Below are 144,179 nucleotides of genomic sequence, written 5' to 3' on the forward strand. Positions count from 1 at the left end.
CAGCACCACCACAGCATCACTCAGCACCACCAAAGCATCACTCAGCGCCACCACAGCATTACTCAGGGTCACCACAGCATTACTCAGGGCCACCACAGCATCACTCAGTGCCACAACAATATCACTCAGTGCCACCACAGCATAACTCAGCATCACCACAGCATCACTCAGCATCACTCAGCACAACCACAACATCACCACAGCATCACTCAGTGCCACAACAATATCACTCAGCACTACCACAGCATCACTCTGCGCCACCACAACATCACCACAGCATCACTCAGTGCCACAACAATATCACTCAGCACCACCACAGCATCACTCAGCACCACCAAAGCATCACTCAGTGCCACAACAATATCACTCAGTGCCACCACAGCATCACTCAGCATCACCACAGCATCACTCTGCGCCACCACAACATCACCACAGCATCACTGAGTGCCACAACAATATCACTCATAACTACCACAGCATCACTCAGCACCACCACAGCATCACTCCGTGCTACCACAGCATCACCACAGCATCACTCAGTGCCACAACAACATCACTCAGTGCCACCACAGCATCACTCAGGGCCACCACAGCATCACTCAGTGCCACAACAATATCACTCAGTGCCACCACAGCATCACTCAGCACCACAACAGCATCACTCAGAGCTACCACAGCATCATTCAGCACCACCACAGCATCACTCAGTGCCACAACAATATCACTCAGCACCACCACAGCATCACTCAGCACCACCACAGCATCACTCCGTGCTACCACAGCATCACCACAGCATCACTCAGTGCCACAACAATATCACTCAGCACCACCACAGCATCACTCAGCACCAGCACAACATCACTCTGCGCCACCACAACATCACCACAGCATCACTCAGTGCCACAACAATATCACTCAGCACCACCACAGCATCACTCAGCACCACCAAAGCATCACTCAGTGCCACAACAATATCACTCAGTGCCACCACAGCATCACTCAGCATCACCACAGCATCACTCAGCATCACCACAGCATCACTCAGCACAACCACAACATCACCACAGCATCACTCAGTGCCACAACAATATCACTCAGCACTACCACAGCATCACTCTGCGCCACCACAACATCACCACAGCATCACTGAGTGCCACAACAATATCACTCATAACTACCACAGCATCACTCAGCACCACCACAGCATCACTCCGTGCTACCACAGCATCACCACAGCATCACTCAGTGCCACAACAACATCACTCAGTGCCACCACAGCATCACTCAGGGCCACCACAGCATCACTCAGTGCCACAACAATATCACTCAGTGCCACCACAGCATCACTCAGCACCACAACAGCATCACTCAGAGCTACCACAGCATCATTCAGCACCACCACAGCATCACTCAGGGCTACCACAGCATCACTCAGTGCCACAACAATATCACTCAGCACCACCACAGCATCACTCAGCACCACCACAGCATCACTCCGTGCTACCACAGCATCACCACAGCATCACTCAGTGCCACAACAATATCACTCAGCACCACCACAGCATCACTCAGCGCCACCACAGCATCACACAGCACCACCACAGCATCACTCCGTGCTACCACAGCATCACTCAGTGCCACAACAATATCACTCAGTGCCACCACAGCATCACTCAGGGCCACCACAGCATCACTCAGTGCCACAACAATATCACTCAGTGCCACCACAGCATCACCACAGCATCACTCAGTGCAATCACAGCATCACTCAGAGCCACCACAGCATCACTCAGCACCACAACAGCATCACTCAGGGCTACCACAGCATCATTCAGCACCACCACAGCATCACTCAGGGCTACCACAGCATCACTCAGTGCCACAACAATATCACTCAGCACCACCACAGCATCACTCAGCACCACCACAGCATCACTCCGTGCTACCACAGCATCACCACAGCATCACTCAGTGCCACAACAATATCACTCAGCACTACCACAGCATCACTCAGCACCAGCACAACATCACTCTGCGCCACCACAACATCACCACAGCATCACTCAGTGCCACAACAATATCACTCAGCACCACCACAGCATCACTCAGCACCACCAAAGCATCACTCAGCGCCACCACAGCATTACTCAGGGTCACCACAGCATCACTCAGGGCCACCACAGCATCACTCAGTGCCACAACAATATCACTCAGTGCCACCACAGCATCACTCAGCATCACCACAGCATCACTCAGCATCACCACAGCATCACTCAGCACAACCACAACATCACCACAGCATCACTCAGTGCCACAACAATATCACTCAGCACTACCACAGCATCACTCTGCGCCACCACAACATCACCACAGCATCACTCAGAGCCACCACAGCATCACTCAGCACCACAACAGCATAACTCAGGGCTACCACAGCATCATTCAGCACCACCACAGCATCACAAAGGGCTACCACAGCATCACCACAGCATCACTCAGTGCAATCACAGCATCACTCAGAGCCACCACAGCATCACTCAGCACCACAACAGCATCACTCAGGGCTACCACAGCATCATTCAGCACCACCACAGCATCACTCAGGGCTACCACAGCATCACTCAGTGCCACAACAATATCACTCAGCACCACCACAGCATCACTCAGCACCACCACAGCATCACTCCGTGCTACCACAGCATCACCACAGCATCACTCAGTGCCACAACAATATCACTCAGCACTACCACAGCATCACTCAGCACCAGCACAACATCACTCTGCGCCACCACAACATCACCACAGCATCACTCAGTGCCACAACAATATCACTCAGCACCACCACAGCATCACTCAGCACCACCAAAGCATCACCACAGCATCACTCAGAGCCACCACAGCATCACTCAGCACCACAACAGCATCACTCAGGGCTACCACAGCATCATTCAGCACCACCACAGCACCACTCAGGGCTACCACAGCATCACCACAGCATCACTCAGTGCCACAACAATATCACTCAGTGCCACCACAGCATCACTCAGCATCACCACAGCATCACTCAGCATCACCACAGCATCACTCAGCATCACCACAGCATCACTCAGCGCAACCACAACATCACCACAGCATCACTCAGTGCCACAACAATATTACTCAGCACTACCACATCATCACTCTGCCCCACCACAACATCACCACAGCATCACTCAGTGCCACAACAATATCACTCAGCACTACCACAGCATCACTCAGCACCAGCACAGCATCACTCTGCACCACCACAACATTACCACAGCATCACTCAGTGCCACAACAATATCACTCAGCACCACCACAGCATCACTCAGCACCACCAAAGCATCACTCAGCGCCACCACAGCATCACTCAGGGTCAGCACAGCATCACTCAGGGCCACCACAGCATCACTCAGTACCACAACAATATCACTCAGTGCCACCACAGCATCACTCAGCATCACCACAGCATCACTCAGCATCACCACAGCATCACTCAGCGCAACCACAACATCACCACAGCATCACTCAGTGCCACAACAATATCACTCAGTGCCACCACAGCATCACTCAGCATCACCACAGCATAACTCAGCATCACCACAGCATCACTCAGCACAACCACAACATCACCACAGCATCACTCAGTGCCACAACAATATCACTTAGCACTACCACAGCATCACTCTGCGCCACCACAACATCACCACAGCATCACTCAGAGCCACCACAGCATCACTCAGCACCACAACAGCATCACTCAGGGCTACCACAGCATCATTCAGCACCACCACAGCATCACTCAGGGCTACCACAGCATCACTCAGTGCCACAACAATATCACTCAGCACCACCACAGCATCACTCAGCACCACCACAGCATCACTCCGTGCTACCACAGCATCACCACAGCATCACTCAGTGCCACAACAATATCACTCAGCACCACCACAGCATCGCTCAGCGCCACCACAGCATCACTCAGCACCACCACAGCATCACTCAGTGCAATCACAGCATGACTCAGAGCCACCACAGCATCACTCAGCACCACAACAGCATCACTCAGGGCTACCACAGCATCATTCAGCACCACCACAGCATCACTCAGGGCTACCACAGCATCACTCAGTGCCACAACAATATCACTCAGCACCACCACAGCATCACTCAGCACCACCACAGCATCACTCCGTGCTACCACAGCATCACTCAGTGCCACAACAATATCACTCAGTGCCACCACAGCATCACTCAGGGCCACCACAGCATCACTCAGTGCCACAACAATATCACTCAGTGTCACCACAGCATCACTCAGCATCACCACAGCATCACTCAGTGCAATCACAGCATCACTCAGAGCCACCACAGCATCACTCAGCACCACAACAGCATCACTCAGGGCTACCACAGCATCTTTCAGCACCACCACAGCATCACTCAGGGCTACCACAGCATCACTCAGTGCCACAACAATATCACTCAGCACCACCACAGCATCACTCAGCACCACCACAGCATCACTCCGTGCTACCACAGCATCACTCAGCACCACCACAGCATCACTCAGGGCTACCACAGCATCACTCAGTGCCACAACAATATCACTCAGCACCACCACAGCATCACTCAGCACCACCACAGCATCACTCCGTGCTACCACAGCATCACCACAGCATCACTCAGTGCCACAACAATATCACTCAGCACTACCACAGCATCACTCAGCACCAGCACAACATCACTCTGCGCCACCACAACATCACCACAGCATCACTCAGTGCCACAACAATATCACTCAGCACCACCACAGCATCACTCAGCACCACCAAAGCATCACTCAGCGCCACCACAGCATTACTCAGGGTCACCACAGCATCACTCAGGGCCACCACAGCATCACTCAGTGCCACAACAATATCACTCAGTGCCACCACAGCATCACTCAGCATCACCACAGCATCACTCAGCATCACCACAGCATCACTCAGCACAACCACAACATCACCACAGCATCACTCAGTGCCACAACAATATCACTCAGCACTACCACAGCATCACTCTGCACCACCACAACATCACCACAGCATCACTCAGAGCCACCACAGCATCACTCAGCACCACAACAGCATCACTCAGGGCTACCACAGCATCATTCAGCACCACCACAGCATCACTCAGGGCTACCACAGCATCACCACAGCATCACTCAGTGCCACCACAGCATCACTCAGCATCACCACAGCATCACTCAGCATCACCACAGCATCACTCAGCGCAACCACAACATCACCACAGCATCACTCAGTGCCACAACAATATCACTCAGCACTACCACATCATTACTCTGCCCCACCACAACCTCACCACAGCATCACTCAGTGCCACAACAATATCACTCAGCACTACCACAGCATCACTCAGCACCAGCACAGCATCACTCTGCACCACCACAACATCACCACAGCATCACTCAGTGCCACAACAATATCACTCAGCACCACCACAGCATCACTCAGCACCACCAAAGCATCACTCAGCGCCACCACAGCATCACTCAGGGTCACCACAGCATCACTCAGGGCCACCACAGCATCACTCAGTGCCACAACAATATCACTCAGTGCCACCACAGAATCACTCAGCATCACCACAGCATCACTCAGCATCACCACAGCACCACTCAGCGCAATCACAGCATCACTCAGAGCCACCACAGCATCATTCAGCACCACCACAGCATCACTCAGGGCTACCACAGCATCATTCAGCACCACCACAGCATCACTCAGGGCTACCACAGCATCACTCAGTGCCACAACAATATCACTGAGCACCACCACAGCATCACTCAGCACCACCACAGCATCACTCTGTGTTACCACAGCATCACCACAGCATCACTCAGTGCCACAACAATATCACTCAGCACCACCACTGCATCACTCAGCGCCACCACAGCATCACTCAGGGTCACCACAGCATCACTCAGGGCCACCACAGCATCACTCAGTGCCACAACAATATCACTCAGTGCCACCACAGCATCACTCAGTATCACCACAGCATCACTCAGCATCACCACAGCATCACTCAGCACAACCACAACATCACCACAGCATCACTCAGTGCCACAACAATATCACTCAGCACTACCACAGCATCACTCTGCGCCACCACAACATCACCACAGCATCACTCAGAGCCACCACAGCATCACTCAGCACCACAACAGCATCACTCAGGGCTACCACAGCATCATTCAGCACCACCACAGCATCACTCAGGGCTACCACAGCATCACTCAGTGCCACAACAATATCACTCAGCACCACCACAGCATCACTCAGCACCACCACAGCATCACTCCGTGCTACCACAGCATCACCACAGCATCACTCAGTGCCACAACAATATCACTCAGCACCACCACAGCATCGCTCAGCGCCACCACAGCATCACTCAGCACCACCACAGCATCACTCAGTGCAATCACAGCATGACTCAGAGCCACCACAGCATCACTCAGCACCACAACAGCATCACTCAGGGCTACCACAGCATCATTCAGCACCACCACAGCATCACTCAGGGCTACCACAGCATCACTCAGTGCCACAACAATATCACTCAGCACCACCACAGCATCACTCAGCACCACCACAGCATCACTCCGTGCTACCACAGCATCACCACAGCATCACTCAGTGCCACAACAATATCACTCAGCACCACCACAGCATCACTCAGCGCCACCACAGCATCACTCAGCACAACCACAGCATCACTCCGTGCTACCACAGCATCACTCAGTGCCACAACAATATCACTCAGCACCACCACAGCATCACTCAGCACCACCAAAGCATCACTCAGCGCCACCACAGCATTACTCAGGGTCACCACAGCATCACTCAGGGCCACCACAGCATCACTCAGTGCCACCACAGCATAACTCAGCATCACCACAGCATCACTCAGCATCACCACAGCATCACTCAGCACAACCACAACATCACCACAGCATCACTCAGTGCCACAACAATATCACTCAGCACTACCACAGCATCACTCTGTGCCACCACAACATCACCACAGCATCACTCAGAGCCACCACAGCATCACTCAGCACCACAACAGCATCACTCAGGGCTACCACAGCATCATTCAGCACCACCACAGCATCACTCAGGGCTACCACAGCATCACCACAGCATCACTCAGTGCCACAACAATATCACTCAGTGCCACCACAGCATCACTCAGCATCACCACAGCATCACTCAGCATCACCACAGCATCACTCAGCGCAACCACAACATCACCACAGCATCACTCAGTGCCACAACAATATTACTCAGCACTACCACATCATCACTCTGCCCCACCACAACTAGGCCTGGGCGGTAAATTCCATTCCGTTCGCGGAATTTGCGAAATTTGGGTAATTTCGCATTCCGCGGAGAACGCGAAATTGCAAAAAAATCTACGTTCCGCAACTTCGCGAAATTTTTTGCTTGTTCGCGCTCTCAATATGCGTGTTCGCGAGATATTTCACCCCGAGCACGCAAACAGCGATCGCGAACAGGAAAAAAGTATCGCGAACAAGCAATTCCGCGTGTTCGCGGAATTTCTGCATGTTCGCGGAGATTTTTTACCGTTTCGCGGAGATTTGCGTAACGCGGTTACGCAAATTCCGCCCACCCCTAACCACAACATCACCACAGCATCACTCAGTGCCACAACAATATCACTCAGCACTACCACAGCATCACTCAGCACCAGCACAGCATCACTCTGCACCACCACAACATCACCACAGCATCACTCAGTGCCACAACAATATCACTCAGCACCACCACAGCATCACTCAGCACCACCAAAGCATCACTCAGCGCCACCACAGCATCACTCAGGGTCAGCACAGCATCACTCAGGGCCACCACAGCATCACTCAGTGCAACAACAATATCACTCAGTGCCACCACAGCATCACTCAGCATCACCACAGCATCACTCAGCATCACCACAGCATCACTCAGCGCAACCACAACATCACCACAGCATCACTCAGTGCCACAACAATATCACTCAGTGCCACCACAGCATCACTCAGCATCACCACAGCATCACTCAGCATCACCACAGCATCACTCATCACAACCACAACATCACCACAGCATCACACAGTGCCACAACAATGTCACTCAGCACTACCACAGCATCACTCTGCGCCACCACAACATCACCACAGCATCACTCAGAGCCACCACAGCATCACTCAGCACCACAACAGCATCACTCAGGGCTACCACAGCATCATTCAGCACCACCACAGCATCACTCAGGGCTACCACAGCATCACTCAGTGCCACAACAATATCACTCAGCACCACCACAGCATCACTCAGCACCACCACAGCATCACTCCGTGCTACCACAGCATCACCACAGCATCACTCAGTGCCACAATATCACTCAGCACCACCACAGCATCGCTGAGCGCCACCACAGCATCACTCAGTGCAATCACAGCATGACTCAGAGCCACCACAGCATCACTCAGCACCACAACAGCATCACTCAGGGCTACCACAGCATCATTCAGCACCACCACAGCATCACTCAGGGCTACCACAGCATCACTCAGTGCCACAACAATATCACTCAGCACCACCACAGCATCACTCAGCACCACCACAGCATCACTCCGTGCTACCACAGCATCACCACAGCATCACTCAGTGCCACAACAATATCACTCAGCACCACCACAGCATCACTCAGCGCCACCACAGCATCACTCAGCACCACCACAGCATCACTCCGTGCTACCACAGCATCACTCAGTGCCACAACAATATCACTCAGTGCGACCACAGCATCACTCAGGGCCACCACAGCATCACTCAGTGCCACAACAATATCACTCAGTGTCACCACAGCATCACTCAGCATCACCACAGCATCACTCAGTGCAATCACAGCATCACTCAGAGCCACCACAGCATCACTCAGCACCACAACAGCATCACTCAGGGCTACCACAGCATCTTTCAGCACCACCACAGCATCACTCAGGGCTACCACAGCATCACTCAGTGCCACAACAATATCACTCAGCACCACCACAGCATCACTCAGCACCACCACAGCATCACTCCGTGCTACCACAGCATCACCACAGTATCACTCAGTGCCACAACAATATCACTCAGCACCACCACAGCATCACTCAGCACCACCAAAGCATCACTCAGCGCCACCACAGCATTACTCAGGGTCACCACAGCATTACTCAGGGCCACCACAGCATCACTCAGTGCCACAACAATATCACTCAGTGCCACCACAGCATCACTCAGTGCCACAACAATATCACTCAGTGCCACCACAGCATCACCACAGCATAACTCAGCATCACTCAGCACAACCACAACATCACCACAGCATCACTCAGTGCCACAACAATATCACTCAGCACTACCACAGCATCACTCTGCGCCACCACAACATCACCACAGCATCACTCAGTGCCACAACAATATCACTCAGCACCACCACAGCATCACTCAGCACCACCAAAGCATCACTCAGTGCCACAACAATATCACTCAGTGCCACCACAGCATCACTCAGCATCACCACAGCATCACTCTGCGCCACCACAACATCACCACAGCATCACTGAGTGCCACAACAATATCACTCATAACTACCACAGCATCACTCAGCACCACCACAGCATCACTCCGTGCTACCACAGCATCACCACAGCATCACTCAGTGCCACAACAACATCACTCAGTGCCACCACAGCATCACTCAGGGCCACCACAGCATCACTCAGTGCCACAACAATATCACTCAGTGCCACCACAGCATCACTCAGCACCACAACAGCATCACTCAGAGCTACCACAGCATCATTCAGCACCACCACAGCATCACTCAGTGCCACAACAATATCACTCAGCACCACCACAGCATCACTCAGCATCACCACAGCATCACTCCGTGCTACCACAGCATCACCACAGCATCACTCAGTGCCACAACAATATCACGTAGCACCACCACAGCATCACTCAGCACCACCACAGCATCACTCCGTGCTACCACAGCATCACTCAGTGCCACAACAATATCACTCAGTGCCACCACAGCATCACTCAGGGCCACCACAGCATCACTCAGTGCCACAACAATATCACTCAGTGCCACCACAGCATCACTCAGCATCACCACAGCATCACTCAGTGCAATCACAGCATCACTCAGAGCCACCATAGCATCACTCAGCACCACAACAGCATCACTCGGGGCTACCACAGCATCATTCAGCACCACCACAGCATCACTCAGGGCTACCACAGCATCACTCAGTGCCACAACAATATCACTCAGCACCACCACAGCATCACTCAGCACCACCAAAGCATCACTCAGCGCCACCACAGCATTACTCAGGGTCACCACAGCATCACTCAGGGCCACCACAGCATCACTCAGTGCCACAACAATATCACTCAGTGCCACCACAGCATAACTCAGCATCACCACAGCATCACTCAGCATCACCACAGCATCACTCAGCACAACCACAACATCACCACAGCATCACTCAGTGCCACAACAATATCACTCAGCACTACCACAGCATCACTCTGCGCCACAACAACATCACCACAGCATCACTCAGAGCCACCACAGCATCACTCAGCACCACAACAGCATCACTCAGGGCTACCACAGCATCATTCAGCACCACCACAGCATCACTCAGGGCTACCACAGCATCACCACAGCATCACTCAGTGCCACAACAATATCACTCAGTGCCACCACAGCATCACTCAGCATCACCACAGCATCACTCAGCATCACCACAGCATCACTCAGCGCAACCACAACATCACCACAGCATCACTCAGTGCCACAACAATATTACTCAGCACTACCACATCATCACTCTGCCCCACCACAACATCACCACAGCATCACTCAGTGCCACAACAATATCACTCAGCACTACCACAGCATCACTCAGCACCAGCACAGCATCACTCTGCACCACCACAACATCACCACAGCATCACTCAGTGCCACAACAATATCACTCAGCACCACCACAGCATCACTCAGCACCACCAAAGCATCACTCAGCGCCACCACAGCATCACTCAGGGTCAGCACAGCATCACTCAGGGCCACCACAGCATCACTCAGTGCAACAACAATATCACTCAGTGCCACCACAGCATCACTCAGCATCACCACAGCATCACTCAGCATCACCACAGCATCACTCAGCGCAACCACAACATCACCACAGCATCACTCAGTGCCACAACAATATCACTCAGTGCCACCACAGCATCACTCAGCATCACCACAGCATCACTCAGCATCACCACAGCATCACTCATCACAACCACAACATCACCACAGCATCACACAGTGCCACAACAATGTCACTCAGCACTACCACAGCATCACTCTGCGCCACCACAACATCACCACAGCATCACTCAGAGCCACCACAGCATCACTCAGCACCACAACAGCATCACTCAGGGCTACCACAGCATCATTCAGCACCACCACAGCATCACTCAGGGCTACCACAGCATCACTCAGTGCCACAACAATATCACTCAGCACCACCACAGCATCACTCAGCACCACCACAGCATCACTCCGTGCTACCACAGCATCACCACAGCATCACTCAGTGCCACAACAATATCACTCAGCACCACCACAGCATCGCTGAGCGCCACCACAGCATCACTCAGCACCACCACAGCATCACTCAGTGCAATCACAGCATGACTCAGAGCCACCACAGCATCACTCAGCACCACAACAGCATCACTCAGGGCTACCACAGCATCATTCAGCACCACCACAGCATCACTCAGGGCTACCACAGCATCACTCAGTGCCACAACAATATCACTCAGCACCACCACAGCATCACTCAGCACCACCACAGCATCACTCCGTGCTACCACAGCATCACCACAGCATCACTCAGTGCCACAACAATATCACTCAGCACCACCACAGCATCACTCAGCGCCACCACAGCATCACTCAGCACCACCACAGCATCACTCCGTGCTACCACAGCATCACTCAGTGCCACAACAATATCACTCAGTGCGACCACAGCATCACTCAGGGCCACCACAGCATCACTCAGTGCCACAACAATATCACTCAGTGTCACCACAGCATCACTCAGCATCACCACAGCATCACTCAGTGCAATCACAGCATCACTCAGAGCCACCACAGCATCACTCAGCACCACAACAGCATCACTCAGGGCTACCACAGCATCTTTCAGCACCACCACAGCATCACTCAGGGCTACCACAGCATCACTCAGTGCCACAACAATATCACTCAGCACCACCACAGCATCACTCAGCACCACCACAGCATCACTCCGTGCTACCACAGCATCACCACAGCATCACTCAGTGCCACAACAATATCACTCAGCACCACCACAGCATCACTCAGCACCACCAAAGCATCACTCAGCGCCACCACAGCATTACTCAGGGTCACCACAGCATTACTCAGGGCCACCACAGCATCACTCAGTGCCACAACAATATCACTCAGTGCCACCACAGCATAACTCAGCATCACCACAGCATCACTCAGCATCACTCAGCACAACCACAACATCACCACAGCATCACTCAGTGCCACAACAATATCACTCAGCACTACCACAGCATCACTCTGCGCCACCACAACATCACCACAGCATCACTCAGTGCCACAACAATATCACTCAGCACCACCACAGCATCACTCAGCACCACCAAAGCATCACTCAGTGCCACAACAATATCACTCAGTGCCACCACAGCATCACTCAGCATCACCACAGCATCACTCTGCGCCACCACAACATCACCACAGCATCACTGAGTGCCACAACAATATCACTCATAACTACCACAGCATCACTCAGCACCACCACAGCATCACTCCGTGCTACCACAGCATCACCACAGCATCACTCAGTGCCACAACAACATCACTCAGTGCCACCACAGCATCACTCAGGGCCACCACAGCATCACTCAGTGCCACAACAATATCACTCAGTGCCACCACAGCATCACTCAGCACCACAACAGCATCACTCAGAGCTACCACAGCATCATTCAGCACCACCACAGCATCACTCAGTGCCACAACAATATCACTCAGCACCACCACAGCATCACTCAGCACCACCACAGCATCACTCCGTGCTACCACAGCATCACCACAGCATCACTCAGTGCCACAACAATATCACTCAGCACCACCACAGCATCACTCAGCACCAGCACAACATCACTCTGCGCCACCACAACATCACCACAGCATCACTCAGTGCCACAACAATATCACTCAGCACCACCACAGCATCACTCAGCACCACCAAAGCATCACTCAGTGCCACAACAATATCACTCAGTGCCACCACAGCATCACTCAGCATCACCACAGCATCACTCAGCATCACCACAGCATCACTCAGCACAACCACAACATCACCACAGCATCACTCAGTGCCACAACAATATCACTCAGCACTACCACAGCATCACTCTGCGCCACCACAACATCACCACAGCATCACTGAGTGCCACAACAATATCACTCATAACTACCACAGCATCACTCAGCACCACCACAGCATCACTCCGTGCTACCACAGCATCACCACAGCATCACTCAGTGCCACAACAACATCACTCAGTGCCACCACAGCATCACTCAGGGCCACCACAGCATCACTCAGTGCCACAACAATATCACTCAGTGCCACCACAGCATCACTCAGCACCACAACAGCATCACTCAGAGCTACCACAGCATCATTCAGCACCACCACAGCATCACTCAGGGCTACCACAGCATCACTCAGTGCCACAACAATATCACTCAGCACCACCACAGCATCACTCAGCACCACCACAGCATCACTCCGTGCTACCACAGCATCACCACAGCATCACTCAGTGCCACAACAATATCACTCAGCACCACCACAGCATCACTCAGCGCCACCACAGCATCACACAGCACCACCACAGCATCACTCCGTGCTACCACAGCATCACTCAGTGCCACAACAATATCACTCAGTGCCACCACAGCATCACTCAGGGCCACCACAGCATCACTCAGTGCCACAACAATATCACTCAGTGCCACCACAGCATCACCACAGCATCACTCAGTGCAATCACAGCATCACTCAGAGCCACCACAGCATCACTCAGCACCACAACAGCATCACTCAGGGCTACCACAGCATCATTCAGCACCACCACAGCATCACTCAGGGCTACCACAGCATCACTCAGTGCCACAACAATATCACTCAGCACCACCACAGCATCACTCAGCACCACCACAGCATCACTCCGTGCTACCACAGCATCACCACAGCATCACTCAGTGCCACAACAATATCACTCAGCACTACCACAGCATCACTCAGCACCAGCACAACATCACTCTGCGCCACCACAACATCACCACAGCATCACTCAGTGCCACAACAATATCACTCAGCACCACCACAGCATCACTCAGCACCACCAAAGCATCACTCAGCGCCACCACAGCATTACTCAGGGTCACCACAGCATCACTCAGGGCCACCACAGCATCACTCAGTGCCACAACAATATCACTCAGTGCCACCACAGCATCACTCAGCATCACCACAGCATCACTCAGCATCACCACAGCATCACTCAGCACAACCACAACATCACCACAGCATCACTCAGTGCCACAACAATATCACTCAGCACTACCACAGCATCACTCTGCGCCACCACAACATCACCACAGCATCACTCAGAGCCACCACAGCATCACTCAGCACCACAACAGCATAACTCAGGGCTACCACAGCATCATTCAGCACCACCACAGCATCACAAAGGGCTACCACAGCATCACCACAGCATCACTCAGTGCAATCACAGCATCACTCAGAGCCACCACAGCATCACTCAGCACCACAACAGCATCACTCAGGGCTACCACAGCATCATTCAGCACCACCACAGCATCACTCAGGGCTACCACAGCATCACTCAGTGCCACAACAATATCACTCAGCACCACCACAGCATCACTCAGCACCACCACAGCATCACTCCGTGCTACCACAGCATCACCACAGCATCACTCAGTGCCACAACAATATCACTCAGCACTACCACAGCATCACTCAGCACCAGCACAACATCACTCTGCGCCACCACAACATCACCACAGCATCACTCAGTGCCACAACAATATCACTCAGCACCACCACAGCATCACTCAGCACCACCAAAGCATCACCACAGCATCACTCAGAGCCACCACAGCATCACTCAGCACCACAACAGCATCACTCAGGGCTACCACAGCATCATTCAGCACCACCACAGCACCACTCAGGGCTACCACAGCATCACCACAGCATCACTCAGTGCCACAACAATATCACTCAGTGCCACCACAGCATCACTCAGCATCACCACAGCATCACTCAGCATCACCACAGCATCACTCAGCATCACCACAGCATCACTCAGCGCAACCACAACATCACCACAGCATCACTCAGTGCCACAACAATATTACTCAGCACTACCACATCATCACTCTGCCCCACCACAACATCACCACAGCATCACTCAGTGCCACAACAATATCACTCAGCACTACCACAGCATCACTCAGCACCAGCACAGCATCACTCTGCACCACCACAACATTACCACAGCATCACTCAGTGCCACAACAATATCACTCAGCACCACCACAGCATCACTCAGCACCACCAAAGCATCACTCAGCGCCACCACAGCATCACTCAGGGTCAGCACAGCATCACTCAGGGCCACCACAGCATCACTCAGTACCACAACAATATCACTCAGTGCCACCACAGCATCACTCAGCATCACCACAGCATCACTCAGCATCACCACAGCATCACTCAGCGCAACCACAACATCACCACAGCATCACTCAGTGCCACAACAATATCACTCAGTGCCACCACAGCATCACTCAGCATCACCACAGCATAACTCAGCATCACCACAGCATCACTCAGCACAACCACAACATCACCACAGCATCACTCAGTGCCACAACAATATCACTTAGCACTACCACAGCATCACTCTGCGCCACCACAACATCACCACAGCATCACTCAGAGCCACCACAGCATCACTCAGCACCACAACAGCATCACTCAGGGCTACCACAGCATCATTCAGCACCACCACAGCATCACTCAGGGCTACCACAGCATCACTCAGTGCCACAACAATATCACTCAGCACCACCACAGCATCACTCAGCACCACCACAGCATCACTCCGTGCTACCACAGCATCACCACAGCATCACTCAGTGCCACAACAATATCACTCAGCACCACCACAGCATCGCTCAGCGCCACCACAGCATCACTCAGCACCACCACAGCATCACTCAGTGCAATCACAGCATGACTCAGAGCCACCACAGCATCACTCAGCACCACAACAGCATCACTCAGGGCTACCACAGCATCATTCAGCACCACCACAGCATCACTCAGGGCTACCACAGCATCACTCAGTGCCACAACAATATCACTCAGCACCACCACAGCATCACTCAGCACCACCACAGCATCACTCCGTGCTACCACAGCATCACTCAGTGCCACAACAATATCACTCAGTGCCACCACAGCATCACTCAGGGCCACCACAGCATCACTCAGTGCCACAACAATATCACTCAGTGTCACCACAGCATCACTCAGCATCACCACAGCATCACTCAGTGCAATCACAGCATCACTCAGAGCCACCACAGCATCACTCAGCACCACAACAGCATCACTCAGGGCTACCACAGCATCTTTCAGCACCACCACAGCATCACTCAGGGCTACCACAGCATCACTCAGTGCCACAACAATATCACTCAGCACCACCACAGCATCACTCAGCACCACCACAGCATCACTCCGTGCTACCACAGCATCACTCAGCACCACCACAGCATCACTCAGGGCTACCACAGCATCACTCAGTGCCACAACAATATCACTCAGCACCACCACAGCATCACTCAGCACCACCACAGCATCACTCCGTGCTACCACAGCATCACCACAGCATCACTCAGTGCCACAACAATATCACTCAGCACTACCACAGCATCACTCAGCACCAGCACAACATCACTCTGCGCCACCACAACATCACCACAGCATCACTCAGTGCCACAACAATATCACTCAGCACCACCACAGCATCACTCAGCACCACCAAAGCATCACTCAGCGCCACCACAGCATTACTCAGGGTCACCACAGCATCACTCAGGGCCACCACAGCATCACTCAGTGCCACAACAATATCACTCAGTGCCACCACAGCATCACTCAGCATCACCACAGCATCACTCAGCATCACCACAGCATCACTCAGCACAACCACAACATCACCACAGCATCACTCAGTGCCACAACAATATCACTCAGCACTACCACAGCATCACTCTGCACCACCACAACATCACCACAGCATCACTCAGAGCCACCACAGCATCACTCAGCACCACAACAGCATCACTCAGGGCTACCACAGCATCATTCAGCACCACCACAGCATCACTCAGGGCTACCACAGCATCACCACAGCATCACTCAGTGCCACCACAGCATCACTCAGCATCACCACAGCATCACTCAGCATCACCACAGCATCACTCAGCGCAACCACAACATCACCACAGCATCACTCAGTGCCACAACAATATCACTCAGCACTACCACATCATTACTCTGCCCCACCACAACCTCACCACAGCATCACTCAGTGCCACAACAATATCACTCAGCACTACCACAGCATCACTCAGCACCAGCACAGCATCACTCTGCACCACCACAACATCACCACAGCATCACTCAGTGCCACAACAATATCACTCAGCACCACCACAGCATCACTCAGCACCACCAAAGCATCACTCAGCGCCACCACAGCATCACTCAGGGTCACCACAGCATCACTCAGGGCCACCACAGCATCACTCAGTGCCACAACAATATCACTCAGTGCCACCACAGAATCACTCAGCATCACCACAGCATCACTCAGCATCACCACAGCACCACTCAGCGCAATCACAGCATCACTCAGAGCCACCACAGCATCATTCAGCACCACCACAGCATCACTCAGGGCTACCACAGCATCATTCAGCACCACCACAGCATCACTCAGGGCTACCACAGCATCACTCAGTGCCACAACAATATCACTGAGCACCACCACAGCATCACTCAGCACCACCACAGCATCACTCTGTGTTACCACAGCATCACCACAGCATCACTCAGTGCCACAACAATATCACTCAGCACCACCACTGCATCACTCAGCGCCACCACAGCATCACTCAGGGTCACCACAGCATCACTCAGGGCCACCACAGCATCACTCAGTGCCACAACAATATCACTCAGTGCCACCACAGCATCACTCAGTATCACCACAGCATCACTCAGCATCACCACAGCATCACTCAGCACAACCACAACATCACCACAGCATCACTCAGTGCCACAACAATATCACTCAGCACTACCACAGCATCACTCTGCGCCACCACAACATCACCACAGCATCACTCAGAGCCACCACAGCATCACTCAGCACCACAACAGCATCACTCAGGGCTACCACAGCATCATTCAGCACCACCACAGCATCACTCAGGGCTACCACAGCATCACTCAGTGCCACAACAATATCACTCAGCACCACCACAGCATCACTCAGCACCACCACAGCATCACTCCGTGCTACCACAGCATCACCACAGCATCACTCAGTGCCACAACAATATCACTCAGCACCACCACAGCATCGCTCAGCGCCACCACAGCATCACTCAGCACCACCACAGCATCACTCAGTGCAATCACAGCATGACTCAGAGCCACCACAGCATCACTCAGCACCACAACAGCATCACTCAGGGCTACCACAGCATCATTCAGCACCACCACAGCATCACTCAGGGCTACCACAGCATCACTCAGTGCCACAACAATATCACTCAGCACCACCACAGCATCACTCAGCACCACCACAGCATCACTCCGTGCTACCACAGCATCACCACAGCATCACTCAGTGCCACAACAATATCACTCAGCACCACCACAGCATCACTCAGCGCCACCACAGCATCACTCAGCACAACCACAGCATCACTCCGTGCTACCACAGCATCACTCAGTGCCACAACAATATCACTCAGCACCACCACAGCATCACTCAGCACCACCAAAGCATCACTCAGCGCCACCACAGCATTACTCAGGGTCACCACAGCATCACTCAGGGCCACCACAGCATCACTCAGTGCCACCACAGCATAACTCAGCATCACCACAGCATCACTCAGCATCACCACAGCATCACTCAGCACAACCACAACATCACCACAGCATCACTCAGTGCCACAACAATATCACTCAGCACTACCACAGCATCACTCTGTGCCACCACAGCATCACTCAGAGCCACCACAGCATCACTCAGCACCACAACAGCATCACTCAGGGCTACCACAGCATCATTCAGCACCACCACAGCATCACTCAGGGCTACCACAGCATCACCACAGCATCACTCAGTGCCACAACAATATCACTCAGTGCCACCACAGCATCACTCAGCATCACCACAGCATCACTCAGCATCACCACAGCATCACTCAGCGCAACCACAACATCACCACAGCATCACTCAGTGCCACAACAATATTACTCAGCACTACCACATCATCACTCTGCCCCACCACAACTAGGCCTGGGCGGTAAATTCCATTCCGTTCGCGGAATTTGCGAAATTTGGGTAATTTCGCATTCCGCGGAGAACGCGAAATTGCAAAAAAATCTACGTTCCGCAACTTCGCGAAATTTTTTGCTTGTTCGCGCTCTCAATATGCGTGTTCGCGAGATATTTCACCCCGAGCACGCAAACAGCGATCGCGAACAGGAAAAAAGTATCGCGAACAAGCAATTCCGCGTGTTCGCGGAATTTCTGCATGTTCGCGGAGATTTTTTACCGTTTCGCGGAGATTTGCGTAACGCGATTACGCAAATTCCGCCCACCCCTAACCACAACATCACCACAGCATCACTCAGTGCCACAACAATATCACTCAGCACTACCACAGCATCACTCAGCACCAGCACAGCATCACTCTGCACCACCACAACATCACCACAGCATCACTCAGTGCCACAACAATATCACTCAGCACCACCACAGCATCACTCAGCACCACCAAAGCATCACTCAGCGCCACCACAGCATCACTCAGGGTCAGCACAGCATCACTCAGGGCCACCACAGCATCACTCAGTGCAACAACAATATCACTCAGTGCCACCACAGCATCACTCAGCATCACCACAGCATCACTCAGCATCACCACAGCATCACTCAGCGCAACCACAACATCACCACAGCATCACTCAGTGCCACAACAATATCACTCAGTGCCACCACAGCATCACTCAGCATCACCACAGCATCACTCAGCATCACCACAGCATCACTCATCACAACCACAACATCACCACAGCATCACACAGTGCCACAACAATGTCACTCAGCACTACCACAGCATCACTCTGCGCCACCACAACATCACCACAGCATCACTCAGAGCCACCACAGCATCACTCAGCACCACAACAGCATCACTCAGGGCTACCACAGCATCATTCAGCACCACCACAGCATCACTCAGGGCTACCACAGCATCACTCAGTGCCACAACAATATCACTCAGCACCACCACAGCATCACTCAGCACCACCACAGCATCACTCCGTGCTACCACAGCATCACCACAGCATCACTCAGTGCCACAATATCACTCAGCACCACCACAGCATCGCTGAGCGCCACCACAGCATCACTCAGTGCAATCACAGCATGACTCAGAGCCACCACAGCATCACTCAGCACCACAACAGCATCACTCAGGGCTACCACAGCATCATTCAGCACCACCACAGCATCACTCAGGGCTACCACAGCATCACTCAGTGCCACAACAATATCACTCAGCACCACCACAGCATCACTCAGCACCACCACAGCATCACTCCGTGCTACCACAGCATCACCACAGCATCACTCAGTGCCACAACAATATCACTCAGCACCACCACAGCATCACTCAGCGCCACCACAGCATCACTCAGCACCACCACAGCATCACTCCGTGCTACCACAGCATCACTCAGTGCCACAACAATATCACTCAGTGCGACCACAGCATCACTCAGGGCCACCACAGCATCACTCAGTGCCACAACAATATCACTCAGTGTCACCACAGCATCACTCAGCATCACCACAGCATCACTCAGTGCAATCACAGCATCACTCAGAGCCACCACAGCATCACTCAGCACCACAACAGCATCACTCAGGGCTACCACAGCATCTTTCAGCACCACCACAGCATCACTCAGGGCTACCACAGCATCACTCAGTGCCACAACAATATCACTCAGCACCACCACAGCATCACTCAGCACCACCACAGCATCACTCCGTGCTACCACAGCATCACCACAGTATCACTCAGTGCCACAACAATATCACTCAGCACCACCACAGCATCACTCAGCACCACCAAAGCATCACTCAGCGCCACCACAGCATTACTCAGGGTCACCACAGCATTACTCAGGGCCACCACAGCATCACTCAGTGCCACAACAATATCACTCAGTGCCACCACAGCATCACTCAGTGCCACAACAATATCACTCAGTGCCACCACAGCATCACCACAGCATAACTCAGCATCACTCAGCACAACCACAACATCACCACAGCATCACTCAGTGCCACAACAATATCACTCAGCACTACCACAGCATCACTCTGCGCCACCACAACATCACCACAGCATCACTCAGTGCCACAACAATATCACTCAGCACCACCACAGCATCACTCAGCACCACCAAAGCATCACTCAGTGCCACAACAATATCACTCAGTGCCACCACAGCATCACTCAGCATCACCACAGCATCACTCTGCGCCACCACAACATCACCACAGCATCACTGAGTGCCACAACAATATCACTCATAACTACCACAGCATCACTCAGCACCACCACAGCATCACTCCGTGCTACCACAGCATCACCACAGCATCACTCAGTGCCACAACAACATCACTCAGTGCCACCACAGCATCACTCAGGGCCACCACAGCATCACTCAGTGCCACAACAATATCACTCAGTGCCACCACAGCATCACTCAGCACCACAACAGCATCACTCAGAGCTACCACAGCATCATTCAGCACCACCACAGCATCACTCAGTGCCACAACAATATCACTCAGCACCACCACAGCATCACTCAGCATCACCACAGCATCACTCCGTGCTACCACAGCATCACCACAGCATCACTCAGTGCCACAACAATATCACGTAGCACCACCACAGCATCACTCAGCACCACCACAGCATCACTCCGTGCTACCACAGCATCACTCAGTGCCACAACAATATCACTCAGTGCCACCACAGCATCACTCAGGGCCACCACAGCATCACTCAGTGCCACAACAATATCACTCAGTGCCACCACAGCATCACTCAGCATCACCACAGCATCACTCAGTGCAATCACAGCATCACTCAGAGCCACCATAGCATCACTCAGCACCACAACAGCATCACTCGGGGCTACCACAGCATCATTCAGCACCACCACAGCATCACTCAGGGCTACCACAGCATCACTCAGTGCCACAACAATATCACTCAGCACCACCACAGCATCACTCAGCACCACCACAGCATCACTCCGTGCTACCACAGCATCACCACAGCATCACTCAGTGCCACAACAATATCACTCAGCACTACCACAGCATCACTCAGCACCAGCACAACATCACTCTGCGCCACCACAACATCACCACAGCATCACTCAGTGCCACCACAGCATCACTCAGCACCACCAAAGCATCACTCAGCGCCACCACAGCATTACTCAGGGTCACCACAGCATCACTCAGGGCCACCACAGCATCACTCAGTGCCACAACAATATCACTCAGTGCCACCACAGCATCACTCAGCATCACCACAGCATCACTCAGCATCACCACAGCATCACTCAGCACAACCACAACATCACCACAGCATCACTCAGTGCCACAACAATATCACTCAGCACTACCACAGCATCACTCTGCGCCACCACAACATCACCACAGCATCACTCAGAGCCACCACAGCATCACTCAGCACCACAACAGCATCACTCAGGGCTACCACAGCATCATTCAGCACCACCACAGCATCACTCAGGGCTACCACAGCATCACCACAGCATCACTCAGTGCCACAACAATATCACTCAGTGCCACCACAGCATCACTCAGCATCACCACAGCATCACTCAGCATCACCACAGCATCATTCAGCACCACCACAGCATCACTCAGGGCTACCACAGCACCACTCAGCGCAATCACAGCATCACTCAGAGCCACCACAGCATCATTCAGCACCACCACAGCATCACTCAGGGCTACCACAGCATCATTCAGCACCACCAGAGCATCACTCAGGGCTACCACAGCATCACTCAGTGCCACAAAAATATCACTCAGCACCACCACAGCATCACTCAGCACCACCACAGCATCACTCTGTGTTACCACAGCATCACCACAGCATCACTCAGTGCCACAACAATATCACTCAGCACCACCACTGCATCACTCAGCGCCACCACAGCATCACTCAGGGTCACCACAGCATCACTCAGGGCCACCACAGCATCACTCAGTGCCACAACAATATCACTCAGTGCCACCACAGCATCACTCAGTATCACCACAGCATCACTCAGCATCACCACAGCATCACTCAGCACAACCACAACATCACCACAGCATCACTCAGTGCCACAACAATATCACTCAGCACTACCACAGCATCACTCTGCGCCACCACAACATCACCACAGCATCACTCAGAGCCAGCACAGCATCACTCAGCACCACAACAGCATCACTCAGGGCTACCACAGCATCATTCAGCACCACCACAGCATCACTCAGGGCTACCACAGCATCACTCAGTGCCACAACAATATCACTCAGCACCACCACAGCATCACTCAGCACCACCACAGCATCACTCCGTGCTACCACAGCATCACCACAGCATCACTCAGTGCCACAACAATATCACTCAGCACCACCACAGCATCGCTCAGCGCCACCACAGCATTACTCAGCACCACCACAGCATCACTCAGTGCAATCACAGCATGACTCAGAGCCACCACAGCATCACTCAGCACCACAACAGCATCACTCAGGGCTACCACAGCATCATTCAGCACCACCACAGCATCACTCAGGGCTACCACAGCATCACTCAGTGCCACAACAATATCACTCAGCACCACCACAGCATCACTCAGCACCACCACAGCATCACTCCGTGCTACCACAGCATCACCACAGCATCACTCAGTGCCACAACAATATCACTCAGCACTACCACAGCATCACCACAGCATCACTCAGTGCCACAACAATATCACTCAGCACTACCACAGCATCACTCAGCACCAGCACAACATCACTCTGCGCCACCACAACATCACCACAGCATCACTCAGTGCCACCACAGCATCACTCAGCACCACCAAAGCATCACTCAGCGCCACCACAGCATTACTCAGGGTCACCACAGCATCACTCAGGGCCACCACAGCATCACTCAGTGCCACAACAATATCACTCAGTGCCACCACAGCATCACTCAGCATCACCACAGCATCACTCAGCATCACCACAGCATCACTCAGCACAACCACAACATCACCACAGCATCACTCAGTGCCACAACAATATCACTCAGCACTACCACAGCATCACTCTGCGCCACCACAACATCACCACAGCATCACTCAGAGCCACCACAGCATCACTCAGCACCACAACAGCATCACTCAGGGCTACCACAGCATCATTCAGCACCACCACAGCATCACTCAGGGCTACCACAGCATCACCACAGCATCACTCAGTGCCACAACAATATCACTCAGTGCCACCACAGCATCACTCAGCATCACCACAGCATCACTCAGCATCACCACAGCATCATTCAGCACCACCACAGCATCACTCAGGGCTACCACAGCACCACTCAGCGCAATCACAGCATCACTCAGAGCCACCACAGCATCATTCAGCACCACCACAGCATCACTCAGGGCTACCACAGCATCATTCAGCACCACCAGAGCATCACTCAGGGCTACCACAGCATCACTCAGTGCCACAAAAATATCACTCAGCACCACCACAGCATCACTCAGCACCACCACAACATCACTCTGTGTTACCACAGCATCACCACAGCATCACTCAGTGCCACAACAATATCACTCAGCACCACCACTGCATCACTCAGCGCCACCACAGCATCACTCAGGGTCACCACAGCATCACTCAGGGCCACCACAGCATCACTCAGTGCCACAACAATATCACTCAGTGCCACCACAGCATCACTCAGTATCACCACAGCATCACTCAGCATCACCACAGCATCACTCAGCACAACCACAACATCACCACAGCATCACTCAGTGCCACAACAATATCACTCAGCACTACCACAGCATCACTCTGCGCCACCACAACATCACCACAGCATCACTCAGAGCCAGCACAGCATCACTCAGCACCACAACAGCATCACTCAGGGCTACCACAGCATCATTCAGCACCACCACAGCATCACTCAGGGCTACCACAGCATCACTCAGTGCCACAACAATATCACTCAGCACCACCACAGCATCACTCAGCACCACCACAGCATCACTCCGTGCTACCACAGCATCACCACAGCATCACTCAGTGCCACAACAATATCACTCAGCACCACCACAGCATCGCTCAGCGCCACCACAGCATTACTCAGCACCACCACAGCATCACTCAGTGCAATCACAGCATGACTCAGAGCCACCACAGCATCACTCAGCACCACAACAGCATCACTCAGGGCTACCACAGCATCATTCAGCACCACCACAGCATCACTCAGGGCTACCACAGCATCACTCAGTGCCACAACAATATCACTCAGCACCACCACAGCATCACTCCGTGCTACCACAGCATCACCACAGCATCACTCAGTGCCACAACAATATCACTCAGCACTACCACAGCATCACTCAGCACCAGCACAACATCACTCTGCGCCACCACAACATCACCACAGCATCACTCAGTGCCACAACAATATCACTCAGCACCACCACAGCATCACTCAGCACCACCAAAGCATCACTCAGCGCCACCACAGCATTACTCAGGGTCACCACAGCATCACTCAGGGCCACCACAGCATCACTCAGTGCCACAACAATATCACTCAGTGCCACCACAGCATAACTCAGCATCACCACAGCATCACTCAGCATCACCACAGCATCACTCAGCACAACCACAACATCACCACAGCATCACTCAGTGCCACAACAATATCACTCAGCACTACCACAGCATCACTCTGCGCCACCACAACATCACCACAGCATCACTCAGAGCCACCACAGCATCACTCAGCACCACAACAGCATCACTCAGGGCTACCACAGCATCATTCAGCACCACCACAGCATCACTCAGGGCTACCACAGCATCACCACAGCATCACTCAGTGCCACAACAATATCACTCAGTGCCACCACAGCATCACTCAGCATCACCACAGCATCACCACAGCATCACTCAGCATCACCACAGCATCACTCAGCGCAACCACAACATCACCACAGCATCACTCAGTGCCACAACAATATTACTCAGCACTACCACATCATCACTCTGCCCCACCACAACATCACCACAGCATCACTCAGTGCCACAACAATATCACTCAGCACTACCACAGCATCACTCAGCACCAGCACAGCATCACTGTGCACCACCACAACATCACCACAGCATCACTCAGTGCCACAACAATATCACTCAGCACCACCACAGCATCACTCAGCACCACCAAAGCATCACTCAGCGCCACCACAGCATCACTCAGGGTCAGCACAGCATCACTCAGGGTCAGCACAGCATCACTCAGGGCCACCACAGCATCACTCAGTGCAACAACAATATCACTCAGTGCCACCACAGCATCACTCAGCATCACCACAGCATCACTCAGCATCACCACAGCATCACTCAGCGCAACCACAACATCACCACAGCATCACTCAGTGCCACAACAATATCACTCAGTGCCACCACAGCATCACTCAGCATCACCACAGCATCACTCAGCATCACCACAGCATCACTCAGCACAACCACAACATCACCACAGCATCACACAGTGCCACAACAATGTCACTCAGCACTACCACAGCATCACTCTGCGCCACCACAACATCACCACAGCATCACTCAGAGCCACCACAGCATCACTCAGCACCACAACAGCATCACTCAGGGCTACCACAGCATCATTCAGCACCACCACAGCATCACTCAGGGCTACCACAGCATCACTCAGTGCCACAACAATATCACTCAGCACCACCACAGCATCACTCAGCACCACCACAGCATCACTCCGTGCTTCCACAGCATCACCACAGCATCACTCAGTGCCACAACAATATCACTCAGCACCACCACAGCATCGCTGAGCGCCACCACAGCATCACTCAGCACCACCACAGCATCACTCAGTGCAATCACAGCATGACTCAGAGCCACCACAGCATCACTCAGCACCACAACAGCATCACTCAGGGCTACCACAGCATCATTCAGCACCACCACAGCATCACTCAGGGCTACCACAGCATCACTCAGTGCCACAACAATATCACTCAGCACCACCACAGCATCACTCAGCACCACCACAGCATCACTCCGTGCTACCACAGCATCACCACAGCATCACTCAGTGCCACAACAATATCACTCAGCACCACCACAGCATCACTCAGCGCCACCACAGCATCACTCAGCACCACCACAGCATCACTCCGTGCTACCACAGCATCACTCAGTGCCACAACAATATCACTCAGTGCCACCACAGCATCACTCAGGGCCACCACAGCATCACTCAGTGCCACAACAATATCACTCAGTGACACCACAGCATCACTCAGCATCACCACAGCATCACTCAGTGCAATCACAGCATCACTCAGAGCCACCACAGCATCACTCAGCACCACAACAGCATCACTCAGGGCTACCACAGCATCATTCAGCACCACCACAGCATCACTCAGGGCTACCACAGCATCACTCAGTGCCACAACAATATCACTCAGCACCACCACAGCATCACTCAGCACCACCACAGCATCACTCCGTGCTACCACAGCATCACCACAGCATCACTCAGTGCCACAACAATATCACTCAGCACTACCACAGCATCACTCTGCGCCACCACAACATCACCACAGCATCACTCAGTGCCACAACAATATCACTCAGCACCACCACAGCATCACTCAGCACCACCAAAGCATCACTCAGTGCCACAACAATATCACTCAGTGCCACCACAGCATCACTCAGCATCACCACAGCATCACTCTGCGCCACCACAACATCACCACAGCATCACTGAGTGCCACAACAATATCACTCATAACTACCACAGCATCACTCAGCACCACCACAGCATCACTCCGTGCTACCACAGCATCACCACAGCATCACTCAGTGCCACAACAACATCACTCAGTGCCACCACAGCATCACTCAGGGCCACCACAGCATCACTCAGTGCCACAACAATATCACTCAGTGCCACCACAGCATCACTCAGCACCACAACAGCATCACTCAGAGCTACCACAGCATCATTCAGCACCACCACAGCATCACTCAGTGCCACAACAATATCACTCAGCACCACCACAGCATCACTCAGCACCACCACAGCATCACTCCGTGCTACCACAGCATCACCACAGCATCACTCAGTGCCACAACAATATCACTCAGCACCACCACAGCATCACTCAGCGCCACCACAGCATCACTCAGCACCACCACAGCATCACTCCGTGCTACCACAGCATCACTCAGTGCCACAACAATATCACTCAGTGCCACCACAGCATCACTCAGGGCCACCACAGCATCACTCAGTGCCACAACAATATCACTCAGTGCCACCACAGCATCACTCAGCATCACCACAGCATCACTCAGTGCAATCACAGCATCACTCAGAGCCACCATAGCATCACTCAGCACCACAACAGCATCACTCAGGGCTACCACAGCATCATTCAGCACCACCACAGCATCACTCAGGGCTACCACAGCATCACTCAGTGCCACAACAATATCACTCAGCACCACCACAGCATCACTCAGCACCACAACAGCATCACTCCGTGCTACCACAGCATCACCACAGCATCACTCAGTGCCACAACAATATCACTCAGCACTACCACAGCATCACTCAGCACCAGCACAACATCACTCTGCGCCACCACAACATCACCACAGCATCACTCAGTGCCACCACAGCATCACTCAGCACCACCAAAGCATCACTCAGCGCCACCACAGCATTACTCAGGGTCACCACAGCATCACTCAGGGCCACCACAGCATCACTCAGTGCCACAACAATATCACTCAGTGCCACCACAGCATCACTCAGCATCACCACAGCATCACTCAGCATCACCACAGCATCACTCAGCACAACCACAACATCACCACAGCATCACTCAGTGCCACAACAATATCACTCAGCACTACCACAGCATCACTCTGCGCCACCACAACATCACCACAGCATCACTCAGAGCCACCACAGCATCACTCAGCACCACAACAGCATCACTCAGGGCTACCACAGCATCATTCAGCACCACCACAGCATCACTCAGGGCTACCACAGCATCACCACAGCATCACTCAGTGCCCCAACAATATCACTCAGTGCCACCACAGCATCACTCAGCATCACCACAGCATCACTCAGCGCAACCACAACATCACCACAGCATCACTCAGTGCCACAACAATATCACTCAGCACTACCACATCATCACTCTGCCCCACCACAACATCACCACAGCATCACTCAGTGCCACAACAATATCACTCAGCACTACCACAGCATCACTCAGCACCAGCACAGCATCACTCTGCACCACCACAACATCACCACAGCATCACTCAGTGCCACAACAATATCACTCAGCACCACCACAGCATCACTCAGCACCACCAAAGCATCACTCAGCGCCACCACAGCATCACTCAGGGTCACCACAGCATTACTCAGGGCCACCACAGCATCACTCAGTGCCACAACAATATCACTCAGTGCCACCACAGCATCACTCAGCATCACCACAGCATCACTCAGCATCACCACAGCACCACTCAGCGCAATCACAGCATCACTCAGAGCCACCACAGCATCATTCAGCACCACCACAGCATCACTCAGGGCTACCACAGCATCATTCAGCACCACCACAGCATCACTCAGGGCTACCACAGCATCACTCAGCACCACCACAGCATCACTCAGCACCACCACAGCATCACTCTGTGTTACCACAGCATCACCACAGCATCACTCAGTGCCACAACAATATCACTCAGCACCACCACTGCATCACTCAGCGCCACCACAGCATCACTCAGGGTCACCACAGCATCACTCAGGGCCACCACAGCATCACTCAGTGCCACAACAATATCACTCAGTGCCACCACAGCATCACTCAGCATCACCACAGCATCACTCAGCATCACCACAGCATCACTCAGCACAACCACAACATCACCACAGCATCACTCAGTGCCACAACAATATCACTCAGCACTACCACAGCATCACTCTGCGCCACCACAACATCACCACAGCATCACTCAGAGCCACCACAGCATCACTCAGCACCACAACAGCATCACTCAGGGCTACCACAGCATCATTCAGCACCACCACAGCATCACTCAGGGCTACCACAGCATCACTCAGTGCCACAACAATATCACTCAGCACCACCACAGCATCACTCAGCACCACCACAGCATCACTCCGTGCTACCACAGCATCACCACAGCATCACTCAGTGCCACAACAATATCACTCAGCACCACCACAGCATCACTCAGCGCCACCACAGCATCACTCAGCACCACCACAGCATCACTCCGTGCTACCACAGCATCACTCAGTGCCACAACAATATCACTCAGTGCCACCACAGCATCACTCAGGGCCACCACAGCATCACTCAGTGCCACAACAATATCACTCAATGTCACCACAGCATCACTCAGCATCACTCAGAGCCACCACAGCATCACTCAGCACCACAACAGCATCACTCAGGGCTACCACAGCATCATTCAGCACCACAACAGCATCACTCAGGGCTACCACAGCATCACTCAGCACCACAACAGCATCACTCAGTGCCCCCACAGCATCACTCAGCACCACCACAGCATCACTCCGTGCTACCACAGCATCACCACAGCATCACTCAGTGCCACAACAATATCACTCAGCACTACCACAGCATCACTCAGCACCAGCACAACATCACTCTGCGCCACCACAACATCACCACAGCATCACTCAGTGCCACAACAATATCACTCAGCACCACCACAGCATCACTCAGCACCACCAAAGCATCACTCAGCGCCACCACAGCATTACTCAGGGTCACCACAGCATCACTCAGGGCCACCACAGCATCACTCAGTGCCACAACAATATCACTCAGTGCCACCTCAGCATCACCACAGCATCACTCAGCATCACCACAGCATCACTCAGCACAACCACAACATCACCACAGCATCACTCAGTGCCACAACAATATCACTCAGCACTACCACAGCATCACTCTGCGCCACCACAACATCACCACAGCATCACTCAGAGCCACCACAGCATCACTCAGCACCACAACAGCATCACTCAGGGCTACCACAGAATCATTCAGCACCACCACAGCATCACTCAGGGCTACCACAGCATCACCACAGCATCACTCAGTGCCACAACAATATCACTCAGTGCCACCACAGCATCACTCAGCATCACCACAGCATCACTCAGCATCACCACAGCATCACTCAGCGCAACCACAACATCACCACAGCATCACTCAGTGCCACAACAATATTACTCAGCACTACCACATCATCACTCTGCCCCACCACAACATCACCACAGCATCACTCAGTGCCACAACAATATCACTCAGCACTACCACAGCATCACTCAGCACCAGCACAGCATCACTCTGCACCACCACAACATCACCACAGCATCACTCAGTGCCACAACAATATCACTCAGCACCACCACAGCATCACTCAGCACCACCAAAGCATCACTCAGCGCCACCACAGCATCACTCAGGGTCAGCACAGCATCACTCAGGGCCACCACAGCATCACTCAGTGCCACAACAATATCACTCAGTGCCACCACAGCATCACTCAGCATCACCACAGCATCACTCAGCATCACCACAGCATCACTCAGCGCAACCACAACATCACCACAGCATCACTCAGTGCCACAACAATATCACTCAGTGCCACCACAGCATCACTCAGCATCACTCAGCATCACCACAGCATCACTCAGCACAACCACAACATCACCACAGCATCACTCAGTGCCACAACAATGTCACTCAGCACTACCACAGCATCACTCTGCGCCACCACAACATCACCACAGCATCACTCAGAGCCACCACATCATCACTCAGCACCACAACAGCATCACTCAGGGCTACCACAGCATCATTCAGCACCACCACAGCATCACTCAGGGCTACCACAGCATCACTCAGCACCACCACAGCATCACTCAGCACCACCACGGCATCACTCCGTGCTACCACAGCATCACCACAGCATCACTCAGTGCCACAACAATATCACTCAGCACCACCACAGCATCGCTCAGCGCCACCACAGCATCACTCAGCACCACCACAGCATCACTCAGTGCAATCACAGCATGACTCAGAGCCACCACAGCATCACTCAGCACCACAACAGCATCACTCAGGGCTACCACAGCATCATTCAGCACCACCACAGCATCACTCAGTGCCACAACAATATCACTCAGCACCACCACAGCATCACTCAGCACCACCACAGCATCACTCCGTGCTACCACAGCATCACCACAGCATCACTCAGTGCCACAACAATATCACTCAGCACCACCACAGCATCACTCAGCGCCACCACAGCATCACTCAGCACCACCACAGCATCACTCCGTGCTACCACAGCATCACTCAGTGCCACAACAATATCACTCAGTGCCACCACAGCATCACTCAGCACCACCACAGCATCACTCCGTGCTACCACAGCATCACTCAGTGCCACAACAATATCACTCAGCACCACCACAGCATCACTCAGCGCCACCACAGCATCACTCAGCACCACCACAGCATCACTCAGCACCACCACAGCATCACTCCGTGCTACCACAGCATCACTCAGTGCCACAACAATATCACTCAGTGCCACCACAGCATCACTCAGGGCCACCACAGCATCACTCAGTGCCACAACAATATCACTCAGTGTCACCACAGCATCACTCAGCATCACCACAGCATCACTCAGTGCAATCACAGCATCACTCAGAGCCACCACAGCATCACTCAGCACCACAACAGCATCACTCAGGGCTACCACAGCATCTTTCAGCACCACCACAGCATCACTCAGGGCTACCACAGCATCACTCAGTGCCACAACAATATCACTCAGCACCACCACAGCATCACTCAGCACCACCACAGCATCACTCCGTGCTACCACAGCATCACCACAGCATCACTCAGTGCCATAACAATATCACTCAGCACCACCACAGCATCACTCAGCACCACCAAAGCATCACTCAGCGCCACCACAGCATTACTCAGGGTCACCACAGCATTACTCAGGGCCACCACAGAGTCACTCAGTGCCACAACAATATCACTCAGTGCCACCACAGCATCACTCAGCATCACCACAGCATCACTCAGCATCACCACAGCATCACTCAGCGCAACCACAACATCACCACAGCATCACTCAGTGCCACAACAATATCACTCAGCACTACCACATCATCACTCTGCCCCACCACAACATCACCACAGCATCACTCAGTGCCACAACAATATCACTCAGCACTACCACAGCATCACTCAGCACCAGCACAGCATCACTCTGCACCACCACAACATCACCACAGCATCACTCAGTGCCACAACAATATCACTCAGCACCACCACAGCATCACTCAGCACCACCAAAGCATCACTCAGCGCCACCACAGCATCACTCAGGGTCAGCACAGCATCACTCAGGGCCACCACAGCATCACTCAGTGCCACAACAATATAACTCAGTGCCACCACAGCATCACTCAGCATCACCACAGCATCACTCAGCATCACCACAGCACCACTCAGTGCAATCACAGCATCACTCAGAGCCACCACAGCATCATTCAGCACCACCACAGCATCACTCAGGGCTAACACAGCATCATTCAGCACCACCACAGCATCACTCAGGGCTACCACAGCATCACTCAGTGCCACAACAATATCACTCAGCACCACCACAGCATCACTCTGTGTTACCACAGCATCACCACAGCATCACTCAGTGCCACAACAATATCACTCAGCACCACCACAGCATCACTCAGCGCCACCACAGCATCACTCAGGGTCACCACAGCATCACTCAGGGCCGCCACAGCATCACTCAGTGCCACAACAATATCACTCAGTGCCACCACAGCATCACTCAGCATCACCACAGCATCACTCAGCATCACCACAGCATCACTCAGCACAACCACAACATCACCACAGCATCACTCAGTGCCACAACAATATCACTCAGCACTACCACAGCATCACTCTGCGCCACCACAACATCACCACAGCATCACTCAGAGCCACCACAGCATCACTCAGCACCACAACAGCATCACTCAGGGCTACCACAGCATCATTCAGCACCACCACAGCATCACTCAGGGCTACCACAGCATCACTCAGTGCCACAACAATATCACTCAGTACCACCACAGCATCACTCAGCACCACCACAGCATCACTCCGTGCTACCACAGCATCACCACAGCATCACTCAGTGCCACAACAATATCACTCAGCACCACCACAGCATCGCTCAGCGCCACCACAGCATCACTCAGCACCACCACAGCATCACTCCGTGCTACCACAGCATCACCACAGCATCACTCAGTGCCACAACAATATCACTCAGTGCCACCACAGCATCACTTAGCATCACCACAGCATCACTCAGCATCACCACAGCATCACTCAGCGCAACCACAACATCACCACAGCATCACTCAGTGCCACAACAATATCACTCAGCACTACCACAGCATCACTCTGCCCCACCACAACATCAACACAGCATCACTCAGTGCCACAACAATATCACTCAGCACTACCACAGCATCACTCAGCACCAGCACAGCATCACTCTGCACCACCACAACATCACCACAGCATGACTCAGTGCCACAACAATATCACTCAGCACCACCACAGCATCACTCAGCACCACCAAAGCATCACTCAGCGTCACCACAGCATCACTCAGGGTCACCACAGCATCACTCAGGGCCACCACAGCATCACTCAGTGCCACAACAATATCACTCAGTGCCACCACAGCATCACTCAGCATCACCACAGCATCACTCAGCATCACCACAGCACCACTCAGCGCAATCACAGCATCACTCAGAGCCACCACAGCATCATTCAGCACCACTACAGCATCACTCAGGGCTACCACAGCATCATTCAGCACCACCACAGCATCACTCAGGGCTACCACAGCATCACTCAGTGCCACAACAATATCACTCAGCAACACCACAGCATCACTCAGCACCACCACAGCATCTCTCTGTGCTACCACAGCATCACCACAGCATCACTCAGTGCCACAACAATATCACTCAGCACCACCACAGCATAACTCAGCGCCACCACAGCATCACTCAGCACCACCACAGCATCACTCCATGCTACCACAGCATTACCACAGCATCACTCAGTGCCACAACAATATCACTCAGCACCACCACAGCATCACTCAGGGCCACCACAGCATCACTCAGTGCCACAACAATATCACTCAGTGCCACCACAGCATCACTCAGCATCACCACAGCATCACTCAGCATCACCACAGCATCACTCAGCGCAATCACAGCATCACTCAGAGCCACCACAGCATCACTCAGCATCACCACAGCATCACTCAGGGTCACCACAGCATCACTCAGCACCACCACAGCATCACTCAGGGCTACCACAGCATCATTCAGCACCACCACAGCATCACTCAGGGCTACCACAGCATCACTCAGTGCCACAACAATATCACTGAGCACCACCACAGCATCACTCAGCACCACCACAGCATCACTCTGTGTTACCACAGCATCACCACAGCATCACTCAGTGCCACAACAATATCACTCAGCACCACCACTGCATCACTCAGCGCCACCACAGCATCACTCAGGGTCACCACAGCATCACTCAGGGCCACCACAGCATCACTCAGTGCCACAACAATATCACTCAGTGCCCCCACAGCATCACTCAGCATCACCACAGCATCACTCAGCACAACCACAACATCACCACAGCATCACTCAGTGCCACAACAATATCACTCAACACTACCACAGCATCACTCTGCGCCACCACAACATCACCACAGCATCACTCAGAGCCACCACAGCATCACTCAGCACCACAACAGCATCACTCAGGGCTACCACAGCATCATTCAGCACCACCACAGCATCACTCAGTGCCACAACAATATCACTCAGCACCACCACAGCATCACTCAGCACCACCACAGTATCACTCCGTGCTACCACAGCATCACCACAGCATCACTCAGTGCCACAACAATATCACTCAGCACCACCACAGCATCACTCAGCGCCACCACAGCATCACTCAGCACCACCACAGCATCACTCCGTGCTACCACAGCATCACTCAGTGCCACAACAATATCACTCAGCACCACCACAGCATAACTCAGCGCCACCACAGCATCACTCAGCACCACCACAGCATCACTCCATGCTACCACAGCATTACCACAGCATCACTCAGTGCCACAACAATATCACTCAGCACCACCACAGCATCACTCAGGGCCACCACAGCATCACTCAGTGCCACAACAATATCACTCAGTGCCACCACAGCATCACTCAGCATCACCACAGCATCACTCAGCATCACCACAGCATCACTCAGCGCAATCACAGCATCACTCAGCATCACCACAGCATCACTCAGGGCTACCACAGCATCATTCAGCACCACCACAGCATCACTCAGGGCTACCACAGCATCACTCAGTGCCACAACAAAATCACGCAGCACCACCACAGCATCACTCAGCACCACCACAGCATCACTCCGTGCTACCACAGCATCACCACAGCATCACTCAGTGCCACAACAATATCACTCAGCACTACCACAGCATCACTCAGCACCAGCACAACATCACTCTGCGCCACCACAACATCACCACAGCATCACTCAGTGCCACAACAATATCACTCAGCACCACCACAGCATCACTCAGCACCACCAAAGCATCACTCAGGGCCACCACAGCATCACTCAGTGCCACAACAATATCACTCAGTGCCACCACAGCATCACTCAGCATCACCACAGCATCACTCAGCATCACCACAGCATCACTCAGCACAACCACAACATCACCACAGCATCACTCAGTGCCACAACAATATCACTCAGCACTACCACAGCATCACTCTGCGCCACCACAACATCACAACAGCATCACTCAGAGCCACCACAGCATCACTCAGCACCACAACAGCATCACTCAGGGCTACCACAGCATCATTCAGCACCACCACAGCATCACTCAGGGCTACCACAGCATCACCACAGCATCACTCAGTGCCACAACAATATCACTCAGTGCCACCACAGCATCACTCCTCATCACCACAGCATCACTCAGCATCACCACAGCATCACTCAGCGCAACCACAACATACCACAGCATCACTCAGTGCCACAACAATATCACTCAGCACTACCACATCATCACTCTGCCCCACCACAACATCACCACAGCATCACTCAGTGCCACAACAATATCACTCAGCACTACCACAGCATCACTCAGCACCAGCACAGCATCACTCTGCACCACCACAACATCACCACAGCATCACTCAGTGCCACAACAATATCACTCAGCACCACCACAGCATCACTCAGCACCACCAAAGCATCACTCAGCGCCACCACAGCATCACTCAGGGTCACCACAGCATCACTCAGGGCTACCACAGCATCACTCAGTGCCACAACAATATCACTCAGTGCCACCACAGCATCACTCAGCATCACCACAGCATCACTCAGCATCACCACAGCACCACTCAGCGCAATCACAGCATCACTCAGAGCCACCACAGCATCATTCAGCACCACCACAGCATCACTCAGGGCTACCACAGCATCATTCAGCACCACCACAGCATCACTCAGGGCTACCACAGCATCACTCAGTGCCACAACAATATCCCTCAGCACCACCACAGCATCACTCAGCACCACCACAGCATCACTCTGTGTTACCACAGCATCACCACAGCATCACTCAGTGCCACAACAATATCACTCAGCACCACCACAGCATCACTCAGCGTCACCACAACATCACTCAGGGTCACCACAGCATCACTCAGGGCCACCACAGCATCACTCAGTGCCACAACAATATCACTCAGTGCCCCCACAGCATCACTCAGCATCACCACAGCATCACTCAGCATCACCACAGCATCACTCAGCACAACCACAACATCACCACAGCATCACTCAGTGCCACAACAATATCACTCAACACTACCACAGCATCACTCTGCGCCACCACAACATCACCACAGCATCACTCAGAGCCACCACAGCATCACTCAGCACCACAACAGCATCACTCAGGGCTACCACAGCATCATTCAGCACCACCACAGCATCACTCAGTGCCACAACAATATCACTCAGCACCACCACAGCATCACTCAGCACCACCACAGTATCACTCCGTGCTACCACAGCATCACCACAGCATCACTCAGTGCCACAACAATATCACTCAGCACCACCACAGCATCACTCAGCGCCACCACAGCATCACTCAGCACCACCACAGCATCACTCCGTGCTACCACAGCATCACTCAGTGCCACAACAATATCACTCAGTGCCACCACAGCATCACTCAGGGCCACCACAGCATCACTCAGTGCCACAACAATATCACTCAGTGCCACCACAGCATCACTCAGCATCACCACAGCATCACTCAGTGCAATCACAGCATCACTCAGAGCCACCACAGCATCACTCAGCACCACAACAGCATCACTCAGGGCTACCACAGCATCATTCAGCACCACCACAGCATCACTCAGGGCTACCACAGCATCACTCAGTGCCACAACAATATCACTCAGCACCACCACAGCATCACTCAGCACCACCACAGCATCACTCCGTGCTACCACAGCATCACCAGAGCATCACTCAGTGCCACAACAATATCACTCAGCACTACCACAGCATAACTCAGCACCAGCACAACATCACTCTGCGCCACCACAACATCACCACAGCATCACTCAGTGCCACAACAATATCACTCAGCACCACCACAGCATCACTCAGCACCACCAAAGCATCACTCAGCGCCACCACAGCATTACTCAGGGTCACCACAGCATCGCTCAGGGCCACCACAGCATCACTCAGTGCCACAACAATATCACTCAGTGCCACCACAGCATCACTCAGCATCACCACAGCATCACTCAGCACAACCACAACATCACCACAGCATCACTCAGTGGCACAACAATATCACTCAGAACTACCACAGCATCACTCTGCGCCACCACAACATCACCACAGCATCACTCAGAGCCACCACAGCATCACTCAGCACCACAACAGCATCACTCAGGGCTACCACAGCATCATTCAGCACCACCACAGCATCACTCAGGGCTACCACAGCATCACCACAGCATCACTCAGTGCCACAACAATATCACTCAGTGCCACCACAGCATCACTCAGCATCACCACTGCATCACTCAGCATCACCACAGCATCACTCAGTGCAACCACAACATCACCACAGCATCACTCAGTGCCACAACAATATCACTCAGCACTACCACATCATCACTCTGCCCCACCACAACATCACCACAGCATCACTCAGTGCCACAACAATATCACTCAGCACTACCACAGCATCACTCAGCACCAGCACAGCATCACTCTGCACCACCACAACATCACCACAGCATCACTCAGTGCCACAACAATATCACTCAGCACCACCACAGCATCACTCAGCACCACCAAAGCATCACTCAGCGCCACCACAGCATCACTCAGGGTCACCACAGCATCACTCAGGGCCACCACAGCATCACTCAGTGCCACAACAATATCACTCAGTGCCACCACAGCATCACTCAGCATCACCACAGCATCACTCAGCATCACCACAGCACCACTCAGCGCAATCACAGCATCACTCAGAGCCACCACAGCATCATTCAGCACCACCACAGCATCACTTAGGGCTACCACAGCATCATTCAGCACCACCACAGCATCACTCAGGGCTACCACAGCATCACTCAGTGCCACAACAATATCACTCAGCACCACCACATCATCACTCAGCACCACCACAGCATCACTCTGTGTTACCACAGCATCACCACAGCATCACTCAGTGCCACAACAATATCACTCAGCACCACCACAGCATCACTCAGCGCCACCACAGCATCACTCAGGGTCACCACAGCATCACTCAGGGCCACCACAGCATCACTCAGTGCCACAACAATATCACTCAGTGCCACCACAGCATCACTCAGCATCACCACAGCATCACTCAGCATCACCACAGCATCACTCAGCACAACCACAACATCACCACAGCATCACTCAGTGCCACAACAATATCACTCAGCACTACCACAGCATCACTCTGCGCCACCGCAACATCACCACAGCATCACTCAGAGCCACCACAGCATCACTCAGCACCACAACAGCATCACTCAGGGCTACCACAGCATCATTCAGCACCACCACAGCATCACTCAGGGCTACCACAGCATCACTCAGTGCCACAACAATATCACTCAGCATCACCACAGCATCACTCAGCACCACCACAGCATCACTTCGTGCTACCACAGCATCACCACAGCATCACTCAGTGCCACAACAATATCACTCAGCACCACCACAGCATCGCTCAGCGCCACCACAGCATCACTCAGCACCACCACAGCATCACTCCGTGCTACCACAGCATCACCACAGCATCACTCAGTGCCACAACAATATCACTCAGTGCCACCACAGCATCACTCAGCATCACCACAGCATCACTCAGCATCACCACAGCATCACTCAGCGCAACCACAACATACCACAGCATCACTCAGTGCCACAACAATATCACTCAGCACTACCACATCATCACTCTGCCCCACCACAACATCACCACAGCATCACTCAGTGCCACAACAATATCACTCAGCACTACCACAGCATCACTCAGCACCAGCACAGCATCACTCTGCACCACCACAACATCACCACAGCATCACTCAGTGCCACAACAATATCACTCAGCACCACCACAGCATCACTCAGCACCACCAAAGCATCACTCAGCGCCACCACAGCATCACTCAGGGTCACCACAGCATCACTCAGGGCTACCACAGCATCACTCAGTGCCACAACAATATCACTCAGTGCCACCACAGCATCACTCAGCATCACTCAGCATCACCACAGCACCACTCAGCGCAATCACAGCATCACTCAGAGCCACCACAGCATCATTCAGCACCACCACAGCATCACTCAGGGCTACCACAGCATCATTCAGCACCACCACAGCATCACTCAGGGCTACCACAGCATCACTCAGTGCCACAACAATATCCCTCAGCACCACCACAGCATCACTCAGCACCACCACAGCATCACTCTGTGTTACCACAGCATCACCACAGCATCACTCAGTGCCACAACAATATCACTCAGCACCACCACAGCATCACTCAGCGTCACCACAACATCACTCAGGGACACCACAGCATCACTCAGGGCCACCACAGCATCACTCAGTGCCACAACAATATCACTCAGTGCCCCCACAGCATCACTCAGCATCACCACAGCATCACTCAGCATCACCACAGCATCACTCAGCACAACCACAACATCACCACAGCATCACTCAGTGCCACAACAATATCACTCAACACTACCACAGCATCACTCTGCGCCACCACAACATCACCACAGCATCACTCAGAGCCACCACAGCATCACTCAGCACCACAACAGCATCACTCAGGGCTACCACAGCATCATTCAGCACCACCACAGCATCACTCAGTGCCACAACAATATCACTCAGCACCACCACAGCATCACTCAGCCTCACCACAGTATCACTCCGTGCTACCACAGCATCACCACAGCATCACTCAGTGCCACAACAATATCACTCAGCACCACCACAGCATCACTCAGCGCCACCACAGCATCACTCAGCACCACCACAGCATCACTCCGTGCTACCACAGCATCACTCAGTGCCACAACAATATCACTCAGTGCCACCACAGCATCACTCAGGGCCACCACAGCATCACTCAGTGCCACAACAATATCACTCAGTGCCACCACAGCATCACTCAGCATCACCACAGCATCACTCAGTGCAATCACAGCATCACTCAGAGCCACCACAGCATCACTCAGCACCACAACAGCATCACTCAGGGCTACCACAGCATCATTCAGCACCACCACAGCATCACTCAGGGCTACCACAGCATCACTCAGTGCCACAACAATATCACTCAGCACCACCACAGCATCACTCAGCACCACCACAGCATCACTCCGTGCTACCACAGCATCACCAGAGCATCACTCAGTGCCACAACAATATCACTCAGCACTACCACAGCATAACTCAGCACCAGCACAACATCACTCTGCGCCACCACAACATCACCACAGCATCACTCAGTGCCACAACAATATCACTCAGCACCACCACAGCATCACTCAGCACCACCAAAGCATCACTCAGCGCCACCACAGCATTACTCAGGGTCACCACAGCATCGCTCAGGGCCACCACAGCATCACTCAGTGCCACAACAATATCACTCAGTGCCACCACAGCATCACTCAGCATCACCACAGCATCACTCAGCACAACCACAACATCACCACAGCATCACTCAGTGGCACAACAATATCACTCAGAACTACCACAGTATCACTCTGCGCCACCACAACATCACCACAGCATCACTCAGAGCCACCACAGCATCACTCAGCACCACAACAGCATCACTCAGGGCTACCACAGCATCATTCAGCACCACCACAGCATCACTCAGGGCTACCACAGCATCACCACAGCATCACTCAGTGCCACAACAATATCACTCAGTGCCACCACAGCATCACTCAGCATCACCACTGCATCACTCAGCATCACCACAGCATCACTCAGTGCAACCACAACATCACCACAGCATCACTCAGTGCCACAACAATATCACTCAGCACTACCACATCATCACTCTGCCCCACCACAACATCACCACAGCATCACTCAGTGCCACAACAATATCACTCAGCACTACCACAGCATCACTCAGCACCAGCACAGCATCACTCTGCACCACCACAACATCACCACAGCATCACTCAGTGCCACAACAATATCACTCAGCACCACCACAGCATCACTCAGCACCACCAAAGCATCAGTCAGCGCCACCACAGCATCACTCAGGGTCACCACAGCATCACTCAGGGCCACCACAGCATCACTCAGTGCCACAACAATATCACTCAGTGCCACCACAGCATCAATCAGCATCACCACAGCATCACTCAGCATCACCACAGCACCACTCAGCGCAATCACAGCATCACTCAGAGCCACCACAGCATCATTCAGCACCACCACAGCATCACTTAGGGCTACCACAGCATCATTCAGCACCACCACAGCATCACTCAGGGCTACCACAGCATCACTCAGTGCCACAACAATATCACTCAGCACCACCACAGCATCACTCAGCACCACCACAGCATCACTCTGTGTTACCACAGCATCACCACAGCATCACTCAGTGCCACAACAATATCACTCAGCACCACCACAGCATCACTCAGCGCCACCACAGCATCACTCAGGGTCACCACAGCATCACTCAGGGCCACCACAGCATCACTCAGTGCCACAACAATATCACTCAGTGCCACCACAGCATCACCACAGCATCACTCAGCACAACCACAACATCACCACAGCATCACTCAGTGCCACAACAATATCACTCAGCACTACCACAGCATCACTCTGTGCCACCACAACATCACCACAGCATCACTCAGAGCCACCACAGCATCACTCAGCACCACAACAGCATCACTCAGGGCTACCACAGCATCATTCAGCACCACCACAGCATCACTCAGGGCTACCACAGCATCACTCAGTGCCACAACAATATCACTCAGCACCACCACAGCATCACTCAGCACCACCACAGCATCACTCCGTGCTACCACAGCATCACCACAGCATCACTCAGTGCCACAACAATATCACTCAGCACCACCACAGCATCGCTCAGCGCCACCACAGCATCACTCAGCACCACCACAGCATCACTCCGTGCTACCACAGCATCACCACAGCATCACTCAGTGCCACAACAATATCACTCAGTGCCACCACAGCATCACTCAGCATCACCACAGCATCACTCAGCATCACCACAGCATCACTCAGCGCAACCACAACATCACCACAGCATCACTCAGTGCCACAACAATATCACTCAGCACTACCACAGCATCACTCTGCCCCACCACAACATCATCACAGCATCACTCAGTGCCACAACAATATAACTCAGCACTACCACAGCATCACTCAGCACCAGCACAGCATCACTCTGCACCACCACAACATAACCACAGCATCACTCAGTGCCACAACAATATCACTCAGCACCACCACAGCATCACTCAGCACCACCAAAGCATCACTCAGCGTCACAACAGCATCACTCAGGGTCACCACAGCATCACTCAGGGCCACCACAGCATCACTCAGTGCCACAACAATATCACTCAGTGCCACCACAGCATCACTCAGCATCACCACAGCATCACTCAGCATCACCACAGCACCACTCAGCGCAATCACAGCATCACTCAGAGCCACCACAGCATCATTCAGCACCCCCACAGCATCACTCAGGGCTACCACAGCATCATTCAGCACCACCACAGCATCACTCAGGGCTACCACAGCATCACTCAGCATCACCACAGCATCACTCAGGGCTACCACAGCATCATTCAGCACCACCACAGCATCACTCAGGGCTACCACAGCATCACTCAGTGCCACAACAATATCACTCAGCAACACCACAGCATCACTCAGCACCACCACAGCATCTCTCTGTGCTACCACAGCATCACCACAGCATCACTCAGTGCCACAACAATATCACTCAGCACCACCACAGCATAACTCAGCGCCACCACAGCATCACTCAGCACCACCACAGCATCACTCCATGCTACCACAGCATCACTACAGCATCACTCAGTGCCACAACAATATCACTCAGCACCACCACAGCATCACTCAGGGCCACCACAGCATCACTCAGTGCCACAACAATATCACTCAGTGCCACCACAGCATCACTCAGCATCACCACAGCATCACTCAATATCACCACAGCATCACTCAGCGCAATCACAGCATCACTCAGAGCCACCACAGCATCACTCAGCATCACCACAGCATCACTCAGGGCTACCACAGCATCATTCAGCACCACCACAGCATCACTCATGGCTACCACAGCATCACTCAGTGCCACAACAATATCACTCAGCACCACCACAGCATCACTCAGCACCACCACAGCATCACTCCGTGCTACCACAGCATTACCACAGCATCACTCAGTGCCACAACAATATCACTCAGCACTACCACAGCATCACTCAGCACCAGCACAGCATCACTCTGCGCCACCACAACATCACCACAGCATCACTCGGTGCCACAACAATATCACTCAGCACCACCACAGCATCACTCAGCACCACCAAAGCATCACTCAGCGTCACCACAGCATCACTCAGGGTCACCACAGCATCACTCAGGGCCACCACAGCATCACTCAGTGCCACAACAATATCACTCAGTTCCACCACAGCATCATTCAGCATCACCACAGCATCACTCAGCATCACCACAGCATCACTCAGCGCAACCACAACATCACCACAGCATCACTCAGTGCCACAACAATATCACTCAGCACTACCACAGCATCACTCTGCGCCACCACAACATCACCACAGCATCACTCAGTGCCACAACAATATCACTCAGCACTACCACAGCATCACTCAGCACCCACACAGCATCACTCTGCGCCACCACAACATCACCACAGCATCACTCAGTGCCACAACAATATCACTCAGCACCACCACAGCATCACTCAGCACCACCAAAGCATCACTCAGCGTCACCACAGCATCACTCAGGGTCACCACAGCATCACTCAGGGCCACCACAGCATCACTCAGTGCCACAACAATATCACTCAGTGCCACCACAGCATCATTCAGCATCACCACAGCATCACTCAGCATCACCACAGCATCACTCAGCGCAACCACAACATCACCACAGCATCACTCAGGGCCACCACAGCATCACTCAGTGCCACAACAATATCACTCAGGGCTACCACAGCATCATTCAGCACCACCACAGCATCACTCAGGGCTACCACAGCATCACTCAGTGCCACAACAATATCACTCAGCACCACCACAGCATCACTCAGCACCACCACAGTATCACTCCGTGCTGCCACAGCATCACTCAGTGCCACAACAATATCACTCAGCACCACCACAGCATCACTCAGCGCCACCACAGCATCACTCAGCACCACCACAGCATCACTCCGTGCTACCACAGCATCACTCAGTGCCACAACAATATCACTCAGTGCCACCACAGCATCACTCAGGGCCACCACAGCATCACTCAGTGCCACAACAATATCACTCAGTGCCACCACAGCATCACTCAGCATCACCACAGCATCACTCAGTGCAATCACAGCATCACTCAGAGCCACCACAGCATCACTCAGCACCACAACAGCATCACTCAGGGCTACCACAGCATCATTCAGCACCACCACAGCATCACTCAGGGCTACCACAGCATCACTCAGTGCCACAACAATATCACTCAGCACCACCACAGCATCACTCAGCACCACCACAGCATTACTCCGTGCTACCACAGCATCACCAGAGCATCACTCAGTGCCACAACAATATCACTCAGCACTACCACAGCATAACTCAGCACCAGCACAACATCACTCTGCGCCACCACAACATCACCACAGCATCACTCAGTGCCACAACAATATCACTCAGCACCACCACAGCATCACTCAGCACCACCAAAGCATCACTCAGCGCCACCACAGCATTACTCAGGGTCACCACAGCATCACTCAGGGCCACCACAGCATCACTCAGTGCCACAACAATATCACTCAGTGCCACCACAGCATCACTCAGCATCACCACAGCATCACTCAGCACAACCACAACATCACCACAGCATCACTCAGTGCCACAACAATATCACTCAGCACTACCACAGCATCACTCTGCGCCACCACAACATCACCATAGCATCACTCAGAGCCACCACAGCATCACTCAGCACCACAACAGCATCACTCAGGGCTACCACAGCATCATTCAGCACCACCACAGCATCACTCAAGGCTACCACAGCATCACCACAGCATCACTCAGTGCCACAACAATATCACTCAGTGCCACCACAGCATCACTCAGCATCACCACAGCATCACTCAGCATCACCACAGCATCACTCAGTGCAACCACAACATCACCACAGCATCACTCAGTGCCACAACAATATCACTCAGCACTACCACATCATCACTCTGCCCCACCACAACATCACCACAGCATCACTCAGTGCCACAACAATATCACTCAGCACTACCACAGCATCACTCAGCACCAGCACAGCATCACTCTGCACCACCACAACATCACCACAGCATCACTCAGTGCCACAACAATATCACTCAGCACCACCACAGCATCACTCAGCACCACCAAAGCATCACTCAGCGCCACCACAGCACCACTCAGCGCAATCACAGCATCACTCAGAGCCACCACAGCATCATTCAGCACCACCACAGCATCACTCAGGGCTACCACAGCATCATTCAGCATCACCACAGCATCACTCAGGGCTACCACAGCATTACACAGTGCCACAACAATATCACTCAGCACCACCACAGCATCACTCAGCACCACCACAGCATCACTCTGTGTTACCACAGCATCACCACAGCATCAGTCAGTGCCACAACAATATCACTCAGCACCACCACAGCATCACTCAGCGCCACCACAGCATCACTCAGGGTCACCACAGCATCACTCAGGGCCACCACAGCATCACTCAGTGCCACAACAATATCACTCAGTGCCACCACAGCATCACTCAGCATCACCACAGCATCACTCAGCATCACCACAGCATCACTCAGCACAACCACAACATCACCACAGCATCACTCAGTGCCACAACAATATCACTCAGCACTACCACAGCATCACTCTGCGCCACCACAACATCACCACAGCATCACTCAGAGCCACCACAGCATCACTGAGCACCACAACAGCATCACTCAGGGCTACCACAGCATCATTCAGCACCACCACAGCATCACTCAGGGCTACCACAGCATCACTCAGTGCCACAACAATATCACTCAGCACCACCACAGCATCACTCTGTGCTACCACAGCATCACCACAGCATCACTCAGTGCCACAACAATATCACTCAGCACCACCACAGCATCGCTCAGCGCCACCACAGCATCACTCAGCACCACCACAGCATCACTCCGTGCTACCACAGCATCACCACAGCATCACTCAGTGCCACAACAATATCACTCAGTGCCACCACAGCATCACTCAGCATCACCACAGCATCACTCAGCATCACCACAGCATCACTCAGCGCAACCACAACATCACCACAGCATCACTCAGTGCCACAACAATATCACTCAGCACTACCACAGCATCACTCTGCCCCACCACAACATCATCACAGCATCACTCAGTGCCACAACAATATAACTCAGCACTACCACAGCATCACTCAGCACCAGCACAGCATCACTCTGCACCACCACAACATCACCACAGCATCACTCAGTGCCACAACAATATCACTCAGCACCACCACAGCATCACTCAGCACCACCAAAGCATCACTCAGCGTCACAATAGCATCACTCAGGGTCACCACAGCATCACTCATGGCCACCACAGTATCACTCAGTGCCACCACAGCATCACTCAGCATCACCACAGCATCACTCAGCATCACCACAGCACCACTCAGCGCAATCACAGCATCACTCAGAGCCACCACAGCATCATTCAGCACCACCACAGCATCACTCAGGGCTACCACAGCATCATTCAGCACCACCACAGCATCACTCAGGGCTACCACAGCATCACTCAGTGCCACAACAATATCACTCAGCAACACCACAGCATCACTCAGCACCACCACAGCATCTCTCTGTGCTACCATAGCATCACCACAGCATCACTCAGTGCCACAACAATATCACTCAGCACCACCACAGCATAACTCAGCGCCACCACAGCATCACTCAGCACCACCACAGCATCACTCCATGCTACCACAGCATCACTACAGCATCACTCAGTGCCACAACAATATCACTCAGCACCACCACAGCATCACTCAGGGCCACCACAGCATCACTCAGTGCCACAACAATATCACTCAGTGCCACCACAGCATCACTCAGCATCACCACAGCATCACTCAATATCACCACAGCATCACTCAGCGCAATCACAGCATCACTCAGAGCCACCACAGCATCACTCAGCATCACCACAGCATCACTCAGGGCTACCACAGCATCATTCAGCACCACCACAGCATCACTCAGGGCTACCACAGCATCACTCAGTGCCACAACAATATCACTCAGCACCACCACAGCATCACTCAGCACCACCACAGCATCACTCCGTGCTACCACAGCATTACCACAGCATCACTCAGTGCCACAACAATATCACTCAGCACTACCACATCATCACTCAGCACCAGCACAGCATCACTCAGCGTCACCACAGCATCACTCAGGGTCACCACAGCATCACTCAGGGCCACCACAGCATCACTCAGTGCCACAACAATATCACTCAGTTCCACCACAGCATCATTCAGCATCACCACAGCATCACTCAGCATCACCACAGCATCACTCAGCGCAACCACAACATCACCACAGCATCACTCAGTGCCACAACAATATCACTCAGCACTACCACAGCATCACTCTGCGCCACCACAACATCACGACAGCATCACTCAGTGCCACAACAATATCACTCAGCACTACCACAGCATCACTCAGCACCCACACAGCATCACTCTGCGCCACCACAACATCACCACAGCATCACTCAGTGCCACAACAATATCACTCAGCACCACCACAGCATCACTCAGCACCACCACAGCATCACTCAGCGTCACCACAGCATCACTCAGGGTCACCACAGCATCACTCAGGGTCACCACAGCATCACTCAGGGCCACAACAATATCACTCAGTGCCACCACAGCATCATTCAGCATCACCACAGCATCACTCAGCATCACCACAGCATCACTCAGCGCAACCACAACATCACCACAGCATCACTCAGGGCTACCACAGCATCACTCAGTGCCACAACAATATCACTCAGTGCCACCACAGCATCACTCAGCATCACCACAGGATCACTCAGCATCACCACAGCATCACTCAGCGCAATCACAGCATCACTCAGAGCTACCACAGCATCACTCAGCACCACCACAGCATCACTCAGGGCTACCACAGCATCATTCAGCACCACCACAGCATCACTCAGGGCTGCCACAGCATCACTCAGTGCCACAACAATATCACTCAGCACCACCACAGCATCACTCAGCACCACCACAGCATCACTCCGTGCTACCACAGCATCACCACAGCATCACTCAGTGCCACAACAATATCACTCAGCACTACCACAGCATCACTCTGCCCCACCACAACATCACCACAGCATCACTCAGTGCCACAACAATATCACTCAGCACTACCACAGCATCACTCAGCACCAGCACAGCATCACTCTGCACCACCACAACATCACCACAGCATCACTCAGTGCCACAACAATATCACTCAGCACCACCACAGCATCACTCAGCACCACCAAAGCATCACTCAGCACCACCACAGCATCACTCAGGGTCACCACAGCATCACTCAGGGCCACCACAGCATCACTCAGTGCCACAACAATATCACTCAGTGCCACCACAGCATCACTCAGCATCACCACAGCATCACTCAGCATCACCACAGCACCACTCAGCGCAATCACAGCATCACTCAGAGCCACCACAGCATCATTCAGCACCACCACAGCATCACTCAGGGCTACCACAGCATCATTCAGCACCACCACAGCATCACTCAGGGCTACCACAGCATGACTCAGTGACACAACAATATCACTCAGCAACACCACAGCATCACTCAGCACCACCACAGCATCACTCTGTGCTACCACAGCATCACCACAGCATCACTCAGTGCCACAACAATATCACTCAGCACCACCACAGCATAACTCAGCGCCACCACAGCATCACTCAGCACCACCACAGCATCACTCCATGCTACCACAGCATCACCACAGCATCACTCAGTGCCACAACAATATCACTCAGCACCACCACAGCATCACTCAGGGCCACCACAGCATCACTCAGTGCCACAACAATATCACTCAGTGCCACCACAGCATCACTCAGCATCACCACAGCATCACTCAGCATCACCACAGCATCACTCAGCGCAATCACAGCATCACTCAGAGCCACCACAGCATCACTCAGCATCACCACAGCATCACTCAGGGCTACCACAGCATCATTCAGCACCACCACAGCATCACTCAGGGCTACCACAGCATCACTCAGTGCCACAACAATATCACTCAGCACCACCACAGCATCACTCAGCACCACCACAGCATCACTCCGTGCTACCACAGCATTACCACAGCATCACTCAGTGCCACAACAATATCACTCAGCACTACCACAGCATCACTCAGCACCAGCACAGCATCACTCTGCGCCACCACAACATCACCACAGCATCACTCAGCGCCACAACAATATCACTCAGCACCACCACAGCATCACTCAGCACCACCAAAGCATCACTCAGCACCACCAAAGCATCACTCAGCGTCACCACAGCATCACTCAGGGTCACCACAGCATCACTCAGGGCCACCACAGCATCACTCAGTGCCACAACAATATCACTCAGTGCCACCACAGCATCATTCAGCATCACCACAGCATCACTCAGCATCACCACAGCATCACTCAGCGCAACCACAACATCACCACAGCATCACTCAGTGCCACAACAATATCACTCAGCACTACCACAGCATCACTCTGCGCCACCACAACATCACCACAGCATCACTCAGTGCCACAACAATATCACTCAGCACTACCACAGCATCACTCAGCACCAGCACAGCATCACTCTGCGCCACCACAACATCACCACAGCATCACTCAGTGCCACAACAATATCACTCAGCACCACCACAGCATCACTCAGCACCACCAAAGCATCACTCAGCACCACCACAGCATCACTCAGGGACACCACAGCATCACTCAGGGCCACCACAGCATCACTCAGTGCCACAACAATATCACTCAGTGCCACCACAGCATCACTCAGCATCACCACAGGATCACACAGCATTACCACAGCATCACTCAGCGCAATCACAGCATCACTCAGAGCCACCACAGCATCACTCAGCACCACCACAGCATCACTCAGGGCTACCACAGCATCATTCAGCACCACCACAGCATCACTCAGGGCTACCACAGCATCACTCAGTGCCACAACAATATCACTCAGCACCACCACAGCATCACTCAGCACCACCACAGCATCACTCCGTGCTACCACAGCATCACCACAGCATCACTCAGTGCCACAACAATATCACTCAGCACTACCACAGCATCACTCAGCACCAGCACAACATCACTCTGCGCCACCACAACATCACCACAGCATCACTCAGTGCCACAACAATATCACTCAGCACCACCACAGCATCACTCAGCATCACCAAAGCATCACTCAGCGCCACCACAGCATCACTCAGGGTCACCACAGCATCACTCAGGGCCACCACAGCATCACTCAGTGCCACAACAATATCACTCAGTGCCACCACAGCATCACTCAGCATCACCACAGCATCATTCAGCACCACCACAGCATCACTCAGCGCAACCACAACATCACCACAGCATCACTCAGTGCCACAACAATATCACTCAGCACTACCACAGCATCACTCTGCCCCACCACAACATCACCACAGCATCACTCAGTGCCACAACAATATCACTCAGCACCACCACAGCATCACTCAGCACCACCACAGCATCACTCAGCACCACCACAGCATCACTCCGTGCTACCACAGCATCAAGACAGCATCACTCAGTGCCACAACAATATCACTCAGTGCCACCACAGCATCACTCAGCATCACCACAGCATCACTTAGCATCACCACAGCATCACTCAGCGCAACCACAACATCACCACAGCATCACTCAGTGCCACAACAATATCACTCAGACCTACCACAGCATCACTCAGCACCAGCACAGCATCACTCTGCCCCACCACAACATCACCACAGCATCACTCAGTGCCACAACAATATCACTCAGCACTACCACAGCATCACTCAGCACCAGCACAGCATCACTCTGCACCACCACAACATCACCACAGCATCACTCAGTGCCACAACAATATCACTCAGCACCACCACAGCATCACTCAGCACCACCAAAGCATCACTCAGCACCACCACAGCATCACTCAGGGTCACCACAGCATCACTCAGGGCCACCACAGCATCACTCAGTGCCACAACAATATCACTCAGTGCCACCACAGCATCACTCAGCATCACCACAGCATCACTCAGCATCACCACAGCACCACTCAGCGCAATCACAGCATCACTCAGAGCCACCACAGCATCATTCAGCACCACCACAGCATCACTCAGGGCTACCACAGCATCATTCAGCACCACCACAGCATCACTCAGGGCTACCACAGCATGACTCAGTGCCACAACAATATCACTCAGCAACACCACAGCATCACTCAGCACCACCACAGCATCACTCTGTGCTACCACAGCATCACCACAGCATCACTCAGTGCCACAACAATATCACTCAGCACCACCACAGCATAACTCAGCGCCACCACAGCATCACTCAGCACCACCACAGCATCACTCCATGCTACCACAGCATCACCACAGCATCACTCAGTGCCACAGCAATATCACTCAGCACCACCACAGCATCACTCAGGGCCACCACAGCATCACTCAGTGCCACAACAATATCACTCAGTGCCACCACAGCATCACTCAGCATCACCAAAGCATCACTCAGCATCACCACAGCATCACTCAGCGCAATCACAGCATCACTCAGAGCCACCACAGCATCACTCAGCATCACCACAGCATCACTCAGGGCTACCACAGCATCATTCAGCACCACCACAGCATCACTCAGGGCTACCACAGCATCACTCAGTGCCACAACAATATCACTCAGCACCACCACAGCATCACTCAGCACCACCACAGCATCACTCCGTGCTACCACAGCATTACCACAGCATCACTCAGTGCCACAACAATATCACTCAGCACTACCACAGCATCACTCAGCACCAGCACAGCATCACTCTGCGCCACCACAACATCACCACAGCATCACTCAGCGCCACAACAATATCACTCAGCACCACCACAGCATCACTCAGCACCACCAAAGCATCACTCAGCACCACCAAAGCATCACTCAGCGTCACCACAGCATCACTCAGGGTCACCACAGCATCACTCAGGGCCACCACAGCATCACTCAGTGCCACAACAATATCACTCAGTGCCACCACAGCATCATTCAGCATCACCACAGCATCACTCAGCATCACCACAGCATCACTCAGCGCAACCACAACATCACCACAGCATCACTCAGTGCCACAACAATATCACTCAGCACTACCACAGCATCACTCTGCGCCACCACAACATCACCACAGCATCACTCAGTGCCACAACAATATCACTCAGCACTACCACAGCATCACTCAGCACCAGCACAGCATCACTCTGCGCCACCACAACATCACCACAGCATCACTCAGTGCCACAACAATATCACTCAGCACCACCACAGCATCACTCAGCACCACCAAAGCATCACTCAGCACCACCACAGCATCACTCAGGGACACCACAGCATCACTCAGGGCCACCACAGCATCACTCAGTGCCACAACAATATCACTCAGTGCCACCACAGCATCACTCAGCATCACCACAGGATCACACAGCATTACCACAGCATCACTCAGCGCAATCACAGCATCACTCAGAGCCACCACAGCATCACTCAGCACCACCACAGCATCACTCAGGGCTACCACAGCATCATTCAGCACCACCACAGCATCACTCAGGGCTACCACAGCATCACTCAGTGCCACAACAATATCACTCAGCACCACCACAGCATCACTCAGCACCACCACAGCATCACTCCGTGCTACCACAGCATCACCACAGCATCACTCAGTGCCACAACAATATCACTCAGCACTACCACAGCATCACTCAGCACCAGCACAACATCACTCTGCGCCACCACAACATCACCACAGCATCACTCAGTGCCACAACAATATCACTCAGCACCACCACAGCATCACTCAGCATCACCAAAGCATCACTCAGCGCCACCACAGCATCACTCAGGGTCACCACAGCATCACTCAGGGCCACCACAGCATCACTCAGTGCCACAACAATATCACTCAGTGCCACCACAGCATCACTCAGCATCACCACAGCATCATTCAGCACCACCACAGCATCACTCAGCGCAACCACAACATCACCACAGCATCACTCAGTGCCACAACAATATCACTCAGCACTACCACAGCATCACTCTGCCCCACCACAACATCACCACAGCATCACTCAGTACCACCACAGCATCACTCAGCACCACCACAGCATCACTCAGCACCACCACAGCATCACTCAGCACCACCACAGCATCACTCCGTGCTACCACAGCATCAAGACAGCATCACTCAGTGCCACAACAATATCACTCAGTGCCACCACAGCATCACTCAGCATCACCACAGCATCACTTAGCATCACCACAGCATCACTCAGCGCAACCACAACATCACCACAGCATCACTCAGTGCCACAACAATATCACTCAGACCTACCACAGCATCACTCTGCCCCACCACAACATCACCACAGCATCACTCAGTGCCACAACAATATCACTCAGCACTGCCACAGCATCACTCAGCACCAGCACAGCATCACTCTGCACCACCACAACATCACCACAGCATCACTCAGTGCCACAACAATATCACTCAGCACCACCACAGCATCACTCAGCACCACCAAAGCATCACTCAGCGCCACCACAGCATCACTCAGGGTCACAACAGCATCACTCAGGGCCACCACAGCATCACTCAGTGCCACAACAATATCACTCAGTGCCACCACAGCATCACTCAGCATCACCACAGCATCACTCAGCATCACCACAGCACCACTCAGCGCAATCACAGCATCACTCAGAGCCACCACAGCATCATTCAGCACCACCACAGCATCACTCAGGGCTACCACAGCATCATTCAGCACCACCACAGCATCACTCAGGGCTACCACAGCATCACTCAGTGCCACAACAATATCACTCGGCACCACCACAGCATCACTCAGCACCACCACAGCATCACTCTGTGCTACCACAGCACCACTCAGTGCCACAACAATATCACTCAGCACCACCACAGCATCACTCAGCGTCACCACAGCATCACTCAGCACCACCACAGCATCACTCCATGCTACCACAGCATCACCACAGCATCACTCAGTGCCACAACAATATCACTCAGCACCACCACAGCATCACTCAGGGCCACCACAGCATCACTCAGTGCCACAACAATATCACTTAGTGCCACCACAGCATCACTCAGCATCACCACAGCATCACTCAGCGCAATCACAGCATCACTCAGAGCCACCACAGCATCACTCAGCATCACCACAGCATCACTCAGGGCTAGCACAGCATCATTCAGCACTGTTGGAAGGCGGACCCCGAGGAGTCGGTGAGACCACCCAGGGGGGCCCTCACACTGTACGAAGTAGCCGAGCGCTGCCGAGAAGTCTCCTGAGAGATCCTCCTCCTATCACGTACTAGCACATTAACACCACCACACAGGACTCAAGGAGGTTGTCTCAAGACAAGCAATTCTTTATCAGCAATAAAAAGGTTACGAGGTCAATATTTACACGAAGGGATCGAGGGATCCACCAAAAGTCTCAGTGTCTCTTTGGAAGGGTAGGGGTAGCGGGACAGTCTTTGGCAGGAGCGCGGTACGAGGGTACCTGGGGCCCAGTTCTTATCCTCAAGCTGGAGGACCTCCTGATCTCGGAGGGGTCCAGCCGCGACGGCGTCAGCAGGGCTCTGGCGTACAGTTCGTGGAGAGCCGCGATCCAATCAGCAGGGCTCTCAAGATGGTTTCTGCTCAGCTCGAGCCGCGACGTCGTCAGCAGGGCTCCGAGGGAGGTTTCAGCGAGGTTGGGCTGCGACAGCGTCAGTGGGGCTCCGATGTTCCGGGTGGCTTCAAAGTGTTCACAAGAAGGAGCCGCGACGCAGTCAGCAGGGCTCGTGATGGTTCCGACAAGAGTTCTTCTCCGTAGGGTCGGCCGCGATTCAATCAGCAGGGCTCTCGACTCCGGGATACAACTCCCGATCTGTGGCGGGGTCGCCCCAGATATAGGTCTGGAGCCCTTTGATGTCCGGACACAGGCGCTTGGGGGGGGCGGAGAGGCCGGGTGGAGGTGGCCAGACGCCCAGCAGGAGAGGCTCCAGGCCTAAGAGAGTTGCAGGGCGATCACACCTAGAGAGGGGAGGACAGTGGGTCCCATCGATACTGTCCTCCGCCGGGGGCGATGAATGGTTCCTGTGGCACCCCCTGGCCAGTTCGTGGTGCCTCGATGTCGGGGCTTCGCGGGGGTCGAGGCCGGGTTGAGCGGGGTCGCGCTGGCTGGCGCACAGAGTCACGTGGATGCCAACAAGATGGCGGAGCCACGAGGGGTATGCGACCTCGTGCAGCTCAGGATGAAGGGCCTCGGTGCAGTTCAGGAGGGTGGCCCGTGAAGGCCGGGGCGGGGAACGGGCACAATCCACGGGGGTAAGGACCACGCCACGAGGCCGGGTCCAACAGGCGTCCCCCCCAGCCGAAGGCATGGAGAGTCACCCATCTCCTTGGGGATTCTCCTCATCAAGGCGGAAGAAGCGGGACAGGCCGTCGGCGTTGGCGTGGTCAGTGCCGGGCCAGTGTTCAACGTCAAAGTCCATCCCTTGTAGTGAGATGGACCACCGCAGCAGCTTGGGGTTTTCGCCCCGCATTTGCATTAACCACCGCAGGGGCCGGTGGTCGGTCTGGACCCGGAAGTGGGTACCGAAGAGGTAGGGCCGGAGCTTCTTGAGGGCCCAGACTACAGCGAAGGCCTCACGCTCGATGGTGCTCCATCGTTGCTCCCGGGGCAGTAGCCGTCGGCTGATGAAGGCCACTGGTCGGTCGAGCCCCTTTTCATCGGCCTGGGACAGGACGGCCCCGATCCCATACTCGGAGGCGTCCGTCTGCACCACGAACTCCTTATCGTAGTCAGGGGCCTGCAGCACCGGGGCAGTACACATTGATGTCTTTAGGATGTCGAAGGCTGCTTGGCAGCGGGGTGTCCAGTGCACCTTCTTGGGCTGTTTTTTTGGACGTTAGCTCTGTGAGGGGGCCAACAATGCTCCCATAGTCCCGGATAAACCGCCAGTAGTACCCGGTAAGACCCAGGAAGGCCCGGACAGCGGTCTGGGTAGTGGGGGGTTCCCAGGCCTGGATGGCATCTATTTTCGGTTGGAGAGGGGCCACCTGCCCGCTCCCCACTTGATGGCCCAGGTAGATCACGGATCCGTGGCCGATCTGGCATTTGCTGGCCTTGATCGTGAGCCCGGCCCGCTGGAGGGCGGCCAGGACGGCTTTAATGTGAAGGAGGTGCTCCGCCCAGTGGTTGCTGTACACGGCAATGTCATCTAGGTAGGCCGCGCTGAAGGCCTCAAGCCCGGCCAAAACCTTGTTCACCAGTCTTTGGAAGGTGGCCGGGGCGTTCTTCATTCCGAAGGGCATCACCCGAAAGTGGTAATGCCCATCCGGGGTCGAAAAGGCGGATCTTTCTTGGGCGCCGGGGGTGAGCTGGATCTGCCAGTACCCGGCGGTGAGGTCCAGCGTGCTCAGGTAGCGAGCGGCCCCTAAGCGGTCGATGAGTTCGTCAGCCCGGGGTATAGGGTGGGCGTCCGTCTTGGTCACGGCATTCAGGGCTCGGTAGTCCACGCAGAATCGTAACTCCGGGGGGTGGCCGGGAGCTGCGGCCTTTGGCACCAGGACGACAGGGCTGGCCCACGGGCTGTCGGAGGATTCGATGACCCCCAGGGCCAGCATCTTTGTTACTTCGGCCTGGATGCATGCCCGCACTCGGTCGGGTACCCGGTAGGCTCTGTGTCGCACGGGGGGGCTCTCCCCGGTGTCGATGTCGTGGACGCACCAGTGGGTCACCCCCGGGGTGAGGGAGAAGAGGGCTGCGTAGTCCTGCAGCAGTTGCTGGCAGTCGTTGCGCTGTTCCGGAGTCAGGGAAGAGGCGAGTTGGACACCTTTGATTGATCCATCATGGACGTTGGACTGCAAGAGGTCGGGCAGGGGCTCGGAGTCGTCCTCGCCCCCCTGGTTTGTCGCCAGTAGCAGGCTCAGTTCGGTCCGGGCAAAGTGGGGTTTTAGCCTGTTAGCATGTAGGACCCGGAGGGGGTTCCGGGGGGTCTCCAGGTCGACCAGGTAGGTGACGGGACTTTTCTTCTCCACTACCTTGAAGGGCCCGGTCCACTTGTCCTGGAGGGCGCCGGGTTCAACCGGGGCCATGACCCATACTTTCTGACCTGGCTCGAATTCTATGGTGGAGGAGTTCCGATCGTACCACCGCTTTATGTCCTCCTGGCTGGCCTCGAGGTTGGCTTCGGCCATGGCTCGGAACTTGCGGGTCTGGTTTCGGAGGGTCAGGAGGTATCGGTAGACGTCAGGAGGGGCGCCTTGGGGCTTCGTCTCCCAGCCCTCCTTGACCAGGCTGAGCGGTCCGCGGACCGGGTGTCCGTACAATAGTTCAAACGGGCTGAACCCCAGGGACTTCTGCGGGACCTCCCGATAGGCAAACAGGAGGCACGGCAGCAGGACATCCCATCTCCGCCTGAGGGGCTCTTCCAGGCCCTGGATCATTCCCTTTAATGTTCTGTTGAACCGCTCAACCAGTCCGTTCCCCTGAGGGTGATAGGGGGTCGTGAATTTGTACGTGACCCCGCACTGCTGCCACAGGGACCGCATGTATCTGGAAATAAAGTTCGTGCCTCTGTCGCTCACCACTTCGCGGGGAAATCCCACTCGGGAGAAGATTCCCCATTAAGGCCCGGCCTACCACGGGGGCCGTTATAGTTCTTAGCGGGACCGCCTCCGGGTACCTGGTGGCGTGGTCCACGAGGACCAGGATGAAGCGGTGGCCCAGGGCGGTCTGGGGGTCCAGGGGCCCCACGATATCGATTCCGACCCGTTCGAACGGGGTGCTGACGGCTGGAAAGGGTTGGAGGGGGGCCTTGACCCGACCCCCCGTCTTCCCGCTGGCTTGGCAGGTCTGGCAGGACCGGCAGTGGTTGTCCACGTCTCTCCGCATCCGGGGCCAGTAGAAGTGGGTCACCAGACGGGTGTACGTTTTGTCTTGCCCCAAGTGTCCGGCGAGGGGCACATCATGTGCCAGGTTGAGCAGGAACTCCCGGAAGCGGAGGGGGACCACCAACACTCGGCTGGCCCCGAGTTCTGCCACTTTTTGCTCACTGTATAGCAGGCCCTCGGCCCAGTAGACCCAGTGGGTGCCGGTCTGGTCCCCGTTGGTTTGGGCGTGTTGTAAATTGAAACGTCGATGTAATTAAGCATTCACTAAAGACATGAATTCCCCTTTAGGACCAAGTCTCTTTCGTTATGTTGACTAAAGTCTGGACTCCATTTTGTATTGTCATGTCTCCACGTGCTCAACACGAGAAGAGTCCTATCTTCGTGTTAGTTGCTCTTGCAATCTGCCTAGTAACAGTCTATAAATAGCTTCTTTGTCCGTCTGGCGCATGCCCAGACTTGACCACATCTGTTATCAGTTAGTCCTTTCTTGACCATGTTTTCGCGGGCTCAAGGAGTGTGTCAGCTCCGCCCATATATCGATTCTGTATCGAAAGTGACCATAAAAGGTAATATTCTTTGCCTCATGTTGTATCCACCCACTTATGAGCCCCTCTGTTGTGTATAAAAGGGGACCGTGTACGCAAGTTCTTTGTGCTACTCTATGCAATACTGAAGGGTGTTGTATGGATTGTAGGACCACCCTTAAGGGTTAATAAACTTTGTCTTTGTACTTTGCAGTTTCCGTGCCAACTTCCTTGTAGATTCCATTTGCAGGAGAGCGAACCCTTGTGTCCTGCGGGCCTAGCTGGGGCCTGTATTCATCAATTGGCGCCCGTCACGTGGGGCTCATCGGCGACTCGGATGCTCGAAGGATTGGTCGTGACGAAGGCGAGGAATTTGGCCGGGGATGTGATCACTGCCAGAGGCGCTTTAGTCCTGGCATCCCGAGGTTTTCTTCCTTCCCTTCCGAGCTGACCATCTGGGTGGCGCCAGTCCTCGACTGAGACCTCTTCTGTCGGTCCTGCCGTGACAGCCGTTTGGGCGAATTTTGGAGCTTGGCAGTTGGAATCTGGACTCTTGATTGGTAAGAACCGTTGTACGGTACTTGCTCCGAGTTTTGGAAGCCTGGTTTGGCTATTTGAGTTTGATTTGTGATGACCGGTCATATCTTGTATTGATTATTGTGAGAATATATGCGTTGCAACACATATAGGCAGGTAATGTGGAGATATTTCTCCAGAGCTGTGTAACTTTGAACGGCACAACGTTTAAGTGCCATTTTTTTGATAATACTGCATATTTTGCATTATTTTTGAACATGCCTGCTTTTAGCGCACTCCGTAAGTGGTGCTGCTGCTTTGGAAACCGGTTAAACCTCGAGGAATCTGCTCCAGCTCCCCCAGAGGGGACTCCTAATAGGGATATGTATGTGAAGCATGGTCTTTCTTCCATAATGTACAGCACAGTATGGAGGAAATACACCAGAAAGGATCCTGAGTTGCGATGGCCTTTGTATGGGTCGTTTGATATGCGTAAGATTGAGTACGTGGAACAGTGTATGTGTAAACGGCGTGCTCGTCAAGACATGTTTGAATGTGTGCGGTTATGGGTGAAAGAAGTGCGTGAGCGAGAGAAACGTGAGAAAGCGCTGTTTGATAAAGAGCAACGGAAGAATGATCATGTGCGAGCACAGGAAGCGAAGCGTCGGGAGGAAAGAGAACAGGCGGAGAGACAAGAGAAGGAGCGTAGGTTACAAGTGTCGGGTCAATATGCTGTTCGGCAGCCTCTTTATCCTGTCCTTACTAATCTTGATGATGATTTTTTCCTATTAGATCGTTCCCCGCCACCTTATGTAGGTGCGTCTGCTCCGACAGTTCAGGATTCGGGATCGGGTAAAGATAAGAAAGACACGCGATCCATGTTATCTCTTGAGCGCTCGGGTGAGCTTCGGAAACTTTCTTATCGTGCAGTTTCAAATAAGCTGTCGTTTTCAGAGCTGTTACCGGATCTGGAAGGATGGCAGGATAGGGAGAAAGTGTATTTTGCTGCCATTTTCTCTGATGAAGTGGTTGCTGCCTTTCGAAAATATTCTGATGTTTTTGAGCCGCAGGAGATAGTGTCGGATTCTAGAGCACTGCGTAATGGTACTTTCTCTCCCTCCCAGGTGCCTGATGCGGTCCGACGTCTGTTTGCGCTACGGGATGAAATGCTTCGACTGCGGGAAAAAGCGCGCCGGAACAAGGAAGAAGAGAGCTTGACCTTGCAGGCGGACGACCAGCAGCTGTCTCCCCCCCAGTCAGATAAGAGCGACCTAGTGCATGTTAAACCAATGCGAGAAGCGGCACCTTTGTACGTTCCTCCTAAAGGAGCGGGGACTAGTTCAGATATTACCTCTGCCGATGCTAAGGGATATTTTGTGTACAATTGGGTTTATACTCCTTGGCATAGGGCTGATGTCATGGCATTAAAAAATGCATTGCCTGATCCCCGCAAGAATCCAGCGGCCTTCTACGAAGAAGTTGAGGGGGCCCTGAATTCTTGTACTATGACCTTAGCAGATATAGATCTGTTTTTTGGACTTATTTTACCACCAGATATGTGGCGATCTGTGCGGAAGGTGGACGATGTTGCCGCTTTTAAAGCTCGGTGGTCTGAGCTTGAGGATGAGGATAGGGAGAGGAAACCCGCGCAGAAACCACCTCAGATTATCTTAGATCTTCCCGCTGCTATTCTGACTAAGTTGAAGACAATCATCCCCCCTAAAAAGATTGACTGGAATATGTTAGCCTCGTGTAAGCAGAAAGTCGATGAATCAGTTGCAGATTTCTTTACGCGCTTTGAGGAGACGTTTCATGATTTTAGTGGTCAGTCGCTTACGGATGATACGGGTCGACACCTCTTTGCTGATAAATATGTGGCGAATTTACTACCGGCGATCGCAGCCCGCCTAAAAGCGAGTGAAAGTTCTTGGTCCACCGCGACCCCGACAGCCCTCCTGACTATAGCTCAGTATTATGAGCGTCAGGAGCAAGAAGCGAAGGGACAGGAGGAGAAGAAATCGAAAGATTTAAAAACAAAGGTGATGTTAGCGCAAGTATATGGTCCGCCCCGTCGGGGTGTCAATAGAGGAAGGGGAGGATTTTATGGTCCTCCCTCGGGCCGATCTGATTTGAATAGGAATCAATGTGCGTATTGTAAGCAATCGGGACACTGGGCCAGAGATTGCCCGGCGTTGCATGCTTCGCGTCAGGGACATAATCAGGGTGGCCCGAGAGGTAGAGGGGGTTTCTCGAATTTTAGAGGGACTTCTAACGATCACACTCGTTTTGATCCCGCTGGGCAGCAACGAGACAGACCTAATGTCTTTGATCGGCACAACCAGTATCAAGTGTCAGGGATTGATCGCTCTGGGTACCATGATTCTCAGCATGCATAGGAATGCGTTGGATGGGGGTTAGAATCAGTTGAGGTGCCGGTTGATCAGAAGGGTCCTTATGTATCAGCTGAGGTTTTGGGTTCTACTGATCAGTTCCTAGTAGATACCGGAGCGACTCGTAGTGCGCTGTCTAAACAATTGGTTCCGAGGGCTCCCCCATCTGGCTTAATGGTTACATCGGTAGGGTTTGATGGTACACTCTCCCGAAGCCCTCTTTCGCGGCCCCTCACATTTCAGGTTGATTCTTTTTCTGCACCCTGTCCGTTTTTGCTTGCCCCGAACACGCCGGACAACATTATGGGTCTTGATATGCTAAAGCACTTCAGAGCTACGATCCGCTGCTCCCCCGCTGGTGTGCGTGTGATATTAAATAATAATCACCCTCGGTCTGAACGGATGTGTGTGGTTGTAGAGGATGCTGTGTTAGCGACCCTCCCTCGTACTTTGTGGGCCACTTCGGATACTGATGTAGGACAGATGGTGATTCCGCCTGTTCACATTAGTGTCCAGGAGGGGGCGGTGTTACCACGCCTCCCACAGTATCGTATTTCCCAGGAGGGGGAGGAAGCTCTTATACAGATTGTGCAGGATTTGATTAAGGTGGGAGTAGTGGAGGAAGTTCCCTACAACGTCTGTAATAGCCCGATTCTACCCATTTTGAAAAAGGATATGGATGCCAAGGTTTATCGGTTTAGAATTGATTTGAGAGAAGTAAACAAGATCGTGATACCTCAGTATCCAGTGGTTTCTGATATCACGACGTTGCTTACTTTGGTCCCGCCTACGGCGACTACGTTTTCAGTTATTGATTTGAAAAATGCTTTCTTTTCGATTCCTATTCATCCCGATAGCCGATACCTTTTTGGTTTCACTCTGAATAATAGGTCTTATCGATTTTGTAGAGTCCCTCAAGGCTACACAGAAAGCCCTAGCATTTACAGTCAAGCTTTGAAAAGACAATTGGACTCCTTTGTTTTGCCCGAGGGTGTCGCCCTCATTCAATATGTCGATGACATCTTGTTGGCGGCTGACACTCCGGAGCTGTGTGAGAAGAGTACGTTGTCCTTGCTTTCCTTTTTGGCATCCCACAATCACAAAGTATCTCGGAAGAAATTGCAGTTCTGTAGACCAAAGGTGACTTATTTGGGTCACCTTTTGTCTAAGGAGGGGCGTGCACTTACACCAGATCGTATCCAAGTAATTTTGGACACACCAGTACCTTCCACGCAGAAGGACGTGCGTGCATTTTTGGGTCTTGTTTCTTTTTGTAGGCAATGGATATTAGGGTTCTCACACATAGCCAAACCATTATTGGCCCTTTTGACAAAAGACACACCTATTCCGCTTCCTTGGTCAAATGAGTGTGACGCTGCTTTTCAGCAATTACGACAGGCCCTTTGTTCAGCACCAGTGTTAGGGACCCCTGATTATACCAAACCTTTTTCGCTGTATGTGCATGAGAAAGATGGATGTGCGTTATCAGTTTTAGTGCAGATGCACGGCGATAAGCAGCGCCCTTGTGCATATTTTTCGGCTGTACTTGATCCTGTTGCCCGAGCATTGCCTGGTTGTTTTCGCTCGGTTGCGGCGACAGCTGTGTCAATACGCCAAAGCGAGGGAATTGTGTTATCTCATAAGCTGTTGGTATGGTATGGCTACTATCAGAGACATTTAGCAAGGCATACGGAGGGTGCAGGTTGCAGGACACTCTACCGGAATTTACTCTTAGCTGTTGTTCCACTGCTCTGCTTCCATATCGACGGGGGCAGGCTGGTTAGCGCGACGCTGGTATTAATACTCGAGGCTAGTGATATAGGTTTTAAATTTGTGAGAATTGCTGTTTTAAATATAAATAAACTGTTTTTGCCCACTTACTTGCACACTAAAAAGGTATTCACATCACCGCTTGGTGAGACAGTCACGGAACGACCAAGGAACGCGCCACCCACCGAGCGCCATTGTTGTTAGCGGTCTAGTTGCTGGCCCTATTTGAACAAGGGGGATGCAAGCGCGCAGCGCTACTATCAGAGACATTTAGCAAGGCATACGGAGGGTGCAGGTTGCAGGACACTCTACCGGAGTTTACTCTTAGCTGTTGTTCCACTGCTCTGCTTCCATATCGACGGGGGCAGGCTGGTTAGCGCGACGCTGGTATTAATACTCGAGGCTAGTGAAATAGGTTTTAAATTTGTGAGAATTGCTGTTTTAAATATAAATAAACTGTTTTTGCCCACTTACTTGCACACTAAAAAGGTATTCACATCACCGCTTGGTGAGACAGTCACGGAACGACCGAGGAACGCGCCACCCACCGAGTGCCATTGTTGTTAGCGGTCTAGTTGCTGGCCCTATTTGAACAAGGGGGATGCAAGCGCGCAGCGCTACTATCAGAGACATTTAGCAAGGCATACGGAGGGTGCAGGTTGCAGGACACTCTACCGGAATTTACTCTTAGCTGTTGTTCCACTGCTCTGCTTCCATATCGACGGGGGCAGGCTGGTTAGCGCGACGCTGTTATTAATACTCGAGGCTAGTGATATAGGTTTTAAATTTGTGAGAATTGCTGTTTTAAATATAAATAAACTGTTTTTGCCCACTTACTTGCACACTAAAAAGGTATTCACATCACCGCTTGGTGAGACAGTCACGGAACGACCGAGGAACGCGCCACCCACCGAGCGCCATTGTTGTTAGCGGTCTAGTTGCTGGCCCTATTTGAACAAGGGGGATGCAAGCGCGCAGCGCGCGCGCGCAGCGGGCGCGCCAGTGGCGCGCCGGAGGCGCACCAGAGGCAAGCCCGTCTGCGCCCGTCCGCGCCTTGGTCGCGCCCAGCGCCCCCCATGCTGGTGCACCCAGTACAGGGCGGATCTGTTATTCGAGGGACAGTCTGTTGAGTATCGGTAAGGCTGGACGGGAGGGATCGCTATTGAATGTGATATGTGGTTTGATCAACAGCAGGTCCCTGATAAAGCATCATCAGGAGATTTTCGACCTGCTTGAAGATCTGAATCTGGATTTCCTTTTCATTACCGAGACCTGGACTACCCCAGATTCCCTGGTGGAAATTGGGTTTGCCTGTCCACCAGGCTACAAAATTCTTCATAAACCCCGCTTAACGGGAAGAGGAGGAGGAGTGGGGTTAATATTCAAAGAGAAATGGGACTGCGCATTGCTGCAGGTAAATGAGATAGCTGGGCACAAGCTTTTGGGTTTTACTTTACAAGAACCCAAAGGGAGAGTGCTGACTGGCCTGGTCTGTTACAGACCTCCGGGCCCTGATCACCAGCTACAGGCCCTACTTGACACAATTGCCGACTTAGCACTAACACATTCTAGATTGCTAATACTTGGTGATTTTAATCTCTGGGGGACAGGGAGCCTGGGGAATTATCTTCAAGCTCTCTGTCAAACCTGAGAAAACTGCGGCCTATTTCAACACATTCAAGAGCCAACTCATCAGGGAGGACATGCGCTCGACTTGGTCTTCGCCAAGCAGTCCGAGCTTGAGGTGTTGAACATATCCCCGCTAAGCTGGACAGATCATTTCCTGATTCGTTTTAGGATTACTATATCTAGCGCTTCTCCGACAGGGAAAAAACAAGCTTTCTTTCGATGGGGCCGAGATTGGTCAAAATTACCTAGGGAGAGTCTAGCGTCTCCTTTTACTGAGCAATATCTACATGATCCTGATGTCTCAGTAGAGGAGAACTACAATAGCTACAGCAATCTTATAAACAATACGCTCGATTGCTGCATTCCCAGGAAAAGACGTAAAATCAAGGGCAAACCCTCTGCACCGTGGTTCAGTGAGGAATTGAAAAAGCTCCGCTCTGCCCGCCGGCAGGCAGAACGAAGATGGCGGAGGTCATACTCTGAGTTAGATAAAACAGCGTCCAGATTAGCCCAAGCCCAATATAATCAAGCCATTAGGGGAGCCAAGGCACAGTTCTATGCCAACTCTATCTTACAGGCGCCCAATAGTACTAAGGCTCTTTTCAAAATTGTTAAAGACCTTAGTAACCCTGGGTGTACGGCTAATGGAATCCAGCCATCACAAAGGCTCTGCAATGAGATTGCCGCCTTCTTTATTGATAAGGTGGCCAAAATTGTGGGGGGCTTTGTTTCTGATTCTAAGGGCTCACCTTTAACTATCAAGGACAATAGATCGACCACATCGCTGGAAAATTTCCAACCCCTCACAGAGGATCTTTTCAACAGTTTAGCACTAGAGGTCTCATCTGGATCACCTCTTGACCCCCTTCCTCATAAAATATGGAAGGATCACGGCCCCATCCTTTTTCCGGCCTTACGGCTCATCTGTTGCCAATCCTTGAATGAAGGAGCGGTACCAGGCGTTTGGAAACAAGCGATGGTGACCCCCCTGTTGAAGAAGCCATCCCTGGACCCCTTGCTGCCAGCTAGCTTTCGCCCTATATCATTGCTGCCTTTCCCTATTAAAATCGTGGAAAAGTTGGTCAGTAGGTCTCTGTCATGCTACTTAGAGGATAATCTTCTCCTGGACAGGGACCAGTTTGGGTTCCGGCCAGGGCATGGGACGGAGACCGCTCTGATCACAATGATGGATAAGTTGAGAATGCGAGCCGACAGTGGGACCTCTTCAGTGTTGGTCCTACTGGATATGTCGGCCGCATTCGACACGGTCAACCACGCAGTACTGATGGCAAGACTAGAGAGTATTGGAGTAAGGGGATGTGCCCTGAAATGGTTTCAATCATATCTGTCAGGTCGACAGCAGGCGGTCAGTATGGTGCCTTATGTCTCCTCATGGTCTCCAGTATGCTCTGGAGTACCCCAGGGCTCAGCAATCAGCCCGATTCTTTTTAATGTCTATCTAAGCCCTTTGTTCCCCATCATAAAATCTTTTGGGATTGATGTTATCAACTATGCCGATGACATTCAATTGTCTTTTTCCATCCACGGAAAGCATGCAGTATCCATGAGTTCCTTTCAGGCGTGCATGGGGCAGATCTCAGACTGGCTTGGAGTTAATTCTCTCCAACTTAATGCGGGGAAAACAGAGCTGCTGTACTGTGGTGCAGCGAGACTGTCTAGACAACTGATAGGTGAATTCAGGCTCAGACCAGAGGATGCCCTTATAGAGGCATCAAGGACGGTGCGTAACCTGGGAGTCATGTTTGATGAAGACCTTCAAATGAAAACCCAGGCCAATAAAACAATCGGCATATGTTTTGCACTATTGAGAGCCCTCCGTCAGATCCTCCCTCTACTGTCCAGTGAAGTGAGGCCTTTGGTTAGTCCGTAGTATCATCATGAGTAGACTGGACTATTGCAACTCCCTGTATCTGGGTGCTCCCAAGTACATTCTACAGGGGTTGCAAAGAGTCCAGTCGATGGCAGCTAAACTGGCCCTTAAGAGACAGCGTAATTCCTCCGCGACGCAGGCACTGAGGGATTTACACTGGCTTCCTATCAAGGACAGAGTCAGCTTTAAATCTTTATGTCTTGTCTTTAGAGCACTCCATGATTCCGGTCCGCTCTCCTTACAAGAACGGCTTACCTGGTATGCGCCCAAAAGACTTCTTCGGTCCGCCAGCCAAAGCCTGGCGTCTGTTGCCAGAGTTAACTCGACAAAGCTAGGGGGCAGAGCCTTCGGCCTGGCAGCAGCCTGTCTATGGAATGAAATTCCCCTAAGCCTTAGACAAGTAGACTCTTTACTATCATTTAGGAAAAACCTTAAGACCTGGCTATTTGCCAGAAACAGCTAGTAGGTTCCCGTCTAGTGGCCGAATCGTTTGGTTGCCTTATGTCATCATGGTCTCGATGCGCCAGGATACCCGTGGGGTGATAGTTGCGCGATATAAATACCTCATACAATACAATACAATACAATTAGTCCCCCATGCTGTCGATGCCCTGCTTAATCAGACAAAGACGCAGCATTTGACCAGTGCCCATTTAACGGGATATGAGCTGACGCTTTTGGCTCCTCATATTACGTTAAAGAGGTGTGTAACGTTAAATCCGGCCACATTGTTGCCATACCCCGAGACTCAGTCTGAAGCACGGAAAGCACATGATTGTATTCTTGTGACTGAGGAACAAACAAAGGGTCGTATTGATCTCCAGGATACGCCCTTTCCAGATGTAGATGGAGAACTGTGGGTGGACGGATCATGCCTGAAGCTACCAGATGGTACGACTTCAGCAGCGTATGCAATTACCACACTGCAAACAATAGTGGAGACAGCACGCATACCACAGAAATCAGCTCAAGCAGCGGAACTGATAGCATTAACACGAGCATGTGAGCTCAGTACAGGATTGTGTGTGAATGTTTATACAGATAGCCGGTATGCCTTCGGAGTAGCGCACGATTTCGGCCTGCTCTGGAAGGAGAGAGGGTTTTTAACGCCGCATGGAGTACAAATAATGCATGGAGAGTTAGTTCACAACCTTTTGACTGCATTGACATATCCGAGGAAAATTGCTATCATTAAATGTAGTGCCCATAAGAAAGTAGTTGATAAAGTTGGAGAAGGGAATGCGTTAGCAGACCGGGTGGCACGGGAGACTGCGATGCAGCCCGGTGCTACTGCCATGTATGTAGTGAAGTCGCAGGTAGAAAGATGGCACGATGCGAAGGAAGAAGTGCGAGAAATACAGAGGACCGCTTCTGATAAAGAACGGGAGCAATGGTCCAGTGAGGGAGAATTGGATGATGAGGGTTGCTGGAGAAATAAGCAGATGGATAGATGGAAGTTACCCACGGCTTTTGTACAACCTATGGTTCAGATGGCACATGGGCTAGCACATGTTGGAGCTTCCGCAATTGTAAAATTGCTTACCCAAGTCTGGGAGCATCCAGAGATTGCTAGCACGGCAAAGAGGGTGGTGCAGACCTGTATGATCTGCCTGAGGTACAACCCAGGAAAGGGTACTCGAACTCCAGCAGGAGGATTTGTGACACCTACTGCACCCTTTGAGGTTTTGCAGATGGATTATATCCAGCTTGAGCGCTGCAACAATTTGAAGTATGTTCTAGTAGTGGTTTGTGCCTTTAGTAAATGGGTTGAGGCATACCCTACGAAAGACAATACTGCAATGACTACCGCCAAGATGCTGTTGAAGGAGTTCTTCCCTCGGTATGGCGTTTGTAGACTTCTGTGGAGTGATAACGGACCCCACTTTATAGCGGATGTTATAAAGTATGTTCTGAAGGGTCTGGGCATCACCCAGAAGTTTCACGCAGTGTTTCACCCTCAGTCTGCAGGACTAGTCGAGAAGTATAATGGTACACTGAAGCTCAAGATCGCTAAAATCCAAGCTTCGACATCTTTGACTTGGCCAGATGCTTTACCACTGGCATTATTGTCAATTAGATCGATACCGCACTCTCGAACCGGTCTTACCCCGTATGAGGTTATTTTCGGACGCCCAATGAATATTTGGGGTCTACCAAGACCTAAGGCTGTGTATGATGTACCTTGTGTAATGATGAATGATTATCTGGCACAGTTAACGGATAATTTGGTTTCTATTCATCAACAGGTCCGGGAGGCGCTCCCTGATCGGTCCACCGGCGAAAGACATAGTCTCCGGCCTGGAGACTATGTTATGGTAAAGATTTTCGAAAGGACGAACAGCTTGGAGCCGAGATGGGTTGGTCCTGAGCAGGTCCTACTTGCAACGAGGACGGCTGTGCGGGTTTCCAACAGAAAGAATTGGATCCATTCCCTGCACTGTCGCAAAGAACCGCCCGGATTGGTGGAGCCTGCTGTATTGACCGATCAACGAGAGATTCTGACCACAGAGAAAGGCCGTGCTGTGGAACCGAACGACACTGAGGAGCTCTTTCCGGATCACGCGACTCCTGGAGGAAAGCGATATCATCTGAGACCAAGAAAGTGAATTCTTCAGTATTAGGACATGTTGTCGGAACGGCCCTTGGGTTAGTGAAACGGAGAGCCAATGAGGCAAGGGGGGGGGATCAGCCCTGCATTAGTGTAGTGACACCCGTCTTGGCCCGCTGGTGAAGAAATCAACCGCTGCCCAAGGGGAAGAGTTCTGACAAACCTTTTAGTTTCAGGAAGATATTGATTCTTTATTTTGACATGGAGAAAAAGAAAATCCTTTGTGCAACAGGTTTTATGCTCACAGTAGCTATTGTTGGGATAACCACATGGTTTGTGGAGGATGTGACTCCTGCTCGAAAGTTACTTGTGCTGACCACTCCAGTGCCTGAGGAGCACTACTTTTATACCCTTCCGTATCAAGAATTGAAGCATCGTCAGTCTTATTTGAATAACACTTTCATCCAGATGTTGCATCATACCCACGTTGCCACGAATGCTACGAACTGTTGGATATGCGGTATGATGCCAGCTCATCAGAAGAAAGGAGGAACGCCATTCATACCTCTTCCTTTCTCTCATAATGGTTCTTGTAGAGCATGGTACACTTTACTTTTCGCCACCCGGAAACCTACAGTGGGACGATTACTCTTCAGACTTAATAGGGAATGTCATCAGGATAAAGATGGATACCCGCAAGCGAATGGGACAATTTGGGAATGGGAAGAGTATCGACCGGACAATGAATCGATTCCTTATATTTTCACGAACACCAGAGACACTGTGGGGAAAGACCGATTTGTGATTCAAGTGGCACAAGCTCAAGCGGACCTGTGTGTCCAGAGTGTGGGTTATATTCCTGTTGGTGTTAGTGATTGCATCACTATTCTAAATATCGACGGATTGAATAACAGTACTTTCTTAGCATCCCATAATACATATTTCGTATGTGGAAATAAAGGTTATTACCGTTTGCCAGCCGGTTGGTCCGGAGTATGTTATGTAGCATTCCTATTGCCCCCTGTATTCTTAGCACCTGCATCTTATCATAAGGATTTGAAGTTGTTAAATAATGTGACTGTAAATAGGTATAAACGTACTCTATTAATTGATGATGTGGATCAGACTGACACTAGTCTGCAGCAGTATATTGATTTTAATTTAGGATTGTTTTTCTTCGTTGGAGCTGCCCTGAATAGTAGGAAAGTTCGAAGGTTAACAAGAGTGGTAGAGGCTGTGATAAACCAGACCGCTGCTGCTCTTGGGAATCTTACGGAAGAATTACAGATTACTAGAATTGTTGCATTGCAGAATCGCATGGTGTTAGATGTTATGTTAGCTGACCGAGGTGGAGCTTGTAAAATTATCGGAAGTAGTTGTTGTGTGTTTATCCCTGACCACACGCCGTCAGTTTATAATGCTATTAACAGGTTGCACAAAATTGCAGCTGAAATCCATACAGAAAACGGCACTTGGACCTTTTCTGGATGGTTTTGGGCATTGATCACTGCTTGGGGGTGGAAGGTCTTAACTGGTCTCTGTGTTATTGTAGCAGTTCTGTTTTCTTGTTGCATTTGTGTCCAATGTGGTCCTTTGCTCTGTTCCTTATGTGTATCATTCTGTATTCCTGATAAGAAAGCTATTGCCAATGTCACTTATCAGAAACATTTAGCTAAAGAAGTAGAGGAAATGATGACAATTGACATATACGATGATTATCCTAACAAACCGGATGTCTTCAGTAAATGCTGAAAGGGTCGTCTGTTGTAAATTGAAACGTCGATGTAATTAAGCATTCACTAAAGACATGAATTCCCCTTTAGGACCAAGTCTCTTTCGTTATGTTGACTAAAGTCTGGACTCCATTTTGTATTGTCATGTCTCCACGTGCTCAACACGAGAAGAGTCCTATCTTCGTGTTAGTTGCTCTTGCAATCTGCCTAGTAACAGTCTATAAATAGCTTCTTTGTCCGTCTGGCGCATGCCCAGACTTGACCACATCTGTTATCAGTTAGTCCTTTCTTGACCATGTTTTCGCGGGCTCAAGGAGTGTGTCAGCTCCGCCCATATATCGATTCTGTATCGAAAGTGACCATAAAAGGTAATATTCTTTGCCTCATGTTGTATCCACCCACTTATGAGCCCCTCTGTTGTGTATAAAAGGGGACCGTGTACGCAAGTTCTTTGTGCTACTCTATGCAATACTGAAGGGTGTTGTATGGATTGTAGGACCACCCTTAAGGGTTAATAAACTTTGTCTTTGTACTTTGCAGTTTCCGTGCCAACTTCCTTGTAGATTCCATTTGCAGGAGAGCGAACCCTTGTGTCCTGCGGGCCTAGCTGGGGCCTGTATTCATCAGGCGGACGCTTGTTGGCGGACCCCTTCGAGAGTGGGGCAGGACTGCTGCTCTTGCTGGAACTGCTCCCGGGTGGGACCCCCTTCGTGTCGCCATTGTGTCAGCTCTGGTAGGGCGCACGGGGAAGCCATCTCTTCGGGGGAGGATTCGCTAGGTCCAGGGTCCGTGTCCGCCTCCCCCTTGCTGCCGGCGGGAGGGGGTGCGAGCCCCTCGGGCTGGGCGGCCCCGGAGGCCGAGGATGAGCAGGGGGCCCGGGCGGTCATGGACCGGGTGATGGCGCAGGCCCAGTCAGATAGTCCCAGCATTCGGAGGTGCTCTCGTCGCTCTACTTGAGCCCAGGGGGAACTCTCCAAGTCGTTCCCCAGGAGGCAGTCTACGGGGGCGTCGTCGCGTACCGTCACCTTCAGCAGGCCCGTCACCCCTCCCCACTCGAAGGGGACCAGGGCCATCTGGCACAGGCTTTCGCTGTTGTCGGCCGTCCGGACGGGGCACAGCACATTCGGTAGGATCTGTTCGGGGGTCACCAGGTGGCAGCGGACAGCGGTGACACTGGCGCCGGTGTCACGAAGGGCTTCGGCCCGTTGTCCATTGACCGTGACCTGCTGCCGGTACTTCTGGGTGTTGCTTGGGATGGGGGTGCAGGATACCATTTCTCGGCTACCCAGGCAGACCAGGGACATGGCTGCCGGCTCCCATTCAGTGGTTTCTCGGTCGAGGGTCTCTTCTTCCTCTTCTCCTTCTCCCAGGGCGGCGGCCGCCTGCTGTCGGGGCGGGGGCCCGCCGGCCCTGTTTCTTCGGTTCAGGGGGCAGACCGGATCGCTGGCATAGTGTCCGGTTTGTTGGCAGCCGTAGCACGTTACTGGTGGCCGTGGTCCGGGTCTGGCCGAGGGCGCCCCCCTTCGGGCTAGGCTCGGGGAGAGTTGTTGCTGCGGTGGCCCTCGAGGGGGGCTCCTGGGGGCCCCGGCGGGAGGGTCTCGGTTCCTGTTCGGCCCTCCCCCTCCACCGCGTTGGCGGGGGGGTCCGGTGGGGTTCCTCTGGTACTCCCCCATTGAGTTCCGGGGGACCCGGGAGTTGACCCATCGATCGGCCTCGACGGCGAGTTTTCGCGGGTCGGTCATTTTGCTGTCGAGGAGGTGTTGTCTCAGTTCCACGAAGCAATTGTTGGAGAGATGTTCCCACACGATGAGGTCGACCAGCTGCCCGTAGGTGGTTACTTTGCTACCTTTGATCCACCCTTCTAGGGCCCGACTGAAAAAGTCCACATACTCCACCCAGGTGGTACCCGGGATTTTCTTGCAGTCTCTGAACCGCTGGCGGTACATTTCCGCGGTGAGCCCGTAGCGGGTGAGCAGGGCCTCCTTCATGTGATCGTAGGAGGTCATCACCTCCTCCGGCAGCTGGAGCAGTGTGTCTCGACCCTCACTCAGGAACCGCCCCCACAGGCCCGCGCCCCAGTCTTTTCGGGGCACCCGATGAGAGGTCATGGCCACCTGGTAGGCCTTGAACCATTGTTGGATGTCGTCATTCTTGTAGTACTCCTTGACGACCTCTTTCGGGATATGTACCTTGGTCTCGGAAGGCGGTAGAGTGTCTCTAGTGCTGGGGGCGTTGGTCCCCCCGTTCTTGGCCTTGATTTCGAGCTCCTTGAGACTGCGTTCGTGCTCAAGGGTCAGTTTCTTTTCCTCCAACTCCCGGTGTCGTCTCTTCTCTTCTATCTCCTCTTGAAGCCGTAGCTGTTCTAGGGCCAGTTTCTTTTCCGCCAGCTGGAGTTCGCCGTCCAGCCGCAGTCGTGCGAGCTCTAGCTTGTGGTTCCGGACCTTCTCCCGCTCTCGTATTTCTTCTTCGGAGAGGCCGGTTTCTAGGCTCTTTCTTCCTCCGGTTGCCGGAGTCAGTGCGGTTGATGTGGTCTCAGTCAGGGGCAAGGGACCTTCTTCCTGGGAGGGGCCTGCCCCGGCCTCCAGCCATGTCCTCAGAGCTTTCTGCATCTCCTCTTTGGTACCTAGGCCGGTGGTTGCAATGCCTTTGTCTTTGCAGAACTGTTTTAACTCTTTGTGCGTATATTCTTCCAGCCGTTCGGGCTGGAACTCCATTGTCGCGTTGTTTTCCTGGCTGCTCATGATTACTGTTCGCTTGGATGGGTAGCTAGTGGGTACTGGCTGGTACGTACTGCGTTCGGCTCGGATCCCGTCGCTGGCCACCAAATGTTGGAAGGCGGACCCCGAGGAGTCGGTGAGACCACCCAGGGGGGCCCTCACACTGTACGAAGTAGCCGAGCGCTGCCGAGAAGTCTCCTGAGAGATCCTCCTCTTATCACGTACTAGCACAGTAACACCACCACACAGGACTCAAGGAGGTTGTCTCAAGACAAGCAATTCTTTATCAGCAATAAAAAGGTTACGAGGTCAATATTTACACGAAGGGATCGAGGGATCCACCAAAAGTCTCAGTGTCTCTTTGGAAGGGTAGGGGTAGCGGGACAGTCTTTGGCAGGAGCGCGGTACGAGGGTACCTGGGGCCCAGTTCTTATCCTCAAGCTGGAGGACCTCCTGATCTCGGAGGGGTCGAGCCGCGACGGCGTCAGCAGGGCTCTGGCGTACAGTTCGTGGAGAGCCGCGATCCAATCAGCAGGGCTCTCAAGATGGTTTCTGCTCAGCTCGAGCCGCGACGTCGTCAGCAGGGCTCCGAGGGAGGTTTCAGCGAGGTTGGGCCGCGACAGCGTCAGCGGGGCTCCGATGTTCCGGGTGGCTTCAAAGTGTTCACAAGAAGGAGCCGCGACGCAGTAAGGGGCTCGTGATGGTTCCGACAAGAGTTCTTCTCCGTAGGGTCGGCAGCGATTCAATCAGCAGGGCTCTCGACTCCGGGATACAACTCCCGATCTGTGGCGGGGTCGCCCCAGATATAGGTCGGGAGCCCTTTGATGTCCGGACCCAGGCGCCGGGGGGGGGCGGAGAGGCCGGGTGGAGGTGGCCAGATGCCCAGCAGGAGAGGCTCCAGGCCTAAGAGAGTTGCAGGGCGATCACACCTAGAGAGGGGAGGACAGTTGGGGGTCCCATCGATACTGTCCTCCGCCGGGGGCGATGAATGGTTCCTGTGGCACCCCCTGGCCAGTTCGTGGTGCCTCGATGTCGGGGCTTCGCGGGGGTCGAGGCCGGGTTGAGCGGGGTCGCGCTGGCTGGCGCACAGAGTCACGTGGATGCCAACAAGATGGCGGAGCCACAAGGGGTATGCGACCTCGTGCAGCTCAGGATGAAGGGCCTCGGTGCAGTTCAGGAGGGTGGCCCGTGAAGGCCGGGGCGGGGAACGGGCACAATCCACGGGGGTAAGGACCACGCCACGAGGCCGGGTCCAACAAGCACCACCACAGCATCACTCAGGGCTACCACAGCATCACTCAGTGCCACAACAATATCACTCAGCACCACCACAGCATCACTCAGCACCACCACAGCATCACTCCGTGCTACCACAGCATCAACACAGCATCACTCAGTGCCACAACAATATCACTCAGCACTACCACAGCATCACTCAGCACCAGCACAGCATCACTCTGCGCCACCACAACATCACCACAGCATCACTCAGTGCCACAACAATATCACCCAGCACCACCACAGCATCACTCAGCACCACCAAAGCATCACTCAGCGTCACCACAGCATCACTCAGGGTCACCACAGCATCACTCAGGGCCACCACAGCATCACTCAGTGCCACAACAATATCACTCAGTGCCACCACAGCATCACTCAGCATCACCACAGCATCACTCAGCGCAACCACATCACCACAGCATCACTCAGTGCCACAACAATATCACTCAGCACTACCACAGCATCACTCTGCGCCACCACAACATCACCACAGCATCACTCAGTGCCACAACAATATCACTCAGCACTACCACAGCATCACTCAGCACCAGCACAGCATCACTCTGCGCCACCACAACAACACCACAGCGTCACTCAGTGCCACAACAATATCACTCAGCACCACCACAGCATCACTCAGCACCACCAAAGCATCACTCAGCGCCACCACAGCATCACTCAGGGTCACCACAGCATCACTCAGGGCCACCACAGCATCACTCAGTGCCACAACAATATCACTCAGTGCCACCACAGCATCACTCAGCATCACAACAGCATCACTCAGCATCACCACAGCATCACTCAGCGCAATCACAGCATCACTCAGAGCCCCCACAGCATCACTCAGCACCACCATAGAATCACTCAGGGCTACCACAGCATCATTCAGCACCACCACAGCATCACTCAGGGCTACCACAGCATCACTCAGTGCCACAACAATATCACTCAGCACCACCACAGCATCACTCAGCACCACCACAGCATCACTCCGTGCTACCACAGCATCACCACAGCATCACTCAGTGCCACAACAATATCACTCAGTACTACCACAGCATCACTCAGCACCAGCACAACATCACTCTACGCCACCACAACATCACCACAGCATCACTCAGTGCCACAACAATATCACTCAGCACCACCACAGCATCACTCAGCACCACCAAAGCATCACTCAGCGCCACCACAGAATCACTCAGGGTCACCACAGCATCACTCAGGGCCACCACAGCATCACTCAGTGCCACAACAATATCACTCAGTGCCACCACAGCATCACTCAGCATCACCACAGCATCACTCAGCGCAACCACAACATCACCACAGCATCACTCAGTGCCACAACAATATCACTCAGCACTACCACAGCATCACTCTGCGCCACCACAACATCACCACAGCATCACTCAGTGCCACAACAATATCACTCAGCACTACCACAGCATCACTCAGCACCAGCACAGCATCACTCAGCATCACCACAGCATCACTCAGCACCACAACAGCATCACTCAGGGCTACCACAGCATCATTCAGCACCACCACAGCATCACTCAGGGCTACCACAGCATCTCTCAGTGCCACAACAATATCACTCAGCACCACCACAGCATCACTCAGCACCACCACAGCATCACTTCGTGCTACCACAGCATCACCACAGCATCACTCAGTGCCACAACAATATCACTCAGCACTACCACAGCATCACTCAGCACCAGCACAACATCACTCTGCGCCACCACAACATCACCACGGTTGTATGTCGTTACAACGCACACTTTTACAACGCATGCACTCACAACGCATTTTTTACAACGCAACATCCACTACAACGCATTCCATTACAACGCAGGACACTACAACGCATTTTTAAAAACTACCTTTACAACGCATTCCATTACAACGCATACTACCTTTACAACGCATACCATTACAACGCATAATATTACATTGGATTTAAGGTAAGTATTGGATAGTATAGGGGTAAAAATGACTATTCTTACTCAAGGGGGTGCAACAGTAGGGTAAGTGTTGGATAGTATAGGGGTAAAAATTACTATTCTAACTCCAGGGGATGCAACAGTAGGGCAAGTGTTGGATAGTATAGGGGTAAAAATTACTATTCTAACTCCAGGGGGTGCAACAGTAGGGCAAGTGTTGGATAGTATAGGGGTAAAAATTACTATTCTAACTCCAGGGGGTGCAACAGTAGAGTAAGTGTTGGATAGTATAGGGGTAAAAATTACTATTCTAACTCCAGGGGGTGCAACAGTAGGGTAAGTGTTGGATAGTATAGGGGTAAAAATTACTATTCTAACTCCAGGGGGTGCAACAGTAGGGCAAGTGTTGGATAGTAAAGGGGTAAAAATTACTCTTCTAACTCCAGGGGGTGCAACAGTAGGGCAAGTGTTGGATAGTATAGGGGTAAAAATTACTATTCTAACTCCAGGGGGTGCAACAGTAGGGCAAGTGTTGGATAGTATAGGGGTAAAAACTACTATTCTAACTCCAGGGGGTGCAACAGTAGGGCAAGTGTTGGATAGTATAGGGGTAAAAATTACTATTCTAACTCCAGGGGGTGCAACAGTAGGGCAAGAGTTGGATAGTATAGGGGTAAAAATTACTATTCTAACTCCAGGGGGTGCAACAGTAGGGCAAGTGTTGGATAGTATAGGGGTAAAAATTACTATTCTAACTCCAGGGGGTGCAACAGTAGGGTAAGTGTTGGATAGTATAGGGGTAAAAATTACTATTCTAACTCCAGGGGGTGCAACAGTAGGGCAAGTGTTGGATAGTGTAGGGGTTTTAATGTAATATTATGCGTTGTAATAGTATGCGTTGTAAAGGTAGTATGCGTTGTCATGGAATGCGTTGTAAAGGTAGTTTTTAAAAATGCGTTGTAGTGTCCTGCGTTGTAATGGTATGCGTTGTAGTGGATGTTGCGTTGTAAAAGTTGCGTTGTAAAGGTTGTTCCCCCATCACCACAGCATCACTCAGTGCCACAACAATATCACTCAGCACCACCACAGCATCACTCAGCACCACCAAAGCATCACTCAGCGCCACCACAGCATCACTCAGGGTCACCACAGCATCACTCAGGGCCACCACAGCATCACTCAGTGCCACAACAATATCACTCAGCATCACCACAGCATCACTCAGCGCAACCACAACATCACCACAGCATCACTCAGTGCCACAACAATATCACTCAGCACTACCACAGCATCACTCTGCGCCACCACAACATCACCACAGCATCACTCAGTGCCACAACAATATCACTCAGCACTACCACAGCATCACTCTGCACCACCACAACATCACTACAGCATCACTCAGTGCCACAACAATATCACTCAGCACCACCACAGCATCACTCAGCACCACCAAAGCATCACTCAGCGCCACCACAGCATCACTCAGGGTCACCACAGCATCACTCAGGGCTACCACAGCATCATTCAGCACCACCACAGCATCACTCAGGGCTACCACAGCATCACTCAGTGCCACAACAATATCACTCAGCACCACCACAGCATCACTCAGCACCACCACAGCATCACTCTGTGCTATCACAGCATCACCACAGCATCAATCAGTACCACAACAATATCACTCAGCACCACCACAGCATCACTCAGCGCCACCACAGCATCACTCAGCACCACGACAGCATCACTCCATGCTACCACAGCATCACCACAGCATCACTCAGTGCCACAACAATATCACTCAGCACCACCACAGCATCACTCAGGGCCACCACAGCATCACTCAGTGCCACAACAATATCACTCAGTGCCACCACAGGATCACTCAGCATCACCACAGCATCACTCAGCATCATCACAGCATCACTCAGCGCAATCACAGCATCACTCAGAGCCACCACAGCATCACTCAGCATCACCACGGAATCACTCAGGGCTACCACAGCATCATTCAGCACCACCACAGCATCACTCAGGGCTACCACAGCATCACTCAGTGCCACAACAATATCACTCAGCACCACCACAGCATCACTCAGCACCACCACAGCATCACTCAGCACCACCACAGCATCACTCCGTGCTACCACAGCATCACCACAGCATCACTCAGTGCCACAACAATATCACTCAGCCCCACCACAGCATCACTCAGCACCACCACAGCATCACTCCGTGCTACCACAGCATCACCACAGCATCACTCAGTGCCACAACAATATCACTCAGCGCAACCACAACATCACCACAGCATCACTCAGTGCCACAACAATATCACTCAGCACTACCACAACATCACTCTGCGCCACCACAACATCACCACAGCATCACTCAGTGCCACAACAATATCACTCAGCACTACCACAGCATCACTCAGCACCAGCACAGCATCACTCTGCACCACCACAACATCACCACAGCATCACTCAGTGCCACAACAATATCACTCAGCACCACCACAGCATCACTCAGCACCACCAAAGCATCACTCAGCGCCACCGCAGCATCACTCAGGGTCACCACAGCATCACTCAGGGCCACCACAGCATCACTCAGTGCCACAACAATATCACTCAGTGCCACCACAGCATCACTCAGCATCACCACAGCATCACTCAGCATCACCACAGCATCACTCAGCGCAATCACAGCATCACTCAGAGCCACCACAGCATCACTCAGCACCACCACAGCATCACTCAGGGCTACCACAGCATCATTCAGCACCACCACAGCATCACTCAGGGCTACCACAGCATCACTCAGTGCCACAACAATATCACTCAGCACCACCACAGCATCACTCAGCACCACCACAGCATCACTCCGTGCTACCACAGCATCACCACAGCATCACTCAGTGCCACAACAATATCACTCAACACTACCACAGCATCACTCAGCACCAGCACAACATCACTCTGCGCCACCACAACATCACCACAGCATCACTCAGTTGCACAACAATATCACTCAGGGTCACCACAGCATCACTCAGGGCCACCACAGCATCACTCAGTGCCACAACAATATCACTCAGTGCCACCACAGCATCACTCAGCATCTTCACAGCATCACTCAGCATCACCACAGCATCACTCAGCGCAACCACAACATCACCACAGCATCACTCAGTGCCACAACAATATCACTCAGCACTACCACAGCATCACTCTGCGCCACCACAACATCACCACAGCATCACTCAGTGCCACAACAATATCACTCAGCACTACCACAGCATCACTCAGCACCAGCACAGCATCACTCAGCATCACCACAGCATCACTCAGTGCAATCACTGCATCACTCAGAGCCACCACAGCATCACTCAGCACCACAACAGCATCACTCAGGGCTACCACAGCATCATTCAGCACCATCACAGCATCACTCAGGGCTACCACAGCATCACTCAGTGCCACAACAATATCACTCAGCACCACCACAGCATCACTCAGCACCACCACAGCATCACTCCGTGCTACCACAGCATCACCACAGCATCACTCAGTGCCACAACAATATCACTCAGCACTACCACAGCATCTCTCAGCACCAGCACAACATCACTCTGCGCCACCACAACATCACCACAGCATCACTCAGTGCCACAACAATATCACTCAGCACTACCAGAGCATCACTCAGCACCACCAAAGCATCACTCAGCGCCACCACAGCATCACTCAGGGTCACCACAGCATCACTCAGGGCCACCACAGCATCACTCAGTGCCACAACAATATCACTCAGTGCCACCACAGCATCACTCAGCATCACTACAGCATCACCACAGCATCACTCAGCGCAACCACAACATCACCACAGCATCACTCAGTGCCACAACAATATCACTCAGCACTACCACAGCATCACTCTGCGCCACCACAACATCACCACAGCATCACTCAGTGCCACAACAATATCACTCAGCACTACCACAGCATCACTCAGCACCAGCACAGCATCACTCTGCACCACCACAACATCACCACAGCATCACTCAGTGCCACAACAATATCACTCAGCACCACAACAGCATCACTCAGCACCACCAAAGCATCACTCAGCGCCACCACAGCATCACTCAGGGTCACCACAGCATCACTCAGGGCCACCACAGCATCACTCAGTGCCACAACAATATCACTCAGTGCCACCACAGCATCACTCAGTGCCACAACAATATCACTCAGCACTACCACAGCATCACTCTGCGCCACCACATCACCACAGCATCACTCAGTGCCACAACAATATTACTCAGCACTACCACAGCATCACTCAGCACCAGCACAGCATCACTCAGCATCACCACAGCATCACTCAGTGCAATCACTGCATCACTCAGAGCCACCACAGCATCACTCAGCACCACAACAGCATCACTCAGCATCACCACAGCATCACTCAGCGCAACCACAACATCACCACAGCATAACTCAGTGCCACAACAATATCACTCAGCACTACCACAGCATCACTCTGCGCCACCACAACATCACCACAGCATCACTCAGTGCCACAACAATATCACTCAGCACTACAACAGCATCACTCAGCACTAGCACAGCATCACTCTGCACCACCACAACATCACCACAGCATCACTCAGTGCCACAACAATATCACTCAGCACCACAACAGCATCACTCAGCACCACCAAAGCATCACTCAGCGCCACCACAGCATCACTCAGGGTCACCACAGCATCACTCAGGGCCACCACAGCATCACTCAGTGCCACAACAATATCACTCAGCACCACCAGAGCATCACTCAGCACCACCAAAGCATCACTCAGCGCCACCACAGCATCACTCAGGGTCACCACAGCATCACTCAGGGCCACCACAGCATCACTCGGTGCCACAACAATATCACTCAGTGCCACCACAGCATCACTCAGCATCACCACAGCATCACTCAGCATCACCACAGCACCACTCAGCGCAATCACAGCATCACTCAGAGCCACCACAGCATCATTCAGCACCACCACAGCATCACTCAGGGCTACCACAGCATCATTCAGCACCACCACAGCATCACTCAGGGCTACCACAGCATCACTCAGTGCCACAACAATATCACTCAGCACCACCACAGCATCACTCAGCACCACCACAGCATCACTCTGTGCTACCACAGCATCACCACAGCATCACTCAGTGCCACAACAATATAACTCAGCACCACCACAGCATCACTCAGCGCCACCACAGCATCACTCAGCACCACCACAGCATCACTCCATGCTACCACAGCATCACCACAGCATCACGAAGTGCCACAACAATATCACTCAGCACCACCACAGCATCACTCAGCACCACCACAGCATCACTCCGTGCTACCACAGCATCACCACAGCATCACTCAGTGCCACAACAATATCACTCAGCACTACCACAGCATCACTCAGCACCAGCACAGCATCACTCTGCGTGTTGGAAGGCGGACCCCGAGGAGTCGGTGAGACCACCAAGGGGGGCCCTCTCACTGCACGAAGTAGCCGAGCGCTGCCGAGAAGTCTCCTGAGAGATCCTTCTCCTATCACGTACTAGCACAGTAACACCACCACACCGGACTCAAGGAGGTTGTCTCAAGACAAGCAATTCTTTATCAGCAATAAAAAGGTTACGAGGTCAATATTTACACGAAGGGATCGAGGGATCCACCAAAAGTCTCAGTGTCTCTTTGGAAGGGTAGGGGTAGCGGGACAGTCTTTGGCAGGAGTGCGGTACGAGGGTACCTGGGGCCCAGTTCTTATCCTCAAGCTGGAGGACCTCCGAATCTCGGATGGGTCGAGCCGCGACGGCGTCAGCAGGGCTCTGGCGTACAGTTCGTGGAGAGCCGCGATTCAATCAACAGGGCTCTCAAGATGGTTTCTGCTCAGCTCGAGCCGCGACGTCGTCAGCAGGGCTCCGAGGAAGGTTTCAGCGAGGTTGGGCCGCGACAGCGTCAGCAGGGCTCCGATGTTCCAGGTGGTTCAGAAAGGGTTCACAAGAAGGAGCCGCGACGCAGTCAGCAGGGCTCGTGATGGTTCCGACAAGAGTTCTTCTCCGTAGGGTCAGCCGCGATTCAATCAGCAGGGCTCTCGACTCCGGGATACAACTGCCGAGCTGTGGTGGGGTCGCCCCAGATATAGGTCTGGAGCCCTTTGATGTCCGGACCTATGCGCCCGAGGGGGCGGAGTGGCCGGGTGGAGGTGGCCAGACGCCCTGCAGGAGAGGCGCCAGGCCCATGGGAGTTGCAGGGCGATCACACCTCGAGAGGGGAGGACAGTTGGGGGTCCCATCGATACTGTCCTCCGCCGGGGGCGATGAATGGTTCCTGCGGCACCCCCTGGCTAGTTCGTGGTGCCTCGATGTCGGGGCTTCGCTGGGGTCGAGGCCGGGTTGAGCGGGGTCGCGCCGGCTGGTGCACGGTGTGACGTGGATGCCAACAAGATGGCGGAGCCACGAGGAGTATGCGACCACGTGCAGCTCCGGGTGAAGGGCCTTGGTGCAGTTCAGACGGGTGGCCCGTGACGGCCGGGGCGGGGAACGGGCACAATCCAGGGGGTTAAGGACCACGCCACGAGGCCGGGTCCAACAGGCGTCCCCCCCAGCCGAAGGCATGGAGAGTCACCCATCTCCTTGGGGATTCTCCTCGTCAAGGCGGAAGAAGCGGGACAGGCCGTCGGCTTTGGCGTGGTCATTGCCGGGCCGGTGTTCGACGTCAAAGTCCATCCCTTGTAGCGAGATGGACCATCGCAGCAGCTTGGGGTTCTCGCCCCGCATTCGCATTAACCATTGCAAGGGCCGGTGGTCGGTCTGGACCCGGAAGTGGGCGCCAAAGAGGTAGGGCCGGAGCTTCTTGAGGGCCCACACCACAGCGAAGGCCTCACGCTCAATAGTGCTCCAGCGTTGCTCTCGGGGCAGTAGTCGTCGGCTGATGAAGGCCACTGGTCGGTCGAGCCCCTTTTCGTCGGCTTGGGATAGGACGGCCCCGATCCCATACTCGGAGGCGTCCGTCTGTACCACGAACTCCTTCTGGTAGTCCGGGGCCTGCAGCACCGGAGCAGTACACATGGCTGTTTTTAGGGTGTCGAAGGCTGTTTGGCAGCGGGGTGTCCAGTGTACCTTCTTGGGCTGCTTTTTGGACGTTAACTCTGTGAGGGGGCCAACAATGCTCCCATAGTCCCGGATAAACCGCCGGTAGTATCCGGTGAGGCCCAGGAAGGCCCGGACAGCGGTCTGGGTAGTGGGGGGTTCCCAGGTCTGGATGGCATCTATCTTCGCTTGGAGGGGGGCCACCAGCCCGCTCCCCACTTGATGGCCCAGGTAGGTCACGGATCCGTGGCCGATTTGACATTTGCTGGCCTTGATTGTGAGCCCGGCCTGCTGGAGGGCGGCCAGGACGGCCTTCAGGTGAAGGAGGTGCTCGGCCCAGTGGTTGCTGTACACGGCAATGTCATCTAAGTAGGCCGCGCTGAAGGCCTCAAGCCCGGCCAAAACCTTGTTCACCAGTCTTTGGAAGGTGGCCGGGGCGTTCTTCATTCCGAAGGGCATCACCCGAAAGTGGTAATGCCCATCCGGAGTCGAAAAGGCGGATCTTTCTTGGGCGCCGGGGGTGAGCTGGATTTGCCAGTACCCGGCGGTGAGGTCCAGCGTGCTCAAGTAGCGAGCGGCCCCTAGGCGGTCGATGAGTTCGTCGGCCCGGGGTATCGGGTGTGCGTCTGTCTTGGTTACTGCATTCAGGGCTCGGTAGTCCACGCAGAATCGCAACTCCGGGGGGTGACCGGGAGCTGCGGCCTTGGGCACCAGGACGACAGGGCTGGCCCACGGGCTGTCGGAAGGCTCGATGACCCCCAGGGCCAGCATCTTCGCTACTTCGGCCTGGATGCAGGCCCGCACTCGGTCAGGCACCCGGTAGGCTCTGTGTCGTATGGGGGGGCTCTCCCCGGTGTCGACGTCGTGGACGCACCAGTGAGTCACCCCCGGGGTGAGAGAGAAGAGGGCTGCGTAGTCCCGCAGTAATTGCTGGCAGTCGTTGCGCTGTTCCGGGGTCAGGGACGAGGCGAGTTGGACCCCTTCGATCGATCCATCGTGAATGTCGGATTGCAAGAGGTCGGGCAAGGGCTCGGAGTCGTCCTCGCCCCCCTCGTCGGTCGCCAGCAGCAGGCTCAGTTCGGTCCGGGCGAAGTGGGGTTTTAGCCTGTTAGCATGTAGGACCCGGAGGGGGTTCCGGGGGGACTCCAGATCGACCAGGTAGGTGACGGGACTTTTCTTCTCCACCACCTTGAAGGGCCCAGTCCACTTGTCCTGGAGGGCGCCGGGTTCGACCGGGGCCATGACCCATACTTTCTGACCTGGCTCGAATTCTACAGTAGAGGTGTTGCGATCGTACCACCGCTTCATGTCCTCCTGGCTGGCCTCGAGGTTGGCTTCGGCCATGGCTCGGAACTTGCGGGTCTGGTTTCGGAGGGTCAGGAGGTATCGGTAGACGTCAGGAGGGGCGCCTCGGGGCTTCATCTCCCAGCCCTCCTTGACCAGGCTGAGCGGTCCGCGGACCGGGTGTCCATACAATAGTTCAAACGGGCTGAACCCCAGGGACTTCTGCGGGACCTCCCGATAGGCAAACAGGAGGCAGGGCAGCAGGACATCCCATTTCCGCCTGAGGGGTTCTTCCAGGCCCTGGATCATCCCTTTTAATGTTCGGTTGAACCGCTCAACCAGTCCGTTCCCCTGAGGGTGATAGGGGGTCGTGAACTTGTATGTGACCCCGCACTGTTGCCACAGGGACCGCATGTACCTGAAGATAAAGTTCGTGCCGCGGTCGCTCACCACTTCGCTGGGGAATCCCACTCGGGAGAAGATCCCCATCAAGGCCCGGCCTACCACAGGGGCCGTTATAGTTCTTAGCGGGACCGCCTCCGGGTACCTGGTGGCGTGGTCCACGAGGACCAGGATGAAGCGGTGGCCCAGGGCGGTTTGGGGGTCCAGGGGTCCCACAATATCGATTCCGACCCGCTCGAACGGGGTGCTGACGGCGGGAAAGGGTTGGAGGGGGGCCTTGACCCGACCCCCCGTCTTTCCGCTGGCTTGGCAGGTCTGGCAGGACCGGCAGTGGTTGTCCACATCTCTCCGCATCCGGGGCCAGTAGAAGTGGGTCACCAGACGACTGTACGTTTTGTCTTGCCCCAAGTGTCCGGCGAGGGGTACGTCATGGGCCAGGTTGAGAAGGAACTCCCGGAAGCGGAGGGGGACCACCAACACGCGGCTGGCCCCGAGTTCTGCTACTTTCTGTTCACTGTACAACAGGCCCTCGGCCCAGTAGATCCAGTGGGTGCCGGTCTGGTCACCGTTGGCTTGCGCGGTCGCCTGTTGTCGGACCCCTTCGAGAGAGGGACAGGACTGTTGCTCTTGCTGGAACTGCTCTCGGGTGGGGCCCCCTTCGTGTTGCCATTGCGTCAGTTCTGGTAGGGCGCTCGGAGAAGCCATCCCTTCGGGGGAGGATTCGCTGGGCCCAGGGTCGGTGTCCGCCTCCTCCTAGCTGCTGGTGGGAGGGGGTGTGAGCCCCTCGGGTTGGGCGGTCCCGGAGGTCGAGGATGAGCGGGGGGCCTGGGCGGTCATGGACCGGGTGATGGCGCAGGCCCAATCAGCCAGTCCCAACATTCGGAGGTGCTCTCGTCGTTCTACTTGAGCCCAGGGGGAACTTTCCAAGTCGTTCCCCAGGAGGCAGTCGACCGGGGCGTCGTCGCGCACTGTCACCTTCAGCAGGCCCGTCACCCCTCCCCACTCGAAGGGGACCAGGGCCATCTGGCATAGGCTTTCACTGTTGTCGGCCGTCCGTACGGGGCACAGCACATTCGGTAGAATCTGTTCAGGGGTCACCAGGTGGCAGCGGACAGCGGTGATACTGGCGCCTGTGTCGCGAAGGGCTTCGGCCCGTTGTCCGTTGACCGTGACCTGCTGCCGGTACTTCTGGGTGTTGGTTGGGATGGGGGTGCAGGGTACCATCTCTCGGCTACCCAGGCAGACCAGGGACATGGCTGCCGGCTCCCACTCAGTGTTCTCTCGGTCGAGGGCCTCCTCTTCCTCTACTCCTCCCCCCAAGGCGGCGGCTGTCAGCTGCCGGGGTGGGGGCCCGCCGGCCCCGTTTCTTCGGTTCAGAGGGCAGGCCGGATCGCTGGCAAAGTGTCCGGTTTGTTGGCAGCCATAGCAGGTCACTGGTGGCCGTGGTCCGGGTCGGGCCCACCCTTCGAGCTAGGCTCGGGGAGAGATGTGGCTGCGGTGGCCCTCGAGGGGGGCTCCTGGGGGCCCCGGCGGGAGGGTCTCGGTTCCTGTTCGGCCCTCCCCCCCCACCGCGCTGGCGTGGGGGTCCGTTGGGGTTCCTCTGGTACTCCCCCATTGAGCTCCGGGGGACCCGGGAGTTGACCCATCGATCGGCCTCGACGGCAAGTTTTCGCGGGTTGGTCATTTTGCTGTCGAGGAGGTGCTGTCTCAGTTCCACGAAGCAATTGTTGGAAAGATGTTCCCACACGATGAGGTCGACCAGCTGCCCGTAGGTGGTTACTTTGCTTCCTTTGATCCACCCTTCTAGGGCCCGACTGAAAAAGTCCACATATTCCACCCATGTGGTACCCGGGATTTTCTTGCAGTCTCTGAACCGCTGGCGGTACATTTCCGCTGTTAGCCCGTAGCGGGTGAGCAGGGCCTCCTTCATGTGATCGTAGGAGGTCATCACCTCCTCCGGTAGCTGGAGCAGCGTGTCCCGCCCTTCACTCAGGAATCGCCCCCACAGGCCTGCGCCCCAGTCTTTTCGGGGCACCCGATGGGAGGTCATGGCCACCTCGTAGGCCTTAAACCATTGTTGGATGTCGTCATTCTTGTAATACTCCTTGACGACCTCTTTCGGGATATGTACCTTGGCCTCGGGAGGCGGTAGAGTGTCTCTAGTGCTGGGGGTGTCGGTCCCTCCGTTCTTGGCCTTGATCTCGAGCTCCTTGAGACTGCGCTCGTGCTCAAGAGTTAGTTTCTTTTCCTCCAACTCCCGGTGTCGTCTCTTCTCTTCTATCTCTTCTTGAAGGCGTAGCTGCTCGAGGGCCAGTTTCTTTTCTGCCAGCTGGAGTTCGCCGTCCAGCCGCATTCGGGCGAGCTCTAGCTCGTGGCTCCGGACCTTTTCCCGCTCTCGTATTTCTTCTTCGGAGAGGCCGGTTTCTAGGCTCTTTCTTCCTCCGGTTGCCGGAGTCAGTGCGGTTGCTGTGGTCTCCGTCAGGGGCAAGGGCCCTTCTTCCTGGGAGGGGCCTGCCCCGGCCTCCAACCATGCCCTCAGAGCTTTCTGCATCTCTTCTTTGGTACCTAGGCTGGTGGTTGCAATGCCTTTGTCTTTGCAGAACTGTTTTAATTCTTTGTGCGTATATTCTTCCAGCCGTTCGGGCTGGAACTCCATTGTCGCGTTGTTTTCCTGGCTGCTCATGATGCTATTCGTTTGGATGGGTAGCTAGTGGGTACTGGCTGGTACGTACTGCGTTCGGCTCGGATCCTGCCGCTGGCCACCAAATGTTGGAAGGCGGACCCCGAGGAGTCGGTGAGACCACCAAGGGGGGCCCTCTCACTGCACGAAGTAGCCGAGCGCTGCCGAGAAGTCTCCTGAGAGATCCTTCTCCTATCACGTACTAGCACAGTAACACCACCACACCGGACTCAAGGAGGTTGTCTCAAGACAAGCAATTCTTTATCAGCAATAAAAAGGTTACGAGGTCAATATTTACACGAAGGGATCGAGGGATCCACCAAAAGTCTCAGTGTCTCTTTGGAAGGGTAGGGGTAGCGGGACAGTCTTTGGCAGGAGTGCGGTACGAGGGTACCTGGGGCCCAGTTCTTATCCTCAAGCTGGAGGACCTCCGGATCTCGGATGGGTCGAGCCGCGACGGCGTCAGCAGGGCTCTGGCGTACAGTTCGTGGAGAGACGCGATTCAATCAGCAGGGCTCTCAAGATGGTTTCTGCTCAGCTCGAGCCGCGACGTCGTCAGCAGGGCTCCGAGGAAGGTTTCAGCGAGGTTGGGCCGCGACAGCGTCAGCAGGGCTCCGATGTTCCAGGTGGTTCAGAAAGGGTTCACAAGAAGGAGCCGCGACACAGTCAGCAGGGCTCGTGATGGTTCCGACAAGAGTTCTTCTCCGTAGGGTCAGCCGCGATTCAATCAGCAGGGCTCTCGACTCCGGGATACAACTGCCGAGCTGTGGTGGGGTCGCCCCAGATATAGGTCTGGAGCCCTTTGATGTCCGGACCTATGCGCCCGAGGGGGCGGAGTGGCCGGGTGGAGGTGGCCAGACGCCCAGCAGGAGAGGCGCCAGGCCCATGGGAGTTGCAGGGCGATCACACCTCGAGAGGGGAGGACAGTTGGGGGTCCCATCGATACTGTCCTCCGCCGAGGGCGATGAATGGTTCCTGCGGCACCCCCTGGCTAGTTCGTGGTGCCTCGATGTCGGGGCTTCGCTGGGGTCGAGGCCGGGTTGAGCGGGGTCGCGCCGGCTGGTGCACGGTGTGACGTGGATGCCAACAAGATGGCGGAGCCACGAGGAGTATGCGACCACGTGCAGCTCCGGGTGAAGGGCCTTGGTGCAGTTCAGACGGGTGGCCCGTGACGGCCGGGGCGGGGAACGGGCACAATCCAGGGGGTTAAGGACCACGCCACGAGGCCGGGTCCAACACTGCGCCACCACAACATCACCACAGCATCACTCAGTGCCACAACAATATCACTCAGCACTACCACAGCATCACTCTGCGCCACCACAACATCACCACAGCATCACTCAGTGCCACAACAATATCACTCAGCACTACCACAGCATCACTCAGCACCAGCACAGCATCACTCAGCATCACCACAGCATCACTCAGTGCAATCACTGCATCACTCAGAGCCACCACAGCATCACTCAGCACCACAACAGCATCACTCAGGGCTACCACAGCATCATTCAGCACCACCACAGCATCACTCAGGGCTACCACAGCATCACTCAGTGCCACAACAATATCACTCAGCACCACCACAGAATCACTCAGCACCACCACAGCATCACTCAGCATCACCACAGCATCACTCAGCGCAATCACAGCATCACTCAGAGCAACCACAACTTCACCACAGCATCACTCAGTGCCACAACAATATCACTCAGCACTACCACAGCATCACTCTGCGCCACCACAACATCACCACAGCATCACTCAGTGCCACAACAATATCACTCAGCACTACCACAGCATCACTCAGCACCAGCACAGCATCACTCAGCATCACCACAGCATCACTCAGTGCAATCACTGCATCACTCAGAGCCACCACAGCATCACTCAGCACCACCAAAGCATCACTCAGTGCCACCACAGCATCACTCAGGGTCACCACAGCATCACTCAGGGCCACCACAGCATCACTCAGTGCCACAACAATATCACTCAGTGCCACCACAGCATCACTCAGCATCACTACAGCATCACTCAGCATCACCACAGCATCACTCAGCGCAACCACAACATCACCACAGCATCACTCAGTGCCACAACAATATCACTCAGCACTACCACAGCATCACTCTGCGCCACCACAACATCACCACAGCATCACTCAGTACCACAACAATATCACTCAGCACTACCACAGCATCACTCAGCACCAGCACAGCATCACTCTGCACCACCACAACATCACCACAGCATCACTCAGTGCCACAACAATATCACTCAGCACCACCAGAGCATCACTTAGCACCACCAAAGCATCACTCAGCGCCACCACAGCATCACTCAGGGTCACCACAGCATCACTCAGGGCCACCACAGCATCACTCAGTGCCACAACAATATCACTCAGTGCCACAACAATATCACTCAGTGCCACCACAGCATCACTCAGCATCACTACAGCATCACTCAGCATCACCACAGCATCACTCAGTGCAACCACAACATCACCACAGCATCACTCAGTGCCACAACAATATCACTCAGCACTACCACAGCATCACTCTGCGCCACCACAACATCACCACAGCATCACTCAGTGCCACAACAATATCACTCAGCACTACCACAGCATCACTCAGCACCAGCACAGCATCACTCTGCACCACCACAACATCACCACAGCATCACTCAGTGCCACAACAATATCACTCAGCACCACAACAGCATCACTCAGCACCACCAAAGCATCACTCAGCGCCACCACAGCATCACTCAGGGTCACCACAGCATCACTCAGGGCCACCACAGCATCACTCAGTGCCACAACAATATCACTCAGTGCCAGCACAGCATCACTCAGCATCACCACAGCATCACTCAGCATCACCACAGCACCACTCAGCGCAATCACAGCATCACTCAGAGCCACCACAGCATCATTCAGCACCACCACAGCATCACTCAGGGCTACCACAGCATCATTCAGCACCACCACAGCATCACTCAGGGCTACCACAGCATCACTCAGTGCCACAACAATATCACTCAGCCCCACCACAGCATCACTCAGCACCACCACAGCATCACTCTGTGCTACCACAGCATCACCACAGCATCACTCAGTGCCACAACAATATAACTCAGCACCACCACAGCATCACTCAGCGCCACCACAGCATCACTCAGCACCACCAAGCATCACTCCATGCTACCACAGCATCACCACAGCATCACTCAGTGCCACAACAATATCACTCAGCACCACCACAGCACCACCACAGCATCACTCTGTGCTACCACAGCATCACCACAGCATCACTCAGTGCCACAACAATATCACTCCGCACTACCACAGCATCACTCAGCACCAGCACAGCATCACTCAGCACCACCAAAGCATCACTCAGCGCCACCACAGCATCACTCAGGGTCACCACAGCATCACTCAGGGCCACCACAGCATCACTCAGTGCCACAACAATATCACTCAGTGCCACCACAGCATCACTCAGCATCACCACAGCATCACTCAGCATCACCACAGCACCACTCAGCGCAATCACAGCATCACTCAGAGCCACCACAGCATCATTCAGCACCACCACAGCATCACTCAGGGCTACCACAGCATCATTCAGCACCACCACAGCATCACTCAGGGCTACCACAGCATCACTCAGTGCCACAAAAATATCACTCAGCACCACCACAGCATCACTCAGCACCACCACAGCATCACTCTGTGCTGCCACAGCATCACCACAGCATCACTCAGTGCCACAACAATATAACTCAGCACCACCACAGCATCACTCAGCACCACCACAGCATCACTCAGCACCACCACAGCATCACTCAGCACCACCACAGCATCACTCCATGCTACCACAGCATCACCACAGCATCACTCAGTGCCACAACAATATCACTCAGCACCACCACAGCATCACTCAGCACCACCACAGCATCACTCCGTGCTACCACAGCATCACCACAGCATCACTCAGTGCCACAACAATATCACTCAGCACTACCACAGCATCACTCTGCGCCACCACAACATCACCACAGCATCACTCAGTGCCACAACAATATCACTCAGCACTACCACAGCATCACTCAGCACCAGCACAGCATCACTCAGCATCACCACAGCATCACTCAGTGCAATCACTGCATCACTCAGAGCCACCACAGCATCACTCAGCACCACAACAGCATCACTCAGGGCTACCACAGCATCATTCAGCACCACCACAGCATCACTCAGGGCTACCACAGCATCACTCAGTGCCACAACAGTATCACTCAGCACCACCACAGCATCACTCACCACCACCACAGCATCACTCAGCATCACCACAGCATCACTCAGCGCAATAACAGCATCACTCAGAGCCACCACAACTTCACCACAGCATCACTCAGTGCCACAACAATATCACTCAGCACTACCACAGCATCACTCTGCGCCACCACAACATCACCACAGCATCACTCAGTGCCACAACAATATCACTCAGCACTACCACAGCATCACTCAGCACCAGCACAGCATCACTCAGCATCACCACAGCATCACTCAGTGCAATCACTGCATCACTCAGAGCCACCACAGCATCACTCAGCACCACCAAAGCATCACTCAGCGCCACCACAGCATCACTCAGCGCCACCACAGCATCACTCAGGGTCACGACAGCATCACTCAGGGCCACCACAGCATCACTCAGTGCCACAACAATATCACTCAGTGCCACCACAGCATCACTCAGCATCACCACAGCACCACTCAGCACAATCACAGCATCACTCAGAGGCACCACAGCATCATTCAGCACCACCACAGCATCACTCAGGGCTACCACAGCATCACTCAGGGATACCACAGCATCACTCAGTGCCACAACAATATCACTCAGCACCACCACAGCATCACTCAGTACCACCACAGCATCACTCTGTGCTACCACAGCATCACCACAGCATCACTCAGTGCCACAACAATATCACTCAGCACCACCACAGCATCACTCAGCGCCACCACAGCATCACTCAGCACCACCACAGCATCACTCCATGCTACCACAGCATCACCACAGCATCACTCAGTGCCACAACAATATCACTCAGCACCACCACAGCATCACTCAGGGCCACCACAGCATCACTCAGTGCCACAACAATATCACTCAGTGCCACCACAGCATCACTCAGCATCACCACAGCATCACTCAGCATCACCACAGCATCACTCAGCGCAATCACAGCATCACTCAGAGCCGCCACAGCATCACTCAGCATCACCACAGCATCACTCAGGGCTACCACAGCATCATTCAGCACCACCACAGCATCACTCAGGGCTACCACAGCATCACTCAGTGCCACAACAATATCACTCAGCACCACCACAGCATCACTCAGCACCACCACAGCATCACTCAGCACCACCACAGCATCACTGCGTGCTACCACAGCATCACCACAGCATCACTCAGTGCCACAACAATATCACTCAGCACTACCACAGCATCACTCAGCACCAGCACAGCATCACTCTGCGCCACCACAACATCACCACAGCATCACTCAGTGCCACAACAATATCACTCAGCACCACCACAGCATCACTCAGCACCACCAAAGTATCACTCAGCGCCACCACAGCATCACTCAGGGTCACCACAGCATCACTCAGGGCCACCACAGCATCACTCAGTGCCACAACAATATCACTCAGCACCACCACAGCATCACTCAGCGCCACCACAGCATCACTCAGCACCACCACAGCATCACTCCGTGCTACCACAGCATCACCACAGCATCACTCAGTGCCACAACAATATCACTCAGCACCACCACAGCATCACTCAGGGCCACCACAGCATCACTCAGTGCCACAACAATATCACTCAGTGCCACCACAGCATCACTCAGCATCACCACAGCATCACTCAGCATCACCACAGCATCACTCAGCGCAATCACAGCATCACTCAGAGCCACCACAGCATCACTCAGCACCACCACAGCATCACTCGGGGCTACCACAGCATCATTCAGCACCACCACAGCATCACTCAGGGCTACCACAGCATCACTCAGTGCCACAACAATATCACTCAGCACCACCACAGCATCACTCAGCACCACCACAGCCTCACTCCGTGCTACCACAGCATCACCATCAGCATCACTCAGTGCCACAACAATATCACTCAGCACCACCACAGCATCACTCAGCGCCACCACAGCATCACTCAGCACCACCATAGCATAACTCAGCGCCACCTCAGCATCACTCAGGGCCACCACAGCATCACTCAGTGCCACAACAATATCACTCAGCACCACCACAGCATCACTCAGCACCACCACAGCATCACTCAGCACCACCACAGCATCACTCCGTGCTACCACAGCATCACCACAGCATCACTCAGTGCCACAACAATATCACTCAGCACCACCACAGCATCACTCAGCACCACCACAGCATCACTCCGTGCTACCACAGCATCACCACAGCATCACTCAGTGCCACAACAATATCACTCAGCACCACCACAGCATCACTCAGCACCACCACAGATTCACTCCGTGCTACCACAGCATCACCATCAGCATCACTCAGCATCACAACAGCATCACTCAGCATCACCACAGCATCACTCAGCGCAACCACAGCATCACTCAGAGCCACCACAGCATCACTCAGCACCACAACAGCATCACTCAGGGCTACCACAGCATCATTCAGCGCCACCACAGCATCACTCAGCACCACCACAGCATCACTCAGGGCTACCACAGCATCACTCAGTGCCACAACAATATCACTCAGCACCACCACAGCATCACTCTGTGCTACCACAGCAGCACCACAGCATCACTCAGTGCCACAACAATATCACTCAGCACCACCACAGCATCACTCAGCGCTACCATAGCATCACTCAGCGCCACCTCAGCATCACTCAGGGCCACCACAGCATCACTCAGTGCCACAACAATATGACTCAGCACCACCACAGCATCACTCAGCACCACCACAGCATTACTCATCGCCACCACAGCATCACTCAGCACCACCACAGCATCACTCAGCACCACCACAGCATCACTCAGGGCCACCTCAGATTCACTCAGTGCCACCACAGCATCACTCAGCGGCACCACAGCATCACTCAGTGCTACCACAGCATCACTCAGCGCCACAACAGCATCACTCAGCACCACCACAGCATCACTCAGCACCACCACAGCATCACTCAGCACCACCACAGCATCACTCAGCACCACCACAGCATCACTCAGCACCACCACAGCATCACTCAGCGCCACCACAGCATCACTCAGCACGACCACAGCATCACTCTGTGCTACCACAGCATCACCACAGCATCACTAAGTGCCACAACAATATCACTCAGCACCACCACAGCATCACTCAGGGCCACCACAGCATCACTCAGTGCCACAACAATATCACTCAGTGCCACCACAGCATCACTCAGCATCACCACAGCATCACTCAGCATCACCACAGCATCACTGAGCGCAATCACAGCATCACTCAGAGCCACCACAGCATCACTCAGCATCACCACAGCATCACTCAGGGCTACCACAGCATCATTCAGCACCACCACAGCATCACTCAGGGCTACCACAGCATCACTCAGTGCCACAACAATATCACTCAGCACCACCACAGCATCACTCAGCACCACCACAGCATCACTCCGTGCTACCACAGCATCACCACAGCATCACTCAGCACTACCACAGCATCACTCAGCACCAGCACAGCATCACTCTGCGCCACCACAACATCACCACAGCATCACTCAGTGCCACAACAATATCACTCAGCACCACCACAGCATCACTCAGCACCACCAAAGCATCACTCAGCGCCACCACAGCATCACTCAGGGTCACAACAGCATCACTCAGGGCCACCACAGCATCACTCAGTGCCACAACAATATCACTCAGTGCCACCACAGCATCACTCAGCATCACCACAGCATCACTCAGCATCACCACAGCATCACTCAGTGCCACAATATCACTCAGTGCCACCACAGCATCACTCAGCATCACCACAGCATCACTCAGCACTACCACAGCATCACTCTGCGCCACCACAACATCACCACAGCATCACTCAGTGCCACAACAATATCACTCAGCACTACCACAGCATCACTCAGCACCAGCACAGCATCACTCTGCGCCACCACAACATCACCACAGCATCACTCAGTGCCACAACAATATCACTCAGCACCACCACAGCATCACTCAGCACCACCAAAGCATCACTCAGCGCCACCACAGCATCACTCAGGGTCACCACAGCATCACTCAGGGCCACAACAATATCACTCAGTGCCACCACAGCATCACTCAGCATCACCACAGCATCACTCAGCATCACCACAGCATCACTCAGCATCACCACAGCATCACTCAGCGCAATCACAGCATCACTCAGAGCCACCACAGCATCACTCAGGGCTACCACAGCATCATTCAGCACCACCACAGCATCACTCAGGGCTACCACAGCATCACTCAGTGCCACAACAATATCACTCAGCACCACCACAGCATCACTCAGCACCACCACAGCATCACTCCGTGCTACCAAAGCATCACCACAGCATCACTCAGTGCCGCAACAATATCACTCAGCACCACCACAGCATCACTCAGGGCCACCACAGCATCACTCAGTGCCACAACAATATCACTCAGTGCCACCACAGCATCACTCAGCATCACCACAGCATCACTCAGCATCACCACAGCATAACTCAGCGCAATCACAGCATCACTCAGAGCCACCACAGCATCACTCAGCACCACCACAGCATCACTCAGGGCTACGACAGCATCATTCAGCACCACCACAGCATCACTCAGGGCTACCACAGCATCACTCAGGGCTACGACAGCATCATTCAGCACCACCACAGCATCACTCAGGGCCACCACAGCATCACTCAGTGCCACAACAATATCACTCAGTGCCACCACAGCATCACTCAGCATCACCACAGCATCACTCAGCATCACCACAGCATAACTCAGCGCAATCACAGCATCACTCAGAGCCACCACAGCATCACTCAGCACCACCACAGCATCACTCAGGGCTACAACAGCATCATTCAGCACCACCACAGCATCACTCAGGGCTACCACAGCATCACTCAGGGCTACGACAGCATCATTCAGCACCACCACAGCATCAATCAGGGCTACCACAGCATCACTCAGTGCCACAACAATATCACTCAGCACCACCACAGCATCACTCAGCACCACCACAGCATCACTCCGTGCTACCACAGCATCACCATCAGCATCACTCAGTGCCACAACAATATCAATCAGCACCACGACAGCATCACTCAGCGCCACCACAGCATCACTCAGCACCACCATAGCATAACTCAGCGCCACCTCAGCATCACTCAGGGCCACCACAGCATCACTCAGTGCCACAACAGCATCACTCAGCATCACCACAGCATCACTCTGCGCAACCACAGCATCACTCAGAGCCACCACAGCATCACTCAGCACCACCACAGCATCACTCAGGGCTACCACAGCATCATTCAGCGCCACCACAGCATCACTCAGCACCACCACAGCATCACTCAGGGCTACCACAGCATCACTCAGTGCCACAACAATATCACTCAGCACCACCACAGCATCACTCAGCACCACCACAGCATCACTCTGTGCTACCACAGCATCACCACAGCATCACTCAGTGCCACAACAATATCACTCAGCACCACCACAGCATCACTCAGCGCTACCATAGCATCACTCAGCGCCACCTCAGCATCACTCAGGGCCACCACAGCATCACTCAGTGCCACAACAATATGACTCAGCACCACCACAGCATCACTCAGCACCACCACAGCATTACTCATCGCCACCACAGCATCACTCAGCACCACCACAGCATCACTCAGCACCACCACAGCATCACTCAGGGCCACCACAGACTCACTCAGTGCCACCACAGCATCACTCAGCGGCACCACAGCATCACTCAGTGCTACCACAGCATCACTCAGCATCACCACAGCATCACTCAGCGCCACAACAGCATCACTCAGCACCACCAGAGCATCACTCAGCACCACCACAGCATCACTCAGCACCACCACAGCATCACTCAGCACCACCACAGCATCACTCTGTGCTACCACAGCATCACCACAGCATCACTCAGTGCCACAACAATATCACTCAGCACCACCACAGCATCACTCAGGGCCACCACAGCATCACTCAGTGCCACAACAATATCACTCAGTGCCACCACAGCATCACTCAGCATCACCACAGCATCACTCAGCATCACTACAGCATCACTCAGCGCAATCACAGCATCACTCAGAGCCACCACAGCATCACTCAGCATCACCACAGCATCACTCAGGGCTACCACAGCATCATTCAGCACCACCACAGCATCACTCAGGGCTACCACAGCATCACTCAGTGCCACAACAATATCACTCAGCACCACCACAGCATCACTCAGCACCACCACAGCATCACTCTGCGCCACCACAACATCACCACTGCATCACTCAGTGCCACAACAATATCACTCAGCACCACCACAGCATCACTCAGCACCAGCACAGCATCACTCTGCGCCACCACAACATCACCACTGCATCACTCAGTGCCACAACAATATCACTCAGCACCACCACAGCATCACTCAGCACCACCAAAGCATCACTCAGCGCCACCACAGCATCACTCAGGGTCACCACAGCATCACTCAGGGCCACCACAGCATCACTCAGTGCCACAACAATATCACTCAGTGCCACCACAGCATCACTCAGCATCACCACAGCATCACTCAGCATCACCACAGCATCACTCAGCGCAACCACAACATCACCACAGCATCACTCAGTGCCACAGCAATATCACTCAGCACTACCACAGCATCACTCTGCGCCACCACAACATCACCACAGCATCACTCAGTGCCACAACAATATCACTCAGCACTACCACAGCATCACTCAGCACCAGCACAGCATCACTCTGCGCCTCCACAACATCACCACAGCATCACTCAGTGCCACAACAATATCACTCAGCACCACCACAGCATCACTCAGCACCACCAAAGACTCACTCAGCGCCACCACAGCATCACTCAGGGTCACCACAGCATCACTCAGGGCCACCACAGCATCACTCAGTGCCACAACAATATCACTCAGTGCCACCACAGCATCACTCAGCATCACCACAGCATCACTCAGCATCACCACAGCATCACTCAGCGCAATCACAGCATCACTCAGAGCCACCACAGCATCACTCAGGGTCACCACAGCATCACTCAGGGCCACCACAGCATCACTCAGTGCCACAACAATATCACTCAGTGCCACAACAATATCACTCAGCACCACCACAGCATCACTCAGCACCACCACAGCATCACTCCGTGCTACCACAGCATCACCACAGCATCACTCAGTGCCACAACAATATCACTCAGCATCACCACAGCATCACTCAGGGCCACCACAGCATCACTCAGTGCCACAACAATATCACTCAGTGCGACCACAGCATCACTCAGCATCACCACAGCATCACTCCGTGCTACCACAGCATCACCACAGCATCACTCAGTGCCACAACAATATCACTCAGCATCACCACAGCATCACTCAGGGCCACCACAGCATCACTCAGTGCCACAACAATATCACTCAGTGCCACCACAGCATCACTCAGCATCACCACAGCATCACTCAGCATCACCACAGCATCACTCAGTGCCACAACAATATCACTCAGCACCACCACAGCATCACTCAGCACCACCACAGCATCACTCTGCGCCACCACATCACCACTGCATCACTCAGTGCCACAACAATATCACTCAGCACCACCACAGCATCACTCAGCACCAGCACAGCATCACTCTGCGCCACCACACCATCACCACTGCATCACTCAGTGCCACAACAATATCACTCAGCACCACCACAGCATCACTCAGCACCACCAAAGCATCACTCAGCGCCACCACAGCATCACTCAGGGTCACCACAGCATCACTCAGGGCCACCACAGCATCACTCAGTGCCACAACAATATCACTCAGTGCCACCACAGCATCACTCAGCATCACCACAGCATCACTCAGCATCACCACAGCATCACTCAGCATCACCACAGCATCACTCAGCGCAACCACAACATCACCACAGCATCACTCAGTGCCACAACAATATCACTCAGCACTACCACAGCATCACTCTGCGCCACCACAACATCACCACAGCATCACTCAGTGCCACAACAATATCACTCAGCACTACCACAGCATCACTCAGCACCAGCACAGCATCACTCTGCGCCACCACAACATCACCACAGCATCACTCAGTGCCACAACAATATCACTCAGCACTACCACAGCATCACTCAGCACCAGCACAGCATCACTCTGCGCCACCACAACATCACCACAGCATCACTCAGTGCCACAACAATATCACTCAGCACCACCACAGCATCACTCAGCACCACCAAAGCATCACTCAGCGCCACCACAGCATCACTCAGGGTCACCACAGCATCACTCAGGGCCACCACAGCATCACTCAGTGCCACAACAATATCACTCAGTGCCACCACAGCATCACTCAGCATCACCACAGCATCACTCAGCGCAATCACAGCATCACTCAGAGCCACCACAGCATCACTCAGCACCACCACAGCATCACTCAGGGCTACCACAGCATCATTCAGCAGCACCACAACATCACTCAGGGCTACCACAGCATCACTCAGTGCCACAACAATATCACTCAGCACCACCACAGCATCACTCAGCACCACTACAGCATCACTCCGTGCTACCACAGCATCACCACAGCATCACTCAGTGCCACAACAATATCACTCAGCACCACCTCAGCATCACTCAGCGCCACCACAGCATCACTCAGCACCACCATAGCATAACTCAGCGCCACCTCAGCATCACTCAGGGCCACCACAGCATCACTCAGTGCCACAACAATATCACTCAGTGCCACCACAGCATCACTCATCATCACCACAGCATCACTCAGCATCACCACAGCATCACTCAGCGCAACCACAGCATCACTCAGAGCCACCACAGCATAACTCAGCACCACCACAGCATCACTCAGGGCTACCACAGCATCATTCAGCGCCACCACAGCATCACTCAGCATCACCACAGCATCACTCAGCGCAACCACAACATCACCACAGCATCACTCAGTGCCACAACAATATCACTCAGCACTACCACAGCATCACTCTGCGCCACCACAACATCACCACAGCATCACTCAGTGCCACAACAATATCACTCAGCACTACCACAGCATCACTCAGCACCAGCACAGCATCACTCTGCGCCACCACAACATCACCACAGCATCACTCAGTGCCACAACAATATCACTCAGCACCACCACAGCATCACTCAGCACCACCAAAGCATCACTCAGCGCCACCACAGCATCACTCAGGGTCACCACAGCATCACTCAGGGCCACCACAGCATCACTCAGTGCCACAACAATATCACTCAGTGCCACCACAGCATCACTCAGCATCACCACAGCATCACTCAGCATCACCACAGCATCACTCAGCGCAATCACAGCATCACTCAGAACCACCACAGCATCACTCAGCACCACCACAGCATCACTCAGGGCTACCACAGCATCACTTAGTGCCACAACAATATCACTCAGCACCACCACAGCATCACTCAGCACCACCACAGCATCACTCCGTGCTACCACAGCATCACCACAGCATCACTCAGTGCCACAACAATATCACTCAGCACCACCACAGCATCACTCAGCGCCACCACAGCATCACTCAGCACCACCACAGCATCACTCCGTGCTACCACAGCATCACCACAGCATCACTCAGTGCCACAACAATATCACTCAGCACCACCACAGCATCACTCAGGGCCACCACAGCATCACTCAGTGCCACAACAATATCACTCAGTGCCACCACAGCATCACTCAGCATCACCACAGCATCACTCAGCATCACCACAGCATCACTCAGCGCAATCACAGCATCACTCAGAGCCACCACAGCATCACTCAGCACCACCACAGCATCACTCAGGGCTACCACAGCATCATTCAGCACCACCACAGCATCACTCAGGGCTACCACAGCATCACTCAGTGCCACAACAATATCACTCAGCACCACCACAGCATCACTCAGCACCACCACAGCATCACTCCGTGCTACCACAGCATCACCACAGCATCACTCAGTGCCACAACAATATCATTCAGCACCACCTCAGCATCACTCAGCGCCACCACAGCATCACTCAGCACCACCATAGCATAACTCAGCGCCACCTCAGCATCACTCAGGGCCACCACAGCATCACTCAGTGCCACAACAATATCACTCAGTGCCACCACAGCATCACTCAGCATCACCACAGCATCACTCAGCATCACCACAGCATCACTCAGCGCAACCACAGCATCACTCAGCGCAACCACAGCATCACTCCGAGCCACCACAGCATCAATCAGCACCACCACAGCATCACTCAGGGCTACCACAGCATCATTCAGCGCCACCACAGCATCACTCAGCACCACCACAGCATCACTCAGGGCTACCACAGCATCACTCAGTGCCACAACAATATCACTCAGCACCACCACAGCATCACTCAGTGCCACCATAGCATCACTCAGCGCCACCTCAGCATCACTCAGGGCCACCACAGCATCACTCAGTGCCACAACAATATGACTCAGCACCACCACAGCATCACTCAGCACACCACAGCATTACTCATCACCACCACAGCATCACTCAGCACCACCACAGCATCACTCAGCACCACCACAGCATCACTCAGGGCCACCACAGATTCACTCAGTGCCACCACAGCATCACTCAGCGGCACCACAGCATCACTCAGTGCTACCACAGCATCACTCAGCACCACCACAGCATCACTCAGGGCCACCACAGATTCACTCAGTGCCACCACAGCATCACTCAGTGCCACCACTGCATCACTCGGGGCCACCACATCATCACTCAGTGCCACCACAGCCTTACTCAGCGTCACCATAGCATCACTCAGCGCTACCACAGCATCACTCAGCACCACCACAGCATCACTCAGCGCCACAACAGCCTCACTCAGCACCACCAGAGCATCACTCAGGACCACCACAGATTCACTCAGCACCACCACAGCATCACTCAGCGTCACCACAGCATCACTCAGCGCCACTACAGCATCACTCAGCACCACCACAGCATCAGTCAGCGCCACCACAGCATCACTCAGCACCACCACAGCATCACTCAGGGCCACCACAGCATCACTCAGCACCACCACAGCATCACTCAGCACCACCACATCATCACTCATCACTACCACAGCATCACTCAGCGCCACCACAGCATCACTCAGTGCCACAAAAACATCACTCAGCACCACCACAGCATCACTCAGCACCACATCAGTATCACTCAGCATCACCTTTGCACTAGTAAACCACCACATTATCATCACTCAGCAAGACCTGAGTATCATTCAGCATCACCTCAGCATCGTCTCCGCACCAGTCACCACCACCACTACCACCCCAGCATCACTCAGCACCACCTCAGCCTGCTCTCGAAGTCTGGCATCTGTTTATTCTCCCCTAGCATCTGGCCGCTGCTAGTTTTCCCAAACTTCACCCTCCGATTGTTAATGCCCCCTCAAAAAAAGCTTTAACAAACAACCATTGGAATAGGCAGAAACAAGTTGCCAGCATTGCAAGAACAAAAGAAAACTGAGGAAATCTTTTATTGTAAATACTTTTATTAATATGATCGGTCAGTTGTACATAATGCCTTCTTGATCATATATAAGGTAACAAAAATGCTGTTGGAAGGGCGTTCTCCGGGGGGCTTCGGAATACGTTCCTGACCACCCTTTGACCCACCTCTCCCAGAGTTAGGCCGAGCAATGCGGGGAGGCCCTTCCTGGAAGGGTCTCGTTCCTAGGATCATACACACTGCGCTTACACAGAGGGACACCACACCGTAGTTCTTAGTAAGACAGTATACTTTATCGATAGTTTCAGGGGGATCTTTATGATCCGAGATGCAGCTGTTGAATCAGTGCCACAAGCGGCGGCGGTTTCGTGATGAGGGTATTGGGGTAGCGGGACAGTCTTTTAGATCAGTGTCTCTGCGGAGTATCCTTTGCACAGCTCTCAATCCTCGAGCCGGGGGATTTGGGTTCACTCTGCAATCTCCGCCGATTCTCCTGGAGGGGAGCGCTACGAGTCTCTCAGCAGGCACAGGTGGTTTCAGATTCTCGGGAGCCGCGACAGCGTCAGCAGGGCTCAGATGGTTTCAGCGTTCGGGGAGCCGCGACAGCGTCAGCATGGCTCAGATGGATTCAGAGTTTGGGGAGCCGCGACAGCGTCAGCAGGGCTCAGATGGTTTCAGAGTTCGGGGAGCCGCGACAGCGTCAGCAGGGTTCAGGTGGGTTCAGAGTCAGGTAGCGTCCTCTGGCTTCAGAGATCGGTCGAGCCGCGACCAGGTCAGCAGGGCTCTCGTAGGTCCAGGTCTTCTCTGCCTCCTGTCCCTTCAGCACCCCTTGTTATACTCCCCCTCCTCTTTGAAGTCCGGAGTCCTCGCAGAGAGGGGTCTGGTGCCTGGGGGCGGTGTGTCGGGATTTCCTGCCGCTCGGCCCTTTGATCTGTTCAGGTTGGTCTGGGAGGGACTCCAGACGCCCAGCATGCGGGGCGCCCGCTCACCGGGGGCCTGGTGGCCGATCGAAACCCTCCTTGGGGAGGAGATCAGAGGTGTGACAGGGACGGCGTCTCCTGGTCTGGCTTGGGGGTTTCCCTCTCCCTCGGCCGGACATGCGTGGTAGTGTCTTGGGGGTTGCTGGGGCCCCGGCCGGCCAGCGGGTTTGTTGGGCCATGGTGGCCAGAAGTCTGTGATACCGGGGATCAGGTGTGGTTGCAGGGTTGCTTACTGGTCGGGAGGGTCCACGCCACAAGGCCGGTCTCACAAATGCTTATGACACTTTTTTATTATAACTTTTCAGCATGCTTCACAGCAGCCACACTTCTCTACAGCACAGCTTGAAGACATTGGCAAAGTCAATAGTTCTGGCTAAACATTTGTAAGGCCCCAAAGGCGAGACCTATTGGCTATACCAATGCTTGTCTTCTCAGCCTTAGCATAGGTTCTGCTGTCCCCACCTGGGACCTTCTGATTTGTATCTTAATGGAGATTGTCCTTCTCGGTTTATACCCTTCTCCCTGCTGATGAGGTTCACTTGCATCCTTTCGATGCTGGACTAGCTCTTCTTGTATTTACACTGCACTTCTGAGTTTCTTCTGCCAGATGACGTCATATCCCAGGCCTCTGCTTCTACCCTCAGTCGGTGTCCATGCATTGCAGTTTCTATGTCCTTCTCAATGTCTCGGGTTCCTCTTGCAGCCCTATTCTGGGGCGCTCAGCATGAGGCATGGCAGCCTTCTAGGCACCTTCAAAGGATTTCTATGACTGATGTTTGTCGGAAAGTCCCTTGGGAATCCCTTGATAACTTTATCACCCACTAGACATCAGATGAGGAGGCTGGTGCTGCTTTAGGCGCCACTGTTCTAGGAACAGAGGTTGTGTCATTAACTCTACGTCCCTCGTCCTCGACCCAGTCATCGCTAATGAGGTATTTCACTTGACAGGAAACAAAACAGGAAACACTTTTAGGCTCCACACACCCTCCTGCCAGGGGCTATAAGTACATAGCCAACAGAAAGCACATCCTGTTTTGTTTCCTGTCAGTGGACCTGACGGGGACGCTGGGGTAGGTGCTGGGCACTTACCTGCTTCGTGTTGTCCTATAGTTTCCTCCTGTGCTGGGCTCTGGGGGTGCTCATGGACCTTCGTGGGAGCTCCTTGAGTCGGGCTGCTTGGCTTCCTGGACTCCTTCAGGCTCCTGGTTGCCGGTTCTGCTGGGCTGCGCTGGTTTCCTGGGGTCCTGCTGTCGGGTGAGTCCTTCCCTGCTGCGCCTCCATGGGAGCTTTGTGTTACCATCCTTAGTATTTCCAATGCCTGGAGCCCACCGGTCGTATGTGTGTCTTCACTATGCCTCATTTCTGCTTACGACGCTGTGGCTTGATGGTTAGGGGCTGGGACTCTAGTTCTCGTGTTCCCTTGTTCCCTCTCCGGTGTTTCTGGAGGGGCTGTCACTCTTGCCCTCGGGGTCAGGTGTTTGCTTCCTGTTTTTTTTTTCCTCCCTTTTGTTGTTATGGTTCCGCTCGGACGTGGACTCTGCGTAGCGTCTGGGGTGGGAGCCGGGCGCTCCGTGTACCAACTGCTTGTCTTCGGTGGACTCGGCTTTGGCCCCGAGTGCACCGCGGTGCTAATTCTGGGCGTTCTGACATGGCCTTTGCGGAGCGCCCGAGGTGGGGTCCGGGCACTCCGTGTGCCGCATTTTTCTTCAGGAGCACTCGGGTTTGGTTCCGAGTGCTCCATTCGGCTTGCCTGTGTCCCGCTGACGATATGGTGCACCCGGGTGGGCTCCGGGTGCTCTGTGACACCGTAGTGCTCCATGACACCGTAGTGCTCCATGCCTTTGTGGCTGAGGTTTGGCGTGTTTTCGGCCTTCGGCGGCCGTGATGTGTGGTATTTTGTGTTTGGGAGCTGACCACCCCCCCTCCCGCCTCGCTTTCGGTTCGGCTCAGCTGTTTTCGTTTGTGGGCCGTTTCCTGCTTGTTTTTGTTTAAAAAGGGGGGGGGGTCGCATTCTGGTCTGTTCCTGCCTTTGTTGGTTGCGCTGGGTCCTGTCTTTGGAGTTTTTCACTTGCTGCATGTTCGTGATGTGGAAGCATCACAAAAAGTGGAAGCATATGTCACCTGTTTCCTCTTCCTCTTACCCTGCGGACAGTGGGGATTCTGCCCCTGCGGTGAAGCGAGCCAGGTTGGATGACAGCAGATTAAAGCGCCTGATTTTGGAGACTTTGTCTGATCTGAAGTCCTCCAAGAAGTCGGCTGGCAGTCGTTCTGGACATTTCTTCTTCCGATTCTTCTGATGACGCTACCTTGGGGGCGGTGGATCTGAAAAGCAGAATATGTTTCCAAGGAGTTATTGCCTGACCTTCTTTCTCATGTGCGTGAGAACATGGGGTTTCGTGATGATGCTGTGGCCAGTACTTCCTTGGCTGCTGTTTTGCCGCAATTTCGGAAACCTGTTGCTACTTCTTTTCCTATCCATCCCTTTGTAATGGATGTCCTCTTGAAAGAATGGAAAGATCCGGATCACATTATGATGCCGCGCTTCATGTCAAAACTTTATCCTTTGCAGGACATGGAGGAATCATTTCCTGAGTCGGTGCATGTGGATTCCATTGTCGCAAGTTTGGTGGGTCGTCCTTCTGTGGCGGATGATAACATTCTTTGTGATGGTGTGGATAAGAAGATTGACTCTGCGTTGAGGAAGTCTTATGCTGGTTCTCACCTTGCCATCCGTTCTGGTGTCTATGGGGCTTCTGTCGCTCAATCTCTGTTGACTGGCTTTAAGACTTTGTTTTCCATGATGCAGGAGGGGGGCAGTTGCCCGGACTTGCTGGAATCCATGGAACGTCAGGCCGAATTCCTCTCGGACATTGCCTTCGATTCTGTGCACGCTTCTGCCTTGTCCTGTGGTTCCTTTATCGCTGCTCGTCGGAATTTGTTGCTGAAGGGTTGGAATACGGTCGCTGCTCAGAGGTCCATGGCTTTGCGTTTGCCCTATACTGGCCCTCATCTCTTTGGGGACGCTCTTGAGGATAAGCTTCATAAGGTGTTCAAAGAGCGGAAACATTCCTTTTCCGTCCGTCGGCAGCCTTCTCATAAGGATTTTTCTTTTTCTCATGCCAAGACTTTTCGTCAGCCTTCCAGGTTTCAGCAGTCCGCCTTTAAGGGCCCGAGAGGTGCTGGTAGGGGTTTCCCCCGGAAGTTCCAGAAGAAGCATCCCCGTGATGCTGGACAGGGGCCACAGCATTCCTGACTATGCCTTCCCAGAGGTTGGTCACGCTGGTGTTGCGCCCGAGGTTGGTGGGAGGTTGCGGTTATTCCTCCCCGCTTGGCATCGGACGACCTCCGATCAGTGGGTGCTAGATGTCCTGGAGCGGGGGTACCAGATAGAGTTTCTGTCCCTTCCTCCTCCCTTGTGCATGGTGCGGACTCCGACGCCCTTGAACCGGTCCCGTCATCAATCCTTGGTGGACGGTGCTCATGCTTTGCTCTTGAAGAAGGCGAGAGAGCCAGCTGGTTCACCCCGGAATTCCTAGCATCCAAGCGCACCTGCCGGAAACTGGAGAACAAATGGCACAGAGAGAAGACGCTGGACAGCTGCACAGCCCACAAAAACGCCATCCGCAACCACCATCACCTCATCAGGTCCGCCAAGAGGACCACCTTCAAAGACCGCCTCGACAACAACGCACAAAACAGCAAGGAGCTCTTCAGCATTGTGAAGGAACTTTCCAACCCTAGCTCCAACGCCAACGACATCCCGCCGACGCAAGCCCTGTGTGATTCCCTCGCCACCTTCTTCCACCGCAAGATCGCCGACATCCATGACAGCTTCGACTCCCTGACGAACCCAACAGGCCCGACACATCAGACCCGCCGCACCCCATCGACCACGACCCCCTGACAGCCTGGGTCAACGTGAACACCAAGGACACAATCAAGACCATGGGCACAATCCACTCCGGCTCCCCATCAGATCCTTTTCCACACCACATCTACAACAAAGCTGGCAGCTCCATCGCACCCCTCCTGTGCAACGTCATCAACCTTTCCTTCGAGACCGCGACCTTCCCAGAGAGATGAAAACACACTGAGATCAACGCCCTACTCAAAAAACCCAAGGCGGACCCGAGCGACCTCAAGAACTTCCGGCCCATCTCCCTGCTTCCATTCCCAGCTAAGGTCATCGAGACGATTGTCAACAGACAGCTCACGCGCTACCTCGAAGATAACGTTACAACAAACAAATGATGGACGGAATGCTGACAATGCAGACATTCTCCCCCAGTCAAGAGATCTGGGTTAAATCCATCGTTCTTTTGCCCACTACGCCACCCCAGTTCAGACATAGCCATATGCAAATCAGTCTTGACCCTGTGCCTCATGGGAACAGTCCAGCCCGAACTGCCAAGCCATGTCTTCCATGGACCGGAATCAAGCATCCTAGGACCGGTTTCTGGCTATCAGCCGTCATCAGCCATGATAGCTTGACTCCAGTGGCGTAGTGAGCACGGGACCCACGTCTGGGCATACCCATCCCACTTAGGGCGAAAAGCATTACAACAAACAAATGATGGACGGAATGCTGACAAGGCAGACATTCTCCCCCAGTCAAGAGATCTGGGTTAAATCCATCGTTCTTTTGCCCACTACGCCACCCCAGTTCAGACATAGCCATATGCAAATCAGTCTTGACCCTGTGCCTCATGGGAACAGTCCAGCCCGATCTGCCAAGCCATGTCTTCCCTGGACCGGAATCAAGCATCCTAGGACCGGTTTCTGGCTATCAGCCGTCATCAGCCAGGATAGCTTGACTCCAGTGGCGTAGTGAGCACAGGACCCACGTCTGGGCATACCCATCCCACTTAGGGCGAAAAGTGTTACAACAAACAAATGATGGACGGAATGCTGACAATGCAGACATTCTCCCCCAGTCAAGAGATCTGGGTTAAATCCATTGTTCTTTTGCCCACTACGCCACCCCAGTTAAGACATAGCCATATGCAAATCAGTCTTGACCCTGTGCCTCATGGGAACAGTCCAGCCCGAACTGCCAAGCCATGTCTTCCCTGGACCGGAATCAAGCATCCTAGGACCGGTTTCTGGCTATCAGCCGTCATCAGCCAGGATAGCTTGACTCCAGTGGCGTAGTGAGCACGGGACCCACGTCTGGGCATACCCATCCCACTTAGGGCGAAAAGCGTTACAACAAACAAATGATGGACGGAATGCTGACAATGCAGACATTCTCCCCCAGTCAAGAGATCTGGGTTAAATCCATCGTTCTTTTGCCCACTACGCCACCCCAGTTCAGACATGGCCATATGCAAATCAGTCTTGACCCTGTGCCTCATGGGAACAGTCCAGCCCGAACTGCCAAGCCATGTCTTCCCTGGACCGGAATCAAGCATCCTAGGACCGGCTTGGCAGTTCGGGCTGGACTGTTCCCATGAGGCACAGGGTTAAGACTGATTTGCATATGGCCATGTCTAAACTGGGGTGGCGTAGTGGGCAAAAGAATGATGGATTTAACCCAGATCTCTTGACTGGGGGAGAATGTCTGCATTGTCAGCATTCCGTCCATCATTTGTTTGTTGTAACGCTTTTCGCCCTAAGTGGGATGGGTATTCCCAGACGTGGGACCCGTGCTCACTACGCCACTGGAGTCAAGCTATCCTGGCTGATGACGGCTGATAGCCAGAAACCGGTCCTAGGATGCTTGATTCCGGTCCAGGGAAGACATGGCTTGGCAGTTCGGGCTGGACTGTTCCCATGAGGCACAGGGTCAAGACTGATTTGCATATGGCCATGTCTAAACTGGCGTGGCGTAGTGGGAAAAAGAACGATGGATTTAACCCAGATCTCTTGACTGGGGGAGAATGTCTGCATTGTCAGCATTCCGTCCATCATTTGTTTGTTGTAACGCTTTTCGCCCTAAGTGGGATGGGTATTCCCAGACGTGGGACCCGTGCTCACTACGCCACTGGAGTCAAGCTATCCTGGCTGATGACGGCTGATAGCCAGAAACCGGTCCTAGGATGCTTGATTCCGGTCCAGGGAAGACATGGCTTGGCAGTTCGGGCTGGACTGTTCCCATGAGGCACAGGGTCAAGACTGATTTGCATATGGCCATGTCTAAACTGGGGTGGCGTAGTGGGCAAAAGAACGATGGATTTAACCCAGATCTCTTGACTGGGGGAGAATGTCTGCATTGTCAGCATTCCGTCCATCATTTGTTTGTTGTAACGCACGTCGAAGATAACAGCATCCTGGACCCCTCCCAGTCAGGATTCCGCAGCAACCACAGCACCGAGACCGCCTTCAACCCCGCCACAGACGATATCAGGATCCTGCTTGACAACGGCGAGACGGCGGCCCTCATCCTCCTGGACCTCTCCGCCGCCTTCGACACTGTCTGCCATCGCACACTACGCACACGCCTCCACGACGCAGGGATCCGAGACAAGGCGCTGGATTGGACCACCTCCTTCCTCTCTGGCAGAACCCAGAGCGTCCGCCTCCCCCATTCCGATCCGAAGCCTCCGAGATCATCTGCGGCGTACCCCAGGGATCTTCCCTCAGCCCGACACTGTTCAACATCTACATGGCTCCACTTGCACGCATCGCACAACAGCACGACCTCAACATAATCTCCTATGCCAACGACACTCAACTGATCCTCTCCCTCACCAAGGACCCCCTCACCACCAAATCCAACCTCCACGAAGGAATGAAAGCCGTCGCCGACTGCATGAAGTGCAGCCGACTTAAGCTGAACACAGACAAGACGGAGATCCTCATCCTCGGCTCCAACCCATCAGCCTGGGACGACTCCTGGTGGCCCTCGTCACTAGGGGCACCCCCGACACCAATCGACCACGCACGCAGCCTGGGAGTCATCCTAGACTCAACGCTCACCATGACCAAGCAAGTCAACGCAGTCTCCTCCTCCTGCTTCAACACCCTCGGCATGCTCCGCAAGATCTACAGGTGGATCCCGACAGACACAAGAAGAACTGTAACCCAGGCCCTTGTCAGCACCGGGCTCGACTACGGAAACGCCCTCTACGCAGGAGCCCTGACCAAGCTCATCAAACGACTACAAAGAATCCAAAACGCCTCTGCACTCCTGATTCTCGACATTCCACACCACAGCCACATCACCCCCCACCTGAAAAACCTGCAATGGCTTCCCGTCGACAAGAGACTCTCCTTCAAACTCCTGATCCACAAACACAAGGCACTCCACAAGACCGGCTCAGCCTACCTCAACAGTCAACTCTCCTTCTACGTTCCCAACCGTCACCTCCGCTCTGCCGACCTCTCCCTGGCCACCGTCCCGCGCATCCAGAGAACCACCACCAGAGGCAGATCCTTCTCCCACCGCGCCGCCAAGATCTGGAACACTCTTCCCCTCAACCTACGACCCCCTCCCTCAGCGCCTTAAGACCCTCGCGGGTAAGTGGTGCGCTTTACAAATCTTGTGATTGATTGTTTGATTGATAGTACACAGTTTATACCTGTGCAGCCAGCATGGGAATGTAACACTAGTACACAGTTTATGCCTGTGCAACCTGCTAGCACATGTAACACTAGCACACATCAACTGTTCAGGCAATCAGCATGTACCTGTAACACTTGTACACATCAGACACCCAGGCAATCAATATGCGCATGACTTGCTATTATTATTTTTTTTAAGTTTTATATAGCGCGAACTCCACCCGAAGGTATCAGAGCACTTTACATGAGCACTAGTTGCACACCAGACAGACAAATTCATTTTGTTAGTGTTGGACCCGGCCTCGTGGCGTGGTCCTTACCCCCGTGGGTTGTGCCCGTTCCCCGCCCGGGCCTTCACGGGCCACCCTCCTGAACTGCACCGAGGCCCTTCATCCTGAGCTGCACGAGGTCGCATACCCCTCGTGGCTCCGCCATCTTGTTGGCATCCACGTGACTCTGTGCGCCAGCCAGCGCGACCCCGCTCAACCCGGCCTCGACCCCAGCGAAGCCCCGCCATCGAGGCACCACGAACTGGCCAGGGGGTGCCGCAGGAACCATTCATCGCCCCCGGCGGAGGACAGTATCGATGGGACCCCCCAACTGTCCTCCCCTCTCTAGGTGTGATCGCCCTGCAACTCTCTTGGGCCTGGAGCCTCTCCTGCTGGGCGTCTGGCCACCTCCACCCGGCCTCTCCGCCCCCCGGGCGCCTGGGTCCGGACATCAAAGGGCTCCAGACCTATATCTGGGGCGACGCCGCCACAGATCGGCAGTTGTATCCCGGAGTCGAGAGCCCTGCTGATTGAATCGCGGCTGACCCTACGGAGAAGAACTGTTGTCGGAACCATCACGAGCCCTGCTGACTGCGTCGCGGCTCCGTCTTGTGAACACTTTGAAGCCACCCGGAACATCGGAGCCCTGCTGACGCTGTCGCGGCCCAACCTCGCTGAAGCCTCCCTCGGAGCCCTGCTGACGACGTCGCGGCTCGGGCTGAGTAGAAACCATCTTGAGAGCCCTGCTGATTGGATCGCGGCTCTCCACGAACTGTACGCCAGAGCCCTGCTGACGCCGTCGCGGCTCGACCCCTCCGAGATCCGGAGGTCCTCCGGCTTGAGGATAAGAACTGGGCCCCAGGTACCTTCGTACCGCGCTCCTGCCAAAGACTGTCCCGCTACCCCTACCCTTCCAAAGAGACACTGAGACTTTTGGTGGATCCCTCGATCCCTTCGTGTAAATATTGACCTCGTAACCTTTTTATTGCTGATAAAGAATTGCTTGTCTTGAGACAACCTCCTTGAGTCCTGTGTGGTGGTGTTACTGTGCTAGTACGTGATAGGGGAAGGATCTCTCAGGGGACTTCCCGGCAGCGCTCGGCTACTTCGTGCAGTGTGAGGGCCCCCCCTTGGTGGTCTCACCGACTCCTCGGGGTCCGCCTTCCAACATTTGGTGGCCAGCGACGGGATCCGAGCCGAACGCAGTACGTACCAGCCAGTACCCACTAGCTACCCATCCAAGCGAACAGTAATCATGAGCAGCCAGGAAAACAACGCGACAATGGAGTTCCAGCCCGAACGGCTGGAAGAATATACGCACAAAGAGTTAAAACAATTCTGCAAAGACAAAGGCATTGCAACCACCGGCCTAGGTACCAAAGAGGAGATGCAGAAAGCTCTGAGGACATGGCTGGAGGCCGGGGCAGGCCCCTCCCAGGAAGAAGGTCCCTTGCCCCTGACTGAGACCACATCAACCGCACTGACTCCGGCAACCGGAGGAAGAAAGAGCCTAGAAACCGGCCTCTCCGAAGAAGAAATACGCGAGCGGGAGAAGGTCCGGAACCACGAGCTAGAGCTCGCACGACTGCGGCTGGACGGCGAACTCCAGCTGGCGGAAAAGAAACTGGCCCTAGAACAGCTACGGCTTCAAGAGGAGATAGAAGAGAAGAGACGACACCGGGAGTTGGAGGAAAAGAAACTGACCCTTGAGCACGAGCGCAGTCTCAAGGAGCTCGAAATCAAGGTCAAGAACGGGGGGACCAACGCCCCCAGTACTAGAGACCCTCTACCGCCTTCCGAGACCAAGGTACATATCCCGAAAGAGGTCGTCAAGGAATACTACAAGAATGACGACATCCAACAATGGTTCAAGGCCTACGAGGTGGCCATGACCTCTCATCGGGTGCCCCGGAAAGACTGGGGCGCGGGCCTGTGGGGGCGGTTCCTGAGTGAGGGTCGAGACACACTGCTCCAGTTGCCGGAGGAGGTGATGACCTCCTACGATCACATGAAGGAGGCCCTGCTCACCCGCTACGGGCTCACCGCGGAAATGTACCGCCAGCGGTTCAGAGACTGCCAGAAAATCCCGGGTACCACCTGGGTGGAGTATGTGGACTTTTTCAGTCGGGCCCTAGAAGGGTGGATCAAAGGTAGCAAAGTAACCACCTACGGGCAGCTGGTCGACCTCATCGTGTGGGAACATCTCTCCAACAATTGCTTCGTGGAACTGAGACAACACCTCCTCGACAGCAAAATGACCGACCCGCGAAAACTCGCCGTCGAGGCCGATCGATGGGTCAACTCCCGGGTCCCCCGGAACTCGATGGGGGAGTACCAGAGGAACCCCACCGGACCCCCCCGCCAACGCGGTGGAGGGGGAGGGCCGAACAGGAACCGAGAGCCTCCCGCCGGGGCCCCCAGGAGCCCCCCTCGAGGGCCACCGCAGCAACAACTCTCCCCGAGCCTAGCCCGAAGGGGGCCGCCCTCGGCCAGACCAGGACCACGGCCACCAGTAACGTGCTACGGCTGCCAACAAACCGGACACTATGCCAGCGATCCGGTCTGCCCCCTGAACCGAAGGAACAGGGCCGGCGGGCCCCCGCCCCGACAGCTGGCGGCCGCCGCCCTGGGAGAAGGAGAAGAGGAAGAAGAGACCCTCGACGAGGAACCACTGAATGGGAGCCGGCAGCCATGTCCCTGGTCTGCCTGGGTAGCCGAGAAATGGTACCCTGCACCCCCATCCCAAGCAACACCCAGAAGTACCGGCAGCAGGTCACGGTCAATGGACAACGGGCCGAAGCCCTTCGTGACACCGGCGCCAGTGTCACCGCTGTCCGCTGCCACCTGGTGACCCCCGAACAGATCCTACCGAATGTGCTGTGCCCCGTCCGGACGGCCGACAACAGCGAAAGCCTGTGCCAGATGGCCCTGGTCCCCTTCGAGTGGGGAGGGGTGACGGGCCTGCTGAAGGTGACGGTACGCGACGACGCCCCCGTAGACTGCCTCCTGGGGAACGACTTGGAGAGCTCCCCCTGGGCTCAAGTAGAGCGACGAGAGCACCTCCGAATGCTGGGACTATCTGACTGGGCCTGCGCCATCACCCGGTCCATGACCGCCCGGGCCCCCTGCTCATCCTCGGCCTCCGGGTCCGCCCAGCCCGAGGGGCTCGCACCCCCTCCCGCCAGCAGCAAGGGGGAGGCGGACACCGACCCTGGACCTAGTGAGTCCTCCCCCGAAGAGATTGCTTCCTCGTGCGCCCTGCCAGAGCTGACACAATGGCGACACGAAGGGGGTCCCACCCGGGAGCAGTTCCAGCAAGAGCAGCAGTCCTGCCCCACTCTCGAAGGGGTCCGCCAACAAGCGTCCGCCCAAACCAACGGGGACCAGACCGGCACCCACTGGGTCTACTGGGCCGAGGGCCTGCTATACAGTGAGCAAAAAGTGGCGGAACTCGGGGCCAGCCGAGTGTTGGTGGTCCCCCTCCGCTTCCGGGAGTTCCTGCTCAACCTGGCACATGATGTGCCCCTCGCCGGACACTTGGGGCAAGACAAAACGTACAGCCGTCTGGTGACCCACTTCTACTGGCCCCAAGGCGCCCCTCCTGACGTCTACCGATACCTCCTAACCCTCCGAAACCAGACCCGCAAGTTCCAAGCCATGGCCGAAGCCAACCTCGCGGCCAGCCAGGAGGACATGAAGCGGTGGTACGATCGGAACTCCTCTACCGTAGAATTCGAGCCCGGTCAGAAAGTATGGGTCATGGCCCCGGTTGAACCCGGCGCCCTCCAGGACAAGTGGACCGGGCCCTTCAAGGTAGTGGAGAAGAAAAGTCCCGTCACCTACCTGGTTGAACTGGAGTCCCCCCGGAACCCCCTCCGGGTCCTACATGCTAACAGGCTAAAACCCCACTTTGCCCGGACCGAACTGAGCCTGCTACTAGCGACCGACCAGGGGGGCGAGGACGACTCCGAGCCCCTGCCCGACCTCTTGCAGTCCAACGTCCATGATGGATCAATCAAAGGTGTCCAACTCGCCTCTTCCCTGACTCCGGAACAGCGCAACGACTGCCAGCAACTGCTGCAGGACTACGCAGCCCTCTTCTCCCTCACCCCGGGGGTGACCCACTGGTGCGTCCACGACGTCGACACCGGGGAGAGCCCCCCCGTGCGACACAGAGCCTACCGGGTACCCGACCGAGTGCGGGCCTGCATTCAGGCCGAAGTAACAAAGATGCTGGCCCTGGGGGTCATCGAACCCTCCGACAGCCCGTGGGCCAGCCCTGTCGTCCTGGTGCCAAAGGCCGCAGCTCCCGGCCACCCCCCGGAGTTACGATTCTGCGTGGACTACCGAGCCCTGAATGCAGTGACCAAGACGGACGCCCACCCTATACCCCGGGCTGACGAACTCATCGACCGCTTAGGGGCCGCTCGCTACCTGAGCACGCTGGACCTCACCGCCGGGTACTGGCAGATCCAGCTCACCCCCGGCGCCCAAGAAAGATCCGCCTTTTCAACCCCGGATGGGCATTACCACTTTCGGGTGATGCCCTTCGGAATGAAGAACGCCCCGGCCACCTTCCAAAGACTGGTGAACAAGGTTTTGGCCGGGCTTGAGGCTTTCAGCGCGGCCTACCTAGATGACATTGCCGTGTACAGCAACCACTGGGCGGAACACCTCCTTCACATTAAAGCCGTCCTGGCCGCCCTCCAGCGGGCCGGGCTCACGATCAAGGCCAGCAAATGCCAGATCGGCCACGGATCCGTGACCTACCTGGGCCATCAAGTGGGGAGCGGGCAGGTGGCCCCTCTCCAACCGAAAATAGATGCCATCCAGGCCTGGGAACCCCCCACTACCCAGACCGCTGTCCGGACCTTCCTGGGTCTCACCGGATACTACCGGCGGTTCATCCGGGACTATGGGATCATTGTTGGCCCCCTAACAGAGCTAACGTCCAAAAAGCAGCCCAAGAAGGTGCACTGGACACCCCGCTGCCAAGCCGCCTTCGACACCTTAAAGACAGCAATGTGTACTGCCCCGGTGCTGCAGGCCCCTGACTACAATAAGGAGTTCGTGGTGCAGACGGACGCCTCCGAGTATGGGATCGGGGCCGTCCTGTCCCAGGTCGATGAAAAGGGGCTCGACCGACCAGTGGCCTTCATCAGCCGACGGCTACTGCCCCGGGAGCAACGATGGAGCACCATCGAGCGTGAGGCCTTCGCTGTAGTATGGGCCCTCAAGAAGCTCCGGCCCTACCTCTTCGGTACCCACTTCCGGGTCCAGACCGACCACCGGCCCCTGCGGTGGTTAATGCAAATGCGGGGCGAGAACCCCAAGCTGCTGCGGTGGTCCATCTCGCTACAAGGGATGGACTTTGACGTTGACCACCGGCCCGGCAATGACCACGCCAACGGCCTGTCCCGCTTCTTCCACCTTGACGAGGAGAATCCCCAAGGAGATGGGTGACTCTCCATGCCTTCGGCTGGGGGGGACGCCTGTTGGACCCGGCCTCGTGGCGTGGTCCTTACCCCCGTGGGTTGTGCCCGTTCACCGCCCGGGCCTTCACGGGCCACCCTCCTGAACTGCACCGAGGCCCTTCATCCTGAGCTGCACGAGGTCGCATACCCCTCGTGGCTCCGCCATCTTGTTGGCATCCACGTGACTCTGTGCGCCAGCCAGCGCGACCCCGCTCAACCCGGCCTCGACCCCAGCGAAGCCCCGCCATCGAGGCACCACGAACTGGCCAGGGGGTGCCGCAGGAACCATTCATCGCCCCCGGCGGAGGACAGTATCGATGGGACCCCCCAACTGTCCTCCCCTCTCTAGGTGTGATCGCCCTGCAACTCTCTTGGGCCTGGAGCCTCTCCTGCTGGGCGTCTGGCCACCTCCACCCGGCCTCTCCGCCCCCCGGGCGCCTGGGTCCGGACATCAAAGGGCTCCAGACCTATATCTGGGGCGACGCCGCCACAGATCGGCAGTTGTATCCCGGAGTCGAGAGCCCTGCTGATTGAATCGCGGCTGACCCTACGGAGAAGAACTCTTGTCGGAACCATCACGAGCCCTGCTGACTGCGTCGCGGCTCCGTCTTGTGAACACTTTGAAGCCACCCGGAACATCGGAGCCCTGCTGACGCTGTCGCGGCCCAACCTCGCTGAAGCCTCCCTCGGAGCCCTGCTGACGACGTCGCGGCTCGGGCTGAGTAGAAACCATCTTGAGAGCCCTGCTGATTGGATCGCGGCTCTCCACGAACTGTACGCCAGAGCCCTGCTGACGCCGTCGCGGCTCGACCCCTCCGAGATCCGGAGGTCCTCCGGCTTGAGGATAAGAACTGGGCCCCAGGTACCTTCGTACCGCGCTCCTGCCAAAGACTGTCCCGCTACCCCTACCCTTCCAAAGAGACACTGAGACTTTTGGTGGATCCCTCGATCCCTTCGTGTGAATATTGACCTCGTAACCTTTTTATTGCTGATAAAGAATTGCTTGTCTTGAGACAACCTCCTTGAGTCCTGTGTGGTGGTGTTACTGTGCTAGTACGTGATAGGGGAAGGATCTCTCAGGGGACTTCCCGGCAGCGCTCGGCTACTTCGTGCAGTGTGAGGGCCCCCCCTTGGGGGTCTCACCGACTCCTCAGGGTCCGCCTTCCAACAGTTAGACACGGGGAAATTACATGATTTGCCCAGAATTACAGGATGTTGAGACTTGAACCCTGCTCCTCAGCTTCAAGCTCGATCGCTCTAGCCGTTAACACTAGTACACAGTTTATGCCTGTGCAAGCAGCATGCACATGCAACACTCATACACATCAGACATCCAGGCAATCAGCACACACATGCAACACTAGTATACAGTTTCTGCCTCTGCAATCATTAGGCACATGTAACACTAGAACACGTCAGGTCATGGCCAAATAATCAGTATGCACATGTAACATTAAAACATGTCAGATCATGGCCAGACAATCAGCATGCACATGTAACACTAGTATACATCAGACAATCATGTAACATGCACATGTATCAATAGTACATATCCATAAAGTGAGTACAGCACACACAGTGCACGGAGTGATCACGTGCTCCCCATGCCAGGTGTCTGGACACATTAACAGAAGCTCTCCCCACCTACGGAGAGCCGTCGATATGGCCGGGGGCCAGCGGGAAGGACGGGGTGGGGTCGCCCCGTCCTTCCGGCTGCTGATAGCGCTGATTGGTTCACGTGCCAGCTTCCCCGGAGGCACTAAAGTGCTTCCGGGGTGGCGGCTGTTTGAACCCGCCCCTATTTAAGCGGCCGCAGGCAGGACTCTGTATCCTGCTTGTGGCAAGGCACAGTTGCCCCAACCTTCTGTCAGACACCTGACTCCTCGCCCTAGTGCTGACAAGAGGTTGTGGGCCCCCTTCTCGCATCGCCTCTCCGGGAGCCCCGCGGGCTCGAGTTTTGGCATGCAGTGTGTCCCTGCAAGGTCGAGACCTACCTGCATTTGTTATCAGGTGGAAATAATTTATGGTTTCATGACTAGGCCTATATTCCTCTTTCTAAAAAGGATATATGAATTGTTTTATTGATGCCCCATGAAATTAATATAATGGCGCTCAAAAGCATTGTACTTTGAGACAGTCCTCTGACCCACTTCTGTAACTGCGCTCCCGGCCGAAGTGTTTGAATAAACCAACTGTTCTATTTTGCCAAACGCCTCTTGCCTTTCTTGTTTCAAGGTAAATTCATATTAGAGGAACAACATTGCATGCCCAGGAATTCAATGTGCACATGTAACACAAGTACACATGAGATGCCCAACCTGCACATGTAACACAAGTACACTTCAGATGCCCAAGGCAATCAGCATGCACATGTAACTCTAGTTAACATCCGATGCCCAGACAATCAGCGTACACATGTAACACTAGTACACATCAGACGCCCAGACAATCAGCATGCACATGTTACACTAGTAAACATCAGATGCCCAGACAATCAGCGTGCACATGTAACTCTAGTACACATCAGACGCCCAGACAATCAGCATGCACATGTTACACTCGTAAACATCAGATGCCCAGACAATCAGCATGCACATGTAACGCTAGTACACATCAAATGCCAAGACTATCAGCATGCGCATGTAATGCTAGTACACATCAGATGCCCAGACAATCAGCATGCACATGTAACACTAGTTCACATCAGATGCCCAGACAATCAGCATGCAGATGTAACACTAGTACACATCAGATGCCCAGACAATCCGCATGCACATGTAACACTAGTTCACATCAGATGCCCAGACAATCAGCATGCACATGTAACACTAGTACACATCAGATGCCAAGACTATCAGCATGCGCATGTAATACTAGTACACAGCAACTGCCCAGGCAATCAGCGTGCACATGAGAAGCAAAAAGAACAGAACGACCGACCAAGGTCCAGCTCAACCAAAATACATGTATTGTTAACAATCAAAAGATTGGTGCAAAAACACTTCCTGCATCCGTCGTCCAAAGGTGCAAAGCAAGTCAAAACGTAAATCCAAAGGTGGAAGGTGCACTCATTAAAATTAAACACAAGATCAAGTAGTCCAAAAAAATGTAATGTTTTTTTTCTTTATTCTGATGGTTTTAACACGAATAGTACACAGCCAACGCGTTTCGTTCCACGCGGGAACTTCGTCAGGGCAATTTGAAAGGCAAGTAAAATATCCTAAAAAAGGTTTATTTTTAGAGCTCGTTTCGTCTCAGGAAAGAATGGGCCATAGGAAGAATATTATATTCCTATACTTGCGTATTATTATTTGTATGTAAGTATATATACAAGAGAGGACCCTCATGTAGTCCCGATGGTGGTACACATGAAAGGTGACGAGATGGACTGAGGATGATAGGTATTATCCTTCACGGGTAGCATCCGATCTCAGCATGGTAGCTATGAAGCGTGCACATGTAACACTAGTACACATCAGACGCCCAGACAATCAGCATGCACATGTAACACTAGTACACATCATCAGATGCCCAGACAATCAGTGTGCACATGTAACACTAGTACACATCAAATACCAAATCAGCATGCACACGTAACTCTAGTACACATTGGATGCCAAGAAAATCCCTTGCAAATGTAACACTAGTATACAGTTCATGCCTGTACAATCAGCACGCACATATAAAACGTGTACACATTGCATGCCCATGCCTAACAAAAATAAATGTGCTCTTATGTAACGCAACTGGTGCTCATGTTAAGTGCTCTGATACCTGATACCTTCGGGTCAAGTTTGCGCTGGATAAAACTCCGAAAACAAAAAACACTAGAGGTAGAGGTGTGGTGCAGCGGGCAGAGCGGCTGACTCCAAACGTGTGGGTCACGGTTCGATCCCTGGTGACTCTGGGCAATAGCTCACCTAATCTGCCCGACGGTCCCCAGCGCCTTGAAACCTTAAGGAGTGATATGTTTGTGCTTTACATGTATGGATTTATCTGATGTCCATGCAATCCCCATGCACATGTAACACTCGTGAAAATCAGATGCCCATGCAGTCAGCATGCACATGTAACAATAGTACACATCACATGCCTTGGCAATCAACATGCCCATGTAACATTAGTACACATCAGACAGCCAGGAAATCAGCATGCACATGTAGTGCTATTACACATCAGATACCCGTGCAATCAGCTCGCACGTATGCCCCTGTCACACATAAGATGCTCATAGAATCCATATATGCATGTGCCACTGCTACACATCAGATGGCCGTGCAGTAAGCACACACATTTTCTACTGCAGTGGCCCACATTACATGGCTGTGGAATAAGTGCACGCATGTCCCACAGCATTGGCGCGCATTTTATGGCAGTGCCAACAGTACACACCCGTCCCACAACACTGATAGACATCAGATGGGTATGCAATCAGTACACGCATGTCCCACTGTACTGATACACAAAAGATGGTCATGCAATCAGTACACACATGTCCCACTGCACTGGTACACATCAGATGGATGTGCAATCAGCGCACACATGTCTCACTGCAATGGTACACTTCAGATAGCTGTGCAATCAGTACACGCATGTCCCACTGTACTGATACACATAAGATGGTCATGCAATCAGTAAACACATGTCCCACTGCACTGGTACACATAAGATGGATGTGCAATCAGTGCACGAATGTCTCACTGCAATGGCACATGTTAGGTATCTGTGTAATCAGTATACACATGTCCTATTGCACTGGAACAGGTGAGACGGCTGTGCAATCCGCACATGCATGTCCCACTGCAATGGTACACTTCAGATAGGTGTGCAATTAGTATACACATGTCCCACTGCACTAGTACACGTGAGATGGCCATGCAATCAGAATACACATGTCCCACTGCAATGGTTCACATCAGATGGCTGTGCAATCCGCACATGCATGTCCCACTGCAATGGTACACTTCAGATAGGTGTGTAATCAGATCGTGGACAGGGCGAACAAAAGAGCACGAAACACCCCAAGAGAGGCTCTTTTGGAAACAAATGTGAAAAATGAACTGGATCAGCTGATTTGCGTAACTACATACAATTCATCATCAAATGAATTGAAGAAAATAATAAACAAAAAATGGCCCATATTGACATCTAACAGATTGGCCTTTGAGAAACCAAAGTTTTCTTTTAAAACAAACAGTAGTTTAAAAGACGCCCTAGTACACACCAACACTTTGGCATCTAGTAGTGCAAATCAGATAACACTCTGGGGTACATCCCCTGTCGTGGGACATTATCCGTGCGGCTCATGTGTCGCTTGCCCTTTCACAGAACATACCAAGACCTTAGACCTGGGTTTACATTCACCACGGGAGCAAAGGTCACATACAAATTGTAATTCCGATTCAGTCATCTACATGATAAATTGCCCATGTGGGTTAAAATACATTGGGATGACCACTCGGAAAGTCAAAGTCCGCATTAGCGAACACAGGAGCACAATAAGGAGAGCAATCACAGCCACGAAACTGACAGCACACTATAATGAGAAAAATCATAAGGATACAGAATTAAAATGGACTGTACTTGAAAAGATAAAGAACACTGGCAACCCCCAAAAACAACTCTTGGAAAGAGAGCAACGATGGGTTTATCGTTTGAAAACTCACGAAATGGGTCTCAACGATTCCATACCTTGGAATCAATTAAACAAATAAGAGATCGTGTATTCACCCCCAAAAGTTGTGTAGTATCAGTAACATTAAGTGGCACACTTTAAATAGTTATGAATTACATCCAATACATATCAATCAAAGTACCCTAGGAGTCAGGGTATATGAATTTGCTGTGAGAAAAATCGGGTAGTGGTGAAACACACATAAAGAACCACAGCAAGGTTTTACAACTCCTTTAGACCATACCCTAACGTTGTGAAATACTATACATCCTCAAAATATACCTGACGATATGTGTACTCCTTAGAACAGTGTTAATGCACACACGATCTCTTGCGAGTATTAAAAGTCCCTATTTATAATTAATAAAATCTTGAGGAACTTAGTATTAATATGAATAGAAAATCCAGCTCTCGCTAAAAGCCAAGCCTTAAGTGTTTGAAACTACATTTCCCTTCGTTTACTAATGTGGAACTACAAAATCTTGGTCAAACCTGATTGGATCAGAATCCGGTCACGTGTTTCGCGTACACGGAAGAGAATCAGAATACTGTTCCTCCCTCAGAGTATGATCCGGTGCAAAATCTAAGTTTGGATAAGTAAACGCTTAACCTTGTTTTTAGCCAAACATTTAAATAATCTGCCACAATCTTTTTACCAGCGTAGACGGGAAGATATGCTGACGTGAAACATCACGTGAGCGTGTTGACCAACCCAGTCAAGCTACGTCATATGCGGAAGTATAAACTCACCATCCAAACGATACACGGCGCGAAACGCCGGGGATCGAGACCAAGTAGGTGGACAAACTGGGCAGGACTCTTGATGAAGTAAGTGGGGTGACAGAGAGGGGGAATATATTTTTTCGCATGGATAGATTACCGTCCCCATCATGATAGATGTCCATCATTAGAGTATCCTTATATCACCTCCATATATCTCCTCTCTCCCTCATACTTGGGGGTCCCTACAAAAGAGTGTGACTACAGAGCTACCCCCATACAGTCCTACCATCCCCTGAGAAACGGAGCCCGTCCGAAAATCGGGTAAGAGAGAATGCATATGTGTGTAATGTCACAAGAAACCACACAGTTTTTTATGAATCACGCATGGTTAAGACAATACCATGTTCGATCACGTATGCCACAGGAGTGATGAGTGTGAGTGGTACATGAGAGAGTTTTTTATATTGATAGTGTACACTAACTGGCATGGAGTTACAGTTAGGAAGCGAGCGATTTCGCCACCGCACAATATACCTGGCACACTGACTAAGTGTACAGATACAGGTATGAGTGGCACATGGATAGAGTGGAATGTACACCACCTGGCCTAATGATCACCTAAACACATGTAGGTACTACTCGTGACAAATAATGGGAATGGCCACTAAGAGAACGCACCAATACAAGTTGTTTGTTGTTTGTTTTCTTTTCTTTTCTTTTATTCTCTTTTCAGATGGAATACGAAGTATGACGGATTAATAAATCAGTCACTCTTTCAAGGAGCAGCTACTCTGCCCTTGCATCTATAAACAGGCTAGGGAATCCCCTGCACTGTTTTCCTGGGTGGCCTTTGTTTTGCCCTGATGAAAGTCCTGGACCTTTAAGGCCATTTCAAGGACTGAAACATGTTGGCACTAGGGTCTTAGGACCATAATTATCCTACAAAGACCCTATTTGAAGTATTTTAGTATCCCAGACAGACCCGCAAATAAAGGGATACTGGGGATCTGTCTGAGGTTTTTTAAAGAATTTTCTAGCCCCCCTGGTCTGTAACATCTTCAAAGAGCTCCCAACACTGTGGTTGAGCCCACCTCGACTTTTAGGCGTCGGGGTGACCCGATGATGAAGCATGACACCACTAGGGTGTGTGAGGGTACCTAAATCAAAAGGAATTTTTTCCTTGCTCACCTATCGGTGAAGTAAAACACTCCCCCACAGTAACTTCATCATAGTATTCCGTCTATACATTTAGATGTCTGACCAGTTCTGAAGGTCAGTTGGAGTAAAATTGTTGTGACACTGTGTAATCAGCATACACATGTCCCACTACACTGATACACGTGAAATGGCCATGCAATCAGAACATGCATGTCCCACTGCACTGGTACACGTGAAATGGCCATGCAATCAGAACATGCATGTCCCACTGCACTGGTACACGTGAAATGGCCATGCAATAAGAACATGCTGGCTGGAAACCCACCTACGTTGTGGCAGAGCTGAGGAGGCCAGCGACAGCAGTCCATCGTCTACACATCTAACACCGGCCGCTGCACAATGCCCCCTGTTAAAGCTAGGACACATGCAGTAACCCCCAGCCACAGCCAAGGTGACGGTCAGCGTCTCACACCCTGGGCAGTGTGAGTTGTGCAACCCACGAATGATTGTGCAGTGAGTTTCACGAGAGACTGCTGTTGTGCGTCGGGCTGTGAGTAACACACCACTGTGCCAGGTCGTGCAAACAGTGATAGTGATACGTACTCACTACATACAGACCCAGCTGTGTGCGGTGGTGCAAAGCGGTTCTTGTGCACCTTTGCAAATTCTATGGTGACGTTTCTAAGATTGCAAAGTGTTCTGCTTTGTCGCTTACTTGTGGAAACCCCGATATTTGGCATGCTTACGTCACATGTAAGCTTATTTAACAACAATAACATGGTTCCGTATACCTCACAGGAAGGAGTTCGTGTTTTTTTCCTACTTTTGTGCATAGAAAGCCTCTGCCAAGGATAATTAGCCAAGAATGATTCTACAAACATGCACCGTTGTGTACAGAAGCGCTTTGCATAAGGTAATGCTGCAAGACATGCTGGGTGGGTTTCATCACAATGATAGCGAGCTCTCTATGTGGTGAAATAAATCTTGCAAAAAGGAGAAAATAAATTGTGTAAAACCGAGTTGTTCTACAAGCTTTGGAAAGAGCAGCACTTGGTACCTTCCAGAAAGGTCAGTGGCATTAGAAGACGAGACGCCTCATTCCAGTCGATGTAGGTCCACGTGTGCCTTACAGTAGGCACCACGGCATGGTCACGAGAGAACACAACGGGAGGAGCCAGACACACTGGTAGGGTTGTAAGCCTGGACTTAGAGTGTGTGAAGGGGTAAAGACAGGGGGAAAAGCGCGACGGAGTGCGACAAAATCCGCAAGACGCGTACGGGGGCTTGGAAGGCACATCTGGGCTTATTTACAAGCCCCCTGCGCCGCCGGTGCGTCACTTTTTCCCATATTAAAAGTGACTCACGGGCGACGCAAGGGGCTTGTAAATAAGCCCCATAGGATGTGAAAGAGGCGCTGGGGGACAACCCATGACCCAATGCATCAATGGAAGGCATGCTTGCTGAAGCCTGGGATGGCTGGATCACTTGTCAGAGCTCAGGCGCCTGTAAATCTGCCACCTTTGAGACACCCCCGCCCGCCCCCCTGCACTGACAGCCTCGCCTCTGAGAGTCTTCCATGAGCTCCAGTCCCTGCGTTCCAGTCCTGTGCTTGTGAAGCTGCTGTTCCACCCACGCAGCCCTCTACACTGGCATCTCTGCTGCACTCCCGTGCTCCGGGACGTGCCAGTCTGTAGATGCTGCAGGGCTCCAGGAACGCCTCTGCCAGTCTGAAGATGCTGCAGGGCTCCAGGGAAGGCCTCTGCCAGTCTGAAGATTCAAGTCCAAGTCTACAATGCAGTACATTCCAGCTCCACTGCAATGCATAGCAGCTCCAGTGCAATGCATAGCAGCTCCTGTGCAATGCATAGCAGCTCCTGTGCAATGCATAGCAGCTCCAGTGCAATGCATAGCAGCTCCTGTGCAATGCATAGCAGCTCCTGTGCAATGCATAGCAACTCCAGTGCAATGCATAGCAACTCCATTGCAATGCATGGCAGCTCCAGTGCAATGCATAGCAGCTCCACTGCAACAGATACCAGCTCCAGGGAAACACATACTAGCTCCAGTGCAAAACATACCAGTTCCAGTGCAATGCATATCAACTCCAGTGCAATGCATACCAGCTCCAGTGAAACACATACCAGCTCCAGTGGAATACATACCAGCTCCAGTGAAACACATACCAGCTCCAGTGCAATACATACCAGCTCCTGTGCAATACATACCAGCTCCAGTGAAATACATACCAGCTCCTGTGCAACACATACCAGCTCCAGTGAAACACATACCAGATCCAGTGCAATACATACCAGCTCCTGTGCAATACATACCAGCTCCAGTGCAACACATACCAGCTCCAGTGAAACACCTACCAGCTCCAGTGCAACACATACCAGCTCCAGTGGAACACATATAAGCTCCAGTGCAAAACGTACCAGCTCCAGTGCAACACATACCAGCTCCAGTGAAACACAAACCAGCTCCAGTGCAATACATACCAGCTCCATTGAAACACATACTAGCTCCAGTGCAAAACATACCCGCTCCAGTGCAATACATACCAGCTCCAGTGCAATACATACCAGCTCCATTGAAACACATACTAGCTCCAGTGCAAAACATACCAGCTCCAGTGAAACTCATACCAGCTCCAGTGCAATACATACCAGCTCCTGTGCAATACATACCAGCTCCAGTGCAATACATATCAGCTCCAGTGAAACACATACCAGCTCCAGTGCAATACATACCAGCTCCTGTGCAATACATACCAGCTCCAGTGAAACACATACCAACTCCAGTGCAATACATACCAGCTCCAGTGCAACACATACCAGCTCCAGTGAAACACATACCTGCTCCAGTGCAATACATACTAGCTCCAGTGCAATACATACCAGCTCCTGTGCAACACATACCAGCTCCAGTGAAACACATACCAGCCCCTGTGCAATACATACCAGCTCCTGTGCAATACATACCAGCTCCTGTGCAATACATACCAGCTCCTGTGAAACACATACTAGCTCCTGTGCAATACATACCAGCTCCAGTGAAACACATACCAGCTCCTGTGCAATACATACCAGCTCCTGTGCAACACATACCAGCTCCAGTGAAACACATATCAGCTCCAGTGAAACACATATCAGCTCCAGTGAAACACATACCAGCTCCAGTGCAATAAATTCCAGATCCAGTGAAACACATACCAGCTCCTGAGCATTACATACCAGCTCCAGTGCAATACATACCAGCTCCTATGCAATACATACCAGCTCCTATGCAATACATACCAGCTCCAGTGAGACACATACCAGCTCCAGTGAGACACATACCAGCTCCAGTAAAACACATACGAGCTCCAGTGTAATTCTGCGGAATTACATTCACATTCTGCTGAATTCCACGAAAGGGCAAAGTGGACAGCTGTATTTACTAAGTGAGAGTTTTTTAACATTTAGATAGAACATTCACCGCCCCCCCAGCCCAGTCAACCATTGCATTAGTGAACTAACTTAATTGTCAAGTGGAACCTATACGTGACCGACATTCTTTTTATACACGGATGAACGTTTTAGTCTATTTAATCGAAAGGAAAGTCATTTTTCTGTACAGCCCACATCCTGAACTCATAAATGTCTATGGTTTTTTCACTTTGTTTTAATAAAGAGAAGTAAAAACAGTTAATGCAATATTTATACTATCAGATTTGCTGGGGATCCCTTTATAGGTCCAGCCTGGGCAGCGCATGCGCTGCTCTGCGAGGCATGCTGTAATGTACACAGTGGCTTGAAGCCACTCCTCTTTTTTCATTTGTTCTCGTTCGTGCCTTTTATAAATGCATGCTTCTGTTTGGTCAGCATGACTTATTGCTCCCGCCTTTTGTTCTTGTAGATCCTCCCTGTGGGCTACCCCTGCTACATGTGGTCTTAAACTTCTTTGTTTTTACTTTACGTGCCTTGGGGAACTATTTTTCTTTTGGGTGTGCCTTGTGCTTGTGTATCAGCACAGCGCCCTGTTCACGGTCGCCGGGCTTGTTTTGAGATTAGTTTCGATGTGGCAATGAATTATGGTTTTATTGCTTTTTTTATGGAAGATAAATGTGTTACAGGGCTGTGTTGGAATAAACAGTTTTTAGGACGGTAAAGTCAAATTATTCATTGTGACACGCCGGATTTTGCTGTTGTCACTGTGAAGTAGGGAGAGTTTGCAGACGGTGCATGCTCCAGTACTGTAGTTCAGTTTGTACTGAATGTGCAGCATGTGGCACCACTCCGCCGTGGGATGAGAAGGCGGTGGCTGAAGCTGCTTTCACTCTCAGAATGAGTGCACCGTTTATGGGAAATAGAGAGGCGGAACTAGAAATACTGGGTCAGGGCCAGGACATGTACGTAAGCAGAACACGTCCCCTTTCAGCACACTTTTACAATCCCGACAACTGCTCTTGCCCTTGCCCCGCGTCAACGGTAAGAATTTCTGTTCACACCATGTTTGCGTTTGTGCTGCCACCAGTCTAAATGAAAGCCGCCCCGGAGCAGTGCTTTTTATTGCGTTTTATTCGTTGTGGGAATCTGAGTTGGAAGTGTTGACAGGAAGCCTCGAAGGTCCAGTGCCACCTAGATCCCACGAGGCTTAACAAACAGCCGTGGCCCTTGCAGGTAAGAGCGGTGGGGCCGGGTTGGGGGGGGGGGGATTTTACAGACGACCATGAGAGAAAATTAAATAAAGAATTAATTTTCCCTCGTCATTGTCTGTCGAAATCCCCCCACCGCTCTTACCTGCATGGGCCGTGGCTGTTAATACAACAACCCAGATGTTGTGTTTTCCAGAGAACATTTAGCTTATTGTGAGTTTTTAAGAACAAATGAGTTCTGCAGGCTGATATGAGCTGAAACTTAGCAATTTGCAGCCAATGGAAATACTGCTTTGTACTGTTCAAATGTGTTGCGCAGTGCGTTTGATGGACAAGGCAAATCGAAATTTGGTGCCGTTAAAAACCAAGTGCAGTTGTAACATGCATTGGCAAGGCCAATATATTTGATTTATAATTGAACAGTGAAGCCAGACCTGTTGGCTTTGATAATGTTTGTTTTTCTGTTCTTATGCAAAACTTAGACAAGCTAAAATCGCCACTCTCTAGGACTTGATCGATCTTTAGCAAAAGCAACTGCGAATTTTAACAACTCAAAAAACTTCAAAGGAAGTGTGTTGTAATGTGATGCATTCTGCATTCCAAGCTGTCCAACCTTGGAATTTGGAATGCACAGAGATGGAGTCTGTAAAGTTCTTTTTGGTGGCAGTTGTTGTCGGGGAGCTGAAGAGGGTGGAGCAATAAAGCTGATTTCCTACCACCTCCACATCCGTGTTGCTGCCTTTATCTTCTACAAATTTGGCGATGACTAACCCACAAGTGCCAACCCTCTGAAGAAACGGAGAAGAAACAAAGAAGAACCTATGCGTGTTCGCTTTATAAAGAAAAAAAAATACGGAAACTGTAAGTAGGGTCATCCCTTACTCATCAAGCGCTGTACGTTATTTGTCCGCATCTGACTCGGATTTCGTCCACATTTCAGCTGTCCAGGCGTTTCCGTTGACTAAGCACCGCATTAAAAAAAACAATACAGTTAAGATCGGCTAGAACGTCACTTGCCTGCTTCGCGTCACGAATCAGACATTAACACAGCGGACAACAACGCTAGCGTCACCACGCATTACGCACGCTAAAATATGTGGCAGACATATTGGGAGTGTACGAGTTTGGGTGATTTTTCAAGGGTAATATTAACGCAACCTGAGGACAAAGTTAAAGCGACAAGTTTTATCCTAAGCAAATACCTACGTGCTGAAAACGAAAATCCTACACGTACTTACATTCCACACGCTTGAGAATCGCTCAAAGCACTGTGCAACACTGTGACACACACACATGTTTAATCTGCGTGCCATTTATGCTCGAAAAAACTATAGATATCGTGAAAAGTATAGAGCTTTCACGTAAGTCATCCAAAGAATTGACTCGGAAAACAGAAAGTGGTGTGTCAGTTGTTAAGGACAACACTAAGAAGAATGCAAATTATACACAAAAGGGCACTAATAAGGTTGTTTCAAAGAAAAAAGAAGTAAAAGATAGTTTTTTAAAGCAGAAGAACATCTGTTTCAGATGTGGTAACGCAAGACACAGTTTCAATGAACGTCCCTGTCCTGCCATGAACGTAAAGTGCAGGTTATATGATAAAATGGGACATTTTGCAAAGGTCGGTCAATCGCCTAAAGAAAATATCAAAGTGAACTCAGTTGTTGACAGAGAAGTGAGTGATGACAGAAATCCCGTTACGTACGATGGGAGGAAGATAGAACATACAGGGTATTTCGAGTGCCATTTGATGTTTAAGGAAAGGACGATTTTTGGAAAGGTCTACGTAGCAAAGAAAGGTTTGAATATCCTTGGATGGTATCATCAAGGATTATTCAGAATGACACTGAGGCCTGGAAAAAAATTCAGGTGTCATTGGTTGTAGAACATCCTGTTTGCGAGTAGTCAGATCAAGAGAATGATAGTGTGAAATGGATTAAAAAGTTTAAGAAAATTTTTAGTGAAAAGTTGGTGTAGTATACTGATTGTGGTTTACATGGTGTTAAAGGTGACAGCTTCCGGCATGACGTGTGCACGAGCTCGTGGTGCCTCACTGGGCTCGTGCTTTCTGTGTATTCGTTTAGTCGCATGCGCGTGTGGATGTCACACGCGCATGCAATGTGTGTATCTTTGAAAGGTGCATTTCTTGTAATGGCATTCTCGTGCGTTCAACCTCCTCCCTGAACTATGTTCGGTCCTGTGGCCAGTGACCGTTCATACTTCAGAGAGGAAGGACGCACTCCCGTGGTGTTGATCTATTTTACTGGAATAAAACTTCAAGAATCATTCTACTGGTTTTTGTATCCTTGGATTTATTCTTTGTGCTTACATCAAAGCCTGCACATTTCATTTGGCGACGATTTTTATCTATTTCGACAACACTACAAAGAATTGTGTCTCCTACCCATCGTTCTGGATATCTTCAAGCTTCAAGTACCTCTCTACAGCCATTTCCTTTCGTCATTCAAGCTAAGGAGACTCTCCTGTTCTTTGGTTTCCGCCCTCAGGGAACGAGTTTCCGGATTAGCCTTCTTTCTTCCTACGCGTCTGTTTGAGCCTGAGTCCCGCCCCCGGCTCATTACAACTCCTCACGGAAGAGCTTAAAGAAGAGCCAATTCATTGGTTCTAGCACCGGTCGACCTCTGTCATTGCTAAAACGCCTCTCCTGATTGGTTTTTAGCGCGTGACTTGTTCTCTGGTCAGTTATTGAAGGGAAATTGATCGAGTCTTGATCAAGCTCACTGGGAACTCACGTGTGAAAGATTGCAAGTAAGTTTGTACTCTGTCCACCCTTGCAATCCTTTCTTTGTACTTCTTCAGCAGTAGTTTCACATGGCAAGATATTTATATTTTTAATTATAAACAGCAAAATTGAGCCTTTCATTTCATTATATTTATATTTTCAATGGCTTCTCAACAAATATGTCAGTTGGATCAATTCCTTCCAAGGCAAGGCAAACCAAAAGAGGCGTGGAAATTTTGGTTTAAATCTTTTGAGAACCATCTGGTGGCTATAGATGCTGAAGGATACTCAGCCAAACGTAAACTTGCGATTCTGTACAGTTTTTTGGGCAGTGCTGGCCGTGAAGTCTTTGATAACTTACCACTGACAATCCCACCACCAGATGAAGGGGATGGATGGAATGTTTACACAGATGCAGTTAACAGATTGAACAAGAAATTTTTAGAGCAGCCAAGTGTATTACTTGAAAGGTTTAACTTCATGAAGAGGAAACAAAACTCAGATGAATCCATTGAGGATTATATTTCAGTTCTAAGGAATTTAGCAGCAAACTGTAACTTTGGGGCTCAACTTGATACTTATATTAGAGATCAATTTGTCTACAGTTGCTTTCATAAGAAAATTCAGGAACGCTTACTTAGTTGTAGAGATCCTTCCCTAGCTGAGGTCATTGACATTGCTAAAGGGATCGAAAGATCTATTGTTACATCAAAATGCTTAAGTAATGAAGGTGTTTCATCTGTGAATGTGATTCAAAGTGATCCGCATATTAACAATGTTTCTTACAGGTCCAAGTTTGTGAAATCTTTCCCACAGAAACAAAATAGATATAATTCATTTTGCTTTAGGTGTGGCTCGAAATCACATTTAGGTGATAGCCCGACTTGTCTGGCTCTAGGTAAGCAATGTACAAAATGTGGGAAAATGGGGCATTTCTATACTGTTTGCAGAAGCAGAAAGATGGTCAGAGTCAGTACTCTTGATACTGAGCAGGCTTCTATAAATGTTAATGGTGAACCTAGTCAGTCACTTGAGGACAATCTTGAGAGACTTATGCTTTCTATTGATTCACATGATTTATCTGTTTCTACACAGAAAGTTAAGGAACCATTGTGTGAGGTTATTATTGGTGTGGTTAAAGTTGACATGATGGCTGACTCTGGAGCACCTGTCACTATTATCTCAGACACCCTGTTAGATATGTATTGGGGTTGTAAAAAACCATTACAAGCCTTAGACATCATTCCAAAAGCATATGGTGGGCATATTATTGATATGTTTGGATTTTTCACTGAATTTATAACCTGTTTAGATCGGAAAATTTTTACAAAAATCTATGTAGCTCCCAAAGGGAAGAATATTGTTGGATGGCAGGATCTAGCAAAGATGAGTTTAAAGTTAGTTCCTGGTTATGACAATCCTATTCAGGTTAACACAGAAGTCTCTGTTTCTGCTGTTCATGATAACTCTGTGCCGGATGTTACAAACATTGCTGAATCTATGTTCAAAGAATTTCCTGAAGTTTTTACCCCTAACATAGGCAAAATCAAAAAGGTTGAACATGTCATCAAGTTAAAAGACAAGGCCATTCCAATTTCACACAAAGCTAGACCTGTTCCATTAAGCGTTAGAAATGACCTCAAGGTATTACTAGGTAAACTAGTTAATGAAGGCATTATAGTACCTACAGAATCTTCGGAATGGGTCAGTCCTATTGTAATTGTAAGGAAAAAGGACAATTCGATTCGTTTATGTGCTGATTTGCGCACCTTGAACAAAAACATCATAGTGGACTGTCACCCATTACCAAAGATTCAAGATTTATTATCTAACATTGCTGATGCGACCTACTTTACCATTCTGGATCTAAGGTCAGCATATCATCAGATTCCCCTATCCAAGGCCTCCACTGATCTAACCACTTTTGTCACACCTTTTGGGGCCTATAAATTTCTCAGATTACCTTTTGGGTTAGCTTCAGCGGCGAGCGTATTCCAGAGATTTATGGATCATATGTTAGAAGGTATCGAGTCAGTTCAGGCTTACCAGGATGACGTGTTAATTTTTTCAAGGAACAAGCATGAGCATATTTCTACTCTTAGGAAAGTTCTTAGCAAATTTAAAGATTTTGGAGTCACCTTGGGCACGGATAAATGCAAGTTCATGGTTGAAGCTCTTGATTACCTGGGGCATTCTATATCGGCATCAGGAATCAGGCCCAAGTTTTCTCTTACTCGAGCCATTGATGAGGTGGCTGTACCGAAAAACAAAGATTTGTTAAGAACCTTCTTGGGCATGACAGAATATTACTCCAAATTCATTTCTAACTATGCCCAGGTGGTACAACCGTTACGTATTCTGCTGAAAAAGAATACTACTTTTTCATGGGGTAGTGAAGCTCAGCAGGCGTTTGAGTTAATTAAAAAACTCATTCTTCAAGCTCCTGCTCTTTCTCCATTTTTACCTGGACACAAGTGTATTTTATCGGTTGATGCGAGTCAAAATGGCTTAGGGGCCGTTCTCTGTCAATGGGTCAATGGCAAGGAGAATACGGTGGCTTTTTCGTCTAGGTCTCTCTCTAGTCCAGAAACAAACTACAGCACAATTGAGCGAGAAGCACTTGCTTGTACATGGGCAGTAGAGAAGTTTAAAACTTTCATTTGGGGGTCGGAATTTGAAATCTTTTCTGATCATAAGCCCTTAATACATTTGTTAAATGGGAATGGGACAGGTAAAGCTTCTTCAAGACTTGTTCGTTTACTGTCACGTTTACATGAATATAACTTTGTTATAAAGTACATACCTGGTGGTCGGAATGCAAGAGCTGATTGTCTTTCTAGGTTATCTTTGAAGGATAACTCGTCTGCTTCCAGATTTGATGATGTGGAATGCGTGGTAGCCTCTGTTGAGCATTTTATTACCAATTTACCTCATATTTCTCAAGATGATTGGATTAAAGCATCTGAAGGAGATGCCATTCTTCTGGCTGTTAAAAATATGATTGTGTCAGGCTGGCCCAAGGAGCGTTCTTTACCTTCTCCTCTGAAATCTTTTGCACAGGTCAATCAAGAGCTTTCTTTAGTTGAGGGTTTGGTCATGCGTGGTGATCTTGCGGTTCCTCCAACTCTGTTGCGTTTCAAAATTTTTAAAATCGCACATGAAGGGCATTTAGGTATAGGTGCAACTTCTAGGAGGTTGAAGGAAAATTTTTGGTGGCCTGGGTTAGATTCTGATGTCACAAAGTGGGTAAATTCATGCGATACATGTCTTGTTTCTGATAAACACTGGAAAACCATAAAGACGCCTTTGCACAACGTTCCAATTCCAGAAGAGGCTTGGATAAAATTAGCTCTGGATTTTGCAGGACCATTTGATATTCTTTCAACGGATAAAAAGTACATAATAGTGTTAGTGGATTATTACTCAAAGTGGGTTGAATTTGAATTTTGTTGTTCTCCCAACACGTCATCAGTCTCACTACTCCTCATTTGTCAACTGGGGTTTCACCCTTTAGACTCCTCAAGAAGAGAGATCCAAATGGAACACTGTGTCCATCCTGGATTAAAATGTTAAGGAGGAATGATGGTTCATGCTTGGTTTGTAAGGATAAGCAAAACATGCTTAAAAATGTGACACTTCAACAGTCAGTACAGAAGAAGAATTTTGATACCAAAGCTTGCAATTATTCTCATGAGTTTAATATTGGGGACTGGGTTTTAATTAAATCTCCAAAAAAAGTCCAGAAGGGCTTGTCGAAATTCTCACTTCCTGTACAAATCCTTAAAGTGTCTAAAGGTTCCTTGTTTTTGGGGCATAAAGGTTGGTGGAGTAAAAGAATGTTGATCAAATTAACTCCAGATCAAGCCAGTGAAATCTTGCTTAAAAAGAAAAATGCTTTTCAAGATGACTTACATTTTTCGCACTTCTCCAATGGGTTATCCACTGATAATTCTGTGGTTTCTTCCAGAAATGACTTCACGGTACAAGACCTTACTGAGTGTGCATCAAGCCCTGTTTCACATAATGTACATCAGAATATTGTTATTCCAGATCCTGTTTGCAGTAGACCTACTCGCAATTGTACATTTCCCTCAAGATACAAGGATTTTTATTTTTCTTAATTTCTTTTGTTTTGTTGTTTATGAAAGGAGGAGGGTGATGTAGTATACTGATTGTGGTTTACATGGTGTTAAAGGTGACAGCTTCCGGCATGACGTGTGCACGAGCTCGTGGTGCCTCACTGGGCTCGTGCTTTCTGTGTATTCGTTTAGTCGCATGCGCGTGTGGATGTCACACGCGCATGCAATGTGTGTATCTTTGAAAGGTGCATTTCTTGTAATGGCATTCTCGTGCGTTCAACCTCCTCCCTGAACTATGTTCGGTCCTGTGGCCAGTGACCGTTCATACTTCAGAGAGGAAGGACGCACTCCCGTGGTGTTGATCTATTTTACTGGAATAAAACTTCAAGAATCATTCTACTGGTTTTTGTATCCTTGGATTTATTCTTTGTGCTTACATCAAAGCCTGCACATTTCAGTTGGGAAGGATTGCAGGTTTTAGGCACTGAATTAAAGTACAGAGTGGCACCACTCCGGTTAAACACAAACTGAGGAATGTTCCTTTTAGTATACGAGAAGAATTGTCACAAATACTTAAAAAAATGCGTGAAGATGATTTTATAGCACCAATCGAAACAAAATGGCCAACTTAGAGTTTGTGTGGACCTTAGGAGCTTGAATAAAGTTATTTGGGTAGACTCACATCCTCTACCACGTATTGATGACATAATTTCTACATTCTTTGATGCAAAAGTTTTCAGTAAGATCGATTTGGCTTCCACCTATCATCAAGTTGTTCTTGATGAATCATCCAAACAATATACAGCTTTTGTTTCTCCTATCGGGACTTTCCAGTTCAAGAGAATTGCTTTTGGATTGGCGTCCGCCGCCTCCGCTTTCCAACGTGTTTGGGGAAATGTTTTGGGTGGTATAAAAGAAGTAGAAACTTTTCAAGATGATATTCTGGTGGCAGGAAGAGATCTTGTGCATCATGATGAGATTATGGATTCGGTAAGTAAGTTACAAAAAGCTGGCATAGTTGCCAATCTGAAGAAATGTGAATTTGCTAGAGGAAGCATAGAGAGTACCTTGGACATGTGATCTCAGAAAAAGGGGTATTACCTAGACCTGGTCTGGTCGATGCCATCACTAATGCACCCTGTCCAACAACAAAGGAACGAGTGTCATATTTTCTGGGAGTCTGTGAATTCTATGCAAAGTTTGCCAAAAGTTTTCAGCAAAAAACAGTGAATTTGAGGGAATTGCTTAAAAAAAATGTTTGAGTGGTCTTCTGTGTGCCAAGAAGAATTTGACAATCTCAAGAAAGAGATTAGTTCTACAGAAGTGTTAGCACCGTTTGACCCAATGAGAGAATGTATTATTACTGTTGATGCAACTAATGATGGTTTGGATGCAACATTGTCTCAGAAAAACAGTAACGGAAAAGAAGTCACTCTAGGTTTTGCTTCAAGGTCACTAAGAGAGAACGAGAAAATATATTCCGTGATTGAAAAGGAGCTTTTGGCATGTTGTTGGGCTGTGGAGAGATTTAAGTGTTTCATCTGGGGGAGAAGATTTGTGTTACAGACAGATCATTTGCCATTGGTAAACATTTTAGGTGGAACCGTCATTAGAGACCATACCCCAAGACTCTCAAGATTGAGTGCAAAGTTGTTGCAATATGACCTGAAAATAGAATACATCCCGGGTGGGAAAAACGTAAGGGCAGATTATTTATCCCGTTCTCCTGTTTCTGTTGATGTTAATGGTGATGATTGTGATGAGGATTATGATGACTGTCTAATAGCTGCAGTACATGTTTGTCAAGGACAGGCGTTCAGTAAGAAGAATGGAAGTCAAACATGGAAGAGGATGGTGATTTAGTAATAGTTAAAAAAATTGTGATTGAAGGATGGCCAAGGGAAAGAATGTTGCCTGTGAATTTGCAAGTGTACACTAAAATCGAACATGAACTTCATGTCCAAAAGAATGGCATTTAATGAGAGGAGACAGGTTTGTTCCACCTTATTGGTTTGAGACAAAGGATTATTGAAAATGGACACTGACATAATCAACAGAATAGAAAAGTGTGTCATCTGTGCCAATAGTGACAAGAGTATCAAACTCACTACTCTTCCTCTTCAACCGTGTGCTTTACCTGAAGGTCCATGGAATAAAATTGCAGTCGATTTTATTGGCCCATTCAATATCTTACCGTGCAGGTTCAAGTTTGCTCTAGTCATTGTTGACTATTACAGCAAGTGGTTGGAAGTAGATTTCATGGAGGAACCCAACACTGCTTTTGTTTTACAGTCTCTCAAGAAACTTTTTCTTAGACAAGGTTTACCAAAAGAAATAGTGTGGGACAACAGGGTCCAGTTTATTTCTAGAGAAATGAGAGAATTTCTGGAAAAGAATGTCATTCTTCATAAACACATTGCTTTGCACCATCCACAAGCCAATGGTTTGGTGGAAAAAATAAATCGCACTTTGGTATATTGCATTCAATGGTCTGTCCAGAATTCTGTTCCTGTTCAGGAAGCTGTTGAGAGCATGTTATGGTCCCATCGTACCACTCCAAATTCTGTGACTGGTAAAAGTCCATTTGAATTGTTAAGGGGACGGATACCCATCTCAAAGCTGTGTATCACTTGGTTAAGGTCTTATCAGTCTAAAACGGAGAAAAGTCATTCTGTCGACAAAGTAATACGCCCTAAAGTAGAGTTGTCTCAGAGCAGGATGAAAGAGTACTTTGACAACAGGCACAGATTTCGACAAGATTTTACATGGATTAGTGTAGGATATTGGGTTCGGATCAAGGTTCCTACTCATGGTATGAAAGGGAATTCAAAATTCAAGGATCCTGTGCAA

This window comes from Triturus cristatus, chromosome 4_1 (assembly GCF_964204655.1).
Source record: "Triturus cristatus chromosome 4_1, aTriCri1.1, whole genome shotgun sequence".
Classification (NCBI taxonomy): Eukaryota; Metazoa; Chordata; class Amphibia; order Caudata; family Salamandridae; genus Triturus; species Triturus cristatus.